Raw genomic sequence first — 141,084 nt, forward strand, 5'->3', positions numbered from 1 at the left:
AGGCTGACCCGGGTTTGATTCCCAGCATCCCATATGGTCCCCTGAGCACGGCCAGGTGTAATTCCTGAGTGCAGAGCCAGGAGTGACCCCTGTACATCACCAGGTGTGACCCAAAAAGCAAAAAAAAAAAAAGATTTTTAAGTGGAGAGGTGAAAACACCATTTGAAGATTCATCAAGTCTTTTTTTTTTTTTTTTTGGTTTTGGGGTCACACACCAGGGTGCTTAGGGCTTACTTCTGGTTCTGCATTCAGGGATCCTGGTGGATTCAGAGGATCATATGGGGTGCTGAGGATTGAACAAGGCCAGCACACTACCCACTGTACTATGGCTCAAGCCTCACTGTCAGATTATTTTAAGTGGTACAGTTCAGGAAGGGGAGAGATAAGTCAAATATGGGCTGTTTGAAATAAGATGTGACACTGATTTAGGACCAATAGATCAGTTCGCTCAGGAGAGCAAAACCAGAAGCTTCAGGTTCTTATTTCTATGGGCATGAAGAGTAGACTGAGTAAGAGTTGACCTCAAAGACCAACTGTGCCTGGTCAGAACATCAAGCTCTGGACAGGTGACATAGGTGCTAGGAACCCACTAGATCTCCCTACCAAGGACTTTTCTGCCTTTCAGAAGTCTCCCTCTAGTTCATTAGTGATTTGTTTGGGAGCCACACCAATACCTAATACCTAGGGATTACTCCTGGCACTATACTGGGATCATTTCTTTATTTTATTTATTTATTTTGCTTTTTGGGTCACACCCAGCAATGCACAGGGGTCCTGGCTCTGCACTCAGGAATTACCCCTGGCAGTGCTCAGGGGACCATATGGGATGCTGGGAATCGAACCCAGGTCGTCCATGTGCAAGGCAAATGCCCTAGCCGCTGTGCTATTGCTCTAGCCCCTACTGGGATTTCTAATGGGCTCAGGACCATATGAAGTGCCAGAGATCAAACCCAGGTTGGACACATGCAAGTCAAGTGCCTTACCCACTGTACTATCTGTCCTGCCCTATCACTATTAGTGGTGATTTTAGAAAGTTATTTGGTCCAGGTTGGAAAGCTCTCTCTTAGATACAATATACTTCTTTACATTTCAATTTGCATTTCTCACTTACTCAAACTTTCCTAGGAGGAATTTGGGAGCTATCTCCCTCCATTGCCTGCTGATGGACACCGTGATGTCGGCAGCAATGGGAATGAAGTGGAATGAGAGCGAAGAGGGAGATGAGACAGACCTAAGTACCTTGCTGTGGGGCAGAGGGAGAGGGAAGACACGTTGAGGACTTTGTTCAGATTCAAGGCTGCCAGTAAGTGGGAGTCTGATCAAACAATAACTTCTTTCTTTAGGGATTATGGCAGTGTCAATAAAATCCCTGCCCCTTTTTTTGCTAGCCATAAAGTGATTGGTCAGGAGAGTCCCCATCACCATCCAACTTATTTTTATTTCTTATATTTGGGATGGGCTGGAGCGATAGCACAACGGTTGGGCGTTTGCCCCTCTTGGAGAGCCCGGCAAGCTACTGAGAGTATCGAGCCTGCGCGGAAAGCCTGGCAAGCTACTCGTGCATATTGGATATACCAAAAACAGTAACAATAAGTCTCTCAATGAGAGACGTTACTGGTGCCCACTCGAATGAATTGGTGAGCAACGGGATGACAGTGATATTTGGGATATTTCGGGACCACACCTGGTGGTGCTCAGCGCTTTCTCCTGGTGGAGCTTGGAGAACTCTATGGTGTGAGGGACTGAACCCAGGTCAGCCACATACAAGGCAAGCACCCTACCCTCTACTATTCTCCAGCCTCTGCATCTTTCAATTTATTACACAATCTTGTGGTTGATATTTAAAACAAAGATTTTTGTAAATCTTTGTAAATTTTTGTAAATCTCAGACATTATAAAACTGGCTGCTGCTAAAGAATATTCCCAGAAAACAGCAGAAGTCAGACCCATCCCCTGGACCCTCCCTGGATGTCCAGTTCTTTCTACATACGCAGGACTGAAGCTGCCTGCCACACCCAGAGGAGAAAAATTAGAACTGCATCTGCTCTGAACGATACAGGGCAGGAACAAAGATAATTGTACCTTTGCTTACACAAGTGCTGGCACCAAAAGCAGCTGGTTTGAACTTTGTCCTGTGAGGTGTCGTGGTCCATTTCCTTGAGCTCCATCCCAGTCTCTTCCTGGTCATGGACACTTCCCACGACCTAAATCTGATCTGAGGAAATGATAGTTGCCAAAGACCTAGCACAAGAGAGTCAGATGGGAGGGACCTGGGGGAACAGCTGATGTGGCTGACCCTTCATCACAGGGAGAACCCCAATCCCCGCCCAAATCCAGGGAGGACAAGTATTTCCACCATTCAGCCAGCAGCCAACTGCCTGAAACAAGTCAGCTGACCTCACTCCTGTTCAAGTCTCTTTCCTCCGCAGGGTTCACAGGGCGAATCACAGGTATGTTTTCTTTGGTCTACGTGGCATTTTTAGAATTTTGGAACGCTAGCAACACTTTCAAAAGTGGAAAATTTCATCTAAACACCCAAATTTTTTACTTGTCTCTAAAGATCGATTGTTGTGTCCCAGAACTACTTAGTCTTGGCCCAGGAGTGCTGGTGATACCACTTCAATAGCATCTTTGATCTAAAGATTAACCATTATCAGCAAACTTATAATGGTCTGAGAAGCAGCTATCTGAGCTGGGCGTTTCTAAGAACATCTCACCGTCCATTTCCGGCTCCAAAGAGCTACTGGTGGGGTAGTCTGGCTTCTCTGAACTTACTTTTTTGTTTTGTTTTGTTTTCTTTGGGGGGGGGGTCACACCTGGCGATGCTCAGGGGTTACTCCTGGCTTTGCACTCAGGAATTACTCCTGGCGGTGCTCAGGGAACCATATGGGATGCTGGGAATCGAACCCGAGTCGACCCTGTGCAAGGCAAACGCCCTACCCGCTGTGCTATCGCTCCAGTCCCTGAACGTACTTTCTTGATTCAGCTCTACAGGAACTAGCTTGACACAGGACGGATAGTGCAGGGCTGAAAGCCCTTGCTTTGTATGCAGCTGACCATGCTTAGATTCGTCACAAAGGACCCTGAGCACCTCGGAGTGGCTCATAACCGCCAATGACGTTAAAAAAAAAAAGGTTTTTCTGGGGCCAGAGCTAAAGTACAGTCGCCTGGCAAGCGACCCATCCTGGTTCGATATCCGGTACTCTATATGGTTCCCTGAGCCTGACCAGAAGTGATCCCTGAGCACAGCGCCAGGAGTCAGCCCTGAGTGCAGCCGAGTGTGTCCCCCAATCAAAAAATGCTTTTCTACTGCGTGGAAACTTGCCTGCCTAGTTCAAGTTCGAATATGTTAAAGCCACATCAGGGTCGTCGAACTTGTCTTCTCTGGTTCTTGGCTTTCCCCATCTGTGAAATGGGCCCTTCGGGCTGACACCTCCAGCCCACGCAGAGCCACTCTCACGGCCCACAAGAGGGCACGATAGGGGGCGCCGCGGCGGCAGGGAGCCCGAGCCAGGGGGCAGGGCGGGGCTCAGGGGGCGGGGCCTCAGGGGCGGGGCCTGTTGCGGGGCGGGGCGTCGGCGGGCGGGCCCCGGTGCCAGGTGCGGTTTGGTCCTCCCCGGGCGCCGTAGGCGGCGCATCCTGCTCGCGCCCGGGGGCTAAGATCCTCCTGAGCCCGAGGCGGCGGCCGGAGCTACGAGGAGCGCCCGGGGGCCCCCCGCCTCCCCGGCATTTCCGCGCCCGGGGGACCATGGCCACAGAGGCGGGTAAGGAAGGGCCGCGCCGTCCGATCCCGCCGTTATCTCGGACGCCCGGCTCGGGGCGCTGGAGGGGAGCCGACGGGCTTTCGTCCTTCGGGCTGCGGAGGCGAGCGCGCGTGCGGGCTCTTCCGAAGGACCCGGGGGTCGGGGGGGCTCCCGGCGCGTGGGGCGGCTTGGGCGGGTTTCCCGCGGGTCGCGGTCCCCCGGGAGGCAGCTGCTTTTCTTCCAGCCCTGGGGGCGGTGCGTGCCCTAGTCACAGCCCCCCGCTGAGGACGCGGGGAGGGGGCGGAGGGCCTTGGGAGGGAGACTTCTGTGGGAACGGGCAGTGACCCCGGAGCGGGGGGTGAGGGGGCTCCCTGGGGAAGGGAGGGGAGTTTGGCTTCTCCCCGCCATCCACACGCCGGGCTTGGGGTTGCTTGGAGGGGAAAGGGCGGCGGGGGTGGGGGAGTGTGGTGGGCGCTCCTGGAACTTGGGGCGCGAATCAGGGAGAGAGTTGGACGCGCTCTCCCCGGGGACGCTGCGCCTCCCGGGCACCCGGGCGCTCGCGTGCACCGTCGGGAAGGCGGAGCGCGGCAAGGGCAAAGGGGAGCCTCCTGGGTGAGGTTGGCCCGGCCCGCCGTCCCCTCCCAGTCCCCTCACCCACCGCGCTGCCACTTCCTGCCTGTCCCCGTCCCAGGCACTTGGGGTGGCCTCTGATCGTCCCGCGGGCGGGGTGCGGGGTGCGGGGCGCGGGCTCTCGGGCGAGGCGGGCCGTGGCCCCCCGAGAGCTTTTTCGAGGTGGCTGGACGGCCCCGCGGAGGACAGAGGCTGTCCTGTCTCTCTGCCCCCGCTTCCTGGCTTTCAGCCTGGGGATAGTCACTTCCTCCCTCCTGAATACAAGGACCAGGCCACCAGGGGGTCACTTCCTCAGCCTGGGAGCCTGGGATTTGCTCCTCATTCTTGATCAGCGGCTTCTGGGGAAAGCTTGAGAGTTAGGAATGCTCTCTGTCCCTTCCTCTTTTCTTTCTTTCCCTTTCAGAGTTCTTGAGGGGTCATAAAATTCCCAGTGACTTGTTCTAACCTCTGTGTAATAGAGAGGTTCCCTGTCTTGACCCTTAATTCTCAGAAACTTGTGAAAGATCTTAGAGTGCAATAGTGGGGCTGGAGCGATAGCACAGCGGGTAGGGCGTTTGCCTTGCACGCGTCCGACCTGGGTTCGGTTCCCAGCATCCCATATGGTCCCCTGAGCACCGCCAGGGGTAACTCCTGAGTGCAGGGCTAGGAGTAACCCCTGAGCATCGCCGGGTGTGACCCAAAAAGCAAAAAATAAATCAATAAAAGTGCAGTAGTGTTTATCAGATTTGTCTCAGCGAATCAAAATGCTGTCTAGAGGCATTAGACACCTTTTCTTTAAGAATATAGTTGAGGGGCCAGAGCGATAGTAAGGCGATAGGGCATTTTCCTTGCATGGGACTTACCCAGATTCGGTCCCTGGCATCCCATATGCCCCTCCCCCAGCACTGCCAGGAGTAATTCCTGAGAGCAGAATGGAGAGTAACCCCTGAGCATTGCCGGGTGTGACCCAAGATGAAGAAAAAAAGAATATATTTGATTGGGCCAGAGAGATTGTAGAGGTGAAAGCGTTTACATAGCATACAGCTGACCCTGATTCAAATCCAGGCCACATCTGGTGCTTCAAGGAGTAACCCCTAAACACATTAGGTGTGACCCAAATCTCTCCACCCCCAAAAAATATTTGTTGAACTTCAGTGATAGCTTAAAGGTGGGGGTTACATGATTTGAATGCCGGAGCCCTGAATTTGATTCCCAGCACTCTTGTGGTCTCCTGAACACTAACTAGCAGGAGCAACCGCCAAGCATCACCAGGGAAAACAAACTCCCAAAGCCAGAAAGAATCTTTGTGGTGGGTTGGGACTCAGTAGTAGAATGTCCCACATGTGTAAAGCGATGGATTCGATCCCTGGCACCATATGAGCAAAAAAGTATTTGTTGGATTGCCTCTGCTATGCACTTAGCCACATTCTGAGGGGTACAGCAGTAAGCCAAACATAGTTCCTGCCTGCCTTTGTGATGCTTACAGGCCTAGATATAAAAAACAAGCAGTGGTATTAATTGATAGGAGCAGTTGTAAAACAGATTGCCACAAGAGTGCATCAGGAGTTAGGAAGTGACTAGGGAATACTTTCATTTGAAAAAGTAAGTTTGGGGCTGGAGCAATAGCACAGTGGGTAGGGCATTTGTCTTGCATGCGGCCGACCCAGGTTCGATTCCCAGCATCCCATATGGTCCCCTGAGCACCTCCAGGGGTAATTCCTGAGTGCAGAGCCAGGAGTAACCCCTGTGCGTCTCCAGGTGTGACCCAAAAAGCAAAAAATAAATAAAAATTTAAAAAAGCAAGTTTGGGGGCCAGAGAAATTGGTCATGTAGTAGAACACATGCCTTGCATATATGTGGTACCCTGAGTTTGATTCGGGGGACCACATGGCCTCTTAGCACTGTTAGGTGTGACCTTAGTGACCTCAATCTCTGCTGGATATGTCCCTCGTGGCCCCTGAACAACAAAATATAGCTGGGTGTTGCCCCTATTTAAAAAAAAAATAACATAATCCCTGAGGATAAGTAAAAGTCCAGCATGAAAGCAAAGAACATATCAGGCAAAGAACCTTCAAAAGAGGGCCCTGAGGTAAAAATTTCTCTGGTTGGTGCCTTTGAAGAGTGAGAAAAGACAGATATGGCTTTTTTTATGTAAGGAATATTAAGGCTCAAGAAATGGCTTCTCCGTGTTCTAAATGCAAACAAGTCAGAGTTTATATTTTCCAATTTCAAAATCAGTGCTTAATTCTCTATATCACAAACACCAGAATAAGGTTACTTATGATTCAGAGAAGGAAGAGCGACTCCAACTTTTACTTGTTTCATCCAACCTGTGTTCCAAGACGACACAGATTCCTGTGTAACAGGAGAATCAACAACAAAGAAATCAAATATTTACTGAGTGCCTGTAATGTCTGAGACGCTGGGCTGGGCCAGGTTTTACTGTTCTATGTTTTTAACAGGAGAGGTTTGAGATAATATAAACCCCCCTCGTTTCATAGATGCAAGAACAGAGTTCCAGGGAGGAAAACAATTTGTCCTGCAGATGATGGAGTCAGAACTAAACTAGGACTTCTTTTGGGTTTTTTTTGTGTGTGTTTTTTGGTGCAGGGGCGCTTACTTCTAACTCTGTGCCTGGGTGTTACGCTTATGGGGTCGCTCCAGGCAGAACTCGGGAAGCCCTTATGTACCAGGGATCAAGCCTGGGGCTCCTGCATACTATGCGCTTAGGCCCTCGAGCTGTCTCTGGCCATATCTTCAGTGTTTTTCTCCAGACTTGAGACACACAGGTTCTGGCAAATAGTAAATCTTTAAAGTGTGAGAATAAATATGTGGTTTGTGTCTTCAAGAAATTAATTGCCTGGGACTGGAGCGAGAGTACAGCTGTTGGGCATTTGCTTTGCACATGGCCAACCTGGGTTTGATCCCTAGCGCCACATTTGGGCCCCCAAGCACCTTCAGGAGTAATCCCCGAGCATGGCTGGGGTGGCCCAGAAAGGGTGCAGAGCCAGGAGCAACCCCTGAGCATCGCTGGGTGCAACACAAAAAGCAAGAAATAAAAATAAATAAATAAATAAATAAATGAAAAATAAAAAAAATAATAAAAAGAAGTAAATTACCTGTTGTGGAAAAAAATGGATAAATCAAGGCAGGCTGTTATGATTAATGTATTTTAATTAATGTATAGAATTTCAGAGGTGAGGGACAACGCCATTCACATTCATATGTTTATTCCACCAACATAAAGTTCCCAGTGTGTGCCAAGCACTTTTAGGAGATGGAGAATACAGCAAAGAACAAAATATTTTTTTTTTTTTTTTTTTTTTTTTTTTTTTTGCTTTTTGGGTCACACCTGGCGATGCACAGGGTTTACTCCTGGCTCTGCACTCAGGAATAACCCCTGGCGGTGCTCAGGGGACCATATGGGATGCTGGGAATTGAACCCGGGTCGACCGCGTGCAAGGCAAACGCCCTACCCATTGTGCTATCGCTCCAGCCCCCAGCAAAGAACAAAATAGACCAAGTCCTTTCTCTTATGGAGTGCATGTTCTATGGCTAGAGATAGACAGTAAGTTTATAAATATTATTTGTTAGGGATAAGTGCTATAAAAAGAAAGTAGGACGGCAGAACAGAGGGAAGTTAGGGAAAACTATGATTAATGATATCTGAGCAGATGAATGAGTCAAGGGAGTGAAATTGGGTGTCCCTGGTGTGGGGGAGGTGTCAGACTATTTCAAAGAGAGTAGAAGAGAATGAGCAAAAGCCCTGAGCCAGGAATGTGCTTGCCATGTTTAAAGCAACATGGTTAGGGAAAGCTTTTGTTATGTTTTTGTTTGGGACCATTACCTGGACCATGCTCATTGCTTACTCTTGACTCTGAGCTCAGTGCTCACTCCTGGCAGGGCTTGGGGACCATACGGGGTGCTGGGGATCGAACCCAGGTTTACTGTGTGCAAGGCAAGAGCCCTACCCACTGTACTATGACTCTGGCTCCAAAAAAAAGACCTTATTGAAGGAAGTAGGATTTGAGATGTCTTGGAGAGGTCTTAGAAGAGTAAGGAGGTGGGGTGCGAGGATAAAGGGAGGATGATATCCTGGTAGGGAAGAAACTGGGAATTGAATGCAAAGCTGGAAAAATTCAGGGTCTTTACAAGGGACGGTGAATTGAGATGTTTAGTAGACACAAGGATTATGAGGTAGGGGAATCCTAAGAAGTATAAGGGAAGACTAGGAGGATGGTTGAAATCAAATAAAGGTTTTAGTGCTAGTTTTATGGAATTTTCCAATCTGCAGTAGAGACTGTCAGTTTAGAGCAGGAGTGGGCAACCTTTTTTTTTCTGACGGGTCATTTGGACATTTATGACATCATTTGCAGGCTATATAATACAGATAGGCCAACTGACAAGAAACATCCTGATCTGTCATGTACCACATAATTTTGCAGGCCTTATACAAAATGTCTATCGTGGGCTGGATAGACATTCCCATCCTTGATTTGGAGAGGAAAAGTCACTTGTGGGCATTTTGTTTTTAGATTATCAGTGGACAGGGTGGATTGGACAAGTGTGAGTGGAGCATCAATCTGGAGGATGTCACAGTAAGCCCTAAGCTGAGGTGTTACTTGATAGATTGGGAGAAGGTGGCATCAGCCAGTAGGAAATGTTCCATGTCAAATGCAGAGCCAAGAGTCTTGAATAGTTCTGAGAAGCAAGGTAGGGTCCAAGAGGACCATAAGGTTTCAGAGCTGAATAGAAGCCTGTCATGTTCAAGGACACTGTTTTAGACTTTTCATATTCTGTGAGTTTTCTGTATTTGATTCCTAGCCCGGGCTGGAGTGATAGCACAGCGGTTGGGCTTTCGCCTTTCAGGCGGCCGACCCGTGTTCGATTCCTCCGCCCCTCTCAGAGAGCCCGGCAAGCTACCAAGAGTATGGAGCCCGCACGGCAGAGCCTGGCAAGCTACCTGTGCATATTGGATATGCCAAAAAACAGTAACAATAAGTCTCTCAATGAGAGACGTTACTGGTGCCCACTCGAACAAATCAAACAAATCAATGATTCCTAGCCCAGGACTGGCTCTGATGTGTGTAACCTGGTTGGGGATAGGACACAGACACATTTAGGAGGGTAGTGTATCACTTTGGTATTTCAGTACAAGGATCTGCAGTCTCTTAAAATTATTTCTCACTTTTTACCATTTTACAGGAGCAAGAATTAGGCTTTCATTTCTATTTATATCCATCAATATGATTTTCTCGATGTATTCCTCAAGTATCTACATTGGGATTTTTTTTTTTTTGGCTTTTTGGGTTACACCTGGCGATGCACAGGGGTTACTCCTGGCTCTGCACCCAGGAATCACTCCTGGCGGTGCTCAGGGAACCGTATGGGATGCTGGGGATGGAACCCAGGTTGGTCGAGTGCAAAGCAAGCACCCTACCCGCTGTGCTATTGCTCCAGCCCTGGGATTCTATTTTAGTATATCTTTCTGCCTGTAATTTGCTTTCTCAGGAAAGAAAGTCTAAGAAAATCTAAGTTAATTAGGAACTGAGAGATAGTACAATGGGTAAGGCACCTGCCTTGCACACAGCTGACCTGGGTTTGATCCCCCCACACCTTGTGTGATCCCCCCGAGCCTGCCAGGAGTGATCCGTGAGTAGAGAGCCAGCAGTAAGCCCTGAGCCCAGCGGAGTGTGCCTCTTCCCCCACAAAAAAGAAAACCACAGAAAAACAAAGTGTAGTTAATTAAGCACATAGACTTTGGAGCTTGGCAGACCTGTGGTATAATCCAGAATCTAACAGTTGTTAGCTAAGCATTTGTTTCCTTTTCAGTAAATGGAATAATAATGGCCCTCCATTGCTAGTCTTTATCTCATGGGTTCTTTATATTCAACAAGTTCATGCTTGCGTAATGCGTAAGGCACCGCCTGGCACAGTGAAGTCTCAGGTAGTTGGGATTTTCCTGCTGTCATTGACTGTGGGTAAAGCACTTTCCTTTGGGAATATAAGTGTTAGCTAGTTCTCGATAAAGAGATTCTTTGTAGAATTTCCCTCAGGTAAGGAAAATGCTTACTCACTTACAATTAAGTAAATGTATGTTTGGAAGTGAGAACCTGAGTGCCCTAGTGTCACCGGAACCATCTGTCTCATTTGTTTCTCTACCAAGTATCTTATTACTGTACCGTGCTTGCTCTTCCCCAGTACCCGTTTGTCCCTCTCTGACTTATTTCTGTTCATATCTATACCCTTCACATCCCATGAGTCCTCACTAAGGACCTATAGCATGACCTTGACCTAGTCTGCATCGTGTACCTGGGCACATAGATAACTTTCACCAAATTAATTTTTTTAAATACTCACTTAAGGAGTCAGAGCAATAGTACAGTGGGTAAGGCACTTGTCTTGCACTGGCTGACCCATATTCCATCCCTGGCACCCCATACGGTCTCCTGAGCGCCACCAGAAGTGAAACCTGAGAACAGAGCCAGAAGTCAGTCCTGAGCACTACTGGGTGTGACCCCAAACCTAAATTAATAAATAATTATATTTAAGATTTTTTTTTAAAAAAAAAGAGGTTGGGGGTGGCTGGGGAGGACGAGAGACTCCGGGCATGCTCAGAGGCTCATATTGTGCTAGAACTGAACTTGCGGCTTTCACATATAAAGCAGGTGCTCCAGCTTTCTGAGCCATATTCCTAACCCTCACTTCAGAATTTAGACATTCTTGTATTCTCCTCAACTACCCCTCCCCCCACCCACTCCCTAGATACACAGGAAGGAAAGAAGAAAAGCTGCTCACAATTCAGTTACCAACTAAGTGCCAGGCACTGCGGGAGGTATTTTCACATATATTACGTTATTTCTCTTAATCCTCTTGGTAATCCTATGAGGTAGTTGATATTATCCTCTTTTTAAAGATTAAGAGACAAGCTCAGAGAGGCTAAATAATTTACCCAAGGACACAGAGGGAGGTTTCAAACCCAGGCTCAGCTTGTTTGCCTGCTTGACCTTCACAGTTTTTTCCTACTAAGCTAAACAGCAAGAATGTAAGTCTCTGAGATGCTTATGCATGTGGCCTGCTCTGAAAAATGAGACACCCTAGTTTGGTGTTGCTGATTTTTAAAGCCGGAAGCTTGCATTTGATTACTCCTTTATGAAGGAAATGTTAAGATGCAAAGAAGTCCAGGAGTTGCTTTTTAAAAATCATCTAGGGGCCAGAGCCAGTGGAGAGGGCATTTGCCTTGCACGTAACCAACCTGGGTTTGATCCTTGGCATCCCATACGGTCCCCTGAGCACTGCCAGGAGTCATTCCTGAGTGCAGAGCCAAGAGTAATCCCTGAGTATTGCCGGTTGTGACCCAAAAAGCAAAAAAAGAAAAAAATTAATTAAAAAAATCATCTAGGGGGCTGGAGCGATAGCACAGCGGGTAGGGCGTTTGCCTTGCACGCGGCCGACCCGGGTTCGATCCCCAGCATCCCATATGGTCCCCTGAGCACCGCCAGGAGTAACTCCTGAGTGCAAAGCCAGGAGTAACCCCTGTGCATCGCCGGGTGAGACCCAAAAAGCAAAAAAAAAAAAAAAAAAATCATCTAGTTCCTTGAAATAAAGATTTTGCATCAGTTTGAAATAAAAATTCCTTATCTTTTTTTTTTCTTAGACTCTTCCTTTGGTAATATTTGGCAGATTAGTGAAGAAAACCCTTAGGATACAGGCTAGCATATCTAGAACAGGTTCCCCAAAGCTCACTGGACTGAAGGCAGAGCAGTAATAGCGTGGATTTGTTTAAGGTAGATTTCCAAGGGACACTGGGTGATTTATTTTGCTTTTCCTGAAAAGGTGATTGTAAGCCATATTAGTTTGGAAGACTCTGACCTAGAGGAATATTAATCATTCATGATAGTCTTGTTGATAGTCACTTTATTAAAATACAATCTTTTCTCTCGTGACGGTTCCTCATTAGTTGCTGCCCTACCCCTCTGCTTCCTGCTTTGTCCCGGAACAAGAAAGACTTCTACACCTGACCTGCCAGTTCCCAAGCGACACAGAAGTTACCATACTTATTTGTGCTGCAAAATTAACCGGGTTTTGTTCCTTATTCTCATTGTCTGATGGAACATGAGAAGCATTAAACATTTTTTTTTTTCTCGAATGAAAGGATAGGATCTGTTGGTGTTAGTTCAGGCTAGGCTTTCTGGTCTCATGAGCTCTCGGTCCTTACGGATTTCTCACCACTTTGAAGTCTGGAAAAGACTGGATTGCAAAAACCAGCTCTTAGACCAGGATTAAGATGAATGTTAGTATCTTATGGGAATTTCACTAGCTCTGAACTGGGGGACCAGGCTGAGTCCTTACACTGAATAACTCTACAATGTTACCAAGTCTTAACTTGTTTGAGTATAATGAAATCTAGCTGATGTGTAGTGAACTTGAGTTTGAACTCCTCTTGAACCAGCTTTTACCAACTTCTAATAGTTAACAACTAGAAGGCATAGATATTCCTTCTCCAAGATCATTTTTCTTCCAGGAAAATGAAACAATTAGATTAAATACACACACATACACACACATGCACATGCACACGCACACACGCACGCACGTATGCCAGGTGTTAATGGAATAGAGGATTTTTTGTGGATTTTTATTTGGGGGTGGTGTTTGTGATTTTTTTTTTTTCTTTTTTGAATCACACCAGCAATGTTCGGGTTATTCCTGGCTCTGCACTCAGGAATTATTCCTGGTGGCGCTAGCAGGGCTGGGGGTGGGGGAGGAGGGTGGCTGGTGGTGGTGTGTGCATATGTGATGTAGGGGATCGAACCCAGGTTGGTCACATGCAAGGCAAATGCCTTATTTGTGATACCATTGCTCTGGCCCCTGGTTTTTGCTTTTGTCTTTGGACCACAAACAGGGCTTACTCCTGGCTCTGTACTCAGGGATCATTCTTGTTGGGGCTCAGGGGACTATGTGAGGTGTCAGGGATTGAACTTGGGTTAGCTACATGCAAGCAGTGCCCCATCAGCTTTTTTCTAATGAGTCCCCATACATCACCTGTATTTAACTTAAAGGAGAAAGTGTATAGAAACTGAATATATTTTATTTTATATTTAGAAAAGAAAATTACATCTAGGGACCTTAAATGAGGCCGACCCCAGTTTGATCTCTAGTATCACCCATCTGGTCCCATGAGGCCTGCTAGGAGTGATCCCTGAGCACAGAGTCAGGAGTAAACCCTATAAGCACTGTTGGCTGTTGCCCAAAAACCAACAAAAATTTTTTTATATTCTGAAGCTTTTTAACTTAGCTGTCAGACCCATCTATATAAATCAAGACAAAGTGAATCTTATCATAGTAATGAGAAGTAGCTGTCCATATAATTAATCACTGATTATATTACAGTTATGTTTACATGATTATATGCAAAAAGAGCCTTCACAAAATCAGTTGTCACATAAGATGCAAACTTAACAGTTTAGGAAGAACTAATCATCAGTCTGATAAAAAGCAACTATGAAAATTCATCAGTTGTGTTCAGGGATTACTCCTGCCTCTGTGCTCAGGGATCACTCCTGGCAGGGCTTAGGGGCGCATTTGGGGTGCAAAGGGTGGGCCACATGCAAGTCAAATGCCTTACCTGTGTACTATCTTTCTGGCCTCCATCTTTTGTTTTTTACTATTCTAATGGGGTTACTCCGTTTTATATTTTTTATACTTATTCTTCATACATATTCTGATTTCATATTTTACAGTTTATATGCATGTATATACCCGTTATATTTATGCATATATACCCATTTGTATATATAGAAAATATTTCTTTTAGCCTGAGATAGAAATATTTGCTACAGAACATTGATGTCCTCCTGATAGTGAAATAGGTTATGTCCACAGTTACTCTCAATCACAATACAAGCAAATGGCCCTCATTTGAGAAAACACTGCTTTTTTTTTTTCAGATATTAGAATAACAGGGGTGAAACTGAAGCAACCCTTGGAATGAGGACTTCCAGGACTATAGCAATTTTTTTTTATTTGTAATTTTATTTTATTTTATTTATATAAAAAAATTAAAAAATACTGATTGAGGGGCTGGAGCAATAGCACAATGGGCAGGTTGTTTGCCTTGCACACAGCCAGCCAACCCAGGTTCGATTCCCAGCATCCCATATGGTCCCCTGAGCACCGCCAGGAGTAATTCCTCAGTGCAAAGCCAGGAGTAACCCCTCTGCAACGCCAGGTGTGACCCAAAAAGCAAAAAAAAAAAAAAAAATACTGATTGAGGTTCTATAACTTACAATACTATTAGTGATGGTTTACCATGCGCATAATTCCAATACCATACCCATCACATGTTTACCCACCTTCTTTCCTGAAGGATCCCAACATCCCTCCCTTTCATATTCTGCCCACCTCTACCCCCCACAAGCTTCATTATGTGGATCAGTTCTCCCATTGTGTTGTCTTTGGCCCTTTGTTTCTACCTTGTTGTGTATGTTTAAGTCTCATGTATGAGAGATCATTTTGTTTCTAGGATAGCAATTTTTTTTTAAAATTTTTATTGAATCACCATGTGGAAAGTTACAAAGTTCTCAGGTTTATGTCTCAGTTATACAATAGTCAAACACCCATCCCTTCACCAGTGCCCATATTCCACCACCAAAAACCCCAGTTTACCCCCCGCCCCCCCAACTGTATAACTGATGAATTTCACTTCATTTTCTCTTTACCTTGATTACGATCCATATTTCAACACAAAACTCACTATTGTTGTTGGAGTTTCCCCTCAAGAAAGACAGCCCTACTACCAAGGGAGCATTTGATAATTAGTTTTCCATTAAAAGATTGCATGCTTTCAGTTTTTAGAAAAGGTCTAAAGTTTTAGAAAAGGTGGAGCGGCCGCTAAAGCGAGTTGTCCCAGTCCCACCTCCCGGAGCTGTGTTAGTTGCTGCTCAGTGTCGCCAGGGCTCCATCTGGAGAAGGTGTGGTGGCTGCACCTCCTCCGTAGGACAGCAATTTTTTGCTGCTTTTGGACCCCTCCTGGCGGTGCTCAGGGACTACTCTCAGTGGTGCCTGGAGGTCCATGCAGTACAGGAGATTGGATCCTAACCTCATGCACCCAGACATGTGCATCAGTCCCTTGCGCTCTCTCTGGTCGGCAAGGACAGCATTTTATGGGAGGCCTTTCAAACAATGTATCTTATACTAGGATTCAACAGGTGGAACCATTTGTTACCATTTTCGCCTTGTTTACATTTACCAGTTCATAATAGTAACGATTTCCAATAATAACTGTGAAGATACAGTTTTCTGATTATTAAACACTTAGTAAGGGCCTTGTTTAAGTTTGTTGGAAACAGCCTAATCAGGCACCCTTTCTGGACTATGATAATCAGTCTCCACTGTTCTTAAGTGTACAGATAGGGGTAAACACCACAGAGGGAGCGAATGGGCAGCCTGGCACAACAAAGTATTTTCCTAACTGAATAACTTTCGAGGCACACTGGACTCTGGATTGATCTTCCGCTGGGCCTCACAGAAATCTCCACGACTCTTGTTTCTCACGTTTCCTGGGGTAAATGTTGAAAAGCTTTTAGGAACATTAGCCCTCAGGACTTTAAGGGGGCTAATGAGGCCAAGATTATTCTTTTAACAGGGAGTCTGAGTGTTAAACACTGATGACTGGGTAAATACCCTTGTTTAGGGCCGGAGCAATAGTACAGCGGGCAGGTGCTTGCCTTGCATGCGCCAACATGGATTTGATCCTCAGCCTCCCGTATGGTCTCCTGAGCACCACCAGGAGTAATTTTCGAGTGCAGAGCCCGGAGTGACTCATGAGCATCATGTGACGCCCCCCAAACAAAAAACAAAATTGTGGGCGGTAGTTTGCTGGGCTCTCCGAGAGGGACAGAGGAATCAAATCTGGGTCGGCCTCATGCAAGGCAAATGTCCTGCCCACAACAAATGCTTTCTGCTTTGGAAGACCATCAAGGAAGGATAGAACTTTGGGTGGGGGTTGGGGGCACATACTAGTTTTTTGGGTCACACCTGACAGTGCCTGGGGGTTGCTCCTAACTCAGTGTTCAGGGGTCACCTTCTGCAGTGCCCAGGGGAGCGTGCAGCGCCAGGGGTTGAACCTGGGCCTCCTACACACAAAGGCCTATTGCTATCTCTCCAGCCCAAGGAAGGAAAGAAATTTGGAGGAAAATGGTAGATGAAATATCCTAAAAACAGAATAACTTGAGGTATGAATATTCGGATGCAAGAAACATAAATATATGACAAGAATAAAAATACACATCATGATGTGACTGTGAAGGTATGGCATGTAGTCAGGGTTCTTTGGAGCCACCTTGTGGAGGGCCATTACTTCCTTGGTTCCTCTAATCCTCTGGAGGTGACAGTAGCTAACTAATGTGAGCTTTGGTTCCTGCCTAGGACCTTTGCATGCATCCTCCCTTCCCCATCTTCCAGTCTTTTATGTTATTCGTCCCTAATTTTATCTGATCAATTTATATTCATCCTGTAGCATTCAGCTTGAAAATTACTTTCTTAAGAAGTTGTTTTTCCCATCCCATCTCATTTCCTTAGTTTGAACTGGATTATTTCCTTGAAATTCTTGCCCAGTTATAATTAAAATAATTATGCTATTAATATTTTCTCAATGTTTAGTTTTTGGTGTGCTGCTCTTTCCCTAGCACGGTGTTAGATACGAACTTCTAAAGAATGGGCCAGGTGATAGTGCAGCATTTAGGGTGCATGTTAGGCATGCACACAGCTGGTTTTCATCTCCAGCATCCCAGAGTCTCTAGCGCGTCTCTGGATGTAGCCCTGGAAGCCCCCAACTACTACTGTCCCGAGCACCACATGGCTGGGCCGTAAAACATCCTTGGACCATCTTTCAGGGCCAGTTCCCATTGGTTTGGTTGGCCAGGTAGCTCCAGGAGTGGTTCCCTTGCCTCCTCTTAGAGCACCACTTGAGAGCCCCCCCCCAAAAAAAAAAAAAAGAAAGAAAGAAAGAAAGAAAAAGCAGTGAATGGAGCATGAAGCATGTCCATTGAGTTTAGCAACATCTGTCATTGTTGGCTCTGGTGAGCCAGTTTCAGGGAAATGGTTGTGGAAATCACATTGCAGTAGATTATGCTGTAAATAGGAAGTGAGGAAATGAGGGCTGTCATCTGTAGACAACTTAAAAATACATAGAAACAAAGGTAGTAGCTATGGGAGAAAACAGCATCTGTATTGGGCTTCCCCCACCCACCCCCAGTGGAAAAAACTTGAATTCATTTATTTTGGCATGGGGAGCACATGGCATGGTGGTCCGTGCCTGGGAAGCTACTCTGAGCGGTGCCAGTGATTGGAACCACAGGGCTTCAGCCCGCAGAACTTGTCACACCCCTACCCTTTGAGCAATCTCTGGATCGCTTGTTTAGATGATAATTGGAAGGAGTCAGTGAAGAGGACATTGGTGATGGAGACACCTGAAATTGCACAACTTCAGAAAAGTGGGAAGGATGGAATCAGAATAGGACTATGTAGTCTTTTTCTCTGTTTTGCCTTTTTTACGGTTTTGTTTTTTGGGTCATACCCAGCAGCGCTCAGAGCTTAGTCCTGGCTCTGCACTGAGGGATCACTCCAGGTTGGGTTCAGGGGACCATATAGCGTTCTGGGTATTGGCCCTGGGTCAGCTGGGTTCGAGGCAAACACCCTACCTGCCTGCTGTCCTGTCCTGCTGTACAAGTGTCTTTTTCTGCAGGCAGCGAAGTAGTACAGGTCAGCCATCTAAGACTGACTAAAGGGAGAAGCTAGCAACCTAAACTAGAGCTGTAATGAAGGATAGAGTGAAACTGGGGATATCTTTCTAAGTGAAACCTGGCGGATATGAGAGACTTGAAGCCGGGGTTTTGATTTTGTGCCTAACAGAGCAAACAGTAAGTAAGCATTGATGGCTTTGAGTTTCTCAAAGTGGGAAGAATGGAGAAGTCTGGAGGGTGTGGCAGTAACAAGTTATCTCAAATATCTTTGTAGTGGAAGGTCTTGATCTCTTCTGAATTTTGCAAAGTTAGAAGTCATGCAGAACCAAAGTGCTGAATTGTTCCGTGGGTGGTAAGGTTAGACTATTCCTTTTGGGTTAAAAAGTTAAAAAAAATGGCGGGGCTGGAGTGATAATACAGTGGGTAGGGCATTTGCCTTGAATGTGGCTGCCCGGGTTTGATCCCAGGTTACTTCATATGGTCTCCTGAGCCTGCCAGAAGTGATTCCCTGAGCGCAGAGCAAGGAATAAACCCTGAGCACCATTGGATGTGACCTTAAAAACAAAACAAAACCCAAAAAAAGTAAAAACAAGAAATGGCAAAGTCAGTCTTTCTGGGGATGGCCACAGCAGGTCACAAACTGATTCCAAAAACCCTTTGAAAGAGTTCCAAATATGAGGGGCCTTAGTACAGCTGGTAGGGTGCTTGCTTTGCAAGCAGCCAATGCATGTTCAACCACTGGTACCTCACAGAGTGCCAGGTGTGACCCAAGTGCAGAAAGAAAAAAAAAAGTCAAATGTGTTTCAAACTTCTGTTTCTTGAATTTGGAAAATTCACTTAGGTGCGTGTGCTTATTTACAATCTTTTCACTAATTCTGTTTCACTAGCACCGATCATAACCATATCCTACTTTGATTAAGTCTTTCTGACTTTCTGCCTTGAAATTTGTGAGGGTGGTGGCACATTCTCTAACTACTACCCCCAAAACAAAAAGAGATCCCTCTGTGTCTGAGTGGTTTAGTCCCAGGAGTAAATGGGTTGAGGTATTTATGATTTTTTGTTTGTCTGGTGTGTCGTGTGGGAAAGTTAAGCCACGCTTGGCAGCACTCAGGGCTGTTTCTGGTTCTGTGCTTGGGACAATATGCAGTGCCAGGAATTGAACCAGGGTCAACGATATGCAAGGCAAGCACCTTACTCTGTACTGTCAGGTCCCAGGTTGAGGGTGTTTTTTTTTTTTTTTTTAAGCCTTCTGTATCTTATTTAATTCTCTTCTGGGGCAATGCTGCTAAGTAGTCTTCATTCTTTTCTTTTTTACCCCCAGTGTCAGGGATCGAAGCTAGGGCTTCAGACATGCAAGGCAAGTGCCCCATGGCTCAGCTATCCCCAGCCTCTGCTAAACAATCTTGAAGTGCCTCGAGTTGTTCATTGTCTATTCATGGTCCTGTGCCTGTGAAACAGGACTCAGTGACTGTCATTGTGCCTGTGGCAGTCTGGGGTTACCAAGAGAGAACAAAGCCGCATACATGGAATGCACAAGGGATTCTTGTAACAACCTTCTCCTGCTTTTTTAGAGCTGAGTCAGGTACCATAGTTCGATCACCGCTGCCCTTTTCATTTCAAAAAGTTGGCAGCTGAGCTCTACCAGGAGTATTAAGTTTTGTCCTTTTGGAGGGACACAGACCATCTCTGTGCAATTGCTCATGCTAAGGCCTCAGCCACTTAGCCCTTTCCTGTCCTTTCGCAGCATTTGGTAAATCTTCCCCATCTTTCAAGACTCAGTTCAAATATCAGCTTCCCCTTAGAAGACTTTCTTTCTTCCCCAAAATGGAATGAGCAGGGATTAATATAGGGGTTGAAAGTGTCTGGGCTTTAGACTAAGCCAGGCCTCAGTTGAAATGCTAGATTTACAACGTGGCCTGTCACCACTGCCCCAAGATTTCCGTATTCTCATTCATTAAATGAGTATAATGATACCTATCTCAGCAGTGTTTGGTAAATGAGACACTGGGTCTCTTGGAATACAGGAGGATGTCATTAAATGTTCATTCTTTTTTTTTTTTTTTTTGCTTTTTGAGTCACACCTGGCAATGCACAGGGGTCACTCCTGGCTCATGCACTCAGGAATTACCCCTGGCGGTGCTCAGGGGACCATATGGGATGCTGGGATTCGAACCCGGGTCGGCCACGTGCAAGGCAAATGCCCTACCCGCTGTGCTATCACTCCAGCCCCTAACTGTTTGTTCTTGAGGCCTAAGGGCTGGTGCAGAGTTGTGAGTTCAGGCTTCCTGTACTGTCACATGTGCTGACTACAGTCCTGGGAGCTGTTGTCTACGATCCTCAGTGTCTGCAGCCATTTCTAGTACCACCCCTAAAGCTGTGTCACCCACAGTAAGCAACCGTAAAAGACTTACTCCTACCCACCCAGGAAGTGTGCCCCAGCCAGCATCTGTGCGAGTGTCACAGTGACCTCTGGTGAGCACTACAACCAGAGTGTCCTAGAGCACCACAACTGAGGGGCTAACCTCGGCGAGCACTGTGACTGAAAATGCAAGTTCTGCAAGCGGGCGGCCCCCTGCCCAGGACCCCAACTAAAATGGGCGAACTGCTCCACTTAACAACTTGTTTTCCTCAGAATTAAAATAACATTTTGCTGGGGCTGGAGTGATAGCACCGCGGGTAGGGCATTTGCCTTGCACGCGGCCGACCCAGGTTCAAATTCCAGCATCCCATATGGTCCCCTGAGCACCACCAGGGGTGATTCCTGAGTGCATGAGCCAGGAGTGACCCCTGTGCATTGCTGGGTATGACCCAAAAAAAAGCAAAAAATAAAAAAATAATAAATAAAATAACATTTTGCTAAAACAACATCTAAATGAAAAATCACAAAACGGAAGTGTTCTTTCCAGTGGATTTGTTTCTCTTTGTTTTTTTTTCTTTTTGTTTTGGGGCCACACCCAGCAGTGCACGGCAGTGCTCTTTGCTTAGGGATCACTCCTGGTGGGGCTTTGGGGACCATATGAGGTGCTGGTCAGGCGTGTGGAAGGTAATGCTGCTGTACTCTCTCTCTAGCCCCTGGATTTGTTCGCTGAGGAGAGTGGGGTTGGGAATGATGTTTTACAATCTCCAACACAGCTTTCTGTTGAGAGGACCCGTGATGTTGGTTGAGCGAATGAGCTTCTGGATTAAGTGTTGGAATATTTGCTCAACCAAAACTTTTAAGGAATAGGAAAACACAATAATAACAATAGCTAAATTTCTGGGTGCTGCCTTGCAAAAGTCATAGGAAAAACTGACCTTAGAAGGAGAGAAGTTGGGGCTGGAGCAATAGCACAGCGGGTAGGGTATTTGCCTTGCACGTGGCCAACCTGGGTTCGATTTCCAGCATCCCATGTGGTCCCCTGAGCACTGCTAGGAGTAATTCCTGAGTAACCCCTGTACATCACCAAGTGTGACCCAAAAAGCAAAAAGAAAAGAAAAGAAATCTTGTTCATTTAGTGCTTGTTAGCAAAGGTTGCAAGTTTTAGTAAAACAAATTTTGTTACAATAGAAAATGAAAATAAGAGTCATTTTTAGGGCTGGGGTGATAGTAGGTGCTTGCCTAGCATGTGGTCAACTTGGGTTTGATCCCTGACACCATGTATGATTCCCCCAAGCTCCATCATGAGCACGGAACCAGGAGAAAGCTCTGAGCACTTCTGGGTGTAACCCCCCCCAAAAAAAAATCATTTTTAGAAAATGGAATGGGACCTTTTTGAGACTGAATCCCCTGTCCTTGGGGAGATGAGCAGAGACTGGGTAAGTATGTGCCAGAGATCTTGTGCCTCTAACAAAGTACCGATGCAACTATTTCAACATGAGAACCTCTGCAGTTTCACTATTAGTAATCCATAATCTTGTCTCTTTGCCTCCTGCTTTAGGTCTCTGAAAAAAACCCTATTTATTTATATATTGTTTTTTGGCCACCCCTGGCAGTGCTAAGGGCTTAACTTCTGGCTCTGCATTCAGGAATCACTCTTGCTAACGCTCAGAGAACCATGGAGTCAAACCCATGCCAGCTCCATGCAAGACAGCGAAGTACTGCTTATACTCTTTCACTGCCCCCTGACGTAATTGGTCTTGTGTGCAGGTGAAGATGCCTGGAGGTGTCAGGGCTGTGGGGATCATGTCACTCCAAGCCAGAGGCTGTACAGGACCGTCAATGAAGCCTGGCACAGGTCTTGCTTCCGGTAAGTGGATGTTTCCTCTTTCTTTGCTGGTGCATACGACAGCTACTATTTAATGTTCTGGAAAATACAAACACAAACTTCTGACTTATGAGCTTCAATTTCTGTTGGTGATGTGGGGAAGGAAGGGATGTGCCAAGGAAAAACACTTGAGCAAATGTCATTTATGGCTCCCTCCAGTGCCTGGTGGAAGTTGGAAGAGACACAAATGGACCTGGTGCAGTTCTAGGGGTGTGCATGGGTTGGGGGGTGGGGTGGGGAGTGGTTTCTAGTCACGCTCACTTTATGGGCAAAGAAAAAGTCATTCTCAGGAAGAATGACTTTTATTCTCAGGAAGAATGACTTTTCCTACAACTGCATTATTGATTATATAGGTGCCTCAAGGGTTCTGGGGTTTGTGTGTGTGTGTTTGTGTGTGTGTGTTTTGTTTTCTTGGGTTATACCCTGGCGTTACTCAGGGGCTATTCCTAGATCTGTGTTCAGGAGTGACACCAGGTGTTGCTCCGGGGACCCTACATGGTGCCAAAGATCAAACCAGGGCTGGTTGCATCGCATGGGAAGCACCTAAACCCTGTACTGTCTCTTCCGCCACTCCAGGGTGCTTTTTATTGCAGTTGGCAAAGCCAACTCCTCTCCACAGGATGTGTCATATCTGCTTTTTATCATTAACTTTTATTACAAGTTTTAGATTATTATTTTGAGACAGTTTAATTTCCTGAAACTAACACAGACTTTAGTTTTGTTCTAAGGCTGTCTATCTAAGGCTGTTTCTTCATCAGAAAAAGAAGGACATAGGGCTGGAGCAATAATACAGTGGACAGGACACTTGCCTTGCACATGACTGGCCCAGGTTTGATCCTCGGTACCCCATGTAAACCTCCAAACATCCAGGAGTAAACCCTGAGCAGAGCCAAGTGTTCCACACCTGCTGCACCCCTAACCCCCCTAAAAAAGAAAAATGCGGACATTAAAGAGTGAGTTTGGCTTGCTCTTCAAGCCTGTGTTCTCCCTTCAACACTATCTTGCTTAGTTGTCTCTGTGTTTCTTTGCTGCCTATATTCTCTCTTGAACACATTTCTCCTCTTCCTTCCCCATCCTTTCTTTCTCTCCCATTACATCTTGTTTTTTTTTTTTGTTTGTTTTTTTTTTTGGTTTTTGGGTCACACCTGGCGATGCACAGGGGTTACTCCTGGCTCTGCACTCAGGAATTACTCCTGGCGGTGCTCAGGGGACCATATGGGATGCTGGGATTTGAACCCGGGTCGGCCGTGTGCAAGGCAAACGCCCTACCCGCTATGCTATCACTCCAGCCCCTCTCCCATTACATCTTTCTAAATGAATTTTAATAAAAGCTATCTTGCTTCACCAAAAAAAAAAAAAAAAAAGGTAGAGTTTGTTTTGTATTGTGTCCTTGGCCCACAGTCATTCCTCATCAGAGATTGGGTGGGCATATGTGGCCCTTACGATCTGTAGTAGTGGGCTGTGTTCCCATCTTGAGGCTGACGCAGACTGCAGATGGACACTGTGTGGATTCCAGCTCCTACACAGTTTGCAAATCATTCTCAGTGCTGATAGCAAGTAATTTAATTGACCTTTAAGGACTTGCCTCCTCAAGGGAACTATGTGAGGGGTTGATCTGGAGAACTCTGACCTTGGAAGGAGTTGGAGAGGAACCAGCATTTATCTGATTAGCTCCAACTCTTAGTCCTCCAGTCTTCTGTGTGGATCTGATGTCTTGGTTCCTCCTCCTTTTGCCACAGGGAAGTAGATTTTCGGTGCCTTTAGTAGGATAGCAGACGGTAATGAGAAGAAGGGGACCTTAAAATTGAAGCCTTGGGAATGTCGGACTGCACAGAAAAGGACAACTGACACTAAAATTTTATAGTTGAAGCTAGCAAGTGGGATCAGCAGATAATGATTTACATAGGTCCAGGCTTACCGTGGTGTCTAACCAATGTGGTTATATTTATTCCTACTGTTTCTCTCTCTCTCTCTCTCTCTCTCTCTCTCTCTCTCTCTCTCTCTCTCTCTCTTTTCTTGACTTTTTGGGTCACACCCAGTGATGCTCAAAGGTTACTCCTGGCGGCTCTGCACTCAGGAATTATTCCTGGCGGGACTCAGAGCCATATGGGATGTTGGCGATCAAACCTGGGTCAACTGTGTGCAAGGCAAACACCCTACACATTATATTGCACTCCAACCCATTTTTCTTTTTTTATGATTATTTTCTACCCAAAATAAACTGGGTAGGGATAATTTTCTTTGTAATTCCTAGATTCTCTTAGAACGAAAGAACTTCAGAACTACATGAGTCCGCCTTCTATAAGATTTAGCCCCTTCCTAATACAGATTGAGACTTGAAATCAAAAGCATAAAGAGTTGGCACAGGGCCAGAGCGACAGTATAGCTGGTAGGACGTTTGCCTTGCATGCGGCTGACCCGGGTTCGATCCCTGGCATCTCATATGGTCCCCTGAGCACCACCAGGAGTAATTCCTGAGTGCAGAGCCAGAAATAACCCTGGAGCATCACTGGGTGTGACTCAAAAGTACTGTAGAGCTGTCGTCGCTTTGTTCATCGATTTGCTCAAACAGGCACTAGTAATGTCTCCATTGTGAGACTTGTTGTTACTGTTTTGGCATATCGAATATGCCACGGGTAGCTTGCCAGGCTCTGCCGTGCGGGCGGGATACTCTTGGTAGTTTGCTGGTCTCTCCGAGAGGGACAGAGGAATCAAACCCGGGTCGGCTGCATGCAAGGCAAACGCCCTACCCGATGTGCTGTCGTTCCAGCCCATGACCCAAAAAGCAAAAAAAAAAAAAAAAAAAGAGTTGGCACATACAGGTCATGGATGACAAAAGCTGGCCTTAGATCTGAGGCCTTAGATCATTTTTAAGTCTGATTAGATGCTATCTTGTTTGAGAAAACTGTATGTATTGGGCAGGGGGCAGATACATATCTGTAGGTTTTGCAGTTTATTAACTGGCCTTGGCTACCTTCTACAATGTTGGTGGGAAAGATTAAATGTAGAAACCTACAATAAAATACATCCTATAGCACCTGGCCCGAGAAAATCCTTAAATAACAATCAGTAGCTGTCACTTTGTATACACCTACACACATATATTGTTTCTCTTGTTATACACTTATTGGTCATCTGAGAAACTAGAGCCGGAGGTTAACTTGAATCTTCGCTGGCACTGTTGAAGATCAAGCCTGGGGGGCAAGTAGAGCATTTAGGTTTGGTCTCTTATTTGCAGCTTTACTTTGAGGATGGGGTTTTCCTATCACACTCTATTGGAGGAGTACATCTGATTCTTGGGCTTTCTATGAGAACTGCATCATGGAGTCTTCAGATGGAGCCTCATGGTTTTCCCTGGGGAGACTGACTGCTTTGGAGCCAATTTGATTGTGTCCACATTGGAGGAAAAGTCAATCGCCCTGGCGCCCAGTAGTAATGTTGGTTATGAGGAACATGAGGTGACAGCCTGAATGGTCTTGTTTTGTTGCTTTGTTAGTATTGATTTTTAGGCCACACCCCAGATAGTCAGGGTTTACTGACTGCATTACACTGGGATCACTCCAGGAAGGGGTTGAGGACCGTATGTGGTATCGTGGATTGAACCCAGGTCAGCTGGCTGCAAGGCAAACTACCCTACCTGCTGTACTCTGTTTCTGGTCCTCTGACTGATCTTCTTTTTTTTTTTGCTTTTTTGGGTCACACCTGGCGATGCACAGGGGTTACTCCTGGCTGTGCACTCAGGAATAACTCCTGGCGATGTTCAGGGGACCATATGGGATGCTGGGAATCGAACCCGGGTCGACCGCGTGCAAGGCAAACGCCCTACCCGCTGTGCTGTCGCTCCAGCCCCTCTGACTGATCTTCTATGGTCTCTTCCACTCCTGCTCATCTGTGATTCTCTGATGGATTCTAAGTGTCTGAACACAGACCTGTTGGGGGTGAAACCCTTATTCCATGCTACCCAAAGTAATACATCCTTCCTGGCTCCCATCCAGCCTTGCTCCCTTCCATTTGGTCTGCAGTTACATTAAAGGAAATGACTTTTCTTTTCCCTTCCCCCTACCTTTGTTTTCCTAGTCACAGGGTGAGGCTGGATATTGAATGAAGAAACTCTTGGGGTTGGCCCAAATTCCTCCCTTCACCTTCTGAATACTACCTTATCCGCCTGCTTCTGCAGCCATATCCATAAACCTGCCTCAAATAGCATTACACCAGATTCTCAGATGCCCAGGACAACTGAGGTTCACTTCAGGTTGGAACTGGGTACTGTATAGTAGTGTTCAGCTGGTAAGACCTCCTAGAGGTAGCCTAGTCTGAACTGTGCACAACTTTTTTTTTTTTTTTACTTTTTTGGGTCACACATGGTGCTGCACATGGGTTACTCCTGGCTCTGCACTCAGGAATCACTCCTGGTGGTGCTCAGGGGACCATATGGGATGCTGGGGATTGAACTTGGGTCATCAGCCACATGCAAGGCGAATGCCCTCCCCACTGTACTCTGACCCCAAAATCCCACCATTTTTAAACCTCTGGGAACTACTAGGTGCTCCTGGCTTGGGATCATGAACACAGAGTACAAGAATTTCCTCTCAACAATCGATTTCTGATGTCTCTGCCTGGGAAAGAGGTAATGTAGATTGAAAGCTATTGTCACTTCATCTGGCAACAGACTGTTTCCTCTAAATTGTGACTAGAGGAAAGAGCGGTGAAGAAATCCCAGCCGTAGTGACCAGAGATTGTGGTGTAATGGGCTGACAGACAACACTATTTTTTGTGATGATGAAAGCCATGCCCAGTTGTCTTGCCCTCTAACCCTCCATTATTTTTAAATTTTTTTCTAACCCTCCATTTAAACAAGTATGGTAAACTCATAATTATAGAAATAAATACCATTTATTGAAGGCTTACTTTGAAGACATTGTCTTAAGCATTTCTCAAGCATTATCTTACTCTTTAAAACAACCCAATAAATGTACTGTTTATTTTACAGATAGGGGAATAGAATAGCTCAGAGTCACAGAGCTAGTGAATAGCACAGCTAGGATTTGAACCCAGGCATTCTGATTCCTTGCTTATAGGACTCTGTTAGTATGCTTAAAATAGACATGTCATTTAGCCTCTCTGAGGATTAACTTCCTCTTCTGCTTAGATCTGGGGATGGCTTACAGGACTGGAAGTCATGCTTGACGTGTGCATGCCTCAGGTTCAACCCCCAACACCACCTATTCCTCCCCCTACCCTGCACCAGCACCACTAGGAGTGACTCCCAAGAACCCTGCTCTGGTTGTCACCACTCTAGGTATGACCTAAAGCAAACAACAAACACACCCTGCCTGCCTCACAGCTAGAAGTGTCAAGTAACAGTGGAGAGTATTGCTTCAGAGGCTTTATGAACCCTCCAGTGTCAGGAAAAGTACCATTACAGGACTGGGGGGATAGCTTAGTGGGTAGAGCGCTTGTTGTGCATTGTGAGTCCCTAGATTTGATCCCCAGCATCATTTAAAAAAAAGCAAACAAAACTTAAATTTCTTTATGAAAATCAATGGCACTATCCTGCCATCTGCTGTTGCCTTGTTGATGTTGCTGCTGTGTTTATTGACCCAAGCCTTTGATTCTATTTTGCCTGTTTATTTGGTTTATGTATTTACTTCCGGTTTGGGGGCCAGCCTGGCAATGCTCAGGGATTACTCCTGGCTCTGTGTCCAGGAATTACTTTTGGTGGACTTGTGGCACCATATGGGATGCCAGGGATTGGTCATGTGCAAAGCAAGTGCCCTACATGCTATACTATTGTTCTTGGCCCCTATTTATTTATCTCGGTTTGGAGGCTACACCTGAAGATGCTAAGTGCTTACTCTTGGTTCTGCACTCATGGATCAGTCCCAGAAGAGTACTGGGGACCATATGTGGTGTCGGGAATGGAACCCAGGTCAGCTTCATGAAAGGAAGTGCCATACCTGCTATACTATCACTCGCCTCCCATGTCTAGTTTATTTATATAGGAACAGTCAGTGAGCAGGTATGGCTGACCTCTTGAACCTGACAGAAGGGCAGAAGGGAAAGACAAACACCTGTCACACAGTTGAACCTTCCTCTACCCCCAACAAAGGTATCCTATATGTAGCAACTATATTTGAGCTTAATTTATCTGAATCTTATTCTTTGATATACTTCATTGAAATCCCAGAGCTCAATGTAGTTGCAAGGAGACAGTGATTCCACCTCTCTGCTTGACCCACTTGGCCCCCTGGGAAGTGCCTGGCATGGAATAAGATTGGTTTGCTACAAGCACCTATGCAGCATGGATGCTCGCAGTGCACCAGCCCCATGAGGCAGTCTCCAGTTGTTCCTGAAGTCTTCTTGTTCTGCATGGCACAGAAAGTGGTCCCTACCACTTGAGTTCCTGGGATGCTGTAGACTCAGGCTGGAGTAAGGAACTGTTCTTTGCAAGACAAAGGAAAGTCAATTCTAACTCTGGCATTCCAAGAATATCACCTTTGCTCACAGTAAAGACTTTTAGGAGGAGATCAAATAGTGGAGTGTGTAAATATTTAAAGATTATTTTTTAATTTATAATTTTTATAATTTTAATTTATAATTTAGCACAGCGGGTAGGGCATTTGCCTTGCATGCCACTGACCTGGGTTTGATTCTTCTGCCTCTCTCGGAGAGCCCGGCAAGCTACTGAGAGTATCCCGCCCTCATGGCAGAGCCTGGCAAGCTACCCGTGGCATATTCGATATGCCAAAGACAGTTAACAAGTCTCACAATGGAGACGTTACTGGTGCCCGCTCGAGCAAGTAGATGAGCAATATGATGACAGTGACGGTGACAGTGACAGAATTTTAACTTATAATTTTTTAATTTATTAAATATTAAGTATTTAAATAGCTTGATTTAAAGAAATTCACTTAGATCCTTGTTCTTCACAGCTCCCTGGAGCATATATTTCACTTAATACACACTTTTCCCCTCACATATTTTGTTTCTGTTGTTTTTAGTTCACACCCGGTAATGCTCAGGGATTACTCCTGACTGCACTCAGGAATCACTCCTGGCAGTGCTTGGGGGACCATGTGGGATGCCGGATATTGAACCCGGATTGACTGTGAGCAAGGCAGACGCCCTACCTGCTGTACTCTCTCTGACCCCTCCCCTTACATCTTTTTTACATCATAAAAACTATCTTGCTCCACAAACAAAAAGATAGGAAGAAATTTACTTAGAAAAATGTGAAGGGAGAGAGAGACAGAGACAGACATGTTCAGGGGTGAGCTCCAACTTCTCCACAGGGGAAATGCAGAAATGGCTTTTAGAAAAAGCTTTTAGACAATTTCTCCAAATTCCAAATTGTCTTGGCTAATTTGGAGTTCTCTATATAAAAGTTAATCTGGATGTTGTCAGAGGAAAAACCTTGGATTCCTGAAGGTCGTTTCATTTTGGGGGGCGGTGGGGAGGTGGGTAGGAGGGCCATACTGGTGGTGCTCAGGGCTGACTCCTGGCTCTGTGCTCAGGGACCACTCCTGGGGATGGGGGGGCGGTCTGGGACCATATGGGGTGCTGGGGATTGAACCTGCGTAGGCCAGGTGCAAGGATGCTTCTGTAATTTCTCCTTTTCTGAGGAGGCCCACCTTCTCCAGGTATTGCCTCAGTTTATGGATCTGAATGGAAATAGCTTAGTATTTGCATCTATGCCTGTGGGCTACTTCAGAGCTTGGCAATTTCCTCTTGCTTTTATGATTTCCTGAGAAACTCAATGCAAGGCCTCCCTGTCTGCCTGCCTGCAACAAATGGATAGTGAGGGTTGATAAATGGTCATGATAGAACCATAAAGAGTGTCTGCACCTCTCTGGGTTCTGTGAAGTCCTGTTTCTGGACTAAAAGGTCAACAAGAAGACCTGGATCAGGGTCACTCACCAAAGTGATGCCAACCTTCTGGAGATCTCTAGGTGGTTAACCAGCCAACTTCATTTCAGCCCTTTCCTCATTGTCTCATTTTTCCCTTCAGCACTGAACTACAGGTGTGTGGAGTTTTGTTTTTTTTTTTTTTCTTTCCGGTGGGGGAGGCACCGGGTGGTGCTCAGCTGCTGTTTTCCAGCTCAGGGGTTGCTCCCTGCAGTACTTGAGGGACCCGTGTGATACCAGCGATGGAACCCAAGGTTCCCCACATGCACTGCATATGCTCAGCCTATCGAGCTGTCTCTCCAGCCCTAGTGCGGAATTCTTTGCTTATCTTTGCTCATCTAACTCCTTTCTTTTACAGAGAAAGAAATTAAAGCCCAGTAGTTGCTTAATGGCTGGCTTCCGGTCACACAGTAATTTTGTTGTTAGCCAGGTCAAGACTTCAGATCTTCTCTACCTCATCAGGGAGGGTATCCAGGCTTTGGCATTGTTCTGGATATTTGTTCAGGTGTACAAAGATCTTGTTTGTTTCCAAAACCTTTGCCACGGATGAAACCCAGGGCCTCACACATGCAGGGCTAGTCATGCTCTACCGTTGATCTATATTTCTGCCCAGGAGCTGCTTTTGAAGTTGTCTTATACCAGCCATGCAGTGTTCCGGGTAGAGCCCCGTGAGGGCAGATTGTCCGTGTGAACACATCATTTGGCACTGAATGTTGACCTGTTTCCTAATATTAATATCACCTAGCAGCAGTGTCTGGTGAACTGGAGGAGCTGGAGATATAGTCCAGTGGTTAGGGTGTTTGCCTTACCCAGATTCAACCCCCAGCATCCCATACAGTACCCCAAGCACCACCAGGAGTAATTCTTAAGCACAGAACCAGGAGTAAGCCCTGAACACAACTGGGTGTGTCCTGTTCCCCCTCCCCCCTGAAAAAGTACTACTGGAGACTTGGAGTATAAATGCCGATTCAGAGAGGAAAAAGTGACAAATAAAGAACAGGAGTTTCTTTATTTCAGGCTTCATTTTCTACTTATTGGAAACCTTTGCTTGCTTTAATTATCTCTATTTTTTTTTTTTTTTTTTTTTTTGCTTTTTGGGTCACACCTGGTGTTGCACAGGGGTTACTTCTATCACATGCACTCAGGAATTACTCCTGGCAGTGCTTGAGGAACCATATGGGATGCTGGGAATCGAACCCGAGTTGGCCATGTGCAAGACAAATGCCCTACCCGCTGTGCTATTATTCCAGCTCCTCTATTCTTTACTGCCTTTGAGTGGCAATATTTTACATAGCAGAAATGGCCCTTAGTATGTGTGGCCCTCTTCCACTCCCGTCAATCCTCATACATATACCATGTTGCAACTTACATATCATACTCTGTCTTGCCTTGTTGTATTTGCACATATTCCTTCGGAATATCTCTTGTCTGCTTGGCAATCAACCAAGTAGGTTTATCAGTTGAGAGGTCTTGTCCTCTATGGAGGATCCTTCTCAAATCTATCTTATTTCAGTAAACCTATCAGAGATTTTCTCTCCCCCCTCTCTCTTTTTTTTTTTTTTTGCTTTTTTTGGGTCACACCCAGCGATGCTCATGGGTTACTCCTGGATTTGCACTCAGGAATTACTCCTGGCGGTGCTTGAGGGACCATATGGGATGCCAGGGATGGAACCCAGGTCGGCCACGTGCAAGGCAAATGCCCTACCCGCTGTGCTATCGCTCTGGCCCCATCCCCCCTGTTTTTTTTTGTTGTTGTTATTGTTGTTGTTGTTTTTGGGCCATGCCCAGCAGTGCTCAGGGCTTACTCCTGGCTTTGCATTCAGGAATCACTCCTGGCAGTGTTTGAGGGACATTAGGGTATGCTGAGGATTGAACCTGGGTTGGCCACGTGCAAGGCAAACATCCTACCCACTGTACTATCACTCCAACCCCTTCTCACCCTTTTAAAAATTCTCCTCATCACTCATTTATTTACTTATTTAAATTAACTTGGAGTTGTTGGGCCACACCTGGCTATAGCTGGCTCTTTTCTCAGGGGTTACTCCTAGCAGTGCTCAGGGGGCCACATGGAGTCCTTGGGATAGAACTCAGGTCAGCCATGTGCGTGTAAGCCCTCTACCCACTGTGCTCTTTCTCCAGCCCTGGCTTTCCTCTTCTGTGTCTCTTCTTTTTTTGTCTTTCCTAAATCAAACTCTTTGACTTCACATACACAAAAAGGTCAAAAATTAATGCTGTTTCTTGTCTCACTTTTGTGAAAGAAATACTAATTAGCATATAGTAGAATCTTCCAGGTGGTTTCTAAGGATTGCGTACATAAACTTGTAAAAAACCATAAAATTATACTGCATACAATCTGATGTTTGCAATCTGATGTTTACATTTTTTACATAACACCTTATTGGGACAGGATTTTTTTTCAGCATCTAGGACCTATGTCATTACTTTTAGCAGCTGTATTCTGTATTGTATTCTTAATGGGCTGGAGCGATAGCACAGCGGGTAGGGCATTTGCCTTGCACACGGCCAACCTGGATTCAATTCCTCCGCCCTTCTCGGAGAGCCCGGCAAGCCTCAGAGAGTATCTCGCCCCCATGGCAGGGCCTGGCAAGCTACCTGTGGAGTATTTGATAGGCCAAAAAACAGTAACAACAAGTCTCAAACGGAGATGTTACGGTGCCCACTTGAGCAAATCAATGAGCAATGGGATGACAGTGACAATGTTCTTGTGTTTAGCTGTTTTATAGAAGTGGAGCTATGGATTATTCACCATCTTTTAGTACAAATCATTTTGGATTCGGGCCAGAGAGAGCTCACTGGACTGGAGCACATGCTCTGCAGGTGTGAAGCTCAGGTTCAGTCTTTGCAACTGTATCTTCCTTGGCACACTGCCGGAGCAACCCCAGCACAGATCTGGGAGTGGCCCTGAGCACCCCAAGGTGTAGCATCCCCATACTTAGGGAAAATTTCTATCAGTGGTACTTCTGGGATTCTCTGTTTTGGTTTAGTTTATTGGTTGGTTTGTTTGTTGGGGGGCCATGCTCACCAGCTAATCCAGTTTTGTGCTTTGCTGGTCACGTCTGGTGGTGCTTGGGGAGCCATGTGGTGCCAGGATTGGAATCCAGGTGGGATTCTCATTTTAGAAATATGAGCGCTGCTGTAGTGTGGAAAATTAGTCAGGTGAGAAGAGGAACAGAGAGAGATGGGGCTGGAGCAATAGCACAGCGGGTAGGGCATTTACCTTGCACACGGCCAACCCGGGTTCTATTCCCAGCATCCGATATGGTCCCCTGAGCATCGCCAGGAGTAATTCCTGAGTGCAGAGCCAGGAGTAACCCCTGTGCATCACCAGGTGTGATCCAAGAAGCAAAAAAAAAAAGAAAAAAAAAAAAAGAAGAGGAACAGAGAGGTCAGAAAATTGCTTAGTAGATGGGAGTTCAGTGCTCACCTTGGAAGGTTCATAAAGAAGCTCCAGTTTCGGGGCTGGAGCGATAGCACAGTGGGTAGGGCGTTTGCCTTGCATGCGGCTGGCCCGGGTTCAATCCCCAGCAACCCACATGGTCCCCCTAGCACCGCCAGGAGTTATTCCTGAGTGCAGAGCCAGGAGTAACCCCTGTGCATCACCAGGTGTGACCCAAAAAGCCAAAAAAAAAAAAAAAAAGCAGCTCTAGTTTCCCTAGGAGTGAGCTCCCTTCCCTAGGAGGAGTCCTCCTGGCCAATAGGGGGCTCCAGGTGAACACAGTTCCTTGGGCCTCCATCTATCTGAGCAGAACCTTTGAGGAGCTGTTCAAGAGATGCATTGTGCTTGCGTAGGGCTGTCGGCTTTAAAGGTTATGTTCTCCAATCTCTCTGTTGTCTCTGCTGGTTTCAAGGAATCCATTTGCTTGGCTCCCTACCAGGTTTCTAACTTGTAAAATGTGCCAGAGATTAGCACCTCTTCTGCCATTTTATCCTGTCTTGTAACTGCCAGTGCTAGGATCCCTGGCCGCCGTATCTGCTAAATCTTTTGCCAGCTGCTTTGGGGACCTAGAGGATCAGCTTTCTGCCCAGGATCAGTGTGCAAGCAGGAGGGGAAGTATATCATCCAGTGTGACCTTTCACCTCCCAGTTCTGGGTGGTTAGACCCTTTGAAGTTGGCCCTGAGGAGCCGAAACATTTGGGTCCTAGCAGCCAACCGTTATCACATCTGGTGATCAGTCCTTTCAGTGGTTCCTCCTGAAGTCTTAGTTTATAGGGGCCAGATGGGACCCACTCGAAGGGGCTCCCTTTCGTTTCAGGACAGGGCAAACGGCTGCATCTCTGCCTCTGCAAGGAAAAGGCAGTTTTTGTGGCTCTAAGAAGTACCCTCACTAGTTCTCAATACACCCACCCACAGAGTCCTTTGTAAAGGGAGTGGGGGGGGAAGGGGGGACAGAGAGCGCCTGCAGCCTCCTGCTCACATTCCTAGACACCGACTCACTGCGCCCGCCACTGCTGGAACTGCAGAGCTGTGTGAAACGTCAAGAGGAGTTATGCTCACAGGCGCCCAGGCCCCCATCTCTTTGTGGCTCGTGTTTTCTTCCATCCACGTTCTGTTCATCAGATGGGAATCGGAAGGTGCAATTAGAAGATAATTTGCTAGTTCCCGACTTAATTTGGGACCCCCTTCTTGCCTGATTGAATTACAGGGGAACATAAAAGATTTTTTGGTGAGAAAATAGTTGGCTCTGTGACTGGGAGAAAGAGAGCGCTGAGTGGCCCAACTGGGAAGCCCTTTCAGTGTCCTCAGTGCCAACCCCCCTTCCCCCCCACTTCTGCCCTAATCCCCTCAGGGCCAACTCCAGTGGTTTAAGCTCAGCTTGAGTCTTAAGCAAAACTGGGAGCCTTCCACGGTCTCACCGGGCAGAAAACTGTTGAAGCTGGAAGCAATTTAGAGACCTAAGGTCCAGACACAGGCAGTGACTTGCTGAAGGCCACATAGCTAGCCCATAGCGGTAGTAACAATAGACTTAATGATATTAGCAGCTAACATTTATCAATCCTTAATGTGTTCCAGACTCTGTGCCAAGGGCTTACGTGCAGTACATTGTCGCATTCAAACCCAGACAGTCTGGCTCTGGGCCCAGGCGGGGCTCCAGCATAGCAATGGTAGAGCTCATTACAGACAGCCAGGGTTTGAATCCCGACTTCCCTCCCCCCCCCCCCCCCCCCGCTCTCTCCTACAGCTAGGTGACCCCAGTCGAATAATTTAACCTCTCTGTACCAAGGTTCCTCCCTTTGTATAAGGAGAAATCTTAATTCTGTTGGGTAGTGTCATTAAAAGCACTCATACAGGGGCTGGAGTGATAGCACAGCGAGTAGAGTGTTTGCCTTGCACGTGGCCAACCCGGGTTCGATTCCCAGCATCCCATATGGTCCCCTGAGCACTGTCAGGAGTTAATTCCTGAATGCATGACCCAGAAGTAACCCCTGTGCATCGCTGAGTGTGCCCCAAAAAGTCAAAAAAGAAAAAAATCACTCAAACATTCATACAGGAGCCTTAATTCATAAGTACTCAGCAGTGCTTTGTGAAGGTAGCACCTTCCCAGAGCTCAGTCCTCCAGGGCTGGGGGATGGTGTGTGGTAGAAGAAAGAGGTGACTGAGTTCAGCAGAAATGCCAAGTGTTGGTGTTCATTGTCAGAGGCAGTAAACAGAAGTTGAGTGTTGATTCCAGGGCAAAAGTGAGCAAACCTGTATATGGTCTTTGATTTTTTTTACTTTTTTTTTTTTTGGTAGGGGTTTATGCCCAGCAGTGCTTATAGTGTACTCCTGGTTATATCCTCAGGACTCACTCTTGGCAGAAGTCAGGAAATCTTACGCAGTGCAGGGATTGAACTGCTGTTGGCCACATGTAAGGCAAGCACCTTAACCCCTGAATTATCTCTCTAGCCTTATCTTTATATTTTAAAGACTTCGAGTGGTGGAAGGGAGCCACACCTGGCTTACTCCTGACATGCTCAGAAGTTACTCCTGGTAGTGCTCCAGAGTGGGTGGATGAGACTTATGGGATGTCAGGGATTGAACCCAGGTCAGCTGCATGCAAGGCACGTCCTCTACCCACTGTACTATCTCTCCAGGCCCTAAATTTTTACTATATTTTTGGCGGAGGTGGACACCAGACTGTGCTCAGGGGTTATTCCTGGGTCTATACTCAGGAAATTACTCCCGGCAGTACTCAGGGGACCGTATGGAATGCTGGGGATCAAACCCAGGTTGGCCACATGCAAGGCAAATTCTGTCCCTACTCTAGCTCTAGCTCTGATTTTGACATTTTTATTTATTTTTATTTTTTTTTTTTTTTTGCTTTTGGGGTCACACCTGGCGATGCACAGGGATTACTCCTGGCTCTGCACTCAGGAATCACCCCTGGCCATGCTCAGGGGACCATATGGGATGCTGGGATTTGAACCCGGGTTGGCCGCGTGCAAGGCAAATGCCCTACCCGCTGTGCTATCTCTCCAGCCCTGATTTTGACATTTTTAAATGGTTTGAATAAGAATATCTTTTGGCACTTGAAAATTACATGAAATTCAAATTGCAATACCCATAAAATTTTATTGGAACCATCACATCCACTTATTTATATTTTATTTACTTTGGACCACAGGTTCCTGGTAACCCAACCACCATCTTTGATTTTCCTGACACAGCTTATAAGGAGAGACATCAGCTACAGAGAGGAGGATTGTGTGTGTAGTTAGGAGAGAGCTGATGTCACATCCCAAGCTCTTTGGTTAAGGCATACCCCAGTCTTCTCTAGCAGTCTTATTTTCCACATAATAGCCCTGCAGGAAGAGAGGCTTTCCCCAGGGTGGTCTCTGGTTTGCTCATTCCAGTTATCTGTGCTCATCCCTGAGGCCTTGCCCTCCATCATGCCTCGTGTTCAGTTTGACAAGGCCTGTTACCACCAGTGGACTCAAATGGATGAAGTCCCACTGCCCCTAAGGCCAGTGGGTGGCATTCTGGGAATGAATGAATGAATGAATGAATGAATGAATGAATGAATGAATGAACAGATGAATGAATGAACAAATGAGTGAATGAATTCATACAGACACGTCGAAGAGGGGAGACAGGTGTAGAGAGAGATAACGGAACGGAATGAAAGCCTTGCAGGAGGCTGCGATTCCATCGTGGCACTACGTGGACCCGTAAGCACTAGTGGGAGTAGCCCCTGAGCATTGCTTGGGTGTGGCCCCCTAATAAAATATAAAATAGAACAGACTGGTGACCTGTGTTCTCCCACTTGCAGAAAAACCTTTGAGGAAAAAAATTTCTCTTCGTTGAAGAGGCAGAATGACATTTGGGAGCTGCAAGTTTGTGTCCCTGAGTTTATGGACCTGTCTTTATTTTATTTTTTTTTCATTTTTTAAATTTTATTGAATCACCGTGAGATAGTTACAAGCTTTCATGTTTGAGTTACAATCTCACAATGGTCAAACACATGGACCTGTCTTTAAATTTCAAATCTGCCCCTGACTACAATTTTGGTCTTAGATAAAAGATCTAGGTTCTCTCTCTGGCTTTTCCTCATTTATAAAATGGAGATACTTTTCATCTCCGAGAGATAAGAGCATGCCTGTTCAGTGCCTGCTGCGTGGGGAAATGTCAGGTGTCAGTTACCATTCTGGATCTTGTTTCCTCCTGCCCAGAGGTAGGGGAGTCGCAGCCCATATTGGCCAGCTCTGTGCCCACCCCTGGCCAGGGAGAGGGAGAGGGATCTCAGCTCCAGCCGGGAGCAGCAGACACACAACATTCCTCCTCCCGGGGCTGTGGCTTGGCTTGGCGCTGGTCTCTCGAGCTTTTCTTTACTTCTGAGAAAGTCACTGCCCTTGAGGTATCAGTCCCGGCTGGGGCCACTTAGGGGCAGATGTGGGACACCCATCCTCCTGCCCTGCCTGTCCCTGGGCTCTGGGGATGGACGCTCAGCCCGTCCTGCTTATTGTCTGTGGCGCCTGCCTCCAGCTCCACCCCTTGCCTGCAAGGTCTGTTTCCTAATAGCTGCTCCAACCACACACCTCGGTTCCGCGAGGAGCCCCTCCTCTTCCTCCCTCCCTCCCTCCCCGGGGTGGGACCGGAGAAGAAGGCTAACTTGACAGCAGCGCGTCTTTCTTAGCGAGTCACCGGCCCCTGCCTGGGAATGCCTGTGTCTGTGTAGCCTCCCCAGGGAGGTGGTGCTCGCGGAGACCTGAGAGGCGGCCCCGAGCTTCCGAGAACTGGGGAGGAGCCGTTCCAGCCATGAGCCCCTGCGGGAGTCCTCCAGGGGGCAAGTGGCCGGGAGTCCTCCTGCTCGCAGCCGGGCTGCTCCGGAGGGAGAGGTGAGCGGCAGCAGCCGGCGGAGCCAGAGGTGCCGGGAGCCCTGGGCCTGTCATGGTGGCTGTCTGCAGGCAGCCTGAGGCACTCCCAGACGGGTGTGCAGCCGAGCTTGTTGATCTGGTGTGGGAAGAAGATGGGGAGTTACTTGTCCATCTCGGCTTACTTCACCTCCAGAGACCCCTTTCGGTGAGTTGAGCTGAATCCCCCTCCCCAGCCGCTCTTCTGGTCCCTGGTGGGGGGTGAGGATGGGGAGGGGGGTGGCCAGAGGCCTCCCTCAAGCGGCTTCTCAGGTTTCACTCGTCCTCTGACCCTTGGTTTTGCCAGGTAGAAGACAGCAGAGGCTTTTCCCCAACAGACAGGGTAGGGGAAGGCTCCCCAGCTGGGCCTAGGGATGGGGAGGCGAGTCCTTCCTGCCCAGGCACACCTGGAAGAGCCTCTCGGGTTCCACAGGCGGGCTCACTCTCCGTGTTACCGTGCGGAGAGCAGATGGACACGGCGCTCTTCTCCAGCTCTCACATGTCTTACCTGCAGGCCATACTGCCTCCCCAGGAATTTGTCCCAACAAGCAGGATGGGCAGGTTTTGCCAAACAGCGTGAAAGCTGGCAGGGCCTGGGTGTGGGCAGCCGGGTACACAGTAGGCCCTCTATAAACGTTTGTTCTTTCCTAATGGCAGGCACGTTGGCCTCTGGCCTTTAAGGGCTACCGAGTTCCCAGGTGGACCCAGTTGCTAGGACAAATGCCTCCGAAAATCGGAGTGGTTGGCTTTGGGATATTCCTGAGAGGCTGTGCCAGCCCCGTGCATGGAGGGTCCCCCGGCCTGAGTCTCTCTAGGGGGCTCTGGGAGACTTCTCAGAGGGAGGTGCAGAAACTCTCTGCCACTGACATGCCTTTCTTTCCCTCTGCCCCACCCCACCTCCAACAGAAACTCCCCAGGGGGTTTCAGGCCCTCAAGGTCCCTCCTGAATGGGCCATTCCTGATTGGGGTGGGGCTTGTTTTCTTTCTTTGGGAGCAGCCTGTTCCCAGGGCTGCCTCCCCTCACCAGTGGTCCTGGTCGGCTTCTCCCTTCTGGCTTCTCCCTTCTGGCTTCTCCCTTCTGGCTTCCCCGCCTCAGCTCGGTGCCCAGATGTACCAGCTGGGATACCCGTCAGGTGGCTCTGCCCTGGGGAGAAAAGCAGAATATGGTGTGCTTTCGCAGGATTAGCCCGGTTAGGTCGGCTGGTCTGGGGAGTCCAAATCTGGAGGTGAGGGAGCATTTTGGGGGGACTAGTCTTCATTCCCGACTGTACCGGATTATTGGCTAGGATCTCTCGAGGGCCTTGGGCATTTTATGTCCCCATTTTACAGATGGGGACAGTGGTTTCAACAAAGTTAATGTATGGGGACTCTAGCCAGTGTTCTGTCATTCTGAATTTCTTTCACCCTTCAGAAGCTGTGTTTATTTTATATCTTCCTCTGCCCTCCGCCCCCCACCCAGAGGAGTTCATGGGTTTGTTTTCCTCACGCAGCAGAGAAAACAGAAAGAGGTCCCTATAGTTTGGCATGTCAAAAGAATAGTGGAGGTTCTTTTCTGAAGAGCAGTGAATATTGATCTTGAATTTCGGAGGCAGGTAATACCAGGTGGGATCAGGATGCTGAATGTTTGAGGAAGGCCCTCGTTAATCCCTTTTACTCTTAATCCTGAAAAGGTGGTTTGGGGGAGGGTTTATTCCCTTAGGAATCAGGAATGCTGTGCCCCTTTCATCTTTGAGAGGGTTGGACACATCTTCTCTGGAACAAGAATAGATAGTGAATTATCTGCTGGACCTCTGAGAGCCAGATCCCCAGTGCCACCCAGATCTGCCTGCCCTGCCCCAGTCCCGGTGGGGAACCCGACAACCTGCCCCTCACCCCACTGTTTGCCCAGCTGGAGTCAGGTAGGTACTGACTCAACCGTTGACCCTCTCCCTTTCCCCTAAATGGGAGGCCACATTCCTGAAGCCACTTCTGAAGAGATACCGACACTCAGGGCTATGCCTCCCAGGAGGGACCACCCAGACCCTCTGCTGCTCCAGGTATCAGTCTCATCAATCACCACCGTCACTCAGAAAGCTGGGACAGGGGCTGGAGTGATAGCACAGCAGGTAGGGCATTTGCCTGGTACGCGGCCAACCGGGGTTCGATTCCCAGCATCCCATATGGTCCCCCGAGCACCGCCAGGAGTAATTCCTGAGTGCAGAGCCAGGAGTAACCTCTGTGTATTGCTGGGTGTGACCCAAAAAGCAAAAGAAAAAGAAAGAAAAAAGCTAGGATACCCTTGTGCACACACTCGGCGTGTTGTGTATGTGTGTGTGTGTGTGTCTGTCTGTCTGTCTGTGTGTCTGTCTGTCGCCGGGGGTCAAAACTAGGCCTGATACATGCAAGTCAAGTGCTCTGCTGCTGAGCTACACCTCCAGCCTCATCTCTTTTTTATAGAGCATCCTCACCTCCGGGGCTCCTCTCTAGCTAGGAGCTTGTGCCCTCTCTGGGCCTCAGTTTCCTCCTCGGAGTGGCATAGTGATTGAACTTCCTGGGTTCCTAAATACAACCCTCATCAGATTCTGTGGAACAAGTTAAGTCCTTGACCCCAGGCCTCCAGGGGAGTACAGAGTCCACAGGAGCTCTGGGGCTGAGGTTGCAAGGAAAGTGACGCAACCAGATTCCACGGGAACATGATCGGGCGTGACAGCGGGCGAGGGAGGGGAAAGGGAGCCGAGAGTGAAGAATGCGATTTCTGTGCCCTGGACACTGCCTGGCAGGGTGTTCTCAGCGGAGTGCACCGTCTCCCTCCGCCAGCGCCCCTGGGGTGAGGGTGATGCTCTCAGATGCTCCTGTGTAAGGTGGCACCTCAAGTCGGGGTCTACGGGAGGGCTTCATTCAGGAGTGACTTTCATCTGACATCTTTCAAATTTCCTTTTAGAGAATTGTCCTTAATTTCAACATTGACTTAAAGGGTTTGGTTTACACACTCTCTCTTGGAGAAAACAATTGCATCTTTGTATTCTAAAGCAATCCATGTCTAAAGGGGAAAATTATCCTTAATGCTGCCCAGTTTAGCAGTATCATTTGGCAGCTGCCTGAGGTCCTCGGGGATTCTTTTCTCCTCATCTGAAAGATGAAGGACTTGAATCTGGTAAGTGGTTCCCAACTCTGCAACTAATGTGACTTTTCAGGTACACACAAGCCTCCATATTTTCCAAATAACAGCGACTCTACCCCTTGATTCCAGTAGGACCGCACAGATTATTGAAACTGCAGGCTTCCTGGCTTTGGGTTGGAACTGAATCAGTGCTCTGGCAACACTTAATTCTTGCTGATCAGAGGCTCATTATGTTGTTTGGTTAGTTTTTTAAACAGGATAACAACATATTCCATAATAATTATAGCTTAATTGACAGCCTGTTTTAATCTATAGGTTCTGCAGAAAGGAGGAATAATAAAGGGATCTTTGGCAGTAGAAGACTGGGCTCTCGACCAGAGTCTCTGGGCCTTTATTTTATGGAGCCGCTGGCTTCTGGGGAAGAGTTGGCATCCCCAGCCACAGCACTCGAAGGCTATGGGCAGAGAGATCTGCCCATTCTCTGTTTAGGCCCGACAGAGCTCAGCGGCAAGGGACTGGAAGAAGTTTCTCCCCAAGTGCCAGGCTGTTGACTCTGAAGACTCAGGAAAGACAGGCAGCCTGGCCTTTACGAGGGTGTGGGATGACTTGATCTTTAACCTGGGCAAATCCACTCAACTAGTGACTAGTGTCCTTCCTACTTGAAGTTTTACCTGTAAACATTTGAGCTAAAGAATTTGGATGACTGGGGCTGGAGCAATAGCACAGCGGGTAGGGCGTTTGCCTTGCGTGCGGCAGACCCGGGTTCGATTCCCAGCATCCCATATGGTCCCCCAGCACTGCCAGGAGTAATTCCTTAGTGCATAGCCAGGAGTAACCCTTGTGCACCGCTGGGTGTGATCCAAAAAGGAAAGAAAAAAAAAAAAAGAATTTGGATGACGGGCCAGAGCAGTAGTACAGTAGGAAGGAGGTTTGCCTTGCACACAACTGACCCAAGTTTGTTCCCTGGTATCCCGTAGGGCCCCCTGAGCTTGCCAGGAGTGATCTCTGAATGCCACCAGGTTCAGAACAGAACAGAACAGAACAAAATTATTTTGTGGTTGAGTGAGGGGTCTGGTCCTCTATCTTCTTCCAGCACAGCATCTTGTCTGTTGTTCTTTTTTTTTTTTTTTTTTTGGTCACACCCAGCAATGCAGCAATGCTCAGGAGTTGCTCCTGGTTTTGCACTCAGGAACTATCCCTGGCGGTGCTCAGGGGACCATATGGGATGCTGGGAATCGAGCCCAGGTCGGCTGCGTGCAAGGCAAACACCCTACCCGCTGTGTTATCGCTCCAGCCCCTTGTCTGTTCTTAGGCATCACAATTGCATGGAAACTTTTTCCAAACTGATAGATATTGATTAGAATCGATTGATGTTTTTTTTCCCCCCACTAATTAAACAACTTAGGTTAGGACCGACTCTAGTTAGAGAAATCTGTTTAATTCTCCATCAAGAGTCAGGTTCATATTGTTTGGGCATGGGAAAAAAGAGGCTCTTCTACATTTCTCCTTGATATTTTCAAGTTAAAGAGTGAAGGGAGGTGGGGCTGGAGAGATAGCACAGCGGGTAGGGCGTTTGCCTTGCACGCGGCCGACCCGGGTTCAAATCCCAGCATCCCATATGGTTCCCTGAGCACCGCCAGGGGTAATTCCTGAGTGCAGAGCCAGGAGTAACCCCTGTGCATCGCCAGGTGTGACCCAAAAAAAAAAAAAAGAGTGAAGGGAGGGAAGTGAGCATTTTGCTGTGAGCCTAGCATCATGTTTGGTATTTGAACATATTTCATATAACACAAGGAGAGTTGCTCATCACTTCATTTGAAGACATTAAGGTTCAGAGTCGTAGTAAATGACTTTTGGTGACACTAAATGGCAAGGAAGAAATACACAATCAGGTCTCTTTCTCTCTGTCTCTCTCTCTCTGTTTTTGTTTTTGGCGATGTTCAGTGGTTACTCCTGGCTCTGCTCTAAGGAGTCACTTCTGTTGGTGCTTGGGGGACCGTATAGGATGCAGGGGATCAAACCTGGGTTGGCCACATGCAAAGCAAGCACTTTACCTGCTGTTCTGTCACTCCAGCCCCAGAAGCAGGTCTCTTAAACCAGTTATTTATGAAAATTTCAACTGGTTTTCTTCTTTTCTGTTTTTTAAACCTGTGTATTCTCAACTAACTCAAAAGGCCTCTGTAGGGATCAAAGCAATAGTACAGCAGGTAGGACATTTGCCTTTATCTAGCCAACCTGGGTTCAATTCTCAGTACCTGTTTGGTCCCCCAAATCACCAGGAGTGAGACTTGAGTGCAGAGCCAGGAGTAAGCTCTGAGCACCTCTAGATGTGGCCCCCAAACCAAGAGAAAGTGGGGGAGGTCTCCGTGGCTGAACTGCCCTCTGATCTGTTACCAGGGCTTGGTCCACTCTGTAGCTACTAAAACCCTGTTACGCTTTGGAAGAGGAGCCGGGCTTGTAAAATGGCTCCCTACAGAACTTGGAGCTCCCACTCCACACCAGCATTGAGGCCTCTCGGTGACTTCCTTACGGGGTGGTTTTGTGCCCTTTCACTCTGCCTCCTCAGTAGAACCAATTGATTGATGCCGCACCCCTGGGCCCCACTATCTCCAAGTTGAATGCTCTTCGGCCTGTAGCAAGGTCTGCTTTTGACTTACACTTGAAACTTAGAAAAATTGGAAACTGAGGAGGGGGGGTGGGGGGACAGAAAGCTTTGGCTTCTGAAGAGCGTGTTATGGCCAGCCAGGACTTCTGATCATCTGAAGTCAGGTTTTGTTTGTTTTGTTTTGTTTGGGGCCACACCGACAACGCTCATGGGTTACTTAATCCTAGCTCTGCTCTCAAGAATTCAAGAATCACCCCTGGTAATGCTTGGGGGGACCATATGGGATGCCAGGAATCAAACCTGGGTCAGCCGCATTCAAGGCAAACTACCTACCCGCTATACTAGTGCTCCAACCCCAAGTAGGTTTTGGTGTTTTTGTTTTTGTTTTCGTTTTAGTAGCATCTTCAATTCTCAGGGAGTATTTTGGTTTCTTTCCTAGAGAATAGAACACTGTGGACTGAACTAAGGAGAATCATTGTGCCTTTTAACATTTGGTACTCTAGAGACGCCTCACCAGGTGGCCACACTAAAAGGGACTTGGGCTCCTGAAGCTCCAGATCCTTATTTTCACAGCTGAGGCTATTGACACCCAGCTCTGCAGATGTGCCACTTGACGTGGGTGACGTAGTGGAAGTGGCTTTGTAGCCAGGTACACTCGGGCTCCTACTCCAACTTCATCACGTAAGGATTGGGCGACGGCTGAACTGGGCTGACTGTAAAACCAGGATAATCTCGCCCTTTTGCAGGGTCGTGGTGAGAGATAAATAAGCAACCTCATAAAGGGCCCAGAAGAGGGTTGGCATTCCAGTGACTTAATCATTGTTTTTGTTACTCTCTAATCTAACATTCTCTTTTGCCTACCATGGCAGTTTCTGTTTTGGTTTGGTGGTGCCGGGGATCTAACCCAGTGCCTTGCACAAGGCAAGTGCTCTTCTGCTGAGTTACATCCCTGACACTCTCTCTCTTCGGTGGCCTACGAACCAGTGCGTTCTGTGGCAGAACCCCTTGGGAACACCCTGCTTGTCTCCAGTCAGCTAGCTCGCATTCTGTTCAGAGACACCGAAACGGCCAGCGTTGGATCTGGCCAGCCGTGTCCTTCACAGACATTCCTTGACACAGAGGTGTTCCTGGGTGATGTCGCTCTCCAGCCAGGTGTTCTTCCCAGCACACTGGTGTGGCTTCTCCCGCATGCCTGTACTCGTCTCTCTCCCCGCCCCCCCCTCCCGGGCCTGGCCACGGCTACTTGTAGCAAACAAAAGCAGGATATTGGCAATGGCACCTAGGACGTGTTCTGGTGCTCCCATGCCCTGCGGCGCACATACCATTGCAAGGGTGTAACAGGGCCCAGGCCTGCAGTTGGGTGCAAATATGTCTACACTAGCTTTTTTTCCACTGCAGGTAGAATAGGACCTGGTGACTAGGAGCCATGGAACTCGTGTGCTCTCACCTTGACGGCTAGTTCGAGCCATTCCTACCCACTTTCAGTTTGGAAGTATTGGCTAACTTACCCTGCCAGGCCCTGTGCTAGGTGCGGGTTCCAGGAAGAGTATATGGAACTGTTTCTGTCCTCAAGGAGCTCGTCAATCTAGTGAATCACATGCTCCAGGAGCTTTGAGTCAAAGGTGGGAGGCAAGGAGGAAGTGTGCTGGCCCCTCTGCTGGGCACCTCGCTGTCATTCACAGTAGCATTTCTTAACTTGTTTGCCTTGCATGCAGCTGGCCCAGCAGTATGGGGCCACTCCCAGTAGTGTTGGGGGACCCTGTGGTGCCAGGTCTTGAACCAGGGTCAGCTGCATGCAACGTAAGCACCTTAACTAACCCCTGTACTCCACTCAGACCCGCACCTTATTGCTACCCTGAAAGTATGCGTTGATGTTGCCATTTCAGGAATGAGAAGTGAAGCAACAGAAAATCCCTAAGGTCAGTAAGTGAATGTTGCTGAGATTTGAACCCGGGAACAGAAAAATGCACAGAATTAGGCAATGCCTAGAATATAACCTAATCCCCTCGATTTACAGGTCAGCAAACAACCCAGAAAAGGAAAGAGGCTTGTCCAAGGGCATGTAGGTACCAAGACCTTGAACCCAGATTTCTCCTCCTCTTCCTGTAAATTATGATTCTCACTGTGACACATTCTAGATACTCCATTATCGTCATTCTGCACACTGCCTCCAGGCGTAAGACTCTTAAGGACAGCATTCATCGGGCAAGTCATAAGCTACAGACTGCAATGGCGGAGGGTAGATAAAAAGTGACTGAGAGCAGAAGCAACCCGTGTTTGTTGGACCCCCTAGTTGTGTGAGGAGGGATTCTCTACCTCCTTCTCCAAATCGCCCTCCTTCAGCTGCTTTCCACCTCCTCAGTTCATTCCTCCTGTCTCTGAGACTCTGGCAGTGCTTCGTGGCCTCTCATCTTGCAGTTGTTAATTAAACTGTTATGACTTTCTCTTCCCCCACACATTGTAAGCTCTTGAAAAAATAGGGTAGGAGACTTTGTATATCTATCTGTGCTTTGTATCTGCAGTGCTTAGCAAGTTGCTATAATAACATACTTGCCTTGCCCTTCAGATTTGCAACAGACTTTCCTCAGGCATTCTCTTCGGCTTTCATTGTGGAATTTTTGTGGCAGGGTGATTTTGAGCTGCATTTTGTCAATGAGGAAAAACTACTGGAAGTAGCATAAATTACTCTGTGGCAGGAAGTGACCCACGATGGACATTTTGGGGGGTGGGGGTGCTCACACCCAGCAGCACTCATTGTTTGCTTCTGGCTCTGCATTCAGGGATCACACCTGGCTGGCTCGGCATCAAATGGGATGCTGGAGATCGAACCCAGGTTGGCTGCATACAGCGCTAGTGCTATACCCGTCGTTCTGTCTCTTTGGCCTCTCCAGGATCACTTTTAACAGTGCCTGCTGAGCTCCTAGTGCCCTAGACCTTTTCTCCCCCTTCCCTTCCCTTTATTAATATTATTGTGCAATGATCAGGGGGGTCTCACGCACTTCTGCTGCGGTGCTTACACATATGCTCACGGGGCTGGGGGTGGGCGAGTGTCACACACATGCTTGCCCGGGGTCGAATTCTGGGCCACACTGCTCATTCTTCTTGGCGGTGCCAGAGATGGAGCAGTAAAGCTCCTGGGACTATGCTTAGCACTTGTGGATGGAACGAGGAGAAAGAACTCACGGCCTCATGTTCGCAAGGCAGGAGGAGCTTTAGCCACTGAACAACACCTCAGGCTTCTGTAGTAATCCTTTATGTAAAGTACCTAATCTTTAGTAATTTTCCTCCTTTTTTCTTCCCATTTTTATTGGTCACAAAGTTATTCATGATTGGGTTTAAGACATACATTGTTGCAACACCAATCCCTTCAGCACTGCCCTCCATCAATTTCCACTCTCTCCCCATTTTTTTTTTTTAATTTTATTTTAGGCGCCATGATTTACAATATTGGTAATGGCAGGGTTTCATTTAGAAACATTCCAGCAATCCAGTCTCCACCAGTGTGTCAGCTTGCTCCCTCATGTTACAGTGTGTCACTCCCTTCCCCCTGTCTTATCCCCTCATGCCCCCACCCCAATCATATGCTTTTTTTTTTTTTTTTCTTTTTGGGCCATACCCAGCAATGCTCAGGGGTAACTCCTGGCTCTGTACTCAGGAATTACTCCTGGCAGTGCTCGGGGGACCATATGGGATGCCGGGGATCAAACCCGGGTCGGACGTGTGCAAGGCAAATGCCCTACCTCCTGTGCTATCGCTCCAGCCCCTATGCTTTTTTTTTTTAATGCTCCTTTTTCTTTTGTTTTTGAATAATGTTTTAGCAGAGTAGTTTTTAACTGCCAGTCTATAGACAGGTCCTAGCATACAGTTGTTAAGAGGTTAATAGGCTGAAGTGACAGTACAGTGACCCTAAGTGCTCCAAGCTGGCAGGAGTCCTGAGCACCTCCAAATATGTCCCAAAGCCAAGCAGCCAACAAAAACAAGAATTCCATTACCACAGTGAAAGGTGAACATGTCAGAACCAGAGCTGCTGCTTTCTGCAGACACCTGGGTATGGGTCCGTCGCTCAGTCTATTCTCAGGCAGTGTCTGCGCTGAGATGCTCCTCCTCACTTTTCAGCACTCAGAGCTAGGAGGTCTCTGACCTACTCACCATGACCACCGACCTCTTGGTCAACTAAGCTAATTATTGTCAAGATCTCCTGCCACCCACATCCTTAGCTCTGAGAGGCAGGGTGGAGCTGCCTTTTGGTTTGAATCCTAATCCTACAACTTGCTAGTTATGTCGGCTTGGGCAAATTACTTCACTTCTTTGACCCAGTAAAATAGACGACTGTGAAAATGCACTAGTACTTATTAACTTTTTTTGGAGGGGGCCACGCCCAGAAATGCGCAGGGGGTTACTCTTGGCTCTATGCTCAAAAGTCACTCCTGGCAGGGCTCAGGGGACCATATGAAATGCCAGATATCAAACTGGGTCAGCCACATACAAGGCAAGTGCCTTATCCACTCTGGCCCTGAACCAGCTTCCTTTGGGTTGACAGCAAATTGTAGCTTTCCCCTACCCAGGATTTGGACCAGAGAGTGATCTGTCATTTGGCTGTTATACCTGAAAACCAGGGACAGTCGTGTGACCCATTTAAGAGGGTTCAGGGCAGTTTCTGATCTCATCTTGCCTTTCAGGTGTTCAGAATGCCAGGATTCCCTTACCAACTGGTACTATGAGAAGGACGGGAAGCTCTACTGCCATAAAGATTACTGGGTGAAGTTTGGGGAGTTCTGCCATGGGTGCTCTCTGCTGATGACAGGACCTGTCATGGTAAGTGAGCCCCTCTGTCACTGCTCTCGTGGTCATCAAAGTCTATCGATACCTCCTCCAGCCCCCCAGCACCTGTGAGCCCTTTGTCTTCCCATCATCGAGAGCCCCTTCTTTTATTCAGTCCATCATTTAATAGACCTACCTGTTAAGTGCCAGGTAAGGTCCTTCTCTCAAAGACTTATCTGTCCAGTTGGGGAGTGGATGGCCAGGCAGGCACGGAGGCGACACAGTACAATGGGATGAGGGCCTTGAAAGATACCATTGCAGGTTGAGAGGAGGGTACACCTAAGATGTGTTCAGGGATTCGGAGAGGAAAATTTTGGAATGTGCTGGCAGTCCCACCTCCCTGTTGTAGACATAGAGCTTTAAGCCTAGTCACAGACTTGCCACTGTTGGACTTGTCACAGTTGGAAGGAAGATCTGTGAGTCTGCTATCTATCTCGTAGAGACAGTTACTTCTGGGAATCCTTTCTCAGGGCTGAGACCAAAAGTGTTTTGTACTCTCAGCAAGGACAGACAGGCAGCCATCTCTGCAGTGGGAGATGAAAAGGTAGCTTTGACCGGGGTCCATGAATCCTTGATCAAAGGTCCTTCCTCACTCTGACATCTGTGACAGCTTCCTCCCTAAGTTCACACGTCTCCCGATTGTTCACAGGTGGCTGGAGAATTCAAGTACCACCCCGAGTGCTTTGCTTGTATGAGCTGCAAGGTGATCATCGAGGATGGGGATGCGTATGCCCTGGTGCAGCATGCCACGCTCTACTGGTAAGATGGGGGCTCTGTCTCCATCCTTCCCCATAAGAGTGGTCGAATGATGGTGCAATAATGAATGTTCAAAGTCAGATGGAAACAAAGCACACGAGAACTGGTTTTCAGTCAGAGCATGCCACTGGATGGGGATTGACGGATAGGACAGGGAGGGGGCAATAGCTGTGGTAGAGGGAAGTGCTCAAATAGGAGGAGGAGGTGGTACTGAAAGGTGGTAACGTGTTAAAACCCTGTCAGTAACAATACTGTAAACCACTGTGCAAAAACTTGTATGTCAAAATGTCCCTAGTAGGGGCTGGAGTGATAGCACGGTGGGTAGCGCGTTTGCCTGGCACGCGGCCAACCCGGGTTCAATTCCCAGCATCCCATATGGTCCCCTGAGCACCGCCAGGAGTAATTCCTGAGTGCATGAGCCAAGAGTGACCCCTGTGCATTGCCAGGTGTGACTCAAAAAGAAAAAAAAATAAATGTCCCTTATAGAGACAGACTAGTGATAGGAAGCAGATGGGGGAGGGTAATCAGTGGAGAAAGTGGGTACTGGTGAGGGGGTTGGTGTTGAAACACTATATGCCTAAAACTCAGTCATGAATAACTTTATAACTTCACATTGACTAAATTTAAAAGAGAGTGAAGGGGAGAGAGAGAAGTAACTGCTAGAGCTGGACAGAAGGACTAGTAGAGGCATATGAAAGCGCTAGATTCCTATCGGAACAATGCGCTTTACCAGCTCTGTAACCTGTATATGAGACAGTTAAGACAATTAACACTTCTCTGCGCTTGGTCCTATCGACTGTGTAAATATTGGTACTGCCCTTCAGGACTCCCAGAAGGAAAGGCTAGAAAATTGCTTGTAGAGAAAGATCCCTGATAATTAAAGGACAGGAATTAGCAATTCCTCGCTTCCTCTGCTTTGATAGGCTGAAGTCCTGGAGGGCAAGGGGCCGGGGGGAAGAGTCTGACTGTGAGTTAAGGCAGAGTAAGGAGAACCCAGACCTTCCCACGGCCAGCCCCAGCCTGCACCAAGAACCCATGCTGCTCCTTCTGGGCAGCCGAAGGGGATCACGGCAGGACGGTGGTGGTGGGATCGTGGGTACTCCTGCTTAAGGATACATGCTCGAGTGGTTGCTGGAAGCTTCCAGCCAGGAACCCATGATCTTAACCGCCATACTTCTCCTCTTATCAGCGGGAAGTGCCACAATGATGTGGTGCTGGCACCCATGTTTGAGAGGCTCTCCACGGAGTCTGTTCAGGACCAGCTGCCCTACTCCGTCACACTCATCTCCATGCCAGCCACCACCGAGGGCAGACGTGGCTTCTCTGTGTCCGTGGAGAGAACCTGCTCCAACTATGCCACCACGGTGCAAGTGAAAGAGTGAGTATTTTGAGATCTGTGGAGCTAGAGATTTCCTGATCAAAGTCAAGAAAGGACTCAGGGGGCTGGAGCAATAGCACAGCGGGTAGGGCGTTTGCCTTGCATGCGGCCGACCTGGGTTCGGTTCCCAGCATCCCATATGGTCCGCTGAGCACTGCCAAGGGCAATTCCTGAGTGCAGAGTCAGGAGTAACCCCTGTGCATCCCCAGATGTGACCCCAAAACCAAAAAAAAAAAAAAAGAAAGAAAGAAAGGACTCAGAAGGTCTCATGCTGAGCTCTCGCATTCTCACCTCCAGTCTTTCTCTGGCTTGGAACCTCCCTTGGGTCTTGGCCCTTCCTGGTCTCTCAGCCTAAACTGCTTCTCTCCAGCTCATTAACGTTGGATCACTGGTCAAGTTTCAGATCAGGTTTGCTCTCTGAAGTTATGGTTTGATTAAGTATATTAGATTTTTGGAGTTATTTTCGTTTATTTTTGTTTTGGGGTCACAGCCTGGCAGTGCTCCAGGTTTACTCCTGACTGCATGGGGGACCAGATGCAATCCTGGGACTCGAACCTGGGTTGGCTGCATGAAAGACAAGCACCATACCCACTGGACTATTTCTCCAGCTCCAAGTGTGTTAAGTTTAATATCATCTGTCCTCCCTGCTGGTTCCTTCTGCAACTTAAATCTTAATTCACACTGCGTACCCAGAGCCTGCAACAGTGCAGATAGCAGGTAGTTGTTAATTGTTTTCTGTCTAAATTAATGGAAGAAGGAAGAGAAAATAAGTTCACGGCTAAAAAGGGTTGAGGCTCCTGTGGCCACAGAGCCTGTAGATAGTGACTGTCACCTGCTAGGGGCTGAGCAGTGAGTGCTTGCATGTGTGAGTCCACAGGGTAGGGGTTCAGGAGGAAGTGAGGCCTTCTCTGAAGCCTTATTTGATAGAGACAGGATGGGGTTGTTTTCAGGGCACAGGCAGGAGTCCGGGATTGCCTGACTGGGAGCCAGAGGGGAGGACCAGTCAAGTGATGGAGGGCCTGGATTTTATGAAGACTCAGCAAGTCCACTAAGAAGTTTAAGCCACCGGCTAGTACCAGGTTAGCATTCTAGAAGGATTTTTGGTGTGGAAGTTGGATGGGAGAAGGGCAAGTCTGCAAGTGTAGAGACCAGTTAGAGGCCAGCGAGGGATGTTGGTGAACTACAGTAATGGAGAGAAAGCAGGACTCTCCAGGATGGTGAGGGAATCCAGGCGGGGAGGATGAAAATCGTCTTTGCACTGGAGCACTGGTTCCCGTTGCTGAGGTGAGAAACCCTTGAAAGGGTGTTGCCTTTCCTTGTAAGTACCCTGGGTCCTGGAGGGCCTGAGGCCAGGTGAGCCTTTCCTGCGTAAATGAAGTTGGCTCAGAGTGTTTGTAGGATTCCTTCACTCTTCCTCAATTTTGCTTTGGTCCAGGGTCAACCGTATGCATATCACTCCCAACAATCGGAATGCCATCCACCCTGGTGACCGCATCCTGGAGATCAATGGCACCCCTGTCCGCACGCTCCGCGTGGAGGAGGTAAACTGAAGTCCCATTGGTCTCACTTGGGGTGAGAAATGGAATCGACCATTTGGAAAATCAGGCTATGACTTTTATCTTTGCCCACACTCAGCCTTTTTTTATTGTTTTACCACTGAGCTTGTGACCCATGATGACCTCCTAGGCCAAGCCTGGTGTGTTCCTTAGGGCAGCAGGGATGGTTTCACAGATAGTAGAGCTACCAGGATGCCAGGCAGAGGGCATTCCTGCAGGTGTAGGCCACCATTAACCACTATTAGTATTGACACACTGTCCTTTGATCCCCTGAGCTGGTGATGGGTGGCATGGGAAGGGACAGCCCGTGGGACCCAGCCTTACACTGCTCTCGGCCACAGGTAGAAGATGCGATTAGCCAGACGAGCCAGACACTGCAGGTCTTGATCGAACATGACCCCGACTCCCAGCACCTGGACCACTTGCGGCTGGATACACGACTCTCTCCGCACATACAGAACGCTGGACATTCCCACACCCTCAGTACCTTGGACACCAAGGAGAATCTGGATGGGACACTGAGAAGACGCTCACTGAGGTGCCACCTCCCGCCCTGACTGTGTTCTTTTCTGTGCCTTTCCCTCCGATGAGACAGAGTGGTCTTTCAGTGGCAGGCAGAGTTAGGAAGGGAACCAGCTGGCCAGGAGCAGGCTGTGAGGTTTGTGCTGACCCAGCTCTCCCCATGGCGATCACAGCTCATAGCCAGGGCTTGTGCATGATCTGACCCAGCTGTCTGCCAGGTTGCCTTAGTAACCAGAGCGTCAGGCTCTGTGCACTGAACTGTGCTGGACAGGGTGGCCTGACCTGTGCAGGGGCACAATAGGATTAGAAGTGTGTTTGTCTGTGTGTACACACACACACACACATATATATGTATGTATATATGTGTAAGTAAAAATGTTGAAGGTATAAAGAAAAAGATGAGGGCTAGAGAGATAGTACAGCAGGTGAGACGACTGCCTTGCATACGCCCAGGTTCAATCCTAGCACTGCATATGGTTCCCTGAGGACTGTCAGAAGTGATTCTTGAGCACAGAGTCAGGAGTAAGCCTTGAGCACAGCTAGGTCTTACCCAAAAACTAAAACTGCAGTTGTCAAGGTCCTCAATCTGTGTGCAGGTGCCAAGTAGAGAGATTCTGGGAGTCCAGAAAATTAGTTCTGAAGGCAGATGCACCCATACTATCCCTTTACTCTGAGCTTCCTCTTTTATTTATTTTTTTTTAATTTTTATTTTTATAAACTTGTTTATGATGATTTATTACATTTAATATTCAAACACCAATCTCACTACCATATACCCTCCCACCACCACAATTTCCAATTTTCCCAACTACCACCCAAGCCTGCCTCAATAGAAGACTCTAAATAATTTTTTATATTACTTGTTATGAATAATTCCTTAGAAATTATCAGAAAAGGTTTCCTTAGGGAAAAGTGTGTGAAGATTGTTATAGGTCACCCTGGAGCCATTAAGCCCTTATATAAGAAATTGCTAACATGTTGTTACAAGCTAAGCCTTGTGTGTTATTTTCTTGAGATAGGTTACCTTCTGCTTTACACCCCATCCAGTGTGGTGTGCTACTCCTAGTATATCAGTGGTGTAGAGTTTGAGGTGTTGTGCGGCCACAAATGCCGCCATGCTGAGCTTCCGCCTTTAATCACTTCATCTCTCAGACCCTCTTTCTGCACTTCTGAAGTAGTAGTTGCAAGGTGAAAATGACTTTTACCCATTTATTTGACCAGTAAACAAGTAGGGCAGTGGCAGTAGCATGGCAGAGAACAGAGGACTGGAAACACAGTACCGGAAGGAGGGAAGAGGTGGCCCGAGGGCTGCTCACATATCTCTGGAGGGTCAGCACGAGAGGGGGCAGTTTCCCATTGTGCTCCAGCAGTCTCGGTCAGTGGGAGGAAGAGCGGGACAAGGGCCAGCAAGCCCTGAGTGCCCTTCCCGAGAAGCCCAAGGGAAACAGCATTCCTAGAAGAGAGATTTGTGAGGTAGCAGTTTACCTCCAATGTTATGGATCAGCCTTCTTCGCCCTTCTCTCTTACGGGTGTGGAGGGGGGTTTGGAGAAGGGCTCACTCCAAGTGATACTCAGCCTGGCTGTGCAGGCCCGAAAGTTCAGTGCTCCTGCAGTACCGTTCATTTCCAGTGTTGCTGGGGGAGCCCTGCAGTGCCAGGTATTGAACTTGGGACCTCATGATACGGGCACACACTCCAGCCCTTTGCGCTGTCTCCAAGCTCTCTCTGGCCCTTCTTGTCCTTTCCCTCGGAGATTGGAATCATAGTCTTCCACCATTAGTAACCACTGTCTGCTGCTTATAAAAATGTAGATATGATGGCTTTAATGTTAAGAATATCACACAGGCTTATTGTTTAATAATTCAGAAAACACAGGTTCAAAGACAGGAGAAATATTTGGGATTCTTCTTTTTCGTGGAATATTATCTATAGTGCTCTCTTTTAGTAACCAGAGATCTAGTCAGTTCCAGGTGGGCGAGACTTGGGATTCTCAGTTTGAGGGTATGTTTATTGTGCTTAAATAAACTGCTGGTGTCGGGAGCCTAAACATGGTACATCTGGCTAATATAAGAGCCTCCTCCCCCATCATTGCGGCTGCATTGCAAATATTGGAATGGACCGGGTAGGGGGCCCTAAGATTTTTGCCCCCCAGGTTTCTTGGTAGATCTCTAAGGATTTACCCACCTTTCTTCATCTTCAGGCGCAGTAACAGTATCTCCAAGTCCCCCGGCCCCAGCTCCCCGAAAGAACCCCTCCTGCTCAGCCGTGACATCAGCCGCTCAGAATCCCTCCGCTGTTCCAGCAGCTACTCACAGCAGATCTTCCGGCCATGTGACCTGATCCATGGGGAGGTCCTGGGGAAGGGCTTCTTTGGGCAGGCCATCAAGGTGAGCACAGACCATTCTCTGTCCCTTTGTCCTCTCTCACCTTCTTTCAGAGAGTTCTCATAAGGGGCCAGACTGGTGGTACAGCGGGTACCAGTTGTTTGCCTTGCCTTGCACATGGCTGACCCAGGTTCGCTCCCTGGCACCTCATAGAGTTAACTGAACCCAGCCAGGAGTGATCCCTGAGTACAGACCTGGAGTAACCACTAAGCACCGCCAAGAGCGACACAAAAACAAAGAGTTGTTACCAGACTTCATCCCACACCCCACAGAACACCAGGCCTTCTTGGCTGCAGGTGACGGTGTGATGACTCTGTCCCGCCCTCCTAGGCCCTGTCAGGGCAGTGGTGGTGTTACTGTGAGCTTCAAAAATCAGGAGAACCCGGTTGGAGTGAGCTCTGCTCATGCTGGTGGTTGCCTCCCACTACCGGTGCGTGTAGGTGCCAGAGATTTCGGTGCTGGGCATATATCAGGGAGCATATGGGCGAGTGGCCCCTGCAGCCCTGGGAATAGTCACTGGGACTAACCTCTGTCTCTTTCTTTCCTCCTCCTCCTCTGCTGAAAGCTGGGAGGGGGGGTCAGGTAAGCCATGTGTCTCAGCTTGGGGGCAGTTGGACTGAAGAGCTCACACCCACCCCACCTAGCCTTCCGGTGCATGTCCGTGGCACTGACCCTTCTACCCCCAAACTTCAGTTCACCCGAGGGATTCCTCTGTCAGATGACCAAAGGCCCTGCTTGGCTTGGCAGTGTCCCCTCCTGCCTCCCTCCCTGCTCCCTTTTCTGGATTCTCAGCTCTCTACTGTGCATGCCCTGCTCTCCAGGGATGGGGCTCTGCTCCCCTCTGGGTCCCCTGTTAGCCTGTGCTGAACCCTTCATTCACGAATTTTCTGTCAGTCCGATCCAGCTCAGTGTGTCTCCAAGGGATGGAATGGTCGATTGTGTAGATTTTCACAAGCCAGTCTCCAGAACTGCCTCTGGTCTCTGCACCACTAATAGTTACTTTCTCTGTAGGTGACACACAAAGCCACAGGCAAAGTGATGGTCATGAAGGAATTAATTCGGTGTGATGAGGAGACACAGAAGACGTTTCTGACTGAGGTAAGAGGTCAAATGGAGGTGGGGAGTTTGGTACTGTTGTTGCAAGACGCCAACAGAACAGAGCACTAGGAAATGTCCCTCCCTCTCATCACAAATCGAGTACAAGTAAGAGGTGACTCAGAGGAGCTTATGGACTTCACAGGTGGTGGATGTAAGGATGGACCAGTATAGTATGAGATGTAATAATCAGTATAATCCCTGATGAGGGAGCCTAGAGTGGGGCCTACCATGAGCCTTTATTTACCCAGTTTTCACTCTCTCCACCACTGTTCCATTACTTCAGCTGAATACACCTGTGAGCTAGTACTGCACTAAGCCTTTGTTGCACTCTTGCCTCCCGCCACTCCATCCCCAACGTAGTTCTTAGGCAGGACCCCAGAGTTGAGCGAGACCATGTCCTTCCTGTGGAGGTGCAGTTACCACTTGCCGTGCGGACTCTCAGGAGGGAAGGGTGAGGATGGCCACGGACCCGTAACCGCCCAACCTCCTTGGCTTTCCTGCGTTCAGGTGAAGGTAATGCGCAGCCTGGACCACCCCAATGTGCTCAAGTTCATTGGGGTGCTGTACAAGGACAAGAAGCTGAACCTGCTGACAGAGTACATTGAGGGAGGCACGCTGAAGGACTTCCTGCGCAGTGTGGTGAGCATGTCACCAGTCTTCTGGAACCACCAACGCCAGAGACTCAACTCTTTTTCCTACAGAGGGTCCTGTTGGGTGGAACTGGGCACAGGCATGAGGCCTCACTGACATGTTGACACAGGGGACCTGGACCCCAAGTGGGATAGGGCCCAACAGCTTCTGATGGGCTTTTTATTATTATTATTATTATTGAATCACTGTGAGATAGTTACAAGCTTTCATGTTTGGGTTATAATCACATAATGATCAAACACTCAAAACACCTGTCTCTTCACCAGTGCACATTCCCCACCACCAATATTCCCCTTTCCCATCCTCCCCCTTCTTCCTTGGCAGACAGTATTCTCCATACTCTCTTCTTTTGGACATTATGGCTAGACTACCTGTCCAGCCACCAGCTGTTACTTTTATGAGGTCACTGAGAGGTCGTCATGTTTGGTCTTGATGGGCTTTCTTCTATCCTGCAGGATCCCTTCCCCTGGCAACAGAAGGTCAGGTTCGCCAAAGGCATTGCCTCCGGAATGGTGAGTCCTGCCAACAGCCCCGCCCGTGGGGCTACTTGGCATGTGTGAGCCCCTGTGGGCAGGATGATTTGGGAACGATTTATTGAGCTCCTGTTTTTTGTTGTTTCGGGGTCACACCCAGTGGTGCTCAGGTCCATGGTGCTCAGGCTTACTCCTGGCTCTGCGCAGGGATCACACCTGGCAAGATTTGGGGGCCTGTCCGGGATGCCGGGGGATCGAACCCAGGTTTGTCGCATGCAAGACAAGTGCCCTGCCTGCTGTCACATCCCTTTGACTCTGTCTTTTTTTGCCAGTGAAATGGCCCTCGGCTTGCTTTCCTCAGCTCCCATCCTCCTTGCAGAGGAGTCCAAATATTTTTTTTTTTTTTTTTTTTTTTGCTTTTTGGGTCACACCCAGCAATGCTCAGGGGTTACACCTGGCTTTGCACTCAGGAATTACTCCTGTCAGTGCTTGGGGGACCATATGGGATGCCGGGGATCGAACCCGGGTTGGCCGCATGCAAGGCAAACGCCCTACCCGCTGTGCTATCGTTCCGGCCCCGTGGAGTCCAAATATTTAAAAGCAGACAGACTGGCCTGGCTCTCAGGGGTGCAGGGGCTGTGGGTATTGGAACTCGGCAAGAAGAACCTCATCAGCTAGGAAGAGAGATGTAGGAAATAAGTTCTCATTGAGCCTTGAGAATATTTATAGTTGGATAAATTATAATGCGTATAATTGACAGAAAGGCTCTCAGAGTCGGTGTGAAAGCAGTAAAGACCTGGGAGAAGACGAGGAGAAGTGGTTTTTTGTTTTGTTTTTTTCACCTGGGAAAGAATGGCTCCATTCAGAGCAATAAAAGTGACAGCTGGTAGTCCAGCAAGTAGGACCTTGCATACGGTTGACCTGGGTTCGATCCCCTGCACCCCATGTAGTCCCCCAAGCCCCGCCATTAGTGATTCCTGAGCACAGAACTAAGTGTAAACCCTGGCCCCCCCCTTTTTTTTTAAACAAAAATAGTGATGAATGCTGAAGGTTTCTATGCCAGTCACTGATCTGAGGGATTCATGTTCATGTGTCATTACTCACACCTGGCTTCCAGACGAGGAGCTGAGACTAGAAAGGATAGGATTATAGAGACTAATGATCCTACCCCGCAACCTGAGAGTTTAATCGCTTCTCTTCATGTGAGGTCCAGAAAGACAGTTTTCATCTGGGAGAAGATTAAGCTCTCTGCGTGTAAAGAATTTAGTTTGGAAATTCAGTCGGGAATTCAGAGGACAAATACAAAAGCTTTTTAAGCCAGACACTTTCTGACCGGAGTATGCGTTTTAGAAGATAAGGCTGATGTGGTGAGCAGCGGGCCCAGGCCCTGGAGTCCACCTGGGTTCTGACATTGAATGGGGACGGCCTGGAAGATGAGCCGGTTCTGTGGCCCCCAGTTCTCTTGTTGATCAGCTTCCCACTGACCTCTGCCCATCCTTCACTTCCAGGCTTATTTGCACTCCATGTGCATCATCCACCGGGATCTGAACTCGCACAACTGCCTCATAAAACTGGTATGTCCCGCTGATGTCTCAGGTCAGCCCTCTTGCCTCCGACCACCTCATTGCAAAGGCGACTGTCCCCTCTTGCTTTCAACCACAGGTCTCACTCAGTCTCCTATCTTGCCCTTCTTGCTTCTGCTGCCTTCTTCTGCCTCCTTTGAGTTCCCCTCCCTTTAGCAGCCTTTGAAATCTTTGGGTTAGAAAGGGACAGTGGGAGTTCCTCAGCTGGATGCAAGCCCTGTCACTTGACTCAGCAGCTCGTCGGGAGCCCCATTTTCACAGCTGTGGCACCTGTGGCTGACTCTGCGGAAGGCCCTAGAGATAGAACATTTATACGACTGGTTTGAAGTCAGCATTCCTCACGCTGCCCCTCTGCTATGGTTATTGCAATGTTATTTTTTTTCTCTTGATTTGTGACCTGGTTTCCACTGGCTCTGGTGTCCACTAACTGCTCCAGGCTCCACCCTCTGCACTCACACCATTCTTAATCCCTTTCCACATGACTGCCCCGTAGCTATTTGAAGTGCTTATCTTCCCCATGCACACACACACACACCATGGCCCCCACGACCTTTACTTTGTGTTTTACTCTCTTATCCTGGTTTTAGCCATGGCCTTAAATCTTCCTGGGAACAAGATAAAATAGGCAGAAAAAAAAAAATTAGAAATGAAGAAAGCCCCTCTGCTCCCAGTGCCATCCTTCCGGCCTGAAGCCCTGGGGACCCTGCTCTGCAGTAGCCACTGAGCAAACGCAGGCCACAGCTGCCCGTAGGGCCTGTGCCACGGTGCCTTGGCTCTTCTCCGCCGCTCCTTTGATGTCGTCTCTTGCTTAGGTCCCCACCCCAGCTCCAAGTTTGGCAATGGTCCGACCAAATTCTGACCCTGGCCCCTGTCCTAGCAGGACAAGACTGTGGTGGTGGCTGACTTTGGACTGTCCCGGCTCATCGTGGAGGAGAGGAAAAAGCCACCCGTGGAGAAGGCTAACACCAAGAAACGTACCTTGCGCAAGAATGACCGAAAGAAGCGCTACACGGTGGTGGGGAATCCTTACTGGATGGCTCCTGAGATGCTGAATGGTGAGTCCTGATACCCGGAGGGGGCACACCCCCAGAGCAGGGGGAGGCCACGTCCTGTGGCAGAGCCCTGAGATCTCCAGGGAAGGCCGTTGACATGTAGGGCCCGATGCTCCGCTGAGGGCCAGTCGTTTCCATCCCTGGTCAGCCGGGGCCTCCTAAAATGCTCTTTCCCCTGAGCTTGTCCCATTCCTCAGCCTCAGCTGTTTGACCGTGGGTGAACTGAAAGTTCCCGCAAGGGCAACGGAAAGTTGATTGTCTGCTTTTAACCTTTTTCTCTTTGCTGAGAACTAAAGTGTGGTGCCCCCTTGTGGATAATCTGCAGACTAGCCAGAGATGCTGGCTGGGATACTTAAAATGTTGCCAGTTGTGAGACTTCAGCAATGGTCCAGTATTCCCTTTTTGGAGACTGGGGACCAGAGAAGTTCTGTGGTTGTTCCCAAGAGCACACAGTTGACTAAAGACAGAGTCCAAGGGAATCTTAGTCCAGTTCTCTTCCACTCCACCATCCAGTTTCATCCTGGGCGGTGTTGTTTTATAAGATCCCTAGATGGCAGCCCACCTCAGACTGTAGCACTGTCGTCCCATCTCGTTGTTCATCGATTTGCTCGAGCGGGCACCAGTACCGTCTCCATTGTGAGGCTTGTTACTGTTTTTGGCATATACAGTACGCCATGGGTAGCTTGCCAGGCTCTGCCGTGCGGGCCGGATACTTTCGGTAGCTTGCCAGGCTCTCTGAGAGGGGCGGAGGAATCGAACCCGGGTCGGCCACGTGCAAGGCAAACACCCTACCCACTGTGCTGTTGCTCCATCCCCACAAGGAAGGATAATTTTCATAGGGTACCTGTCTTGGCAAATTGGGAGCATCCCCAAAGAATCTGTGCTAGCCCTGTTTCTTGGTTGTGGCATGGCTTGGCGCTAGAATCAGTGTATAACTGACAAGGAACCATACCTCACAGTCTGCTCCTCTCTGTTCCCAAGGAAAGAGCTACGATGAGACAGTGGATGTCTTCTCTTTTGGGATCGTCCTCTGCGAGGTGAGCTGCTTCAATTGTGAGATCTAGCAAGTCTGTCCTGCCTCAGAACTGGGTCTCTTCCCACCAGATCAACGCATGTGTAGGGCTTGGTGGCTAATAACACATCTATGGACACTTTTAAGTCTTCGTAACGTGTCAGTAGATAGTTTACTGGTCTCCTGAGAAGAACTGGGCAGGGTTTTTGTTTTGTTTCATTTTGGGGCCACACCTGGCTGTGCTCAGGGCTTACTCCTGGCTCTGTGCTCAAGGATCACTCTGGCGGGGCCTGGAGGATGCTGGGAGTTAAACCTGGTTCGATCGTGTGCAAGACAAATGCTCTACTCATGTATTATTGCTCTGATCCCTGAGCAGGCTTCCCTTCTTTTTTTTTTAGTTTTATTTTCATAAAGTTGTTTAAAATAATTGATTATATTCAGTGTTTCAACACCAATCCACCACCATTACCCCTTCCGTCCACCATTATTTTGAATTTCCTCACCACCACTAAAGCCTGCCCCACAGGCAGACGCTAAGTAGTTTATTTTGTATCACTTGTTATGAATAGCATAGGATTTATAAAACTTTAAATAATTTTGGTCCAAAGACATCTCTGTGGCGAGCTGCCGTCTTCCAAGTTTCATTTGTGAGTCTCTGGATCATGGCCATTAATGCTCTTAAATGGCACCCAGAGGTAGTTCGTGGGCGTGACTGCCAGGATACCAGCTGGGCGGGGAGATGGGGAAGGTTGGCCATACTCCAACACTCCACATGGCCTGGAGTTTTAGTCGCTGGTCCCCTGTACCTGGGTTTTTCTTTGGGAAGTTTATGGCCACCAGGGTTCATCTGGAGTAGGCAGAGAGAGAACGCCTGTTCCATCTGAGGCGCCCTGGTGAAATCAGCTCAGCATGGGGAGTCTGGGGACAGCTCTGTGTTGAGCGGCCGTCTTCCGAGATTCACTTGTGAGTCTCTGAGCAGGGTTTCTTTTTTCTTTCTTTTTTTTTTTTTCCGCTTTTTGGGTCATACCTGGCGATGCACAGGGGTCACTCCTGGCTCTGCACTCAGGAATTACCCCTGGTGGTGCTCAGGGACCATATGGGATGCTGGGAATCGAACCTAGATTGGCCGAATGCAAGGCAAACGCCCTACCTGCTGTATTATATCATTCCAGACCCTGAGCAGGGTTTCTTTTTTTTTTTGAGCAGGGTTTCTTAAGGTGAAGAAAGTTGAATTTTGAAAAAGGAACTTAGACAAATAGAAAAGGGTAGATGAGATTCAGAATTCCGCTAGGAGAGGCAGGAGAATGCTCGTGTTGATGTCATCTAGCGTGGGCCAGATGCAGCTCTTTGCTCTGTCACCCCTCCTCACCCTGGTGGTGCCCACCCTCCCACCCCAGCATCCTCTGCCCAGCAAGTGGAAGTAATCACTCCAGAAAGTGCCAACTCATGCTGGCTTCTTGGGGTATAGAGAAAGTCTTGGAAAAATTCCTGTCCTTAAGAGCTGAGACTCTCTCAGTTACATTCATTCAATAATTCCTACAGAGTGGTGAATGATAGAGGAGAAACAAGCAACAGTTAGAATAACAGAGATTTTTTTTTTATTGCTTTCTTTTATAGAAGTAAGTTGCCCATATGCACTACGTGCAAAGCACTAGGCAAATGCCAAATGAATCATCCCACAGAGCCTGAACTTGGACAAGGGACACAGACATAATGGGGCCATAGCAGGGCAGGGTGGAATGTGTGGGCGCTGCCCCCTCCACATGCCAGCGTGCTTGTGCTGCAGTGAAATCTCTTCACGTCCTCCTCGATACTCAGACTCTCAGTGGGTCAGTAAGATTTGGAGAGAGCAGCGAGAGCACCCAGCCTGGTTTTCTACCAAGTGATCTCTGCCCATCCTTGCTGTCCGCACACCAGCATCCCTCTCTCTTCCCACGTGGGCGCATTCTCCAGAGTTCATTCCTTTTCTTTTATGGTGGGGGGTGGCACACTCAGCAGTGCTCAGGGGCTCTTCCTAGCTCAATGCTCAGGAGTGGTCCTTGGCAGTATCCAGGGGAACCAGATGTAGTGCTGGGGATTCGGACCAAAGTTACAGTCACAGCTGTCTGCAAGGCGAGTGCCTTTATCTTCTGTACCCCGCCTCCCGCCCCAGCATGTCTGACCAGCCTTCTTTTTCACCTGTAGATTATTGGGCAGGTGTATGCGGACCCGGACTGCCTGCCACGAACACTGGACTTTGGCCTAAACGTGAAGTTATTCTGGGAGAAGTTTGTCCCCACAGACTGCCCCCCAGCCTTTTTCCCCCTGGCCGCGATCTGCTGCAAACTGGAGCCCGAGAGCAGGTTGGTACCGCGCCCCATCCCCCGCGTTCACTGTCTTGGTGGTACTTACTCCAGCCTGAGGTTGTTCCTTTCCAGCCACAGGGGCCACAAAAGCCTTGAACTCAGGGATGTCACATCAACAATTATTGCAATCGGAAAGCAGACATGTCAGTTCCAGGAAGGACTAAAACGAGGGCCTAGTAGCAAGTGACACAGAGAACAGAGATAGAGCCATTTAAAGAAATCTTCAGGGGTCAGAAGTAGAGCATGGGACCAGAGATTGAACAAGGGTTATGCGCTTGCTTTCCAGGCAGCCCACTGAATTGGATCCCTAATGTATAGTCAGCCCACCTGGATTGGATCCTTAATGTATAGTAGCATACGGTCCCCCTAGCTCCACTAGGAGTAAGTCCTGAGCACCACTGGGTACGGCCAAAAAGCAAAACAAACAAAAAGTAGAGCACAAAACTGCCCTTTTTGTTTGTTTTTGTAACCATACCTAGCAGCGGACTGGAGCGATAGCACAGCGGGTAAGGCGTTTGCCTTGCACACGGCTGACCCAGGTTCGATTCCTTCATCCCTCTCAGAGAGCCCGGCAAGCTACCAAGAGTATCTCGCCTGCATGACAGAGCCTGGCAAGCTACCCACAGTGTATTCATTATGCCAAAAACAGTAACAAGTTTCACAATGGAGACATTACCGTGCCCGCTTGAGCAAATTAGTGAACAATGAACAGTGAATAGAAAATCAGTGAACAGTGCTACAGTGCTACCTAGCAGTATTTAGGGCTTACTCCTTACTCTGTGCTCAGGGATCACTCCTGGTGGGACTTGGAGGACCATCTGTTGTACTAGGGATCAATCTCAGGTTATTCGTATGCCTGATAAGCATCTTGCTTTCTGTACTTTCTCTCTGGCCCCTGAATTTATTTTTGAAGGTGCGGTATGGCTTGAGCCATACATCTTGTGCTCAGGGACGACTCCTGACTCTGTGCTCAGGAAACTATATGTGATGACAGGGATTGAACTAGGGCTAGCCACATGCAAGGCAAGTGCCTTAATCTCTGTACTTCCTCTCCAGCCACTAGAATTACATTTTAGATTAAGGGCGAGGTGGGGTACTAGGGAGATGGCTAAGTGAACACGCCTAGCAAGTAGGTTCTGAGCTTAATCCTTGGTACTTTATGACCCCTAACTCCACAGGGCATGGCCTGTAAATGAAAAAAAGAGGGTTCCACAGTAGTGTATTTGTCCTGTATGTGTGACACCCTGGGCGAATGCCCCGTACCATAACATAAATCAAAGAAATAATGTTGAGGGCTGGGAATGCAACTCAGCAGTGGTGCTCATGCCTCAAATGGATGGGTCTCGGACTTAATCCCCAGTGCCACCCCAAAAATAAATATTAATGGAAGAAAATCCACCAAAACCTCTGTTATTCTAACAGAATCTATGTTCCGTATCCATGTCCAAATACACCTGAGCTATAACAACCCAAATAGAGAAAAGTTTTCTGCTTTCGCACTTTCCTTGTTACCTTGTTTTCCTTGTTTCCTTGTCTTCCCGTTTTTCATTGTTATTGACGACATGCAACTCTAGTAAGTCTAAACATGTACACTGTGACTGTCATCCTGTTGCTCATCAATTTGCTCGAGCAGGCACCAGTAACATTTCCATTGTGAGACTTGTTACTGGTTTTGGCATATCTAATACCCCACGGGTAGCTTACCAGGCTCTGCCGTGTGGGGTAGACATTCTCGGTAGCTTGCCGGGCTCTCTGAGAGGGGTGGAGGAATCAAACCCGGGTCGGCTGCATGCAAGGCAAGCACCCTACCCGCTATGCTAACGCTCTAGCCCCTAAACATGTTATAATATACATAATGTGATTTTTCAGAGGTTTTCAGCTTCTCTTTGCAGTACTTCTTACTATAGTGATTGTGTGTGTGTGTGTGGGTGTGTGAAGCAAAATAGTTTTTATTGAACGAAAATTGCTTAAAAGATGTGAAAGGGGAGAGAGTGGGGAAGTATATGTTCAGGGGAAAACACAGGCTTAAAGAACTAGCCATGATTTTTTGTTTTGTTTTGGGGTCACACCCAGCGATGCACAGGGGTTACTCCTCGCTCTGCACTCAGGAATTACTCCTGGTGGTGCTCAGGGGACCATATGGGATGCTGGGGATCGAACCTGGGTAGGCCACGTGCAAGGCCACAGCGGCCCTACCCACTGTGCTATTGCTTCAGCCCCTTTTTTGGCATTTTTAGGCGGAGAGGTTGAGGTACACCCTGCAGTACTCAGGGGTCACCTCCGCATTTTTTAGGGGCTGTACAGTACTGAGAATCAGTCTGTGGTTAGCTGCATACAAGGCATGCACCTTAACCGTACTATTTCTCTGGCCAGATGGTGAGCATTTTTATGCACAGAACTAATTTTCCCCTTTAGAGAAAGCTTAAAAAGGTCAGAGCAATATGACAGTGGTAGGGAGCTTGCCTTGTACACAGCTGACTGAGATTCAATCCCCTGAACCCACCACACAGTTTACATTCTAATAAAGTCAATTCCAAGAAACATAATAAATTACATTGGATTCTAAAAAAAAGACAAGTGCTGTGGGAAAATAGTCAAACCAAGCAAAAAAAAATTTGTTTAAAACAGTGCAGATTACAGTTTTAAATACAGTAGTGCGAGTAGACCAGGGAGGTGAGAAGTTTAAGCAGAAACACAAAAGAGGAGTAAACACAGAAGTATTAGGATCTCAGGGACTGGAGACATAGTAACAGCGGGAAGGGCGTTTGTCTTACCCCTGGCCGACCCGGGTTTGATCCCTGGCATCCCATATGGTCCCCCAAGAACCGCCAGGAGTACCCTGAGCTTCGCTGGGTGTGACCCGGGAAAAAAAAAGTGTTAGGATTTCCCGTGGCCTCTGGTTCTGCCCACATCTCACCTATCTCCTCACCCCTCTTCTCTCTAGACCAGCATTCTCGAAACTGGAGGACTCCTTCGAGGCCCTCTCCCTGTACCTGGGGGAGCTGGCCATCCCTCTGCCCGCCGAGCTGGAGGAGCTGGACCACACTGTGAGCGTGCAGTACGGCCTAACCAGAGACTCGCCCCCATAACCCCGGCCGAGCCCCCTGCAGGGGGGTGTTTCACAACCAGCGTTGCCCCCTCTGCGCCCCGGCCCTGCGTGGACAGGGCCATCCGGGCCTTCTGCAGATTGGAGGCTTGTCTAGAAGACATGGAACGAGCCCTCGCTACTTACTACCTCCCCAGGAGGCCGTCGGGCGCAGCAACAGGGAAACGCAGCTCCAGAGGTCTGGGGGCCTGGTTACTCTGTAAATCCAACACTCACCTGAAAGCTGTGAAGAGGGAAAACAAAAAATTGGCCTGACCCTGGGCCACGAGGAATCTGTTACTTGGGAACTCCTTGGCCGTGGGATTCGAGGAGGCTCTCGCGTACACTACTCAGCGGGACCTAGGCCTGGGGGCTGGATATCACGGTGAAGCCGCCTGTGACTTCGGCCACCTCCGGGCCACCTAGGGTGCAGGAGCACTTCGAGTGGGAGTCTGGACGAGAGAAGGACCGCTGGATGGCCCAGGCTGTGAAATGACAGTGGTGCTACCTCCCTCCCACACCGTGTCCCCTCACTCCCGGAGCAGGGTTTGAGGGAGTCCCTCTGGCAGATGAAAGGCTGCCCTGCTCGTGCCCCAGGTGGTGGCTCTGGCAAGTCCAGGGTGAGGGGACACTTCCACCACAGGGTCTCAGACTGGACCGCTGGAAACTGGCTAAGAAGTTCTGAGCAGCGCCCAGCCTGCCTGCACAGCCGCCACCCAGCGGGCGCAGGAAGAGACTGGGGGCTGTCCCCTGGGAGGCCCCCATCAGCCACTGTCGCTCAGCCCCTGGTTGGTTCTTGGCCAGAAGCCCAAGACATTTTGCCCAGAGTTAGGTGGGTCCCGGAGGACGATGTGGCTCCTTGGCAGACCGGTGTGTCACTATGGGAGAAGGGACCTCACCATTCTTTTGTCCCTGTCTGTGGCAGCCACTGCTCACCAGGCCTGGTCCAAGAAGCAATGTGGGTGGGAAGAGGTGGTGGCCGAGTTCAGGAGTTGAGATGCCAGGAGACAACCGCTGGGCTGGGCTTCTACCTCCCGTGCTGGCTAGCCAGCTTACTAGCTCCTGGCCACAGCTCTTGAGACTCAGTTTCAAGTGCTCGAACACCCCGGAGGCTCATCCTACCTTAGCGTCCAGAGCTCCTGGGACTCTTCAGCACAAGTAGATTTGTCTCCTAGGTGTCTGTGAACTTGTACCATATTTAACAAATGGGGGTTGGGTTTGGGGTATTATTGCAATGTGTGGTGATTGTCTTGGGGGAGGGGGACGGGTAGGAGTGACCCGGAAGAATGATTGCTGTTAATGTTGTTGGGTGACATGTGAAATACTGTACATAGACCCGAGAAGTCAGGGGACTAGCTGTCATGTCTGACCAGAATTTACCTGCTCTAATAGTCCACGCTCATGTGGCGTTTGTGTTAGGGCTGGGCTCCCAGCATTGCATGGTTGGCTATGCCTCAGCTGCCCCTAGCACGTGTGAGAGTCGTGGGCCCATGCTGGGCCACTGATCAGACCAAATAAATTAAACAGTTAACATAACTGATGTTACGGACGTGACAAATGACTTGAGTCCTGGTTCAGGAAGATAAATGTGGAGGCAGCTGGCCTTTCAGGAAGTATGAGGCCTCCCAAGCTTCCTTTTAAAGGAAAAAAGCTGACTGCTTTCAAGGTCACACATCTCCACACAACAGGGAGTTTCTCCCCAGTTATAGAACTACCTCCCAATTCTAATCACCTTGCCTTAGGCAGGCACCCACCTCTGGAGAACACGCACGTCACACCTGAGGCAGTAACCCAGTCCTTGGAACATCTGTGACTGAACTGTCAGCCGAGTCCTCTCCTCAGGACCCATCTTTCCCACCCGCTAAAATTCACATACCCCTAGAGGCTGGATATCCTGATGTTCTCTGCACTGGACTGGATGCCATCCTCATAATGAGAAGGCCCCTCCTCCTACTTGTGTTTCCCTGGAAAATGATTGACAGCATAGGCGCCTCATTTCTGTACATCAGGATATTGGAGGGAACTGGGGCAGGATGGTGCTGTCCGATTAGTGGAATCCTGGGTACAATATAAGGCATATTCCCAAAGGTGATTTCTCCCAAAATTTGAATCCACCTTTTAAAGGGCAGAATCTGGTTCTGGGGACACTGGTATCTTGGGGTGGCCCTCTCCAGACTATAGAGTAACGTCTGTACATGGGTATATGTCACCCTGCCCTTTCCTGGAGGCTCGTACCCTGGTGCTGCTAGTGCTGCTGGCAGTTTTCTCCATCTGTAAACATTTGAATCACCCTTCAAAGGCTTTCACCCTCCCTCAGCCCAGCACACAGGCTGGACAGCCCATGAGGGATATCACACACGCATCCATCCCTCCTTTGGCCCTGCCATCCAGCCACTGCTCACGCCAACCTGGTAAATTCTGTAGCTTGGGTATTTGTTTGAAATATTTCCACCTCCAAGAGAATGCCAAGAGGTAGGATTTGTAGTGACCAGCTCCCCTTCGGGACTCCTGCAGTTTCAGATTTCTGGTGGTGGATGTTAACAGTCAATGTGGAGGCTGTAGTTGCTGGGCCCGGGGGAAGGAGAATGAGGCTTGATGATGTGTAAGCAGGGGGCCTGAGTGATAGGACTGTAGGTAGGATGTTTTCCTTGCTTGCAGCCAGCCTAGGTTCAATCCCCGTCACCCCTTATGGTGCCCTGAGTCCATCAGAGCAGAATCAGGAGTAAACCCTGAGCACCACTAGATATGGCCCCCGAAACAAAGAACAACAAAAACATGTATTCATGCTTTCAAAACTCTCCATCCAAACACAACTACTTTGTCTTTCCATTTCTTTAGTTTTAACTGTACCTTGTCACCAGACCATTATATTCTGATGTTTTTGTCTCTACCATTTCCCCCAAATTTATTCCCCCGCCATACCAAACAATCCTTGTTAAAACCCGATTACGCAGGGTGAAGGAGAAAGCCTGAACTCACCACATAGGTGCTGATGAGGTAACCAAAGCTTCTTGGTTTATAGGAAGTTTCCTGTCCCCCACAAAAAGCAACGTGAAGTTGTTTGGATATTTTTTTTTAATAGAAGTCAAATGCAGAGCAATTTCCTGCACTTATATGCAGGTGTCAGAATGAGGTATATAAAACATGTATACAGAGAAATGCCTTTATAGAAAAGTAAAAATCAGTAATGTTTTCTTCTTCAGCATCTCTTAAGATCAGGGACTCCTGAGGCCTAGGTTCCCTCAGCAAACCACTCTACTGAACAGCCGCTGAAGAGAATGAGCCCATCACCCACCTCTCCCCGAGGGGCAAAGGAAGGAAGCCCTGCGCATGGGGAGCACGGCCAAGGCTCCCGGGGCTCTCCGGGCTCCGCAGCTCTGCTCAGCCACGGCACAGTGTGGCACAATATGATGGAGCTCTATGACCTTATGTGTCACTTTCCCCGTCTGGGCCTGTGGGGGTCATTAGCTCCTAAGCCCCTTCCCCCCCAGTGATTCTGACTTTTAACAAGTCATAGGTTATGGCTTTCACCCCACTGCCCCACTGGAAGGCACTGACCTGGCCTGGCCTGGCAGCTACTGGGCACCTGCAAACTCCGGCCACTCTAGGAACCGGCCCCGGGGCTCTTCACTCTGCCTCCCAGTGTAGGTTCCAGATTAACGTCTAAGAAATAGCTCGTGAGCCCCTTGCTCCCCACAGTTCCTTTTCCATCGGTTCCTTCTTAACCCCTGCAAGATGCAGAAGCCGCCATCTACTCTGGAGACACCGCCTGGGGGCCCCTGAGCCTAAGGCAGTTGGATGCTCCTAAGTGGAACATTAAGTGCAATTCTTCTCTCCTTTCCTTTCAAAACAGGAAAAGGCCCTGGGCCTGGACCTGTGCCCAGCACAAAAGTTGTCAAGGCACATCACTGCCAACAAGCTGGCCGCACTCCCGGCAGCCCCCAGCCTAGCGCTCTCCGGCCCAGAGCTTTCACTTTTGTACAGACTTATTTCCGGTTCTCAGAGGTCAGCAGGGAGTTCCATCCCAAATATTTAAAACGCTAAGTATACAGTTTGAAATGCCCCTCTTGACCTGAACTAGGAATAACAGCATGCGCCACTCAAGTGTATGGAGTTAAACAGAAAGGCGGAGACCGAGACCATCTTGGGTCGTGAAGCAGAGGGGGGTCTGGACGAGCCCCCTGCCCAGCCCCAGCACAGGCTATGTCTGGAAGCCCTTGTCAGCAGCATTTGTGGGGCTGCTGCTGTTTCCATCCACAGGCAAAATACTCTAAGAAATGGAGAAGGTGCACCGGTAGGTGGAACGCTACCCTGTGTCACCCTCAGCCCACAGTGACACCTGTTTGTGTCCTAGAATTCATACCAAAAAAAAGGGGGAGAGGGGGGAGAAATGGGGAGGGTTGTCACCACTACACAAAGTACGTATCCTCCCAGCTGTAGGGTGTGGCAAGCTGGCCTGCGCTGGTGTCTACCTGGGCTCCTGCCCACTCTGGGGGTGCTCAGGCCCCAGGAGTGCCCGCCTGGCCCATCAGGGGAGCACTGCCCTCCTGAAGTTGGTCCACCGGAGTCTGGTTGGTGTGGACCACCACTGTCTTCTCGTCCACGATCTCACAGCTGGGGTTGGTGAAGGCAGACAGGGGCAAGGTGATTCGCTGCATCTCCCGCTCACATACTTTCTTCTCATGCTGCTCTTTCAGGTCCTTCCCCCTGGCAGAAGAAGAATTTTGAAAATATTCAGAGCAGGGAGATAGCTCAAAGTGCTGGAGTGCATGCTTTGTGTGCGGGAGTCCCGGGTTCCATCTCGGGAAGTCCCAGGGTCTTCCTCACATCACTGCGAGAAGCAGCCCCTGAGTACCATCAGGTGGATACTCCCCCACAACCCCCCTGGGGGGGAAACAAAAGGCATTCAGGCTGTGCCTCCTCCGTGGCTTTGTTAATTAGATACCATCCCTGAAACCCAGATGGGGCGGGGCTTATCATGGTCACAACACATCAACAGCTGATACATTTGTTTACCATTTGGCCTGACTGCCTTAATTTAACAAGTGGCCCCTGTATTTCTGGTCTCTGCATTCTCATCTGTAAAATGGGGTGATTGCAAATATGAACCTCTCACCACTACAGCAGGATGCAATGAAGATGGTAACTCATTGCATCCCTGGAAATCTACCTTTAAGGAAACAAAGCATCTCACCACAGTTGCATCTGAGGTGGATACAGCACCTTGCCTTCCCAGATTATTGCAGCACTCCACAGGGGTGGGAAATATTGCCCACTTTGGAAACATGATAGCATAGAGCAAAGCCCTGTGTGTGTGTGTGTGTGTGTGTGTGTGTGTGTGTGTGTGTGTGTGTGTGTGTGTGTGTGTGTGTGTTGAATCCAATGCCTCACACATCCAAGATAAGTGCTCTACCACTGAACTACATACCTGCCTCCAGGAAAAAGACTCTTAAAACAAGATACCATTTTTTTTTTCTCTCCAAGAGACCCAGAGGACTATATAACAGTACTAACATAAGTTTGTCCAAGCTATCCTATTAGGAGACAACTGTCTTTATGCAGAAGTCCCAAAAGGTATAATGCCTTCTTAGAAACCACTTATTCCCCAGCTCATGAAGAAGCAAAAGGACTCTGGCCTTTCCGGAGATTCTAATGTGGAGCACTCAACTCCATGTTTAGGACTATATGCGCCATTATCTCACTTCATTCTCAGTTCAATCTTAATAATTAGGTGTTTTCATTTTGGGGGGGGGAAGACACAGGGGTGGGGACAGGCCACACAGAAGGTACCCACTCCAGTTTTGTGCTCAGGAATCACTCCTGGTTGTGTCAGGAGACATATGCAGTGGTGGGAATCAAACAGGTTAGCCGTGTGCAAGGCAAGCACTTTAACCCCTGTTCTATTTCTCTAGGTTCTTCATTGATTTCATAATTAGGAAATGACCCAGAAAAGTTAAAAACTTGCCAAGGACATGTCAATCTAAAATCAAAGGCTATTGGACACTGGCTAATAATAAAGGAAATTCTGACTTGATGAGGGTAACCCCAAAGAAATGATGGGTCAGCGGGTAGGGCATTTGCCTTGCACCCAGCCGACTCGGGTTCAATTCTCAGCATCCCATATGGTCTTCTGAGTACCGCCAAGGGTAATTCCTGAGTTTAGAGCCAGGAATAACCCCTGTAAGTCAATGGGTGTGACCCAAAAAGCAAAAAAAAAAAAAAAGAAAAAGAAAAAGAAATGATGGGTCAGTGACAAACCAATGTTTGGCTGCTCTTACAGGGTTTTCCCCAAAAGACTGGGCCACCTCTATTGCAGGTTAAAGGGTTTGGTAAGTGCCCAATACACTGCACATCAGAACTAGCAACCTCGATCAGTATTCTCTGAAGCCAATGACTAGATACGTGGGCTGAGCTGTCAGGACCCTTCCACAGCGCCAGGGATGAGGCAGAGCAGTAGACTGTATTTTTGCATACATAACATCTTGGGTTCGATCTCCAACTGAAAAGCCAATCTGCCAGGGAGAAGACTACCCCACAGAGGCCTTGAAATAGGCAGCTGGCAGGGGAGTGGGGGTTAGAGAGATAGTACTACAGCGGGTAGGACACTTGCCTTTTATGCTGCCAACCCAGGTTCAACCCTGGCACTGTATATGGTCCCCAAGCCTGCCAGGGATGATCCCTAAGCACGGAGCCAGGAGTAAACCCTGAGCACAGCTGGGAGTGCCCTGCCTCCACACTCCACAGAAGGCAGATGGATGACTTCATGACACCAATGACACTGCTTCAGCTAGCCCCGGGGAGATAAGTGCTAGCTGAGATCATACGGATCACACATCCTTCATGACATGAGCAGTAACAAGCTCTCAGAGACCAGAAAAGAATACTAAGAAAACAGTAGACTCTGGAGGCGAGAAGCCTGTACAATGCCTCAAAACCAGTCTTTAGGGGCCAGAGAGATAGTACAGGGGTGAAAGTGCTTGCACTGGATGCAGACAACCCTGGTCCAGTTCCCAGCACCACATCTAATTCAAGCAGTTCCTCTATGTCCTGGTGCCAGTTTAGCTTTAGTTCCATGACACTTGGCAAAACATAAATTAGACTCCATCTGTGAATTGAGGATAATACTCCCTCAAAATAAAACAATGAGGGGCCAGAGAGATAGTGCAGCAGGTAGGGTGTTTGCCTTTTACGTGGCCAACCCAAGTTCAATCCCCAGCATCCCATATGGTTCCCTGTGTAATGCCAGGAGTAATTTCTGAGTGCTGAACCAGGAGTACCCCTTGGGTATCACTAGGTGTGACCCAAAAACAACAAAGCAGAGTAAATGTGGAAGCATTTTGAAAACTGTAAAACACGGGGTTATGGTATTTTGCTCTGAATACGGTTTGACCTGGACTGGAGCCATAGCACAGCAGGTAGGGCGTTTGCCTTGCATACGGCCAGCCTGGGTTCAATTCTTCTGCCCCTCTCGGACAGCCTGGCAAGCTACCAAGAGTATCTCACCCCCACAGCAGGGCCCCCAAGATACCTGTGGAGTATTTGATATGCAAAAATAGTAACAACAAGTCTCACATGGAGATGTTACTGGTGCCTGCTTGAGCAAATCAATGAGCAACGAGATGACAGTGACAGTTTGACTCACCAATTAACTTTATCTTAATTTGATTTTCCAATTAAACTCACCTGTAGGGATCAGGGAGAAAAAAAGGTCGTGGACTGAGCACTTGCTTTCTATGCAGGAAACCTTGGCATGACCCCTGGCACCACGTGGTCCTCTGAGCACCCCTGGGTGTGGCCCCAAAACAAACAAAACCCAGAAACTCTCCTACTGACCAGCCAAGTATTGTTTACATGACCTCAGCAACTTCCCTCCTCTCTGGGTTTTAATTTCATCATCTGTAAACAAGAAGCTGACAGTAATCCTGAGGCCCTAACATTCTCAAAGTTCCCTTTTATGAGATGTGCTCACTTTAATGAGAGAGGGGGCACATTTGTGAGCTCCTCTCCCTGAGTCACCCTCGCCACCCTCGCCAACCCTCTAGCATCTACACTGGACACCAGCTCCTGCAGCTGAATGACCTCAGATCACCCACCCAGAGAAGAAAGGGGAGGCACACGAGGAGATGTTGTTTGACCAAGTGTATCCCCACTCACAATCTGATTAACTTTACCCTTGGGCACTACTCATTTATTACAGCTGCTGCAACATGGAGGGGAAAATTGGCTTCCATAAGAAAAGTTTGGTTTTTTGTTTTTTTGCTTTTTGGGTCACACCCGGCGATGCACAGGGGTTACTCCTGGCTCTGCAGTCAGGAATCACTCCTGGCAGTGCTCAGGTGACCATATGGGATGCTGGGAATTGAACCCAGGTCAGCTGCATGCAAGGCAAACACCCTACCTGCTGTGCTATCACTCCAGCCCCAGAAAAGTTATTTTTTGGAGTGAGAATGTTCCCAAAGTGCTCAGGGGGCCTTTCGGCAGTAACCTGTGTGGGGCTGAGAGCTCAAGGGCCCCTAGGTCTGTACTAAGCAGTGCTGGTGGGATGGGGTGGCATATAATGGCAGGGAGCAAGTCAGGGTCTCATGCAAGGTATCTTTTTTTTGTTTGTTTGTTTGCTTTTTGGGTCACACCCAGCGATGCTCAGGGGTTACTCCTGGCTTTGCACTCAGGAATTACTCCTGGCGGTGCTTGGGGGACCATATGGGATGCCAGGGATCGAACCCGGGTCGGCCGCGTGCAAGGCAAACGCCCTACCCGCTGTGCTATCGCTCCGGCCCCCCCATGCAAGGTATCTTTGAGCTATCATCCCAGTTCCCCAAAACTAGACACTTCAGAGCTGTCTATGTAGAGAGAAATTTGGAAGGGCTGGTTTTAATTTTCTTAAGGAAGCCCCCAAATCAAAAGATGGCCAAAAGGCGATCTGCGAAAGAACTGGAGGAGCAAGCAAGTGACTGTGCCTAGGTCTGATTTTCAAAACTGTAAGGGCCTGGTACGAACTCAATACTCAGAGAACCTACTGTGAGGGAAATGCATGGATTTGGGGGGCTCTGAAGGAGGGTGATGATGGATTGTGTGCGCAGAGAGGCCCGTATCACCAGAGCAAGACAGCTGGGAAAGAATAGTTAGTTGAATGCAAAATCCTTTGTTCTTCATAACCTCGGCGGCTTAACTGCACATTAATTTGCATAAATCTGGCTGCTTGCTCCCGCACCTGAACACATAAAAGCAGAGTGGACCCTTTCTTTGTCCTGGCTGAGAGTTGCCAGGGTGATCTGAACTCTTGGTCCGCACCAATAAACCCCTTTCTCTTCCACCCGCCTTGGGCTGCAATCTCTATTTTTTTGGACTTTCCCTAACACTACAAAGGTTCCGGGGATGGCCTTCCCATTCATTCCCCAAAATGTGAAGAGCTACCTGTGCTCCTGCTGTGTGCCGTGCACTTTACTCATCACGTTCTTTACTTCTGACGCCAACTTTACAAGCTGACATCCTCACCTAGCAGAAGAAACTGAGGCATTCTGCTTTGATTACAAAGGCAGGCTTTCCACACCAACCTCTTTAGTTTGGTTTTGCTTTTGGGCTCTGCTCATGGCTAACTCGGCTCTATGCTCAGGTATCATTCCTCGTGGGACTCATGACCCTAAGGAGTTCTGGGGATTGATCCCAAGTCAACCATGTGCAAGGCAAACATTCTACCGGCAACTGAGCATCGCTGGGTGTGACCCAAAAAGCAAAAAAAAAAAAAAAAAAAAAAAAAAAACCAAAACATTCTACCGGCGATACTATGGACCCGGCCCCCATGTTTTGTTTTGTTTTGTTTTGTTTTGGGGGGCATACTTGGTGGTGCTCAGAGCTCACTCCTGGCTCTGCACTCAGGAATCATTCTTGGCAGGACTCTGGGGACCTGTTTGAACGGGACGCCAGGGTTCAAACCCAGGTTGGCTGTGTGCAAGGAAAGTGCCCTCCCCGCTGTACTATTACTCTGGCCCCATCTCACGCATCTCCTTGACTAGGCATCTGGCTATTATCAGGCTGCATCAAACAAAAGTCTTTAAGGGGAAAAAAATCAATTTCTATTAATCGGGCAGAGCAGGGCTAAGAGCAGTCAAGTATAAAGAAAGCAGGTGCTGGGACTTGTCTGGATTACAGACTCATTCATTTAGAAGCCTCAAAACAGGCATGCCTTCTAATGAAGTGTTTGTGAGTCCTGGCAAGGCAGCAGCTGTCCCCAGCTGTGAAGAAGACCTGAGAGAGGCCCCCTGGACCTGCTGCGCCGACCACCTGGTCACCCAGCCCCTTCTCATTGCCTTTGGCGTGGGCCTATAGGCAGCCAAGCTGTTGTCCGGCAGCCAAGAAAGACAAAAGGCTTATTCACTGACTCAGCGCCTCTCTTGAGCGGGTGGAGTGGTGTTGACTTACGGGTTTTCCCTTACCTTTTATCAGAAAAGCAGCATTCCCTCCGGAGCCAGTGCACGCCCTGTTTGGAGCAAGCGAAGGGACAGGGAGCAGCCACTGGTCATGTGCAGACTGGCTATCTGAAACTCATGGCCACGACAGCCGGAGACAAAGGCCTGCGCCTTTATCCACAGAGGGGAAGCCCAGTGCCTGTCCAGCCGGGGGAGGCTCCATCCCATTAGCCCCCAGGTCTCTGGCAGAGTTCAAGGCTAAGGGTGGCAATTCTATCCCTTACTACTCCGGAGGGGTGTGGGGCCAGCCAGAGTGGGCAGGAGTGGATGGAGTGGTTCTGGGTCTCTGACACCCACTTCTGGGGTAACAGGAAGCATCGCACATTTTCAGCAGAAAACACTGGTCTCTCCGAATTATTTCTAAAGGGGCTGGAGCAATAGCACAGCGAGTAGGGCGTTTGCCTTGCATGCAGCTGACCCGGGTTCAATCCCAGGCATCCCATATGGTCCCTCAAGCACTGCCAGAAGTAATGCTTGAGTGCAAAGCCAGGAGTAACCCCTGTGCATTGCTGGGTGTGACCCAAAAAGAAAAACAACAACAACAAAACCCAAATTATTTCTAAAACTTGCATGGCTGTGAACCACTATTTTCTTCGTCAGAGGCAAAGCTGTAGTAGAGGAGAGGAAAAGTGGCCCAGGGCTGAATTTCTGAACACCAACTGAATGTCTGCTCCTTTCACCTCACTACAAACCCAGTGGGCTCTCAGGAGCAGTGCTTCTGAGATGGGTAGGGAGAGGCAGAGGGGTTAAGTCTTATGTTCAAGGAAACAGAGCTAGGATTTAAACCCCAGCCTGTCTCTAAGCAGCAGCCGTCAGTACGGACAAGGAGACACTAGAGCGGGGAGGACCATCGTGTCTCACCCTACCTCACACCGTCTCACAGATGGGGAAGTTCTGAGGAAAATAACTTGCCTGGTGTCACCCCCTGACTTGGACGTTTCAGAAGTAGATCCTGACTTCTCTTGACTACTAAAACCAACGATTTTTGTTAAAACTTCTATTTTCCTATTGTTCTTTGCAATGGAAAACTATTCCATAAAATGAAACGAACTCACTGGACTCTGGGGAGCTACTAATACTCCCTAGACATATCTTACTAGCTTTGCAGCCTGGACATGGCACCTGACTCCACTAGGTTTCAGCACCCTACTTCATTTAAAATGGTATGAAAGTGGGGCTGGAGAGATAGTTATAGCCAGTAGGGCACTTGCCTCGAATGCTGCTGACCCGGTTTGATCCCCAGCACTATAAAAAGTTCCCCAAGTCCTGCCAGGAACGATCCCAGTGCACCACAAGGTGTGATCCCCAAAACAAAGATAAATAAATAAAAAGTGCTCCTCTAGGCGGGTGTCAGAGATGCACAGCCCTAAGTTTGATCCCCAGTCACTGCACAGCTCCCTGAGTATCAGGCAGTGCTGCAGATGCACCCTGAGCATTCTTTGGGAGCCTCCCAACTTCCCCCTCCCCCTGACCCCCTCCCACATATGCAAAAAAAAAAAAAATAATAATAATAAAGTTCCTTCTAAGGTTTGGGTAAGATTATTAGGGTAGAAAATGCAGTAGGGTCCGAATAAGAGAGCATAGAATACATGTTGAGCAGCAACTGTAAGTTATTTAATGTAATTAATTCTATTAATTAATATTCTACTGTTTACATGTAACACAGAGACAGCCCCACTTAGTAAACAAACTGAAGTGCAGAAGAGTGGCAAAACGTTTTTTTAACTGTCTTTCATAAAACACTGTTCTGACTCAAGAGAAGGGAGCTAAGAGCTTGCCTCTAGCCCACATGTGGTTTCCTGTTGTACAGTTTGTTCTCAGAGTCCTTCGCCAGAGGAAAGGGCTGGTCCCGTGGTTTAGTGATGCCGATGGGGAGTTAGTATCTTGACTTACGTTGATAGAAAAGCAAACTCTAGGCCGCCCTGCAGCCCTACAACAATCTAGAGAAGCAGATGTAGAGGCAAAGACCTGATTTCCTTATTGGGCTTCTGCATTCAGCTCAGAATTTCAAAGACCCAGAGGCAGGGGGTGGAGAAATAGTACAGTGGGTACCACAGAGTAATCACTTTGCATGTAGCCATCCTGGGTTAGATATCCAGCACCCCAAGAACCCCACCAGGAGTGATCCCTGAGCACTGTCAAGCATGGCCAAACAAACAGTAACAAAACAGCAAAAATCTGAAGGCCTATAAATTGTCTCAAGATTGAAGGAGAGCCAAATGCTATCCAATGATTAAGGAAAGGGGGAATATTTCAAGGGTTAAAATCAGTCAGCATCACTGAGATCTTACTTTGAATTATAGATGGGCTATCACATCACTTCCTCGTACTCTGTTTTTACCACCCCCCGGTAATGTAATAGTGATCTAACAGGATTATGGGCTGAAACCCTAGAAAATAAGCCACCATGTCATTCCCTTCACAGGAAACTTCATATATACTCAGGGCTGGAAGTAAATCTCCTGATTTTGCTCAAAAACAGCAAATAAATTTCTCCGAGTCAGCCACTGCTGTAAAAATAAATGCGACTTCGGCTGGACATCTCTTCTCTTTATTTGGAAAAACTTCCACATGGTATCTCAGGAAGTCACTCAAATAAACATTTTTCCTGGCCTGAAGCCATTGGTGATGTCCCTGAGTTTCCCAGGTAGCCTCTGCGGCCTTCTTTCGCTTGGTGAGAAGTGGCCACCTCACTGTCCACCAACTCACTCTCCCCACTTCTCCAGTCCTAGAGAAGCTATGTACAGCTCAGGAAATTCAAGTCCTAATGCAGAAACAGTGACCTGGGGTTTTCCTATGGGCAGACTTTCATAACTCTCAGAAAATATTCAGCCATTCAGGTTACCCAGTCTGATTTCTCCAATCCAGGGAAAGCTGGATTAGATTGAGGAAATCTGGTGTCATAAGAAATCGGTCTGGGGCCAGAGTTCAATCCCATATGGTCCGTTTGGCACGGCCAGGAGTAACCCCTGAGAATTGCAGGGTGTGGCCACAAAACAAAACAAAACAAAAGAACTGGGTCTGAGGGGCCAGAGAGATCATACAAGATTTAAGGTATTTTGCTTGCATGCAGTGGACTCCTGGACTCCGCTTCAATCCCTTCACCACATTATGTTCCCCCAAGCACCACCAGGAATGATCCCTGATCCCAGAACCAAGAAGTAGCCCCTGAGATCCTCTGGGTGTAACCCCAAAACAAAAACAAAAGTGAACAAGGTTTGACTCCAGGTTCTGCCACTCTCAGGTAATATAACTTTTTTCTTTTTGGAGGATGTATTAGGGCCACATCTGGCTGTATGCCAGGCCTACTCCTGGATCTATGCTCAGGCATCATTCCTGGTGGTGTGTGGGGACCATATGCAGTGCCAGGGATCAAATCAAGGTCAACCACATGCAAGGCAAACACCCTACCCTCTGTACTATCTTTTCAATCTGGGTACTATAACTTTGAACCAGTCACTTCTCTCACAAAGGCCTCTTGTCTGTAAAACTGGAAACAAACCCTACCTCCTAAGTCTTCTGGGTGAAAATTAAAGGCACCAAAAGGAAAGATTTGTCCACACAGTGAACACTAGAACCAAGTTTCTGCATCATGTAGTCTTTCAATACCCCCGTTCCATTTTTAGGGTAGAAAAGTCACAAAGGAGTCAGATTTTGACTTTGTGCCCCTTCCTCTCCTCATGAGAGTCCAAAAGAGAAACTACTGACCTCTTGTAGGTGTAGCCCAAGACAATGCCAACTCCGATGGCTATGATGATCACTATCATGGTAATGCCCAGCACGTTGCCTGCCAAGGACAGAAGATAAGTTCCATTAGCCTCACCTCAGTAGATCGGCAAATGAGATCTCTTTGTTGTTGTTGTTTTGCTTTTGGGTCACACCCAGTGATGCCCAGGGCTGGAGCGATAGCACAGCAGGTAGAGAGTTTGCCTTGCATGCAGCCGACCGGGGTTCAATTCCTCCGTCCCTCTCGGAGAGCCCAGTAAGCTACCGAGAGTATCACGCCCACACAGTAGAGCCTGGCAAGCTACCCGTGGTATATTTAATATGCCAAAAACTGTAACAACAAGCCTCACAATGTAGACGTTACTGGTGCCCGCTTGAGCAAATCTATAAGCAAAGGGATGACAGTGATACAGTGATACTCAGTGATGCTCAGGGGTTCCTCCTGAATCTGCACTCAGGAATTACTCCTGACAGTGTTTGGGGGACCATATGGGATTCCGGGAATCAAAATAAGCGTTGGCCGCATGCAAAGCAAAAACACCCTACCACTCAACTCCAATAAAGGACATCTCTTGAAATCGCAAAGAGAGAGGTGGGGCAGTCATACCTAGGGTTCCCAGGTCTTTCTTCTCCTTGGGATTCACCCGCACGTGCTGGCTAATCCCAATAACTGGCTGCACAGCTGCTGCTTCACTCCGGGCGGGCAGGGCGTTGGCAGGTGCAAACACCTGCAGCTCGTCTTCCCCTGGTACTTCAGATGTCACCTCAGAGTCTGTTCTGGAGGCTGGCAGGGACTGAGAAGAGGTCTCTGGAGGAAAGCAGGAAGGAAACAAGGTCTCATTAGAAACTAGCCTGGAGCTTTCTGCCCAGTGGGACCCACTGCTGCAAACAAGTGACCTCTGGCTTGTATGGGCTGTTCTAAGGGGCCTTGGAGACAGCCCTTTACAGTGGACATTCCTTTCTGCTTTCATGCTAGCCCCAATCTCAGTCTCCAAACAGGTATATGGGGTGCTTTGGAAAGCCCCAGGGCACGGTGGCCAGAGTCCCCGGTGGCTAAATCATCATGTCCATCAAAACGCAGACTGAGGTTCTGCACCTGCCAAGTTCAGGTTTCCTGGCTGCCAGAAGATCTGCATCTCCAAGAAGTGGGACTTAACCATGCTTAATGCACAAGAGTTTGAAGACAGGGCTGAGATGTGGCTCATCCCAAATGCCTCTGGGGTCAAACACATCCTGATTTATGGGGCTCTGGACAAAGGGCACTTTATTTGGCCACATTGGGCAGTGCTCAGCAATCACTGCTGGCAGGTCTCAGGGGACCATACAGGGTGCTGGGAAACAAATCTGGTCAGCTGCTTGCAAGACTAGTAGCCCTGCCCACTGTACTAGCTTTGTCTCCCACAAATGGCACTCATGAGAACCTCAGAGCTGGGGCCCCATCCTGAGTGTGTTTCCTATCCCAGCACCTTCATCGCACCATCTTACCCTACTACATTAAATCCTGATTCTCTTGGGGTATTTGTTTTTGTTTTGGGGCCACACCCAGCAGTGCTCAGGACTTACTCCTGGCTCTGCACTCCAGGATGACTCTTGTGAGGCTCGGGGGACCTGATGTGGTGCAGGATGGAACCTGGGTCGGGCTTGTGCAGGGCAAACCCCTAACCCACTTTTGTTTTGTTTTGTTTTGGGGCCACACCCAGCGGTGCTCAGGGATCACTCCTGGTGGGCTCTGGGAAATCAAACCCAGCTAGGCTGCACTCAAGGTGCCTTCCCCACAGCCTTCCCTGACTCCAGTAACTCCCGATTTTTTTTTTTCTTTTTGGGTCACACCCGGCAATGCACAGGGGTTACTCCTGGCTCTGCACTCAGAATTACTCCTGGCCATGCTCAGGGGACCATCTGGGATTCTGGCAATCGAACCCGGGTCGGCCGCGTGCAAGGCAAACGCCCTACCCGCTGTGCTATTGCTCCAGCAAAACAAACTGGCCTAGGGCTGAAGATATAGGACCACGGGTAAGCACTGCCCTTACACGCAGCTAACCCGGGCTTGATCCGGGCCTCCACGTATGGTCTCTGGGCAATGCCAAGTGTGATCCCTGAGAGCCAGGAGTAAACAAACCTAAGTACAACTGGGTGTGGCCCAACGGCAAAAGAAAGGGAAGAAAGCTGGTCTAGATGTATTTCACAAATGAACCTGATTGGGCGTTGGGGAAAAGGGATTACTGCTGGCCGGATTCCCCCCACATTGAAATCGAACCCTCCCCGGGTTGGGGGTGGAGGTGGGGCAGCACCACAACTGCGACAAGCAAATGTGAATAGAAGGCCTAAGGGCCTAGCACGCCACAGACGCCCAGATGAGGGGTCAGTAAACTGACTCTCTTTAAAGGTCTCGGTCTGGGACTTCGGTCCCAAGCGGGTCCCACCGGGACCCAGAGCCGGCCGAGAGCTCCGCGGAGAAACACCCGGTCTCGCCGCCCACGCTTGTTTACAAGCCGCTCGCGGAGGATGAGCTCACTCCGAGTGGCGGCGACGGCCAATGGGCGTTGAGTTCCTCGGCCTGGAGACAGTTTTGACCAATCGGACGGCGCGGGGGGCGGAACGGGGCCGGCCTCTGTCGCGCGGCCGCACGTGCGCGGCGCCGGTACCCGACCGGGGCGGCTGGTCGCGGCCGGAAGGTCGCCAGTGGGTACCTGGGCATTGCAGGTCCTCGCAAGGCCGCTTTTCGGGAGCCCCGGCCTCACCGCTGACGTAGCACCAGGGCCCGCGCGGGTCCTGGTCTGGGTTCCGGCAGTAACTGTGGTTGCCGGCACCTGGCAAGGAGGAAGAAAGCGTTATGGGCCGAGGTCCGCGCCAGGACCCAGGGGGGTCCCGGTCACCCGCTGCCCAGAGGCGGATTCTCACCCGACGTAGGGGCCGACGCCAGGCTGCTCAGTGCGTCAAGCCAGTTGAGGCAGCGAAGGCCAGACGCCGCTGAGGACTGGTCTGCCCGGTACAGGTGGCCGTTGTCCTGGAAGCAGCCTGTGGAGAAAAAGGAGCATCCCCCGTCCCAAATCTGAGTGTGGGGCAGCGGAGCCCGAACCCACCCTGGAAGTGTCTCTGCCGAGTCGGGGGACCCTCTGTCTCCGTCCTGGGGGAGAAGGAACCCCCCCCACCCCCCACCTGCTTCGAAGGGCTGCTCTCTGACCCAACAGAGAAGCGAGAAAGCGCCTGTGAAACTCCTAGCCGACGCGAGACAGCACAAGAACGGAGTGCAGGGCGGGGCGGATGGGGGGCGTCGGGAGTTTGGGGGACGGTGGACTGCCCGCCTTGGAATGAAGCCCCGGGTCATGGAGCCGGTGTTACATAAAACTCCGGTATTCCCGGCTCCGCGGATCTGGCCTCACAGCCACAGACAACACCCTCCCTCCCCGGACAAGGCTCCTGAAGCGCCTCACACCAACCGAGGGATCCTGCCTCAGCCCAGCCTGCACGCTCCCAGCTCCCCTGGCCCTCAGCAGGAAGCTGGGGAGGGGAGCGCCTGTGCTTGGGGCCGCTCCGTGCAGGCAAAGCCCCTTTAAAAAGCCAAACGGGCCAGAGAGAGAAAGGGAGACGAACCCTCCTCCCAAGTTTTTATCCACTCGGTGAGCCACAGGCGAGGAAAAGATAAGAGAGAGTGGCTGCTTGCCTTTGTTCTTAATGGCAAAGATGGAGCTGCCAGCCCCCCTGGCAGGGAAAGGAAAAGAAAAAAAAAATCAAATCTTTCCTGGGACAACAGAAACCGAGCAAAGCTTCATTTCCTGTCGTCATCCCGTCTAAGCAGAACCAACGCTTGGGAAATGGGGAGTTTGAGCCTTCTGCTTCCTTAAGTTGCTGCAGAAAGGAAAGATTGTGATCTCACCTCCAGATCCATAGGCTTCAGCTAGGAGCATGTTGCTGACAAGGAATGTTTGCGCCCAGGACCACAGCATCCTCACCTCCTTAGTCTTGCAGGTGATGGACAAACCCGTGTTCCGCTGGGGTCCTCTTGGCGCCAGCGCCGCCTCCCAGTCCCTTTCTGGAAATCAGACCTGCCCTTGTTATGATCTGGTAAACAGCCTCTCTAGAACTGGGAGCTTCCCTGCTAGCTTGCTGCAGCTAAGTGTTGTGTTGGTGTTTTTTTTTTTTTTTCTTTCTCCCTTCGGCTGAAAGGCGCCCCCTGGGTCCTAAGCCTCCTATGCCATGCACGAACACTAACCCAGAGCCAGGAGAGGAATTCAGCCAAGTGAAGAGAAGTTCAGGTTGTGCTTAGCAGCGGATCAATGTGAGACCAGCACTGGCTGCTTTCCCGGGACTTTTCATCTCTTATGTTGACGTTTCTGTGAGTATTAGGAGTAGTTCTGTCACGATGCATCATTGTTGGGGCAGGGGTATGGTTAGGGTTAAGGCAGAATTTAGGAGACCCAATGAGTAACAATTCAAGACCACATGGGTTTGAGGTGGGGGGCTCACAAGAGTATCCTGGTATATTCTTATATTCTTGCTGAGGTAGGGGGGCTGGTCGGGGTGGTCGTCCTTTGTGGTTTATACAGGCTTTTGAACACTTACCTTTTTTTTTTTTTGTCTTTTTGGGTCACAGCTGGTGATGCTCAGGGGTCACTCCTGGCTCTGCACTCAGGAATTACCCCTGGCAGTGCTCAGGCGACCATATGGAATGCTGGGAACCGAACCCGGGTCGGCTGCGTGCAAGGCAAATGCCCTACCCACTGTACTAGCGCTCCAACCCCTGAACACTTATTTAAAAAAAAAAAAAATAGTATAGCTTTGCCAGGATCAAATTTATTTGTCACATTTCTTTGTTTATATCGGGCTTGGGGATTGTTACATATGTTAGGAATACAAAAGGTTGAAAACACATTTTATGCGAAGATAAGGCTCATTTGCTTATCTGTATTGTAATAGTCTGTCCTTTCTTCCATCCTTAAATTTATAAAGAATTAAGTAAAAGGTTTGCTTTTTCCAGCCCCTGTGGGAAAAAACATTTGCAACGATTTATAGCATCGTTAAAACCTTACCAGATCCATATGACTTAGGCTTTTTTGGAGTTGGGCAGAATAGCCCTCTTCCTGTTTGGCTGACAGTTCAAGTTCCGACAGAGCCTCAGTAAACTGAGAGAGAGAGCAGAGCAATTGGCCAAAACTACCTTGTGACTCAGGCAAATCTCAAAATAGAAATGGGAGATTCTTTGGATCCCAGGGCTTGTATATTGCAGTCATTCATTTAGGGAGGAGGGAAAAAAAGTTTCAAAGTTTTATCAAAGAAGAAAGTAACAGCAATCCAACAAATTCAAAATGAATTGAATTCACTATAGTAAAAATTTTAAACATAAAAAGGACAGATAAATTTAACTTTTTTTTTTCTTAACATGGTGCTTAGGAGCTGCTCCCAGCACCAGAGTGCTTGATGCTTGGCCAGGTAAGGGGGGACGCTGCTCCTTGCTCAGGGACCAGGCAGTCTCAGGAGCAAACTCCAACCCTTTGAACTATCTCCCAGCCCCACATTAAATTTACTTTTTTGGTCTTGTTTGGAGCACCCAGTAGTGCTCAGGGGTTATGCCTCTACTGGTTCTGTGCTCAGGAATTACCCTCCGTGGGTTTAGGGGATTGAAACCTTCCTTGAGGGTTCTACGTCTCAAGCACCCTGCCCACGATACTATCTCTCTGGCTGGCCCCTAGTTTACTCTAGAGAAATTTCCTGACAGTACTTTATTCTTGAAATGCATTTAAGAAAGCATTTTTTTTTTTAGTTTTGGGGCTACACCTGGTTGTGCCCAGACCTTGCTTTTGCTTCTGTGCTTACGATCATTCCTGGCCAGGAATCAGTGTATCACATGTGGTGCCAGGGATTGAACTTGGGTCAGCCTAAGCAAGGCAAGTGTTTTACCTGCTCTGCTATTGCTCTGTACCTCCTCACTTATTTTTGCCCTCACTTTCCCATCTCTCCACATAAATTGCTGATCTTTAAATCCTTCCCCAACTCTGTCTACACTAGAAATTACATGGTGTTTATAAATGTCTTCACATATATACAGTTAAGACAGCATTTTAGAATTAAACAGGTTTTTTTGTTTTGTTTTGCTTTTTGGGTCACACCCGGCGATGCACAGGAGTTACTCCTGGCTTTGCACTCAGGAATTACTCCTGGCGGTGTTTGGGGGACCATTTGGGATGCCGGGGATCGAACCCGGGTCGGCCGCGTGCAAGGCGAACGCCCTACCCGCTGTGCTATCGCTCCGCCCCCCCCCCCATTGGTTTTTAAACAAGCACTTTGAGGAGCCCTACTTTTCAGGGAGCAAGTAGTATATTTGGGTTCAGTAGTATCAGTAATATTCAGCAAAAGACAGGTTGGGAAAGTGCAATCTTGGCACAATCTTCTCTGAGGGTTCTACATCCCTCATAATTCTTATATATATATATATATATATGGTTTGTGTTTTGTTTCATTACATAAAAATATATAGGCTTGAGTGGAGCCAGAAAGATAGTACAGTGGATCAGGCATTTGCCTTGCACAGGGCAGACCCAGGTTTGACCCCCTGTTCCCCTGAGCCAGTAAGGAGTAATCCCTGAGCACCGTTGGATGTAGCCCCCAAACCAAAAACCAAACCAAAACTAAAAATAGAAAAAAATATATACATAGGCTTGAGAAAACAAGAATGTAGTTTTTAATTTCTGAATAGCCAGGGTTCTTTTTATCAGTGGATTTGTTAGGTTACAGCGTTGTAGAATTTCAGGGGCTCAGAGATTCTTTTCAGTTGATCTCTGAGCACATTATGCCTTTGCATGTAGGAAATGTTCAATAATTGTCCAACAAAATGCTCCTTCTGAGACACTGAAGAGCTGCCTTCTGCTGCATTGTAATAGTTTCCTTTCTGATTTTAGAGACGGGCTATACGCAGGTCTGCACTTGTCCCATTTTCAGATTATCTGCTCTGCCTATGTAGGGATGGCAGTATTTCTCAGAAGCCTAATGACTTTTTTACTCATGGCTGTTATCTAATTTTTTTTTTCTACATAAAAACTGCTATTTGGGGGCGAGGGATATAGCTCAGTGAATGCACACTTCCAAGGCCCTGGGTTCAATCTCTGTCCCACACCCACATACAAACAACAACCCTGCCAGCTTCCCTAACTGATGTGGTAAACCCATGCTTTGTTTTCCTGTCTTATCAGGAACAGCACTGCTTAGGAAAGATGCTAGACAGACCAGAAGAGATTTTTTTCAGCTTAGTCATCTCTGCTTTTTCTCCCCTTACGTAAATAAGACATTTATCAATGTGATTTGATTGTGGGGGGGAGGGTTTTGAGGACTTGTTTCTCAGGCCTTCAAAGGCATAATATTCTATTATAAGACATTTGTACCTTCCTTCCTCAAGAAAATCAGATTTAGTTCAGCGATGTACCTATCATCGTCACTGATGATGTTTTTGTCTTTTTATTATAATCCAGATTTGAACTTTGCTTCACGTATTAGTGCAGTATGGCTTTATTTTATGGCCTCTGGCTATTTCGATCTCTCTGGAAATGCTATTGCAGTAATAATATGCAGTGATCACATATTTTGGATTGCGTATGTCATTGAAGCCAACATTGTGAATTGCAATACTCATTTATTACTAAATATCTTAAGGATGTTTGAATCTCTGTTTCATATTAAATCAGTTCTAATCCAGGGAGACAAAGCCATACCATTAACTCAGGAAATAGCTTTCAGAGCATTTCTCACGAAGGATGGGCAGTTCATTTTGATAACAGGGTACTTTAGTGAAAGAGCTCTAATAAGGAAGCCATAAAGCTTTCAAAAGCTTAAAAATACTTTTCTCTTTTGCCAGCAAAAGAGGGCCGAGATGCTGGTAAAATTCTTTAGAGTAAGATCTCATGAGGGCCAGAAAGATAGTATAGCAGCTAGGGCATTTGCCTTGTATGTGGGGCCATACCCGGTGGTGCTCATGGGTTACTCCTGGCTCTGCATTCACGAATTACTCCTGGTAGTGCTCAGGGAACCTTATAGGATGCTGCAGAGCAAATCCAGGTCAGCTGCATGCACGGTGAGAGCCCTACCTTTTGTACTCATTCTCTAGCCCTAAATTAAAAAAAAAAAAATTATTGGTGAATCACCATGAGGTACAGTTACAGACTTACAAACTTTTGTGCTTGTGTTTCAGTGGTTGCAAGCACAAAATGACCACTTGGTTGTGCTTGTGGTCGAGTGCCCATCCCTCCACCAGTGCCCATTTTCCACCACCAATAGTCCCAGCATCTCTTCCACCACCCCCACCCCATCCTCCCCCCACCCCACCCCACCTCTGTGGCAGGTCTAGCCCAAAAGTTTTAATAGATATTTGAAAGAAAGGGCCAAAACAATACCATGTTAGGAATAATAGTCTAGAAAGCTTGCAGAAGGACGAAAGGAAAGTGGAAGAGTTAGAGTGCATGCTATGCATGCTTTGCATGCAGAAGGCCCATATTTGGTCCCCAAACACTACCAGGAGCAACCTCTGAGAATCACCAAGTTTGACCCCAAACCAAAAAGCAAATGAAAAAACCTACACAAAATCGGGGCTGGAGCTATATAATACAACAGATAGGGCACTTGTCTTGCACGTGGCCAACCAGGTTCTATCCCTCCCCCCCCACACACACACACCACTAAGAGTGATTCCTGAGTGTAGAGCCAGGGTAACCCCTGAGTTTCACTGGGTATGAAAAACAAAAAGACAAATGAAAAGAAAAATAGAATCTTTCTGCTTTGATTTATATTCGTGGTGGGGGGTTATTCCTGACTCAAAGCTTGGGTCTTGCTCCCAGCAGTGCTTCAGGGACCTGCAGGGCTGTGGACTGCCCCCCCCAGCTCCTGCAAGTACTCCAGCCTGTTGAGCTATCTCCCTGACTCCAGAGAATAGAAGTAGAGCGGGGGGTGAGGGGAGCTGGTGGTGCAGGGGCAGAAGACTTGATATATGCCCAGCAGTGCTCAGGGTCTATTTCAGACTCTGCTCAGGAGTGATCCCAAGCTGTGTTCGGGCTGTGTATAGGGGGCCATATTGACTGCCTGGGATTTGAACCAGGATTGGCTGAGGGCAAAGTAAATACCTTATCTCCTATATTGTTTCTCTGTCCCCAGAAAAATACAATTTTTTAAAGGGTAAATAAACAGCCAAGAAAGTTTATGGATTACAGTTTACTTTCAAGAGCTTGCAAGACATTCCACACTAGAGAACTAAGGAATCACAAAAGCAGAGAGTTTGGGAACATCCTATCAGTGTTTTTTGTTTGTTTTTATTATTGAGCCACACCTGGCAGAGTTCCAGGGACCATGCTGGGACTCAAATCCAGGCCTCCAACATGCAAAGCACAGCCCATGGAGCTATTTTTCCAGCCCAGGGTTTTGAGAAAGGAAAGAATAAATACTTAGATAAGAGTGAATTTTGACCTAGAAGCAAGTATTGGAGTATTACAGGCTGGAGACATAGTACGGGGTTTAAAGCACTTTTCTTGCACACCACAGACCCTGTGGTTCCATCGTCAACCACACAAATGTCCCCCAAGTACTACCAAGAGTGATCCCTGAGTACCGCCGGGTGTAGCCCCAAAACCAAATGAGGAAGAAAAAAACCATGACTTTCATGTTGATAAAATGAGCAGTCTTCAGTGTCACATGAGACTGCACCAGGCTATAAACTTGGTTCTAAGATATTGGGCTAGAGTGATAGTATAGCAGGTAGGGTGCTTGCCTTGCACGTGGTTGATCTCCAGCATCCCATATGGTTCCCTGAGTACCACCAGGAGTGATTTCTGAGTGCAGAGCCAGGAATAACCCCTGAGCGCCGCTGGATGTGGTCCCAAAGCTAAACAACAAAAAAAACTATCTGTCCACACTTAAGGAAAATTAACTCAGTAAGCTACAATTATGCCTGTTTGGGAAGGGGCTCTAATATCCATTATCTGTAAGCTCTGCCTGTATCTTTTAAAAACTATCAATACTCAGAATGAATTTTAGCACTAGCATTTCAAGCAAACAAAATTATGAGCCAGGGATATAGCTCAAAGGGGCAGAGTGCAAGTCTTGCCAGCTCCCGGTCCTGAGTTCAGTCACTTTGGTCCTCGTGCCTTGGTTGCCCTGGTAAAAGCTCTGGAGAGATAGCTCAAAGGACTGGAGCACATGTTTTGATCGCTGGGGGCTGGGTTTAATCTCCAGGATTGAATGGTCCCCTAAGTGCTGCCAGGAGCACCCCCAAGCACTGTGCCAGTAGCTCCTGAACTCTGTAGAGTGTGACCCCCCCAACCAAAAAAGAATAATAAAGCAAGAGAAGCAATGTGTCAGAGAGTGCAGGCTTTGTAAAAACTGGGATTCAGTCTTATTACTACATTATGATCTTGGGTAATTTAATTAGCAGCTATAACTCGATTTCCTTAACCTATTATTATAGTGGTTAAGAATACAGGTATTGGGGGCTGGAGCGATAGTATAGTGGGTAGGGCGTTTGCCTTGCATGCTGCAGGCCAACCTGGGTTCAATTCCCATATGGTCCCCTGAGCACCACCAGGGGTAATTTCTGAGTACAAAGCAAGGAGTAACCCCTGTGCATTGCCAGGTGTGACCCAAAAAGTAAAAAAATATATATTATAGGCATTGGTGCTGGAACCATGGTGCAACAGGTAGAGCATTTTGCTTGCACGCAGTAGATCCAGGTTTCATTGCGCACCACATATAATTTCCCCAAGCTTGCTAGGAGTGATCACCCCTGAATGCAGAACCCAAAGTAAACCCTGAGTATAGATGGGTTTCCTCACCCCTCCAATGCCCCAAAAGTATGCATGTATCAGGTTGGAGATAGGACAAAAGTAAGGCACTGTCCTTGTGTATGGTCAACATCCTGTTTGATCCCTGACATTGCAATTGCTTACCCAAACACCACCCAGAATGTACAGAGACAGGAGTAAAGCTTGAGCACAGCTGCATGTTGCCCAAACCCCTCTCCTCCTAAAAAAGAATCCAGATCTTGACAGAGTGGAGGTATAGTAACGAGGTTAAGATGCTTAAATGCAGCTATGCCTGCGACTGTGACCTTGGTCTGAATCCCTAGAACCACTTATGGTCTCCCATAACCATCAGGTGTGGCCCAAAATACCCTCAAAATTAAAAGTGAAAGTTAAAGGGGATGGGGTTTGTGTTCTTGGCAGACAGGACAATGTGCAGAAGCCTGGAAATACAAGCTGGGTAGTGGAACATTCTAAATGGTGATTAAAATCAGGCTCCAGGCTCCAAAATAGAACTGCTAAACCAAAGCAGTTAACACTTACCAAGTTATGGAGATTCCATTATGAATTTTATCCTTAAAGCAGGATAAAGTTTTAAAACACAGTGAAGATTTTTTTAAAAAGCTATGAGTTCAGGGGCCAGAGAGATCATACAACAGGTAGGGGGCTTGCCTTGCACATGGTTAATCCCCAGCACCCCATGTGTCCCTGGAGCCCTGCCAAGAGTGATCCCTAAGTACAGAGCCAGGAATAAGCCCTGAGCACTACCAGGTGTGCCCTAAAACCCAAAAGCAAACAAAAAGTGTTGAATCTAACCTTTGAATGAGTGAGCTCTGGCCAAAACCAATCTTTCTTTCTCCCTTCCTTCTTCCTTCCTTCCTTCCTTCCTTTGTTTTGTTTTGTTTTTGGGTCACACCCGGCATTGCACAGGGGTTACTCCTGGCTCTGCACTCAGGAGTTACCCCTGGCGGTGCTCAGGGGACCATATGGGATGCTGGGAATTGAACCCGGGTCGGCCGCGTGCAAGGCAAACGCCCTACCCGCTGTGCTATTGCTCCAGCCCCTCCTTCCTTCCTTCTTGCTCTCTTTTTTTTTCTTTCTTTTTATGGGATAGTGGCCACAGATCTTTATTTTACACTGTGATAACAGGATAGAACAGACTGAACCAACTGAGGAGGGTAGATGATTAGAGGAAGCCAAAATAGAAGTGGAGTATGTCCTATAAGGCATTTGCCTTGCATATGGCACACCAGGTTCATCCCTAAGCACAGAGCCAGGATTAAGCTTTGATCACAGCCGGGTGTTGCACCCCCACCCCTCACTGCCCTCCCTGACCTGCCACCTGCAGGGGCGGGGGGGAAACAATCCAAAACCCAGAAGGGTGAGAAATCAGCATAAAGGTTGTTGCAGGATCTAGGTGCAAGTGGAAAATGACCTGGATGAGGAATTGAATGAGTCAGTACCTGGCCTTGAATCCTGCTCTCTTAGTAAGCTGCTTGAATCATTTTGTAGTTTTGCAAGTTACTTATGTAAGTACTTAACCACCCTTTGTCTCTCTGTCCTAATCTGAAAATTGGAGATATGATGCGAAGTGCTACAGAGGATGACCCAAATGTGCATCACTGGGAGTATTAAAATTTACCTTAGAGGCTTGTGAGGATTAGGCATTTATAACAAACATGCCTGGTATGCCTGGTGCGTAGCAGGGCACCATAAGTGTGGCGATGAGAACGAAGAGAGGCAAAACGATTAACCAGAAAGAATAAGCAAGATTCCTTGACTAAGAAAATGTCAGGAGCTTTAGGAGAAGGCTATGCCATTTTGTGAGCTAAAGACCAGGTAGTAAAGCTTGTTTGTGAAAGGCTTCATATGTAGCAGAATGTGGGCTTATTGCAGCCAGGAAAGTAGGGTGTTAGAAGAGCAAAGGGAAGAGACAGCTTCAGGAAGGAAGGGGATGTAAATAAGCACTGTTAAATGTTGCCATAAAGTAAGAATCTGTGGGTTTTAATAGCATGAAGGCCTTTGGTGACTTTGTCAAGAGGAACTGGGGAAGAAGGAAAACAAAATACATGAATTATGAAAGGAAAAGGAGATAATGAAAGAAGACTTGGCAACAGAATCTTCTAGAAGTTCAGCGGAGAAAGACCAGAAGTAGCTGGAAGGATTGTTGGGAAGATTGACTGGACTCAAACCGATTTGGCCTTCAGATGTGTGCTGTTCTGAGTGGATTAGGCGTCAGTTCTAATCACTAGCCATGCCAGAGGCCAGAGTGGTTGAAAGAGGAGCTGATCTGGGGACAGAAAAAGGATTTGATGGGTTTGTGTGTGTGTGTGTTGTGTGTGTGGGGGTGGGGGGCAGGATGGCTTGCCCAGTGGTACTCAGGGACTACTCCCAGTGATGCACATTTGGGTCATCTTCTGTAGTACTTCGCATCACAGAGTACTAGGTTTCAAAATTAAGGGTTAAGGCACTTGCCTTTCATGTGACCAGAGCCAGTTTAATCCCAGGTACCACATGGCACCCTCTAACCATGGGTAACCCCCAAACTCAGAACTGGGAATGAATGGCTCAAACTCCACCACCACTCCCTCCCCCTCCAAAAATAATAGGGCCAGAAGATAAGGTACTTTTTATTTTTTTCACTTTTGGGTCACACCCGGTGATGCACAAGGGTTATTCCTGGCTCTGCACTCAGGAATTACTCCTGGCGGTGTTTTGGGGACCCTGTGGGATGCTGGGAATCGAACCCAGGTCGGCTGCATGCGAGGCAGACGCCCTACCCGCTGTGCTATCACTCCAGCCCCCACAAGGTAATTTTGTTATGTGATGCTCTGGGTGATCTGTTTCAATTCCGGGCACTGCATATGGTCCCTTGACTCAGGTTACTCCTGTACAGAGCCAGGAATAGCCCCTGAGCACCACCAGATGTGGGCAACTCCTCCTTCCCCCGCACCCACAAGTAAATATCACTTAGGAGGGGAAAACAGTTCAAAGGGCTAAAGTACATGCTGTGCATGCAGGAGGTCTGGATTTGATTCTCAGCATCACATGGTCCCCAGACACTGCAGGGAGTAACCCAGCATCCGTGCACATGGTCCTCCAAACACACTGGATATACCCCCCAAAATGTATTTTTAAATAATTTACATTACAGGAAATACTAATGAATGATGTATAAGTAAATGCTAATAAATGATAGATATTCTTCTGACTTTGTTACAATAAAATGGAAAGAGAAGAGGAAAGAATCCCAGGGGCTAGAGAAATAGTACAGGGGATAAGACAGTTGCCTTGAACTAGGCAGTGTCAGCTCAGTTCCTGGCACTGTTAAAAAGAAGAGAAGAATTCCAACAAAATCATAGAGTGATGCGGCTTGAAAGGAAATTCAAGGATTAAAAAAAAAATCAACATCTTATTGCTATAAGGCCCAAGAACCTAAGATTGATTATTATCCTTCTGATCCTCTGTGAGGTCTAGAAATAAGCAGGCTGGGTGTCATAAGTGGACTCATATTAACTCCAGTACGCAAGAGTCTGAGTTCAATAATAGGGCATTAAGCGTCAAACATTCAGTGTATCCTCTGAATTCCCAGTGACATTTCTACCTGGAGCTTGCCTCTGCGTTTACCTTAATGGCTCAGTTGGAAGTCAGCCATCACTGCTAAGTGCTCTGGAGTTTTGTACAACATTGGCACAGCTTCCTCATTATCTTTACATTAGATGTAGAAATTCTTCCCAGTTGCAGCCAGGGTGTTGCTACGAGGCAATGGCGAGGGAGGCATTTCTACTTTCTAGGATCTTCTCTGACACTGAAGAGCTGAACCTTTGTCACCTTCATGAGTCATCATCAGATTTATGAGAAAATCTTCTCATTCCTCGAGTGATTCTGTCTTTAGATAGTCAAAAAAAATTTTTTTGTAAGGGCCAGAGCTTTAGTCCGCGGCCAACTCAGGTTCAATTCCTGGCAGCCCATAATGTCCTCTGAGTCTGCCCCAAATAATCGCTAAAGAGGGCTGGAGAGATGGGTAGGGCAGTTGCCTTGCATACAGCCCATCCGGGTTCAGTCCCCAGCACCCTATGATACCTTGAGACCACCAGGAATAGCTTTTGAGTGCAGAGCCAGGAGTAACCCCTGAGCATTGTTGGATGTGGCCCAAAAAAAAAAAAAACCACAAAAATGAAAGTGATTCCTGATCTGAGTGCAGAGGCAGGAATAAGCCTTGAGCAACCCTTTAGCGCCAGTGGTTCACAGGTGTGAGTCAAAAAATAAAAATAAAAAGGTTGATTATTTCACTCTTTTGCAATTATCAATTGATTATTATTATGAAAGAGAAAAATCTGAGTTACTTAATGTTTCTATGCATTTGCCTATTGTGGATATTTTAAATAATATTCTATTTGGCCTTTATTCATACATCTATTTTTGTTTTGTTTTAGTGAACAGGGCTTACTCCTGGTTCTGTGCTCAGAGGTCACTCCTAGCAGGGAAAAAGAGACCATATGGAGTGCTGGGGATCAAACCTGGGATGGCCACATGCGAGGCAAGTGCGCTGCCTGCTGTAATCTCCCATTGTGGTTTTGATTTAGATTTTCCTAAAGACTAATAAAAAGATAAATCAAATTCAAGTACTTTTTAGCCATTTATTTCTCTGCTTTGGAAAATGTTCCCCATTTGTGCCCAGGGGTGCCGAGGTCATGCTGGGAGATGGTTCGGTGCTTGGGCCAGTGATGTGGTACTGCTCCCGTGGCCGGTGCAGGGGGCCAGCAGGCCACACCAAGACGTTCTTAGAGGTGTGATAAAAACTGTGGGAGATGGAACTCAGGGTCTCTTAAAAGCAAGATATGCACTGTAGTCCTTTGATTTCTCTCTCCAGCATTTCTTTATCTTCTTTGGGGAAAAAAATATTTAAGTTGTTTGCCCATTTTTAGTTGTTATAAGAACTATATACCTCTTCTGACTACTAAACTCTAATGTATATATTTTCTCCCAATCTGGGTTGTTTTCATTCATTTTTGTAGTCTTCTGGTTGCACAAAAACTTTTATTTATTAATTTTTGTGTCCCAAGTAGTGCTCAGGGCTCTTGGGCCACTCAGGCAGTTCTTGGCCAGTGGTTCAAGAGGGCCTGAGGCTGTTGTGTTTCTCCTGCCTTGGCAGTGCTTGGCGGTTACCCAGATCAGCTAGTTGGTAGTTAGAGGTCACACTGAGCAGTGTTGTGAGGAGAGTTTCCATGCAGTGGCAGGGATCGGGGATTGAAGCAGGGCAGGCTGCCTTCAGGGCATGTACTGTAAGTGACTCCTGTATGATCTCTCTGGCCCCCTAAAGCTTTGAGTTTTGATCTGATTATACATAGTCCTGACTTACTATGGTTCAACTTAATTTTTTTCTTTTTTTAATTGTCTGCGAGGACTTTGGGCTGTGCCCAGCTATGCTCAAGATTCTCTCCTGGCTCTGTGCTCAGGGATCACTTCTACCACTGTTCTGAGGGACCGTATGTAGTTCAATCCCTGATATCCCATATGGTCACCCGAGTATCACCAGAAGTGCAGAGAGCTAGGAGTAAGCTCTGAGCATAGCCAAGTGTGGCCCTTGTAAAAGCACGTGCCTTGCATGTGGTCAGCTCCATTTCTATCCCTGGCATCAAAAATGGTACCCAATGTTCTGCCAGGAGTAACACCCGAACTCAGAACCAAGAATAGCCCCTAAGCACTCCTGGGTGAAGCCCCAAGTCCAACATGATATTATTATACAGGGTTTGTTTACTTACTATGCAGTGCTTGTATTTGGTTTTACCCAAAACATTATTTCAGACTCTTATTTTTATTCCACTTCCAATTCTTTTTTCTTGGTTGGTTCATGTTTTGCTTTTTGCCACAACTGGAAGTGCTCAGTGGACCATATGGTGTCACTACTGGCTCTGCTCTCAGGAATCACTATGGGCAGGACTCAGGGATCAAACCCGAGATTCTTTATATACAAGGCATATGCCCCAGCCCTTTGGAGCATCTCTCTGACCAATCCTGGTTTGTTTTCACTGTTTTGAATAACCCTTCTTTGTACTGATTCTCTTGGATTTGGAATCCTTAGCTTCCCCACCTCCATGGTTTCAGGAAGTGCTAGCTGTTGTTTTTTGATCACAGAAACTCACATTTCCTCCATCTGCTTCAGCTCAGACCCAGTACTTCTGCCAGTTGTGGATTGAGCTTTTGGGGCAGAAAACCTTTATTTGGAACCAGTGCTCTCCAGAAGTCAGGCATGAGACCAGGCTTACAATCTGCTGGGAGGGGAGAGGGTTGGTGTTTATTTGTTTTTGTAAATTAGTATCTCTGAAATGTTATGCTGAGTAGGAAACACATGGGAAAGAATCTGTCCTTTGCACTTCTCTCATGCTGCCAAAACAAGCATTGACAAGTGCAGTTTCCATGTGTAATGTGGCCCCATCCTTAGAGAAGAGCTTCTAGAGATTATGGAACAAGTTCAGCGTTGTCCAGTGACGTCACATGCTGCCAGGAGCAGAATTTGCCCCTCATTCCCGTGGACCCCATGGATCCCTCGTCATTGCCATTCCCAAACACGTATCTTCCCTGCTGCACAACAGAAGAGAGAGTATATTCCTACTGTTTCTCCCAAGGGAGTGTTGGCGTTTCTTCCTTTATGCCCTTATGAATAATACTGGTGAGGAACATCACTGACAGCACTGTGTCACCTTTTTTTTTTGGTTGTTGTTTTTGGGCCACACCTGGCTGCACTCAGTCTGCTGGACCTACTCCTGGCTGTGCTCTCAGGAATCACTTTGGGCAGGACTCAGGGACCTTCTGTAGTGCTAGCGATCAAACCAGGGTCAGCTGTATGAAAATCAAATGCCTTAACACCCTGTATCTCCTCACTGGCCTCTGTCACATTTTTGTTTTGTTTTTAGGTCACACCTGGCAGGGCTCAGGGCTTATTCCTTGCTTTGGCAAGACTTGTGGGGGCCATGTGTGGTGACTGAACTGTGGATTGAATTAAATTTCCTGAATGATAGGACCTAAAGTATATCCCTTTACTTTCTTTTTTTTTTCTAATGTCGGAGTACTGCTATCTTTCAGCCATTGATTAAGCTGATTGAATTGGGCATGAACTCACTTCCTTTTTTTTAAAATTTTTTTAAACTGGATATACTTGAGATAAACCATTACAAAGCTGTTCACAATTGGGTTTCAGTCATACAATGATCCAGCACCCATCGCTCCACCAGTGTACATTTCCTACCACCAATGTCCCCTGTTTCCCCACCACCATCCCCCAACCCCCCAACCCCTAACCCCAGCCTCCCTTTATTGTTTCCACACCACCATCCCCCAACCCTCCAACCCCTAACCCCAGCCTCCCTTTATGGGAGGCACTTTCCTTCTTGCTCTCTCTCCTTTTTTTTTGTGCATTATGGTTTGCAATACAGGTGCTCAGAGGTTGTATTGTTTATCCAGGGCATTTAGTATTTTTATCAGAACAGTAAGGCTGGAGTAGCTTTTCATTTGGGTGGCAGCTTTGGGGTGTGGATGTGACTGCTGAGGCTTCTGGAAGTACAGGGAGGTGGCGGGAGGTAGCCCATCCTGACCCCCAAGAAGCCTGGAGATCTCAGTCACAAAATCTGCATACCAGAATTTTCAGCAGATTAAATCTTGGTGATGTCCATCCTGAAATGGTAGAGTCAGGCCAGGCGTATGGCAGTGATTTTGGATTGTGGAAGCAAGTGGCTGCTTGGGCAGGTCCACCAGGCCAAACCGCCCCTCCAATTTACCCAGTCTGTTCAGCCATGTGCCGGTCCGGAATTAACTGACTTTTGATCTCAAAATTTTGATATTTATCTATGAGTCTCTGAAATAAGACAAATAAATGAGCTTGTGTATCTGAGCCATTTGTGAGCATGGCTCCCGCATACCTAACTTTTGGCCATTTAATTTTTTGTCAACTTGGTCCCAAGTTGTTGGGGTCCAGCCAAAGGCCCAATGGCAATTTTGGGGTGTCAGGAAGTCTGAAGGCACCATCAGGCTGCTGATGCACTCACCCCACATGTACAGGTTGATCTGTTGGCGACACCATAACCCCCCCTTTACTTCCTCTAGACACTCAGTTTTTGTCCAGAGTGATCATTTCCAACTGTCATTTTAAAGGGTTAAGATAATAAGCTCTGACAACAGATTTGTGAGAGAAGGGATTGGGGAAGAAAATATTCATAGTTTTTTTTTTTAATATCTGTAGTTTTAGCGTATTAGGAACTTTCTAGAAAATTTGGATGAACAGAGATTCTAGGTTTTCTCCCACAACAAATAAGAGTATCTTCTGTGACATATAGTGGTTATTAACCAAATTGTTTATATAAACTTTTTTCAGTAGGAATTTGCAAACGTGCAAAAGTAGAGAGAATAATATAATGAATCACTAGGTACCTCTCTCACCCAGCTTTTTTTTTGTGTGTGTGTTTTAATTGAATCACCATGAGATACACAGTTACAAAGTTGTTCATGATTGTGTTTTAGTCATACACTATTCCAACACCCACCCCTCCACCAGTGCACATTTCCTACCACCAATGTCCCCAGTTTCCCGTCTGCCACCCACCCCCAACCCCCGGGCGTTATGGTTTGCAATACAGGTACTGAAAGGTTATCATGTGTATCCCCTTATTTCCTTTCAGCACTCAGTTCTTTTCCAGAATGATTATTTATATCATTGTCATAGTGGTCCCTTCTCTGTCCTAACTGCCCTCCTTCCTCTCTCCTTGTGGCAAGTTTCCAAGTCCTCCTGCCCTCCTTTCTACTGTCCTTGAGTGTTAGTCTCATACTATGTTTTTTGTTTTTTTTTTGTTTTTTTTTTGCTTTTTGGGTCACACCCGGCGATGCACAGGGGTTACTCCTGGCTCTGCACTCAGGAATTACCCCCGGCCGTGCTCAGGGGACCATATGGGATGCTGGGATTTGAACCTGGGTCGGCCGCGTGCAAGGCAAACGCCCTACCCGCTGTGCTATCTCTCCAGCCCTATGTTTTTTTTTTATATCTCGCAAATGAATGCAATCATTTTGTTTGTCCCTCTCCCTCTGACTCATTTTACTCAGCATGATACTCTCCATGTTCATCCATTTATAAGCAAATTAAATGACTTCATTTTTCTTGGCAGCTGAGTAGGTCAGTCATGTTGTTGTTTTTTAATTATATTTATTTTTTTAAACGGATCCCTGTGAGGTACAGTTACAGACTTACAAACTTTCGTGGTTACATTTCTGTCATACAATGATTGAGTACCCATCCCTCCACTAGTGCCCATTCTCCACCATCAATGATCCCAGCATCCCTCCTCCCACCCCTCTTCTGTGGCAAGGCATTCCCTTTTGCGCTCTCTCTCCTTTTGGGTGCTGTGGTTTGCAATAGAGGTAATGTATTTTTCAGCACGCATCTCCCATCCAGAGCAGGCTCTCTGGGCACCCTTTACTTGGTGGCCCCTTCTCTGAGCTGCCTTTTCCTCCAGCGTGTGAGGCCAGCTTCCAAGCCGTGGCGCAATCAGGCCAGTCATGTTTTATCTCTTTCTTTACTCCCTCTCCTTTCTTACTACATTATTTTTGGGGGGAAGTCGAGGTGGGAGGCAGGGCCACACCCAGTGGTACTCCTAGTTCTGCACTCAGCAATCACTCCTCTCTAGCTCAGGGGACCATATGGGATGCTGGGGATCAAACCTGGGTCGCCCGGTGCAAAGAAAGCACAATTCCCACTGTACTATCTCTCTAGCCTCTACTTTTTTCGTTTTTATATTTTGGCTTTGGGGCCACACCAAAGTCTCAGGGCTCTGTGCTCAGGGATCATTCCTCGCTCTGCTCAGAGATCATTCCTGGCTATGTTGGGGGGACCAAATGAGGTGTTGGAGATTGAACCTATGCCAGCCGTGCTCAAGGCAAGCGCTTACCAGCTGTGCTGTCTCTTTGGCTGGCACTTGATTACTTTGAAGAAAAATTAACATATTGATGACTTGTTCTCAATATAGTTTCCCTTAGACAGTGATACATGTGCTTGCAATCATTTGACTGCAATTCTTTCTCTGGCAGTTTCTGTATTCTTAGAATCATAGGAATTTTCTGGCCTCAAATGTTCTTCTTTTGTCTCTTCCATTCCCAGAGTCTTAGGAACCTGTCACGTGCTTTATTTTGATGCAAGTGCTTAGGTCTTCACTGACTAGTAATACTCCACCAATACTCCCCGTTCATCAGTTCATCAACTCTATGTATGAGATTAAGGACACAAACCATCTTCTGAGTAAGTGTATGAAAGCCAGCCCAGTGTGATGTAGGTGCTTCAGAAATCATTGTTGATCTCTGGATGAATTCCACTTGACTTTCCACCTAACCTCAATATCAATTGTTTTAATCATGAACTTGGTTCTATGTATCTTAAACTAGGAGAACGTTACCTGAGACACCTGAGAAATAAACACCTTTTATCCTTGGCCCCTTTGTGTCCTGGGAAGCCTGAATTTTGGGGGCTCCCCCTGCTGGTTCTTTCTGGGTCACTGCATACTAGTGCTGGCCATGTCCTACCAGGGGAAAACAGCACATTGTTGTGGCTGCACCAGCCAGTCCAGGCAGGTCTGAGGAGGGAGAGAACAGTTCGTTGCGAACAGTTCTCTGTTCCGGGAAGTGAAGAGGCCCACTGCCAGCAGCAGTCAGGAGGGCACATGGGGCCTGCAGTACGAGAAACCAGGAATAAAGTACCCACATAGCCCCATAGGGAGATTGGCCCCTCACTGAGAACAGAGATGGGCTCTCTCCCCCCAGAGAATCCTGGGTCTGACTTAATCACCAAGAAGTCAAAATGGCTACAGTTGTCTACTCCCGTCTCTACTCCTTCAAAAATTGGGGCAGGGGCCAGAGTGATAGCACAGCGGGTAGGGCGTTTGCCTTGTATGCGGCTGACCTGGGTCCAATTCCCGGCATCCCATATGATCCCCCAAGCACCGCCAGGGGTAATTCCTGAGGGCATGAGCCAGGAGTAACCCCTGAGCATCGCTGGGTGTGACCAAAAAAAAACAAAACAAACAACAACAACAAAATTGAGGCAAAGGGTGTCCTGAGTTCACAATGCAACGTTGGATATGTGACTCCATCTCCCAAATCCCTTTTATCTTTTTTTATGAGGGGTGTGTTGGGCCACACCTGGAAGTACTCAGGGATTATTCCTATCTCTCTGCCCTTCTCGGGCATTTGGAGGACCATGTGTGGTGCCAGGGATTGAACCCGGGTCAATTGTATGCAAGGCCTTACTGTCTTCTTGCTCCATTTACCAGTTCTGAAGATCAGTGGCGATTCTGTGGAGCCCTGGGGGAGGGGGCGGATACCCTCCCTCTACTCACTGTAAATGTAGTAAATTGCCCATACCTGCTACCCTCTAGACATATTTGTCAGTTGTTTCCACATATTGTCTTCTCCACAATCTAACTTCCCCAAAAATGGGTTAAGGCCAAATAAATCTTACCAGATTTCAGCCAGTTAAAGGCATCAGGGAGGGTTTAAAGACAGTCAGATACTAAGGACAGATCCCTTCCTCAGTCCCCAAATGCTAGAGTAATTCCACTTAAAATTGGACATAGAAAATAGACTTTAGTTTTCCTTCATTACATATGTTCATTTCTCCAAGAAAGGACTCCAATCCAGAGAACTCCACTACATAAAATTACCATTGATCTTGGGCAGGTATAATTACAAGATGGTGGTTATAAATCAATTATTAAAAATTGATTATAAATGAAAGAAGAAATTAATTTCTCTATTGGGTGCTAGGGATGTTGCAAGGAGAAAAGTCCTATGTTCTAGTGGGAGGAAGCAGGTCATAAATACATGTCAGGTGGTCAATGCTAAGAAAATAGAAACAGCAGAGAAATGGGATAGGGCATATGTATGCAGTGTGATTTTGTCTAGTTTTTAGTTTTGCAGTGCCAGGGGTCAAACCAAGATCTCACATACACAAGGCAAATGTTCAAGGAGATACGTGACATTTCCCAACAGGCGTGTGCAGTTTTATTTATTTTTTAGTTTTTAATTTTGGGGCCATACCTGGCAGTGTTCAGGGGCTACTCCTGTCTCTGCACTCAGGAATTATTCCTGGTGGTGCTCGGGGTTGGGATGCTGGGGATCGAACCTGGGTCACCTGCATGCAAGAGAAATACCCTCCCCACTGTACTATCGCTCGGGCGTGATGTGTACATTTTTAATTAGATGGGAAAACAACTTAGGGAGGAATCATGTGACTACTTCGAGAAAGACTTTCAGGCAGAGAGACTAAATTACAAAGGCCCTTAGACAGGAATATGGCTGGCTTTGTGAGAAGAACAGTTAAGAGGCCATGTGACTGAAGCTGGCAGGGTGAGGGACAGTGCGGTGAGATTAAGGTCAGAAAGGGAAGTAAAGGCCAGATCAGATGATACCTTCTCACCTTGGTAAGAGCTTTGGGTTTTGCTTTCAGTGAGATGGAAAGCTATTGAGAGTTTGCAGTCAAGAGTAACATGAACCAGTTCAGTTGGATAGGCTCACTCTGGTGTGACTCACGTCATTCAGGTCTAAGGGTGGAGAAGGGAGACCACCTGGAGAACAGTGGCTAGAAAGAAGAGAGGGGACTAGTGGAACAGTAGCAGGAGAGGGAGGGAGTTCTTGCTGTGTGGACGTGGTTTAACAGTGCAGTCAGCAGGATCTGCTGAAGCATTGGATGTTGGGTATAAGAGAGAGAGAGGGCCAAGCTGTGTTCAAATGTTTTTGCTTTTGGATTTATCTTTTTCTTCCCTTTTTTGGGGGGTGGGGTGGGAAGAAATTTGGGCCATACCCAGTGGTACTCAGAGCTTACTCCTGGCTCTGTGCTCCTGATAGTGCTCAGGGGACCATATGGGGTGCCAGGGAATGAACCAGGAACAGACACATGGAAGGCAAGTGCCTTAACTGCTGTACTATCTCTCCAGCACCCCCTCCCTTTTTTTTCAAGGGGGTTCATGGTTTGGGCCACACCCAGTGGTGCTCAGGGGCAGCTACTGGCTCTGCTTAGGGATCAGTCCTGACAGTGCTTGGATCCAGTGGTGCTGGGGATTGAATCAGGGTTGGCCACATGCAAGGTAAGCGCCTAAATCCCTGTACTGTTTCTCTAACCCCCGGAGTTGTTTTTCACTGAGCTGGGGAAGGCTAAGAAAAGAGCAGATTGATTTATTTATTTAGCTTTTTGGGTCACACCCGGCATTGCACAGTGGTTACTCCTGGCTCATGCACTCAGGAATTACTCCTGGCGGTGCTCAGGGTATGGGGATGCTGGGAATCGAACCCGGGTCGGCTGCGTGCAAGGCAAACGCTCTACCCGCTGTGCTATCACTCCAGCCCTGAGAAGAGCTGATTTAAGGGGGGAAAGATCACCAGCTCTGTTTCTACTGCCAATTAAATGAAAACCTGTTTCGGCTACATGAAGAGGGCCCCCCTTCACCGGAATAATAAAAATATCTAATAACACTTAGGCAGTACTTTGCAGTCAATATTCCTGGGTGCATTCTCTTTTTTTCAGTTTTTATATCACTATCACCCACTTGTTTGTTTTCTTCCCATTTTACAGAGAAGAAAGCTGATATTCAGAGGGCACTGTAAAGAGAGCCTGTGTTTGAGTGCTGCTCGCAGAGGCCAGCAGCCAGTTCACCCCGCCGAGAGATGGCCGTCTGCTGCTTCCCACAGTGCTCAGGTAGGGGAGAAGAAAAAGCGATGACACGTGCATTGGCCCGCATCTCCTTGGAGATGTGGACTTATTTTACCCAATGGGCACATTTGCTGGCATCTCCCCCTGATCCCTGAGATGTGCGCTTTCTTACTTTAGGGTGAATTTCTCAGTTCGGGGGAAACGGCTGGTATATCCTTACTTGCGATATTTTCTCTCTCTCTCTCTCTCTCTCTCTCTCTCTCTCTCTCTCTCTCTCTCTCTCTCTCTCTCTCCCCCTCCCTCTCCCTCTCCCTCTCCCTCTCCCTCTCCTCTCTCTCCATCTCTCCATCTCTCCCCACTTCTCTGTCTCCCTCCCTTCCATTATTTCCCAAATAAAGTTGAAAAGTCTTTTGTTTTGTTTTGTTTTTGCCATATACTCAGTGATGCTCAAGGGTTACTCTTGGCTGTGCGCTTAGGAATCACTCCTGGTGGTGCTGGGGACACCATATGGGGCACTGGGGACTGAACCCAGGTTGACTGTGCAATGCAAGCATCGTGCATACTGTACTATCGCTTCGGCCCCTAAAGTTGAAAATTCTTATTCAACCAAAAAGGAAAGGTAGACAGCAGACCTCTAGTCATACCACAGGAGGCTGGGAGGGGCCAGAAGCAAATATGGAAGCGGGGAGCTTGAGGTGAAAAATTTTTAAAGAATATTTTTGTGATTAAATGAAACTCAAACACCAAAAGGAGACTCTTCTACTTCCAAAAGGTTGTTGAGAATCTATGGTTTCTGACTTTGAACTATTCAATGAGAAAGAAGGATTTGACTTGGTTTTCACTAAGGGCTTCTGTTGAGAATGGTTTTAAAAAAAAAAATTCCATTTCAGGGCTTGAGGAAGCACTTCCATGGAGTCAGAGTGTGAGCCTAGCGTGCTGAGGTCCAGGACTGATCCCTCACACTCTGAGCACCACCAGGGTGGCTCTGGTAGTCCCCAAGCTGCACCCACCCCCCTTGGAGGAGCCTGTGTGAGAAATGGTGCATGTTTGTATGCGCTGTCCAGTAGGCTGTTGCAGCAGTAGTTTCCCACGCCTCTTATCCATGAAGATTTTTAACACAGTTGGGATTTTACCATCTAATTTTGTTTTCTCAGGAGTCCTCTTTGATATAAACTAGTGTTTCCCAAAGTGGGCGATAATCGCTCCAACTCTAGGGGACACGAGAACAGTCCCAGGGAGTTATCGTCCTCAATTCAATTAGAAGGAGCTTTCTATTTGTTCACTTAAGCAGGTAGGTTTCTAGGGAATTGGTGAGTGATTTACTTTTCTTGAAAACAAGTAAGCAAAATAAGTTGTAAACATTTCCCCCCATGGTACTAAATACTGTATATGATCAGTTTTACATAGCTGCATAGTCTAACTCTTTAGACTTTCTTTTTTTGTATGTTGGGTCTTTTTATATTTTTTAATTGGCTTTTTGGCCACATGGGTGATGCTTAGGGGTTATTCCTGGCTCTGAATCAATGGCAGTCGCAAACGGCGTGTCAGATCAATTGAACTGTAAGGCGGGGGTCGACTGGAAAAGGAGGCTGAGTGAAATCCAAGACCCGAAACCAGGAGAGGGAAGAGAAGCAGGAGAAGCAGCTTTTGTCCAGTGGAGAAGGTTCTTGCAGAGGATGCAAACTCAGGCCTCGGAATCAAACCCAGGCCACTGTTTATGTACCACCTGAGTGAAGCATGACTTACAATTTATAAGAAGTTGGGGGGAAAAATCCCAAGAATTACCTTGTAAGAGATAACAATGACATGAGCCACACTCCGGTGTTTGCAGATGAAGTGTCATCAGAGCCTTGCCCGCCTGCCCTTTGCCAAAGGTTCACCCTCCGGCTCTTTATAGACACTCACCTGTCCCTGCTCTGGTTCGTTCTTGTTCCCTAGGGCAAAACCTGGCAGAGGAAAAGGTGCCTATAAGGTAGAAGAGAGCTTTCTAAGTGCTCTCCGTGTGCCCTGTGGGAATTGGCTCCCTTGGGAGACACCTGCCAAATGTCCCCCAAGAGAGAAAGTGGTGGCTCTGGACTCCATAGCAGGCTGGCTGTCTCCACAGATCACATGGCACCAGGCCATCGTGAGGACGCAGGGAGGGAGCTGAAGTGCCAGGGGAGGTCGGAGCCACAGCAGCCCAGAAACAGAGCTGAGGGTAAGATTTGTGCCCAGAACTGGGCCAGGGTGGCAGGGGTCAAGTAGGACTGATCGGAGAGACTGACAATGCTCGCCTTAGGAGCCTTGGGTCGCCCAGCAGTGGGGGCCAAGCCAGAGTCAGGATGGCAGTGAGGAAGCAGGCTGAGTCTAGGCTGCGGGGTTCAGCTTCTCATTGCTCTTCTCACAGCTGTTAAGGGGACAAGTGGCTTCATTGTAAAAATATTGCCAGCCTCTGAGCTGCCTAGAGGGCCACCTAAATTGACATATGGGCTACTTAGAAGGGTATTTGGCACTTAAGAGTACTATGGTCATTGTTGTTAGCACCTGAGTATAACTAAGGTTAGGCATCCATAAGGGCTCAACACATGGAACTTAATCACGAAAGTGGGGGCTGATGCTAGAGGTGTCCCAGGGAGGGAGGTGTCCCAGAGCTCCAGCTGCCACCGAGAGCCTGGCTTTGTCTCCGGCACACTGGCACCTTCCACATTGGTTCTTTCATCCCCACTTTGCAGATACGGAAACTGAGGCTTGGGGAATGGCCGACATTGTAAAAAAGCATTTCAGAAAGTATGTCCCGAGACCAGCTGCAGTCCCAGACCTGCTGGGCCCCCAGGTCCTGCCCATTCTTGGCTGTCAGTGGCCAGATCTTTCTGTAGTGGTGTGTGCCAGAGGCCTGTGGTGCTGGGGGCCTCCTGCAGCTCTGCCAGGGTGGAGACAGGCCAGGGCTCTCAGGCAGTCCAGCTGCGTGGATCAAGTGCCTCAAGGTTATTGGTGCTGGGAGACTTCCAGTAGGGTCCAGAGAGTCTTGGAGTCACCCATAAGGAGTTTTCTCACACAGGACCTCCAGGCCTTCTTTGGCACTAGCCTGACCGCCTTGGCAGCTTTTATTTTGCTGCCAGGCACAGGCCCTTGTCAGGGAACTTGAGCAGGGTCGCAGTCTCCTCTGGGCATGCACCTGTGTGTTAAGACACTCACTGGATGGGGCTGGAGCAATAGTACAGCAGATAGGGCATTTGCCTTGCACGCAGCTGACCCGGGTTCGATTCCCAGCATCCCATATGGTCCTCTGAGCACCGCCAGGGGTGATTCCTGAGTGCAGAGCCAGAAGTAACCCCTGTGCATTGCCGGGTGTGACCCATAAAGCAAAAAAAAAAAAAAAAAGACAGTGGAGCGCGGGAGGATGAGGACAGACCTGGGTGTTGGGTGTGTGTTGTGGCTGTCGTGGGGCGGGTGGGGGATGTGCCTCCACTTCTGAGAGTTGGCTTGTTCGTCTGCAGGAGGGGGACCATGAGAGACCCACATCTGATGCTGTGCTAAGATCAGCCCCCGAGAATGCTCACTCTTCAGAGCCCCCCATTTTACTGTGGCTCAGAGGTTTGCCCACAGGTGCCCTAGGACAGAGGGCAGAGCTTCATTGCCAAGGTTCAACCTCTATGCCCTCAAGGTGGCAGAGTCATTCTGCCCATTTTTCATGTCTTTTGCAATTTTTCTTCCTCTAGCCTAAAGGTTACAGTTTATTGGTAAGACAGAGGTTTGGGGCCGGGTAGGAGCACCTCTGCTCATGTCTTGAGGTTGGTGCTCAAGGATCACTCCTGGTGGGGCTCGAGGGCCCACAGGTGGTGCCAGGGATTGAACCCCTGGTTCAGTTCAGCCCCCTCCTATACCACTGCTCTAGCCCCAAGCCAGGTTACTACTTTGGCAGAAGTGATTGCTTGCTCACTTTCTTGTTCCTTTCCTACCATGTGAATTACTTCCGGTGGTCCTGACCTGTCTGGGCCTCTGACCAGAGTTTTGGAAAGTGGTAGAGGTCAGGCAGGCGAGATTAATGGTCATGTCCTTGTTCCAGGGCAAGTTGCCTTTAGTGCTGGTCAGGTGACCTCCCAGTCACCCTTCCCCTTTAAGGAATGCTTCATTCCCTAAGGCCACAGAGCTCAGCTACTCACCCAAGGTTTCGTGTCAATTAATGGCTTAGAAGGTTTGTGGTGGTGGTTTTTTGGTTGCTGGCCATCAAATCCAGAGCCTCATACATACCCAGCTTGTATGCTGCCATAAAGCTGTATCCCTGACCTCACTCACGAGCTTGTTTTGTTTTTGCTTCATCTCGGGGTCATACCCACTGGTATACAAGAGTGAGCCTTGGTGATGCTTGGTGGACCATACAGTGCTGGGGATTCCACTGAGGGCCAGCTTCGTGAAGACAAACTTTGGTTTTTCCTGTTTTAAAATGTGGGCAGACCTGGACTTATTTATTAAGGGCCACACATGGCAGTGCTCAGGGGATCACAGTGCTGGGGATCAACCCTAGGCCTCCCATCTGCATAGTACACGCTCAGCCCTTTGAACTATCTTTCTGCCCTTTCCAGTTAAAAGCTTTTATAATCTAGCTCCGTCCTCTGCCCTTCACACTAAAGTGGATCTGAAGTATTTTATGTTTTGTTTGTTCCTCTTGGTCTCTCTCTGACTTGTTTTTTACTTCCTTTCTACTTACCTAGAGGTTAAATGCTGCTTTTCTAGTTCAGGAATCTCCCTGCTCCCTGAGGTTTCTCGGGATTTCCCAGGTGTTGTTAAGTCGGCCTGGCCCCTTTACACTCCAGTTCTTGCTTCTAGTAATTCCTCACTGTATTCTTCGCGTGCTTTTGTTTTTCTCTTTCCCCCTATTCATAAATTCATCACTAAGGGTAAATAGCCATTTTCTTATCCCTGCGTGTATGTGGAATTTGGGGGATTCAAGATGCTGAGCTTTGTGGAGCCTCCTTGGGGCTGAGGATTTTCCTCCCTCCCCATCTCTCCCTAGGTCCCAGGCAGCTGCGTTTCAGGCCCCTCAATCTCTTACCCAGAGGCTTCTGAGTTTCACACCCTCTTGGACACTCTACCCACACTCCTGCTATTGCAGTTACTCTCCTTGCTCAGCTTTTCTGTCCTCCCCCCACTTACTGATGTCAGGGATCAGACGCAGGGCCTCACACAGGCACGGGAGCCGCCACTCTACTCTTTTTGTTTGGTTTTGGTTTGGGACCACACCTGACAGTGCTCAGGGCTTACTCCTGGCTTTGCATTCAGGAATCACGTATGGGATGCCAATCCCAGGAAAACTGGTACAGGGATCTGAGCATCCCATTCCCAGGTGCAGGGCACAGACAGCCTGGCCTGCCCTCGAGGCACCAAAGATCCCCTGAAAAACCAGACTCGGGGAGCAGGCAGTTACCATACTAACATTTTTAATACAGTCTGATCAGATCAACTCACAGCACGAGGTCAGCCTGGACTGGCTCATGTGTGACAGACACCCCCCGAGGTACACAGTGTCCCCACCAGCCAGCAATCCCGCCTCCTCGGCTCCCGCCTGCACTGACACCCCCTACAAATTCTGACCAGACTGGCATTTTTAAAATTTTGCATAAAACTATTTCTTCCATAGACTTCAAACAATCAACTAGCCAAGTTAATTATGGTACATCTAAACAAAGTTCAATACTAACCCTAACATGTGACTGCGGTTTACAAAGAGCTCTGTATCACCTGGGATAGCTTTCAGTAGCAATTCACTACAACTTGTCCTAAAAAATAATAACAATAATAATAATAATTAGAGAATTAAAACCCAACAGCAAGTTGGATGGTTAAAACCAAGGACAAACTGGAACGGGGGGTGGGGGGGTGGGAATGTCCTCGATAGCAGAGCTTGTCCTAGGAGTGAAATGCTAGCCATCAGGCAGGGCTCAGAAAGGTCTGGGGCTCTCTGGGTCAAGGGCAAAGCTCAAGGGGCTCCCAGAGGACACTGACCCCATGGTCCAGAGGATGCTGTAGGCTTCCAGCTTCCTTAAAACAGTTGGACATCAGTATCGTGGAGATGGCAGAAACCCTACTATGATTTCTTTTGAGGGAGATGAAAGCATGTGTGTGTGTGTGTGTGTGTGTGAGTATGTGTATGTGTGTGTGAGTGATTAGAGATGTGGGGGTAGACCAAAGTTAATGAGGTCCCAGACCATCCGGCAAGGGTTGGAATAGGGGCTGCTAAGACCCGTGCTCTGGGGATCTCAGCTGCGCCCCAAGTGAGAAACTGGGCCTGGCATTCTATGTAGTGTTTTCTGCCCTTGTCCCATACGGACCTTGCAGCTAGCGCTGCGGAGTCGCCGATGAGAATCTATCTCTAAAGACTGCTGTGGGGCTAGGGAGTGGGAGAAGGGTCGGGGAGAGGGGGGGAGTTAAAAAAAAAAAAAAGACCAAAAACAAAACAAAAAAACAACCGAATAAAAATCTCTCAGCTACAGAACCCAAAGACATCACTTCCCTCCGCATTCACAGCATTTCTCAGTAGTCCCCGGTGGCCATTTCCATGGGGACGCAGCATCTGTCTCACTTTCCCTCAGGCCCCATGGGCTGCTGGTCGACCTCGGGATCAACTAAAGACGACGCAAACGCCGACTGAACAATCTGAAACCCAAAGGACTCGAGGAGAGACATGTTCTGCTGGGGAGAGAAGGGTGAGCTGAGAGCAGGGCCCAGGTCCCCCAGGGCGCCCCCGAGGGCCCGGACATGCACCTTCTGGATGTGTTTGTTCAAGTAGGACTTGGAGCGGAAGAAGCTCCCACACTCGGGGCAAGGGTACTTCCTCTCCCCGTCGGACTCCATTTTGGTTTTAGGGACGGCCATGTCACAGGAGAAGGAGCCATTGGTGCTCTGCTTCTCGGGCGTCTTCAAGTCGCTGGCGTCTGAGAGATCGCCGTAGGAGTCGGAGCTCTCAATCGGATCCTGATGTGAGCATTTCTGGCCTTCTAGGAGAAAACAAAACGGGAGAGATGAGGCCGGGCTTTGGCGACAGCCCCCCCTTTCTGGAGGGGTCATGAGGGGCCAGCTCACAGGCTTGTGTCGGGCAGCCAGTGGCCACCACTGCCCCAGCAGAACCCCAGAGGTCCAGCTGGTCAGTCTGGGAGCCTAGAGTACCTATGGGGACAGGGGAGAGCCACAGAGCAGGGCACCGGGGCTGCCAGCCTACCTCACCGTACTCGCTTCATGCAGGTGCCCCTGTCACTGCTCACCGTCTCGGCCAGCCTGAGGGAGAGGGGACCTCCACCACTTCCGACCAGAACAACTCAAAGATCCCCAACTCCCCACACTCTCTTGGCTGCCCTTGGGGGTACGGCTGGTGGTCCTGATGATGCCAAGCAGGTAGGTATGCCACGGGCCTCGCCTCTGTACCAGACTAGCTGCCCCCGTGCAAAAGCGGGACCACAGCCTCGAGGCTCTCACTGGGGCAGACCCCATCCATGTCTGAGACGCAAATCAATCCTCCTCCTGAGCCTCCAAATGCAAGCACTGTCCTTACAACCTTCTCTCGGCCCAAGCCCTTCCAGGGCCAAGCAGCCAGAGCACAGAAATGAGAGCAACTCGGAACAACTCAACTGGTTGTTCCCCACATCAGGGCCGAGGCCACCCAGGACCTCAAGACAACCCTCACTGCTCTGCCTCGCCTGGTCCACCAGTCAGCGTCCTCCTGCGGGGGTTCGGAGAGCCTGGCCAGAAAGGGAGGTCGTGGATGGGAGCATGGAGCATGCCATCTCTGCCATCTGCCAAGCCCTTGGCGTCATCCCCAAGGCAACGACAACCGGAAACACCACCGAACCGACTGCATCAACGAGTGCAGATGGGACCTCGCGAGCTCTGTGCGAACCAGCTCCATCAGAGGTGCTCGGGGAGCTCCCTTACAGCCATGCAACGCAGCCAGTGAGAGGCCCTCCAGAAAGGGCCACTCACGTGACCCTCGCCCTTCTGGAGGCGGAAGCCAGCCCTTGGCTCCCCCGTGCCCTCAAGGTCAGAGGCGGACACAGCAGTCTCCACAGCTGCACACCACCTTTAAAGGCGACAGGCAGGCAGGGGACAGGCCCAGAACCACTAGTCATGCGGGGCTCCTCTCCTGCCCTGAGCCAGGGGCATCCCTGCGGGGTTCCAGACTGGGAATGCGGGGAGCTGGCCAGGAGCAAGGGAGGAGGGCTAGGGAAGAGGAGGCGGGGGCTGGATCTTGGCAGTGCCCTAAAGCCTCACTGCCCTGGAGTGAAGGACCCGCTGGGACTTTTGCTCTGGGGGCCACTGCCACTCAGATCTCCGCGCCTCCTCGAGGCAGCCAGCCAGCCGGCAGCCTTCCCGGCCTCCCCACGCCCGGCCTAGCGCCCCCACAACACAGTCTGCGCAGAGAAGCAAAGTGCAGAGCAAGGGGTCGCTTGCCTTTGTTGCCATAGGTCCTGGCGCAGTGGAACGCTGCTCCCCCATTCGGGATGGGCTCCTGGTGCCTGGAGACCTGGGGAAGGGGAACACCGTGGTGGGTTTTAACATGGACCTTTAAGTAGGAGGCAGAGGAGAAACCTAAACAAGACAAAAGGAGATGAGATCCCGCGGCTGGCCAGCACAGACACCTCTCTGCTTCCCCCACGCCTCTCCTCTGGCCGCCCTGGCTAGCATTCCCAGGTCAGCTGCACCTAGAAGCAGGGGGCGGACCCCCTCCTTGGCTCAAAAATGGCTGCAACCACAGAAGTCACCTGGCTAAGGAGGAAGGGAGGCACGCTGTCCTTGAACTGGCTTCTCTGCAGAGCCCCGTGTGCGTGCGTGGGGCCGCAGTGAAAGGCACCTCTAGGCTTTCCTCAGCACCTCAGTGACAAGGGACATGAACAAGCAGGTAACTCACAGCCGGAACTAGGTACTGGCACTACAGCTACAACACAGTCAGAACTAAGTACACAGCACCCTAGTGCAGCCACGGGGCTCCAAGGCAGCAGAATGCATCCCAAAGGAATGCCTTAGGTAGCACACTCCTTCTCTCTCTTTGTTTTCTGGACCACACCTGGCAATGCTCAAGGGTCACTCCTGGCTCTGTAATCTGGAATTGGTTCTGGCGGTTCTTAGGGGACCATATGGGATGCCGGGGATCAAACCCAGGTCAGCCCTGTGCAAGGCTTTGCCCCACTCCTTTCTTCTCTGAGGACATCTCTGCTTTCCTTCCAGGCCTTTGAGCAACATGAAAAAAAAAAACAAAACAGGCAGTCGTCTCTCGTTCATTGGGCTCCTTTAGAGCATCCTGAGGTTGTTCTTTTTCGGAAACACCTGGAAGGGCTTAGGGCTCACTCCTGGCTGTACAGGCTCAGGGGGCATGTGGTGATGGGGATCAAGCCCAGGCATGCTGCAAGGCAGGTGCCTCACCTACTGCTGTACTACCTGTCTGGCCCTGGTTCTTCTAAAAGAAGAATCAGGTGTCACCTTTGTTTTGTGGGAGGGGCCGTTCAGCCATCTGGGAGTTTGCTTTTGCACGACCCTGATCCCCGGTCTCTTGAGCCATGAGATATCTCAGGCTGGGAAGGAAGAGTCTTGGGTTAACTTCCACCTTCCACACCAGCCACTGTGATTAGGCCCCGCCTTGGTCAAGGATCTGAAAATGAAACTGAGGCTTTTGAGTGTAAGACCCACGTGGGGGGGCTAGTATCCTAGTGGTGCCCCTTTAATCCATGCTAGATTTGGCAGCCACGTTCTCAGGGATTTTCATTCCTTTTAAAAATCACAATCATGGGGTAACAGTGGGAGCCATTACTAACAGGCCAGAGGCTGGAGAGTACTGTAGAATGTCTGCCAAGGATGTTTTTGTTGTTTAAAATTTTTTTAATTAAAAAATTAATTTATTTGGTTTCTGGGCTACATGTGGTGGTGCTCAGGACTTAGTCCTAGCCGTGCGCTGAGGGATTATTCCTGTGGGCACTGGGGGACCATATAGGATGCCAGAAATAAAAACCAGCTGGCCACACGTAAGGCAAGTGCCCTACTTGCTGTACTGTCGCCAAAGATGTGTTTTTAAGAAGTCAGAATTGGCATCGTCTTTGTGTGTGTGTGAGGTGGGGGCCAGCTTTGTGGTACTCAGGGCTTACTCCTGATTTTGGGCTCAGGGGACCAGAAGGGGTTCTGGGATCAAACCCAGGTTGGCTGTGCGCAAGGCAAGCGCCCTACCTGCTGTGCTATCTCTCCAGTCCCTGGCACGGTCTTTAGAATGGACCCATCATGAAGGACCACCTTTAGTAAAGGATGATAGTGCACCAAACCTAGTACACTGCATGCATCATTTTGTAGACTTCCCCCAACCATCCCAGAACTGGGAAGGATGTTGATACTTTTTTTTTTTTTGCAGAGGGTTTGGGCACATCTAGTGATGTTCAGGAGTTACTCCTGGCTCTGCACTTAGAAATGACTAATGGTAGTGCTCAAGGGACCCTATGGGATGCTAGTGCTCAGACTTGGTTGGCTGCATGCAAAACAAGCCCCTTGCCTGCTGTATTATCTCTCCGGCCCCGACTCATTTTATAGAAGAAGAAATGAGAGTTGGTGAAGCTGACTTGAATCACATTACAGCTAAGTGGAACAGCCTAATCTCCATCCCCAGGAACATACTCCACTAGAATTTGGTCCTTAACCACTGGTTAGACTCTCTTATTTTTTTATTGGGGGGGAGGGTTGCTTTCCAGCAATGCTTGGGAACCCAGAGGTCACCCCCAGCTGTATTTGGTGCTGGGCCTAACGGGGCTCAGGTCTGCTAAGGTAGCTGCTCTTTGCTTTTTTTTGGGGGGGTCACATCCCGGTGATGCACTGGGGTTAGTCCTGGCTCAAGCACTCAGGAATTACCCCTGGCGGTGCTCAGAGGACCATATGGGATGCTGGGAATCGAACCCGGGTCGGCCGCGTGCAAGGCAAATGCCCTACCCGCTGTACTATTGCTCCAGCCTCGGTGGCTGCTCTTTTTTTTTTTTTTTGCTTTTTTGGGTCACACCCAGCGATGCTCAGGGGTTACTCCTGGCTTTGCACTCAGGAATTATTCCTGGCAGTGCTTGGGGGACCCTATGGGATGCCGGGGATCGAACCTGGGTCGGCCGCGTGCAAGGCAAACGCCCTACCCACTGTGCTATCGCTCCGGCCCCCCAACCCTTGGACTTTTGCAGTTGGTATCATTATCACCAGAGACGCTGATGTCTCTTTCCCTGTGGTGTTGGCTTAGCACCTACTGAGACAGGAGTTGACCCACGGGAATCCTATTGAACAAACTCCCCTGACAACAACAGCTGATGGTTTGGGAAGAAAACCAGGCGCAGGGTGAATATTCTTTCTCTAGCATCGCCGCACCACACTGCTGCCCGAGCCAGAGGTCAGTGGTATCCCTGCTTAGTCAATCAAGTTGTCCTGTGCTGAGGAGGTTGTGGGGGCCAGACAGAACGGCTGAAGAGGTCCATCATAAACATCGCTAGGAGGGGAACTAGAGTCACGGGACTGGATCCTAGCCCTGTCTTCGGACTGGCACTGTGGTAACCAGCACAAGGAACCAGGGCTCTGTGATAACAGGATACCACTTTAGAATGGGACGCTGCCTTTGTCTTTTAATTGAGCCTCAAGGAGCCTCTGAAGTGGTGTGAAGCTCTCCCTGGCATACCCAGGGAGACCCACTGCAGTCAGATGGAGCAGGAAAGGCGGGAAGAAGCGTCAGGAATTACGTATTTGCTCTTTGTGCAGAGAGCTATGCCAGGGGAGCAGAGCAGATGCTCAAAGACAACTCGGTGCATTTTCCTGAAAACCCGTCGGCGAAACACGTGGCTGGGCTCTCTTGACTTCCCCCCAGCTGCAAACTATCTATAGCAAAACCACATGGTGTGTGGTAGGAGTGGATCCGCAGCTGCCACTTCAAGCCCAGAACCTAAACACAGTGCAACTCCGCAGCCACACGCTGGGCTAAGACAGAAGCTGAGTGTGTGAGAAGAACGCATCTCCGAAGCCAGGAACGTCTCGCAGCGATTCTAAACTCACCTGCCCCTTCCCCACTGATTAAGCAAGCACTAAGGAGGCAGCCTGAGCTGAGCACCCGGGTGATGGAAACAACACACACGCGCGTGACTCCCGGCAGCCTCAAAGCCACCTTCCCTAGAGCTCTTGGAGCTGAAGATCTTCTGATTGACACCGGCATGCTCGTGCCCAGCAGGATGCAGTGAGCACTACAGAAGCAAGTGCTCTGATCACAGCTGCTACAGCCGATGCCCAAAGGGCTCCTTGTCCAAACCATCATGGGGGGGGGGGCGGTGGCGGGAGTGGTGCGGCCGACTGAGCTGCGAGTGGGCAGGGCACTGGGGAGTTTTTCGTGGCTTGGTGTGGGGGCACGGCAGTTTGTCTCCGTCCCTGAGGCCAGTGGCAGCGACGCACGAAATCACAGCTGACTGCAGAGAACATTCCTCTGCCTCTTAAGCAACAATGTCCCAAGCGCAGATATGTATGTTCTCAGCCAATGACAGATTCCCAGCCAGCTACCCCTCTTCCCCAGACCAGCACAGGACCCTGCCACAGAAACTTAGGACAATCATGGTGAGCCACTAGGTCCTTCTCCCTGTCCCACCCAACTGATTTTCTCAACTTGAGAATGAGGTAATTTATGCTCCTTCCGACTGCAGATTATATTCCTCCTCCGTAGCTGGTATGATCCCCATCCTGATAGGTCTCTAGGACAAAAGACAGGGCCATCTGTCTCAAACCTGCATGCGACACAGATGTAGGCTGAGGTTAATCTGCCTGCCTACCCCCTTGCCCTGTTCTTCTCAGTCAAGAGTCGTTTCACAGTTAATTGAGCTGTTGGGTTTCAAGGCTATCGGAAGCCCACGGAGTCCTCATAGCCCAAACTCGACTCCTCTGGCCAGCTGGAGAGTAGCCTTTGCAGGAACCCTTGGAGAGCTAAGAACGCTGATTTGGGCAACTCCTGCTTTGTTCACAGCTTTGGTGGCAAGTAGGGCAAGGGATGGCACAGTTCTAGCCATTTCTATTCTAACGTCTCAGTTATCTTTTCCTCTGAGTTATTTGGGGAGGTGGGAGGGCGAGAAGGGAGAGCGGGGATTAGCTCTTCCTACTACTCATTCCCAAGGAATGCGGCCAGAGGTAGAATCCTGCACTTCCTTTCCCAATAAAGACTGCAGTGTAGCTAGGACTAGTGCTCCCGTTTTCCGGAGGAACGAGACTTCCACTCTGCTTCCTCTCTGGCATGCAAAGTGACTGAGCTTGTGATCCAGCCCTGGCCTCGCTTCTCTGAGACTCTCAGAGTGGGCGCTGGATTCCCTTCCCTGCTTCTCATCCCAGTCACGTAGTCCTCTGTACCAGTGCTCGGAAGACTGACTCTCACGGAGTGGAGATGCAGGCTTTGCACCCTCGCCTGTCTCTGAATTGGGCCCTGCAGGGCTGGGTCTCTGCTCTTTCCTTATTATTATTATTTTTTTTTTTTGAGGGGGAAGGGAGGGCAGGGGAAGGGGGGTGGGGGTGGGGGTGGGCAGGGCAGCATACCCAGTTATGCTCAGGGCTTACTGCTGGTTCTGCATTCAGGGAACATTCCTGGTGGGCTTGGGGAACCAGATGGGGACTGAACTCTGGTCGGCTGCGTATTGAGGCAAGCAACTTAACTGCCGTACTATCTCTCCAGCCCATCTGTCCAGTTTTTTTTTTCCTTTGTTTTTCTTCCCAGTTCTTGTCCCACTCTGCCATCTGGGCAAGGCTCTCTGTGTCTCAGCATCAGCATCCTTCCCACTCTCCTGGTTCCCCACCTCTGGCCTGACCCCAGTTCACAGGCTGAGGACTTCAACCTTGAAAACTTGGAAAAAATGCAGGTGGTAGCAAACGGTTTGGCGGTGTTTGGGGGGCACTTTCAGGAAGCCACTGAGTGGGAAATAAGACAAGAAACTATCTTTCGGGCCACAGACGGAGCTCATTGATAGAGGACATTGCACGGCTAAGGGTCTGGGCTCAAATCTCTCTCTCTCTCTCTCTCTCTCTCTCTCTCACACACACACACACACACCCACCCACCCACCCAACACACACTGAAATGATCCTTCTCAAGGACTGGGGCAGCCATGGACAAGAAGGTCAGCCACAGCCTGGGAACTCCCCCTCGGGCACGACCCCAGGCACTGCTCACCCCTGAGAACATTCCTGCCAGCAACCTAGACACAGGCGCTCCTGACTGAGCACAGGCCAGTGCTCGTGCTGCTCTTATCAGCACCTCCCGCTTTCACAGCGGGTGTCCCGACGGCTGGAGCATCACCATCCAGCAGCCTTCACGGCCAGCCCAGATGTGCAGTTCCCAGGAGGAACCTGGCACACGGGCACCACCAACACGCAGCGACTCGACTGTCTTTGGGGCCCACAGAGACCGCGCAGGCACCCAGCGCTGGGGTGCCGGGCCTGCCCTGAAGCCGAGTGTCCACGAGCCTCCTCTTCCCTCCCGCTGTCTCAGAGCAAGAGAGGCAGCGCCTTGTGGGGTTCGACGCCCCATCGCCTCCCCTGTCTCCCGGGAGCCTCACGACGACCCTGTGAGGCGGAGGTGGACGAGCGCGGGTGTCTCCACCCCATGAAGAGATGAAGAGCCGGAGGCTTGGGGAGGTCAAGATCACGGAGCAGGATGAAGGGACGGGCTGGGCCGAGAGCCCAGCTGCAGTGCTCAGCACACAAGTCACACGGAGGCTTGCGGGAGCCTGGGGACAGGAGCGTCCCAGGAGATCGGCCTTCCCAGCCACATCCCCGCCCAGTCCCTGTGAGCGCACCGTGTGGGAGTCTCCTCACACCCACCACACAGATGGCATGAGCCGCCGCCACGGACGCTGCACTTGGAAACACAGACTGTCAGCAAGCCCTGCCCGACACCCGGGGCAGGGCCAAATACGACACGGGGCCACCAAGACAGACACCACGGAGGCCAACCGAGGCCACCAGCATGCTCAGGGCACCTGCGCAAGGCAACGAGGGGCCTGGGCTAGAGCTTTTATCTCCCCCTCCCCCCAACCATTCGGGCTAAACCGTTTCTGTCTGCCGTGCACCTCCAGTTGCCAGGTTACCAGCCAGCGAAAGCTCTTGGGCAGGATCCCCACCCCCCTTTTCTCTCCCACCTTGGGGCCTACTGACTACCCAGCCCCCCCATCTCAGTAGTCCAGTGGTGTCCCGACAGGCCTGAGCAGAGCAGATGCATTACGGGCCAAACCTACGACCAACCACACTCAGTCCTCACTTGCTGACGTGCTGGGACTCCTGCTCCCAGCACCACCACCCCCTTCCGAGTTTCTTGGAAAGAAGGGGGTGGCCAAGAGCTAGCTGGGCAACGAGAACGCTGAGAGTGGAATGGGACGGGAGGCCTGGCTGTGCAAAGGACGGCGTCTGTGGCAGGCTGGGCAAGGCACCCGCGGCCTCCCCCACGCGCTCAGGCGGCTCCTCTGGCGGTGAGGACACAGCGGGGAGATTACCTCGGTTACAGATACTGCAGAAGTTGCTGGGCCCCTCACTGTGCTTCTTCAGGTGGTCTGCCATGTATGCTGCCCGCAAGTACTTCCCACACACCTGACAGGGCACCTTGTCTTCATGACAGGCCAGGTGGGAGCGCAGACGGTCTCGGGTGGCAAAAGATGCATTGCAGGTCTGAGGGCAGAAAGGAAACTGGGATGAAGGGAACAGACTGGCACTGCGGACCTTCTCCCCCTGCCCCGCCCTGGGAAGCGCAGTCCCTTTTGGCCAGTGCAGGGACTCCCTACGTCGGCCTGGCCCCCCAGACCTCACACTGGGCCGGGTTTTGTTCTGCAGAAGGTCAGACAGCTGCTCTCAGTGCCTGAGACACCTCCTCAGGGGACAGCAGCCTGGCTGGAATGACCAAATGGTCACCACCACCTACCTCGGACATGTGCTGAACAGACTCTCCTCTACGGGAGCAACCCAGGATTTATTTTTCTCCTAAACATCAGTAACTGAGTTTTTAAAATACACGTGTGTGTGTGTGTGTGTGTGTAACTTAGTCCTACACTAAGTTCCTCCCCACATGGAAAGTTCCTTTTCCTTTCCTCCTTTCCAATAAACTTTTCTACTTGAAAGAAAAAAGACAAATAGTTGTGGGAGACGAGGGCGACAGGGACGTGGCTCAAATGGCAGAGCACAGCTGCCTTCATGCGGAGGCCCTGGGTTTGAGCCTACTAAGTATTGCCCGGCGTGTTCTCCACAGCAAACGGAAAAGATTTTATTTATTTGGTGCTTGGGGCCACACCCAGTGATGCTCAGAGGTTACTCCTGGCTCTGCACTCAGAGATCATTCCTGGTGGTACTCGGGACCATATGGAATGCCAGGGATCGAACCCAGGCCCGCTGGGTGCAAAGCAAATGCCCTACCCGTTGTACTATCGCTCTGACCCCAAAGAAAAAAGATTTTGAAAACCACCACCAATAACAACAAAGAATTAAGATCAGCTGCGTCTGCTGTCACTCAGCTCACTGGGGAGTTCCTGGCATATAACTGAACCTGCCTCACGGCTCTCTCGTCTGGGTTTCCCCCGAGCTGCTTTACACAAAGAATTTAAGGCATTCGCTTTACTTGAAAATTACATTAGCCCTGGCCCCTGGGAAACAGAAAGGAAAGGTAGGATAAAAACAGAGAGCGAACTCTTGCTGATATATTCTCAAGAATTTGTAACCAAGACACAGCCCGCAAAATGACAGTGTCAGCCCTGCTCAGGCGAGAATCAGCAGAGCGCGGATCAGGGGCCCCCGCAGGAAGGAGCCTTGGTGGCAGGGCTCGTCAGGGAAGCTCGGGCAGGAGCAAGGCCCGAGACACCGCCCTGCCCTGATTGGAGCGCTCGTTTGTTCTGTGCCAGGCAGGCGCCCCACTTAGCCTTCTCGAGGCACTTATCTCGAGCCAGCCATCCTCACAGCAGCTGAGGCACGTTGTCTTATCACCCGCCGAGTGCGGCCACGGAAAGCCGGGGTGTGAAGATCCGCTCACAGCGGGTCCCGGGGTGAGGGCAGCCCCAAATCCCTGGACACTGACTGACTTGGAAATGCAGACCCGACCAGGTCTCAGCCACTGGGAGTCCCCCTGCCTGCCCTCCACCCCCACCCCCACTGGAGACCACAAAAGGTAGATGGGTCCTTGACTCTGGTGACTTCAAGCTACTGCTTTGCATGGGAGGTTCTCGGGGCAGGTTGGCTTTTTCCCTCCATGTTTGTGTTCGCTGTTTTAGGACTAGCAAGCAGCAGCAACAGTCATGCTTCAGGGGCATCAGAGAGGGAACAGCCCAGGACCCACGCTACCCTGCTCGCATGCTCGAGCGGAGGGAACCGCACACCCCTGGCCCGACAAAGCACGTGCTTTCCTGTGGACAACCAAGACACAGGCACCGTGCGGGCAGGAGGTGCCACCGTGAACGCCCAGATCCCAAAGGGCTGCGTGCATCAGGAGAGGCCTTGCTGGGCTCATTTTCTTCTAAGTAGCTGTTCCAACTATGTATGCAAATGAAATACTACTTGTCCGGTTTGGGGTTTTCTTTTCAAATACACCGGACAAATGAAGTTTAGAACGGGATGTGCCCCCAACACACAACTCCGCTGCACCAAAAAGCGCCCTGGAAACACCGTGCCACTGCCAGGTGGTCCCCTATTCACCCTTCTGGCTCCTGGGGTTCCATCTCTCCTGATTTCCAATCCAAGGGGCCCAGGCCCTCGGAGGGTATGGACAGGTGAGATGTGAGGCAGCCCCTGAGCCTGATGTACCATCTCCAGACACAGCTCTGGGCTGCTTCTGCAGAGCGGAAGATGCTGATACATTTTAACCTAGAGGGAGAAGCGGGTAGTAGAGCAATTGCCTTGTGGAGGCTGAAGCAGGTTCGATCGCCCACACGATATAGTCCCCCGAGCAATGCCAGGAGTGATCACTGATCACAGCCGGGTGAGGCTCTCCCAAACAAACTAAATGTTACCTAGCGTCCTTGGTAGCCAGGACCTCCCGCCGGGGACAGATGAGAAGGCTGTGTGGGCCAAAGGAAGCATTTGGGGGACTTGCAAGCCTCAAGAGCACCAGGTTTCATGGCGAGAGGTGAACCCCACCTCAGTCAGAGACCTCAGCAGAGGTCACGTGGCGGGGAGAGAGGCCAGCCCATAGGCCAGAGCAAGGACTACTGTCCTCACCCTCGGAGAGAGGAACACCTGCCAGTGATATGGGGACAAGAACCCCCTTCGCCCACCAGCGCTCTGCGCCATCTCCAAATGGTGAGGGGGCAGGAAGCCCATTTCTCCTGCCCGCCTTCTTTGGGGACCTGCACTGTAGGGCACAGCCTGCCACACTATGCTAACGGCAAGGGACTGACCAAGCCTGGATGGGTCACAAGCAGGTGAGGTGCTGGGGCCGGGAACGGGCACCGGCTAAGCGCAGTGAAAACCCCAGCCGGAGCCGACTTCCCTCCGCCACCCCCCACCGGCCACCTCTCAGGGAATGAAAGCGAGCTTTAGCCGGGCAGACCTAATTAGGAACGTCAACCTCGTGGGGGTTAGAAAACACCCCTACAGACCAACAGACACTTGTCCTGGGTGGCCTAGCAGGCAGTGACCACCGGCTTCTGTGTGCCAGAATGGACCTGAGGAGGCGGCAGCCCCCAGGTTTTCTGAGGGAGTTCTGAAGAGTGAGAGTCCCAAGGCCCTGACTCCACCTGCTGGGAATCAGGGTACCCCAGAACCCAAGAGTCTAGTCATGCCAACAGAGCTGGAGAGAGGGGACAGAGACTTAGCTGAGAGGGGGACGGATCGATCCCCAAAGGAAGGGTCCCCTAGAACCACTCCAGGAGGGTCCTCTCGAAAGCAAGGCATTGCCCTCTTACAGGGGCAGACGGAGGGGCCCTGACAGGAGGAGGGGGGCCGCCTGTCTGGGGGCGCCAGGGAAGCGCGTCTGCCAGGCCCGGCCCGTGGAGCTGGGTCCCCCTCTACTCCTCTCCCTCCCCCAGACTTCCTCACATTTTCCTTCCAAAGGGATGCGTAGCTCAGGACTGGGCACCAGGGACACATATGCAAACACAGCCCAGGAGCTGCCCTTCTGCCCAAGTGCGGCCACTTCGAGCAACCCTGACGCAGCGCCAGCCTCTCCGCCTCGGGCTGATGCAGGTGGATTGACAGTATGGAGCATGGCCCGGCTCAGAGCCCCCGCGTGTGCATGGCCGCAGCCACTCGAGCCCTGACACCACTCTCTGGCAGCGGCCCCTCTGTCCACTGTGGCATCAGGAGGGCCTGAAGGTATGGCCTGAGGCCCAAGGAACCAGGTCCCCCAGAGCCATTTTGTCACCACCATTTTCAGAACATACACCACACGGGGAGGGAGGGTCCTGCTGACGGCCCACGGGTCTCACTGCCGGGGTCAGTCCCGGGGGCTGGGACCAGCGGGTTGGCAAGTGTGTGTCGGAGGGGCAGGGCTGGAGGGGTGGGGGTCATCCGCCAAGGGACAGTGCTATCAATAGCGTGACACAGACCGAGGACAAAACACACAAAGCCTCAAATGTTAGAATGAAAACTTTTATCAGCAGTCCTGTGACCCCGCGGGGCCTGTGGGGTGGGAGATTGGGAGGGGCTGTGGGTGGAGGGGGTGGCTAATGGGGTAAAACCACTGGAGCCTGAGGGGAAGCAACACCTGCTTTAACAGCCCCCAAAGCCAGACATCGGGGTGACCCGACAGAAAGCTACTGGTTAGTCTCGTTCCTGAGCAGACTTGCTAAGAAACCTCGCAAAACACGCAAAGTCTAATTCACTAGCCACAACTAGAAGCAGGAGCCCAGCTGCGTGGGAAGGGAGGAGGCGGGTGGGGTGGCAGGGGTGGCCTGTCGGGGGGACTCACACCCAGAGCGGGTGGCCACGCCCCATCCGAGGGCCCCCCCCTCATTGCCAGGGAGTGGGGAGCACCGTCCGTGGGACAGCACAGCCGCCAACATCACACCGCCACGGACAACACCCGGGGCCGACGGCCCGGAACTACAGGGGGACAGAGAAGGCTCCAGAGCCCAGAAGGAAACCTGCAAACTGTGGGGGGGGGGGGGGTCCGGAAAGGAGCTCGGGGGAGGCTGAAGCGGGCAAGACCCCCCCTGGTCAAGCCAGGAGGAGCCGCCATGCCGGTCGCGCCCCAAAGCAGAGCAGGGGTGTCGCACCCGCTGCCGGCTCCCCTGCCCCGGCACGCAGGGCCCGCTGCAGGGAAGCCCGGCTACCCCACAGGCCACTGCGCGAAGGCCCGGCTGCCCTCGGGGGCCGTCCAGCCCTGCCTCAGGTATCCCGGCGGGGCTGGGCAGAAGAGCGCGTTGCTGGAGTGTGCCGGGCCCATGTTTTCAAGGGCGGGGAAGGACTTTTTTAGAGAAAGGGAAAAGGCGGTGTCAGGAACCGAATGGGACGACCTCCACAAGGCAGGCTGGGCAAAGTCCCATGATGGCAGGTCGCTAGGAAGAGATTCCAGGGGCGGTAGGCCGCTGCTGCTCCCAACCCACACCTGGAAAAAGGGCAGAGAGTGCAGGTTACCCCCCCACGCCACCGGGCACACCCCCACTGCCCTCTGGGCTCTGCCTCCCCTGCCTGGGAGAGTCGGAATGTGCTCGGTGACAGAGAACCAGAGACAGAGAAGAGAAGACAGGAAGTGTGGCAGAGACAGATCCCCGCGGGTCCCCTGGGTCATCTTCCCAGGGGGTGGTGGGGGCGGGGGGGCACCCAGCCGGGCATGGGTGAAGACTGTCTGCACGCACGCACGCACGGGGCCCTGGGGGGCGGGGAGAGGGGGGCTCCCTGCCTTCCCGAGGAGGAAACCAGCTTCCTCGCCACGGACCGGATAGAGACGCCAGCTCTCCCAGCAGAGGCCGAAGCCAGCCCACAACTCTGCCTGTCCCTCGCCCGGTGGCACCCTGGCCCGGGAGGGGGCAGATCATCAAGGAGAAGACGGAGGCGGTTTTTCCATGCACGCAGAGATGCTCAAGTGGCCCGGAGGGGAAACTCGGAAGCTCTGGGCACCACAGGGCCCCCCGCCCCGATACGGTTCAAGAGACAAGCCAGAGGTTGGGACTGATGCCCGGCGTTCCCCACCTACTGCCACACAACGAATGCCAGGGAAAGGGGGCCCCGGGTCTGCAGGCCTCGAGGGGGTGGGGGGGACCCGGGCGCACCCCCTCTACCCCTGCGTCTCCTCTCTCTTGCCTGTGCCCTGTGCTGAGGGGACCCAGAAGGAACTCTTCATGCCAGGGGAGCGATGTAGGCAGAGCAACACCCGGCCCCCCCCCCCCCACCCCGCCAAACCTCTCCCTCCCCCCTGTGGTCCTGACAAACCGCTGGGAAGCAGAAGCCCGGCCCCAAGGGACGTCCCAGGACACTTCCACGACGTGCCCCGCCATCCAGGGCGGCGGCACTCGCCAGGAGAGGAGAGGAAAGCCAAGCAGCAGAGCGAAGACGGGAGACATGGGGTGGGAACCAGGGCCTGGCCACCGGGAAGGAGGGGACGGCAGCTGGGGGGGGAGGCGAGGGGGGACTGGAGGGAGAACAAAGGCGAGCAGACGGAGGGTGGAGGGACCGAGGGGGAGGTGTGCGAAGCGGTGGTCAGCCAGCCAGCCCCACACACCCCCGCGGGCTGGGCCTGAGGCTGCGGCCCTGCCCCAGGCTGGGCCCTACCTGACACTTGTGAGGCCGCTCGGAAGTGTGCACCTGCTTGATGTGTCCGTTCAAGTGATCAGGCCTAGGAGGGAGAGAGACGAGAGGCTTTAAAGGAAGACCTGGAAACGGGGGGATGGATGGATCACCAACTTGGACAGCCACCCCCACCCCCACCCTGACACCCGCTCACTGAAGATGGCCCCCTAGTCCCCCCCCGCCCCCCACCAGTCTGACAAAGACCAAGTCATCACCCAGCTCGGGCTCCTTGGGCCTCAGTCCCCGGGTTTTCTGTAGAGGGGGGAGGGAAGCGAGCTGCCTTTGGTCTGACCTTGCTCCCCCCTTTCACCGCCCCCCACCCCTTCAATGATTTCTAGGGCCCCGTGGGTAGGTAGTTTTAGACCGGGGGAGGGGGGCTGCCTTGCCGCTGCCTTTCCGGATGGGGGGGGGCGCGGCGAGGGCTGTGGGATTCATTGTCCAGACTAAAGCCCCTTAGAAACTCGGCACTCCCCTCCCCCAGCCTCTCCCGCCACGCCAGCCAATGAATGCCACCCGGATGGAATTCAGTCCCCAGAGACCGAGGCATGAAGCCTGAAGTCCCCAGCTGGGGCTGGTAAACCAGATGCCCGCTGGAGCAGGTGGGCAGGGGCTGCCTGACCGGTAAGACTGGTTCCAGCTGGGGCCCCTCTGAGGGAGTTCTCCAGCCCGGGCTGCAGACACACACAAGGTGCTCAGGAACCAGGCAAGTTAAAACCGGCCTTTTATTCAGAATAGTAAAAGGGGGAAAAAAGAAAACCAACAAAAACCAACAAACCCTCAGCTCCCAGAACTGAGAGTGCTCAGTTCCCTAGCCGACTTCCCTCCTAGAAAGGAAACCTTCAAGAGGCCACCTGCCTGCCTTCTTTTGGGGCCAGAGGACAGAAAGGGGGTCAGTCTGTGACTTCAGAGCCAGGCCGTGGCCTGCAGACGGGAGCCCGTCAGACTCGGGGTGTCATGATCGGGGGCCCAGGACGAGTTCCCCGGTGCTCTGTGGGGGGTTGGGGACTGGAGTGGAAGGAGTCCCAGCGACACTTCTTTCCCCCCCCTCCCACAGCCATTCAAGCAGGGGAAAGTCGCTAAAGGAGCGCTCAGCCGCCCGCCCCCAGAGGGGGCCCCTCGCCTGGTGCCGGAAACACAAAGGGAGCCCAGGAGAAGAATGGGGAGGCCCAGTGGCGGTGGCCTCAGGAATCTGGCCTATTCCCACAAGGCCCCATGGTAAAGAGACAGCCAGGCGCGCTGAGCACCAGAGAATTACCCTGAGAGAAGAGTGAGCAGTTGGGGCGGGAGGTGCATCAGGACACTTCCCAAACCTGCCCTGCGCCCCCACCCACGTACACCAAAGACCCCCCCCCCCTAAAGTCACCCACACGCCCACATCTTGGCAGGGAGCTCTGGCCCGGTGGAGCGGCGCTCTCCTCACCTGGAGAAGCCTTTCCCACAGCTCTGGCAGATGTACGGCTTGCCCACGGAGCCGTCGTGGGACCGCACATGGTAGGACATGCGGTCTTTCCTCTTGAAGCGCAGCCCGCACACAGGGCACGAGTAGGGCTTCTCCCCGGAGTGCGACAGCTTGTGTCGGTTCAGATGGTACACGTCGCGGAAGATCTTGCCGCAGATCTCACAGGCCACCTGCTTCCTGGTCCGGCTCCTCTTTCGGGGGCCGTCGGGGTCCTCGGAGATGGGGAGCCCGTTCTCGCCCAGCCGTGGGGGCGGCAGGTCGATGTAGCCCAGCTGGAGGCTGGTCACCCCGTGCTGGGCCTCGTGCTGCCGGAGCCGGTTGGCATCGGTGAACACCTTCCCACACAGGCCACAGGGGAGGATGCCAGCCTCCCGCAGGCCCCCGGGGGACCCGAACATGGAGTCCAGCAGGTTGGCCTTCCTGGGGCGGCCACGGCCTCTCTTACTGGTCAGGGGAGGCGCACTGGAGGCCACATTGGGGAAAGGGGAAGTCAGCAGCTGGGGGGACAGGGGTCCAGCCACCATGGGCAAGCGGTCCACTCCAGGTAACACGGGCAGGGAGGCCTGGCTGGCGATGGCCGCCCCGGCGGCCCGCGCTGCGTCCTCCTCTGGCTGCATGCTGCCCGCGATGCCATTGCTGTTGGCTGCCAAGGCTGCCCCGTTGGTCATGTCCAAAGGGAAACCCAAGTCCGAGGTTCCGGGGGGCCGGAAGAGCATGATGTCAGCCCGGGCCGGGGGCACCAGGATCTGAACGTTGGACTGTTTGATGACTTCCTGGCAGATCTCAATGACCGACCTCATCAGCAGGAACTTGGCGGCCGTCATGAGCTCGGGGAAGCTCTCCAGGCGGACCACGATGCGCGAAGTGTAGGCGAAGTCTAGAATGTCCCCGAACACCTTGGAGCTGATGGTGTGCATCTCCAGCTCGCGGCTGCCCCCGGCCCCGCCGCCCGAGGCGGCCGCGGCGCCCCCCACGTCGGCGGCGCCCCCGTCGGCCGCTCCGCCGTCGCCCAGCTGGGCGCTGAACACCGACTCGAAGTACTCGCTGCAGGCGGCCAGCACGGCGCGGTGCGCGGGGAAGCTCTCGTCGCCCACCCGCAGGAGCACGTCGCAGAAGCGCCCGCCGTTCTTGCGCTGCTGGTTCAGGTTGTGCAGCATCTCCGTGCTGTGCCTGCTCACCTGGTAGGTGTAGCAGCCCGACGGGCCGCAGGATGCGTCGTTCACCCGCTCCATGGCCGCCGCCCCCTCCCCGCTAGCCGGGCCGCGGCGCTTGCCCGCCCCCCTCCCTTCCCCGAGGCAGCAAGAAGAGCGGGACGCAGCCGACGTGTCTACACTCCCACACGTGCCGGCCCGAGGCTCTGCAAGTCTCGCAGGTGCGCCGGGCGCACACGCCCCCTGCCCGGATCAGACCGTCTAGGCGACCGGGCACGGCCCCCGCCACATAGCTACTCCCACCCGGCTGGAAACGCGCGCTCCTCTCTCCTCTCCTCTCCTCCGCGCCCGCCGGCCTCTCCGACTCGGTCCACCTCCGCGGGGGTACGCGAGCAGAGGTGCGCCCCTCCTGCAGACGCGCCTGCCGCCTCCCCTCCCGCCCGCCAGGCGGCGCCGACGCGCAACCGAGAGCGGAAGGCGCGCGCGCGCGGGCGCGCGGGCAGGAGGAGGCCGGGTCCTGGCGCGCAGGCGCGGGCGCGCGCCGCGGCTTTCCCCGGGCCCGCTGGGGGCGCGCGCTGCGTCCCCTGCAAAGCGCGAGCCGGGGCGGGGGCGCCGGAGCGGAGGAAACAAAAGGCGAAGGCGGCGGCGGCGGGGCGCGCACGGGGGCGGCAGCGCGGGCTGGATCCGGGAGCCTGGCGGGCGGTGGCTGAGGCGAAGGCTGGAGCGGGCGGGCGGGCGGCGGCGGCGGCGGGGCTGGCCCTTCCCGGGACCGGGCGAAGACGGCGGCGGCGGAGCGGCGGCGCTGCGGCCCCGGGCTCCGTGTGTTCGGAGCGGAGGAAAGATGGCAGCGGCTGCACTTCCTCTTGCACTTTCACCCCTGGGGGGAGGAGAAGGAGGGGGCGATACCAACAACACCCCCCCCCTCGCTTACAGGAAAAAAAAAAAGAAACGGCGAGCTCGGTGTGGGGGGCCCCCGGCGCCCCCGGCCTTGCACGTGCGCGCCCGGATCCCTGGCCCGTGCCGCCCTGCGCTGCAAACTTTCCACTTTCTTTGTGCCGAGCGCCCCCCCCTCACCCAACCAAGGATGCACGTCCCCCCTTCCCTATTTATACAGCCCCCCCCGCCGCTCCGCTCCCCCCGCTTCCTGCCCCCCCTCACCATTCCCCAGCTCCGCCAATGCTAGCGCAGACTGAGCCCCCGTCCGGCCCCCGCCTCCACACCCCGCCCGCGGGGTCGGGGGCTGCAGTCTCAGCCCCCCCTCACCCCCGCACCAATGCAAACGAAGCGCCAAGCCAGCAAACCAGCTCCCACTGCCCCTCCCCTCCCCTCCCCGCCGAGAGTGGCAGTGAGCGGACTGGGGTAAGGGGGGGGAGGACCGGAGGGTGCAGATCTGGGTCCCCCAAGCCCGAGCCGGCGAAGCGCACCCGTAAGTCTAGCGGGTGTCGGGTAGCCTTCCGAGTCCCCCTTTTGATGCAAGAAATCCCCCCGAAGTCGCCGGCGACCGCCTCCCTGTTCCCAGCCGCAGAGAGGACCCGGGGTCCCGGCCGGGGGGGGGGGTCTGGCCGAACCTCCGGGGCTGTTTCTGCACCCCGCGCACAGTCCTAATCGGAGGGCTTGCGCTCCCAGGAAGAGCTGGGGCGATGAGGCCACCGTCCGGCGTCCCCCCAAATCGCCAGACGGCCGCGCTTTGAGCCCCCCATGAGCGGGAAGTCATCCAGCTCAGCTCCAGCGGGCGACACTGTAGAGGCGAGGGCGGCGGGTAGGATCGAGGATCCCGGAGCACCCAGCAGCCCCCCAGGGAAGTGGGGGAGGGGGATCTGGAGCGTTCCGGGGAGCGCCCTTCGGCCTCTTGAGCCTGGGAGCATCCGTGGCGCCAGCAGCCCATCGAGTCGCCGAGCGCTGGGGCCATGGGCGCCGCCGGCAGGCCTGGACGCTTTGTCCCCAGCGGGCCCGGGGATGCTGCGGCGCGCGGGTTGAGACCCCGAGGTTCGTCTGCCCGGGAAGCGCCGGCCGCCGCCGCGGGCCAGTCCGACTTGAGCCCGGGGCTGCGAGCACCGCGTGTGCGGGCGGGAAGTTCCCACAGTTGCAAAAGAGGGAGGGAAGTATTCCAAACTTTCCACGATTCCAAACTGAGCGCTTCCATTAAGAGAAGCGGTGTGAGGGGAGGAAAAGCATTCTGGGTATTAGCATGCAAATACACGGGGGCCCGGCTTCCAGCCCCGCTCGGCATTCCCACCGCCGCGCGCCCGCCGTGCACCCAGCCACGCGTGCCGGGGGGCTTCCGGGCGTGGCGCCGCGCCGGGACCCGAGTTCGAACTGCAGCCCCGCCGCTCACCGCCGCCGGTGCACGGACTTTCCGAGCCGCCACCCCGGGGACTGCAGCACCTGTCTCCGGGGATGAGGATTTTGGAAGGTGACCTGGCCTGGGTCCTCCACGCACCTCCACCCGAGGGCGTAGTGGATGGGCAAACCGTGCTGGGGACAATGAGCCAACGTTAGCGCGTTAAAGACTTAATTCTAAGTTCCACCCCCGACCTGGAGCCCGGCGATCCGTGTCCTGAGCAGCCCCACCTAGTGCATTAAACCTCTCGGGAGTTGAGAGGTTCCTTGGATGGGTTCTCGGAAACGGCCATTATGCTGTTTTCTGGGAAGAGCCACAAAGAGAGGGAAGGGGCCTGGGTACTCCGGCCGCCCGGTGTGGAAGGTGTCTCCGTCCTCCCTGAGGTCGGTGCAGATACTCCTTTCCATTTTAGTGCTGAGGCAGTGGAGGATGGGGCGACTTGGTGAAGGCCACAGAGATAGCGGTTTGCCCCGGTTAGCCTGAGTCCTTTCTAACAAGTGGCTTCTGAAACCCTCAGGAAGTAGGAGCCGGCGCTCTAAAGTGTTAAAAAGAAAGAAAGAACGAAGAAAAAAAAAAAAACAGGGCTGGAGAGAGAGAGGACAGGGTTAAGGCACTTCCTTTTCCTGCAACCCACATTCCATCTTCCCGAGCACCTCCAGGAGTGATTCTGGAGCACAAAGCCAGGAGTGAGCTCTGAGTCCCACTGGGTGTGCCCCCCCACCAATCAAAAAAGAGTGTTGGCTCCTGACTAGCATTTGCAAGGACCATCCTTGCACCACATGACCTGGCACCCAAACAGCTTCCTGGTCGGTGAAGTGCTACCAGCCCCCACCAGAGCTGGGGGAGGGGGCATGGCTGGCAGGGAGTAACCCTGGGCCTGGGAGTGGCCCTGCCCCTCCCCCGCAATGTTGGAAGATTGCAAAGAGCTGAGAAGTTGAGGCTCCCTTAGCGTAGCCGGGGTAGTGAACCCCATCACCTCCAGATATGCACCTCAGTAGGTGCGCTGTGCCTGGCTTCCCTGCAGAGGCAGAGTCAGCGTTCTCTGAGGAAAGGGACATCAGCGTGTTTCACAGATGGGAAACAACTAAAGCTATCCTCCCGGGAAGTGACCAGAGGCAGGCTGACAGCCCTCACTGGACACTGGCTGGGAGCTTTTTCCTGCACATCATGTTTACGGACTTACCAGGCAGCATTGGATTCACAGAGGACCATATGATGCCGACCTTTGAACCCAGGCCTCTGGCATGCAGAACCTGTGCCTTTGGAACTATCTGCCTCAGCCCCGGCCTGTCACCTTGCCTGTGTCATTCTGTACCCATTGATGGCCTTCTGGCTGTTGGCAATAGTTTCACTATGAAAATTCATGTACAAATATCTGAGTCCCTATTTTTCGTTCTCTACACCGGATATCTCATTAGACTCTTTTTTTTTTCCTTTTTGGGTCACACCTGGCGATGCACAGGGGTTACTCCTGGCTCTGCACTCAGGAATTACCACTGGCGGTGCTCAGGGGACCGACCATATGGGATGCTGGGAATTGAACCCGTATCGGCTGCGTACAAGGCAAACGCCCTACCCACTGTGCTATTGCTTCAGCCCCTGGGATATCTCATTAGAAATGCTGAGTTCTGGTGCCAGAGAGATAGTATAGTGGGTAGGGCATTTGCCTTGCACTCCACTGACCGGGTTCGATCCCTGGCACCCCATATGGTTGCCCTGAGCACGGCTGGGTGTGCCCTCACAAAAAGGACAGAAAGAAAAGGGAAAATGCAGGGGCCAAAGCAATAATAGAGCAGGTAGGACATTTGCCTTACACGCAGCCAACCCGAGTTCAATCTCCAGCTACCCATAGGGTCCCCTGAGCACTGCCAGGCCAGGAGGAATTCTGAGTGCAGAGCCTGGAGTAAACCCTGAGCACCGCTGGGGGTGGCCCAAAAAAGCGGAAGAAAAAACAATTTTTTAATGCTGAGTTCTATGATAAATCTAAATTCATCTCCTCCTCCCCTCCTCATGAGGCAGTGCGCCCTGTGTGGGCTGTGGTGCTCAGACACGCCTGCCTGGCGGGCTGGAGACCCCCACTACATGGCAGCTGCTGGAGCCTCAAGCTCAGTGTGTGTGGGGGGGGGGCGCAAATTCTCAGTCTCACCTGAGCTCCATTTAACATTTTTTGGGTATGGGCTTGGGCCATGCTCTGTGCTCAGGGGACCCTGTGCTGATGCTGGCATAGAATCAGGGTGGACAGGACACAAGCACCTTAGCTCCTGTGGCATCTCTCGGGCCCCCATTTAATTTTTTATTTTGGAGGATTCGGGTTTGGAGTGCTCTGGGGCTACTCCTGATAGTGGCCAGGACCACTTGCAGTCTCATGCCTTGAACTAGGATCGGTCACATGCCTTAAACCGCTGTCGTTTAATTTTTTGAAGAACCACCAAGTTCACCCAAACACACCATTTTATGCTCATACCACATACATCTTTTTATAAGTAATTTTAGAGCTGGCCACACCTCCTAGTCAATGGGGAAACATGCTGAGGGTCAGAGAGGTTAAGTAACTTGTTCAAGGTCACACAGCGAGAGACAAAAATAGAATCCAACTTTCCTAGATCCCTGGTCTGCCACTGCTTAAGAGCGTCCCACCCTCCTTCAAAGACCTGGACCACTTATTTCAGCTTCCACGAATTCATTTGACAAACCTGTCCAATGAACAATTGACTTCACCATCCTTCTGAAGCTCTTTTTCCTTCTACAGCCCTTGAAGGAGATGCCCGTTCCTCATCTCCAGGCCACACCTTGAAAAGCTGCAGAGCTCACAATCCCTGCATCTGCCTCCTGCTGCTGGCCTGGAGGGCCCTCTCCTGTTGCCATGGAAACCATGTACCTCCGTTTTGGCAGAGTACCAGCTGGAAAGCGAACTGAGAGCATCCTTGTCTCTCAGGCTAAGCAGAGCTGTCAAGTATTGTCACTCAGTGGATCTGTATTTATTGAGTACCTACTAAGCACCAGGTTTGAGCGGGTTTGCTTTGGCTTGGTTTTCCTTATTCCCAAGAGAGGAAAGGACAAGTTAGAACACAGATCATGCCCTTCGGGAGCCTGGGTTTAGGGGAGGAGACAAAAACCAAGAAGAAGAAAAATACTTCTGGCTCCCTTTCCTTCATTCTTCAAATTCTCCCTCCTCTCCAGGATTGCTCAGATCTTATTTCCCTTGGGGTAGCCTCTCCACGAACCTACACCTGACCCAGATCCAAGTGATAGCTCCTCTCAGCTCTCTGCTTTTTACCTCCTGGTGGAAAAAAGGTCTGGAGCGATAGCACAGCGGGTAGAGCACTTGCCTTGCACGTGGCCGACCCTGGTTCAATTCCTCCATCTCTCTCGGAGAGCCCGGCAAGCTACTGAGAGTATCTCGCCCCCACGGCAGAGCCTGGCAAGCTACCCGTGGTGTATGCCAAAAACAGTAACAACAAGTCTCACGATGGAGACGTTACTGGTGCCCGCTTGAGCAAATCAATGAGCAACGGGATAACAGTGACAGTGATAAAAACACAAACTAGGATCCCCTATAATTTCAACACTAAGTTAAACACAGCCAACCATTCCCTCCTGGTCTTTTCCCCCTTTCTGTGTCTGTGTGTATTTTGGGGTCCCACTTTTTTTTTCAAATTTATTTATTTTTATTGAATCACTGTGAGTTACAGTTTCAAAGCTGTTCCTGGTTGGGTTTCAGTCACCCAGTGTTCCAACACCATCCCTCCACCAATGTACATTTGGTGTACATCCCACCACCAACATCCCCAGTTTTCCTCCCGCCACTCTCCTCCCCCTCCCCCAGCCTGCCTCTGTTGCAGGCACTTTAGGGGTCCATTTTTATATCTCTGCTTTGTAATCTTCCCTCATGACAATGTATTTTCCTTCTAACACATGTCACAGTTCCGCAAGGGCAGGAGCAGGGCACTGATAATCGCAGCCAGCGTTTGTGACGCACTCCCCGCAGACGCATTCCTTGCATTGCTCTCCCTAATCCTTAGAACACCCCTACGAGCAACCTTCCCGGTACTTCTCATACTTTGAGGGGGGAGGCGGGGGTTGCTGGCAGTCAAACCAGGGACCTTATCCAAGGGAAGCATGTGCTCTCACACCGAGTTACAGCCCCCGCCCTGGGGTTCTCACTTTACAGTTAAGGAAACAGGAGCAGGAGACGGAGGACATGTACTGGGGACAGGGACGCTGGACCCCAGCCTGTTCCGAGGTCTTTCCCACACAGCCAGGCTGCCAGGACCTGTTGCAAGACTTAATCGTATACCCTGTCGGGCATCTTAACAACAAGTGCGGCGGGTCTTTCACGGAGCACTCGTGACACCTGGTGCCAGAGTTTTGGAGGCAGAGAGACCTGCGCTTGGGTTCCAGCTCTGTCGCTGGCCAACAGGATTGCTCTGGTGAATTATGCCAGACCTTGATTAACCCTCCCGACTCCCCTCTGCAGGAACACCGTTTTTGTTCTTGCTTTTGCTTTGGGCCGCTCCTGGTGATGTGGTGATACTCAGAACTTATCCCTGGCTCTGCACTTAGGGATCACTCCTGGCAGCCTTAGGGGGCCATATGGGATGGCGGGGATTGAACCCAGGTCGGCTGTGTGAAAGATAAATGCCCTGCCCGATGTACTTTCACTCAGGCCCCTTCATCCTTTTGTGTGTGGGGTGGGGTGGGGGATGGGGAACACCTGGCAGTGCTCGGGTTTACTCCTGATCTGTGCTCAGGGGTCACTCTTGACAGGGTTCAGAGGATCATTTGATCATATGGTGCCAGGGATTGAACCCATGTTTGTCATGTGCCAATCAAGTACTCGACCCTCTGTGCTGTCTCTCCAGCCCCAAGATCACCCTTTTTCGTGGTGTGGGCAATCTGGGCCACTCCCGGCAGTGTTCAGATGCCACTGTCAGGGCCTGAAGTCTGAGGACGTGGTGCTGCTTGGGCCCTGTGGTGCTGGGGAGTAGCAGGCCCACCCCCGCCATGCCAGGGGTCTCCAGGCCTTCACCCTTCAGTGCTGGGAGGCCTTGTGGTGCCAGGGGTTAAACCTGGGCCGGGGGCATGCAAGGCCTATGCCCCACCTGTTCTATTCCCCCAGCCCTGGGATCACCCACTTTTCCTTCTCATTTTTGGGCCATCCCCAGTGGTGCTTAGGGGCCACACCCCGCACTGTGCTTGGGAGCTATTCCAGCAGTGCCTGGGGCTCAGAGGGTGCAGGGACTGGTACCCGACCTCTGACATGCGTATCCTCAGCCTGTTGAGCTTTCTTCCTGACCTGGGGTCTTCCTTTCCGTGGGTGAGGTGACCAGGAGGTTGGACCCTTCCAGGCCTGAGAGCGGAAAGGAGAACCCAAAGGAAGTGCAGAAGTTCTTCCCACTGGGCCCTGACCCTTGTTTTTGCCTGGACATATGGCTAGGAATTGTGCCTGTTCCTGGCCTGTTCTGGAAGCCCACTTTTTTTTTTTTTTAATAATGCAAGACCTTTTATTTTATTTATTATTATTATTATTATTATTATTTGCTTTTTGGATCACACCCAGCGATGCACAGGGGTTACTCCTGGCTCTGCACTCAGGAATTACCCCTGGCAGTGCTCAGGGGACCATATGGGATGCTGGAAATCGAACCCGGTCGGCCGCTTGCAAGGCAAATGCCCTACCTGTGTGTTATCTCTCCAACCCTGGAAGCCCACCTTTTTTGAGCTTCTTCAAGAATCCTGCAAGAGGGCCAGAGCAACAGCTACAAGGGTTGAGGTGCTTGCCTTGCACACGGGACTCTAGAATTCAATCTCCAGCACCACATACGGTCCCCCATGCTCTGCCAGAAGTGAGTCCCACATACAGAGCCTGGAATCCACCTTGAGCATCACCCAGTATCGCCCAAACAAGACAAAAGAAGAAAGGCTCCTGCAAGAGATGCAGCCTCAGGAGTTCCTGCGTCCTGCCGCCCTACCCAGATTATCTTGGCCCCTCTGTGCCTCTGTGGCCTGACCGGGTCCCTGTGGCCATGGTTTATCATAGGCCACATTTCCTGTCCCCATATCACCAGCAGCACCTTAACTCTCTTGTTTAGTTAATCAGGAACAAAGAAGGAGAAAAAGACCCCAGGGACTGAGGAGCCGGCTTCAGGGCTAGTGGGGTTGGTTTTCATGCTGGGCTCAGGTTCAGTTCCCAGCACCGAGTGGTCCCCCCAACATTGATCATTGACTATTGTTTGATATGTTCTATACTCAAATCTGTGAGTATTTTTTCCTTCTCCTGATTAGCTGAAGAGTTTTACACACACACACACACACACACACACACACACACACACACACACACACACACACACACACAGAGCAGCTCTCACACTATGATTTGCAGTGGCCAGCTTGGATGCAGCAGCTTCACATGTTCGGATCTTGAACTAGTATTATATTCTAGGGTAAAATAACACAAAGGAGAATTTTTATCATTGTTAGTTGTTTAGTTTTGGTCTTGCTGGAGCACCATGCTTTGTGGGGATTGGCTGGGCCCCCACTCTAGTCCTTCCAGCCCCTAATTTTGTTCTTTTTTTTTTTCCCCAGAGGATCAGACCCTCCTGGCAATTCTCAGGCAACCAGACCAACAGTTCAATCTGATGACCTGAGGCAGTGGGTACTTCTCGGGCCCTGTGGTACCAGGGATTACCAGGTCACCCCTGCCATTGTTTGGGGGCCTCCTGGACTATATCCAGCTGTGCTCAGGGGACCATGTGATGCCAGGGATCGGGGTTATTAAACGGGTCAACCACATGCAAAGCATGCATCTTGACATCCTGCCCCCCAATTTTATTATTATTATTATTATTTTAATTATTTGATTTTATTCTAGGTACCATCTGAACAAACAGCTTATTAACTTCTCTGTCTTGTATGGATGCAGTTTGTGGTACCCTAAAACAATTAACTAATAAGGTCAAAGATCACTGATAACACATCTTTATAACATATATAATGATAATGAACAAAATGGGAAACATTCCAAGAATTACCAAACTGTGACACAGAAGCCCAAAGTGAACACATAGCTGTTGAAAACAAATGGTGCCAATAGATTTGCTCAATAAAGGGCTGCCAGAAACCTTCAATTTTTTTTAAAAAGAGCAATACACACAAAGTGCAATGAAGCAAAGTACAGTGAAATTAGGCGAGCCTGGGGCTAGAGAGATAATAGCTGGGGGAAGGAGCTTGCCTTGCATGTGGTCAGCCCTGATTTGATAGTTGGCATCACCTGGTCCTCTGAGTACTGCCAGCTGGGACCCCTGAGCCAAGAATAGCCACTAAGCACAGTTACGTTGGCCCAGCAATCCCCATCTCCCCTCCCCCACCCCAGCCCCCACCACACACACCAAAAAAAAAAAAAAGAAAGAAAGAAAAGGAATGCCTATACCATGGTTTGCTTATTCATTAATCCATTGATGGATACTGGGTCATTTCTGTATTTTAAGCTATTGTGCTGTCATCACGGGTTTATGAATAGCCAGATAACCTCCACCCCCCAAACCTAACTCAATATATAGTTTTATAAGACAGATAGAGAGCTTAGTAATATACTAAGCTGCTCCCCACTTGGGGAGTTCCTTTTCCTTTCTCTAATACTTTCCAATAATTTTTCTACTTTCAAAAAAAAAATAGAGAGAGGGGACTGGAGCGATAGTACAGAGGGCATGCAGTGAACTGGAGTTCGATCCCCAGCATCCCATATGGTCCCTGAGCACCACCAGGAGTGATTCCTGAGTGCATTGCTGGGTGTGACCCAAAAACTAAAAATAAAAAAAGATAGGTCAGGGAATGTCGCTTGGTGGTAGAGCGCATGCTTTGCATGGATGAGACTCTGGATACATAATTCCCTGTGTCTAAATAAAGAAATGATAAAATAGTGCTAAAGAATATGCACAATTTTATCTTGCTTCCTAAGCTTCTTAAACATAGCATGATACCCTTGGAATCTGAAAGGAGGGGTCTTTTGTGAATATTTTCACTTTTTTCCTGAAATATTTCTCAGTATTTAAAGCAAAAAGGGATTACTTTTATACTGTGAAAAGGTATAAAGATGGGGCTGGAGTGATAGCACAGCGGGTAGGGCGTTAGCCTTGCACGCAGCCGACCCGGGTTCGATTCCCAGCATCCCATATGGTCCCCTGAGCACCGCCAGGGGTAATTCCTGAGTGCAGAGCTAGGAGTAACCCCTGAGCATCACCGGCTGTGACCCAAAAAGCAAAAAAAAAAAAAAAAGGTATAAAGAATCCATAATCTAATGGGTACTTGGTACCTCTCAAGTTATTACATAGACATCAAAGAGAGAAGAAGTGAATAAAATCACTGGCTGTGGAGCCAGTGGGTGGATGGTTGTACCTTGCCCTGTGAGACATTTAGCTGTGTTCTTTTCTTCGCTGTTAGAGTCCTTAAGGAGACGAACTTATTTTTGCACATCAAAACAAAAATTATGATGGGCTGGAGAGATGGTACAGTGGGTAGGGCTTTTGCCTTGCATATGGCGAACCCAGGTTCAGTCCCTGTCATCCATATGGTCCCCTGAGCCCTGCTATATTTTGTAATGCCTGAGTGCAGAGCCAGGAGTAACCCCTGAGCATTGCCAGGTGTGCCCCCCCACCCCACAAAAATTGTTATGAAAGGATAGTGTAGGACCGGGAGATAGCATGATTGTGCGGCGCGCGTTCCTGCCATTCCACGTCTTATGTTTGATCCCTGACCCTGCATGGTCCCCCAGCACC

General features: G+C 50.0%; 3 protein-coding genes across 9 annotated transcripts; 1 reads left to right on the forward strand and 2 right to left on the reverse strand.

The window, feature by feature from the left end:
- The first annotated feature begins 3,624 nt into the window (after positions 1–3,624).
- On the forward strand, positions 3,625–68,558 carry LIMK2 (LIM domain kinase 2). 2 transcript variants are annotated; one of them, XM_004615567.2, is made up of 16 exons: positions 3,625–3,764; positions 22,224–22,323; positions 48,977–49,112; positions 49,768–49,877; positions 51,064–51,252; positions 52,688–52,793; positions 53,150–53,346; positions 55,530–55,716; positions 56,725–56,811; positions 57,319–57,450; positions 57,918–57,974; positions 59,444–59,509; positions 60,399–60,573; positions 61,552–61,607; positions 63,767–63,924; positions 66,872–68,558. In XM_004615567.2, the coding sequence occupies exons 1-16, from the start codon at positions 3,749–3,751 to the stop codon at positions 67,014–67,016; spliced, it is 1,917 nt and encodes a 638-aa protein (XP_004615624.2). In that variant the 5' UTR covers positions 3,625–3,748; the 3' UTR covers positions 67,017–68,558. The 2 variants fall into 2 exon arrangements, with proteins under 2 accessions (XP_004615624.2, XP_004615625.1); XM_004615568.2 differs by lacking the exons at positions 3,625–3,764; positions 22,224–22,323 and adding an exon at positions 38,333–38,764.
- Positions 68,559–69,966: 1,408 nt separating this feature from the next.
- PIK3IP1 (phosphoinositide-3-kinase interacting protein 1) lies at positions 69,967–85,230 on the reverse strand. Of its 2 annotated transcripts, XM_004615570.2 has the most exons (6): positions 85,082–85,230; positions 84,106–84,222; positions 83,895–84,014; positions 81,812–82,012; positions 81,187–81,265; positions 69,987–71,719 (listed from the first exon to the last, which is right to left on the reverse strand). In XM_004615570.2, exons 1-6 carry the CDS (start codon positions 85,149–85,151, stop codon positions 71,512–71,514), a joined length of 795 nt encoding a protein of 264 aa, XP_004615627.1. In that variant the 5' UTR covers positions 85,152–85,230; the 3' UTR covers positions 69,987–71,511. The 2 variants fall into 2 exon arrangements, with proteins under 2 accessions (XP_055003544.1, XP_004615627.1); XM_055147569.1 differs by lacking the exon at positions 85,082–85,230 and having other exon boundaries at positions 69,967–71,719; positions 84,106–84,532.
- Positions 85,231–110,909: 25,679 nt separating this feature from the next.
- On the reverse strand, positions 110,910–130,052 carry PATZ1 (POZ/BTB and AT hook containing zinc finger 1). 5 transcript variants are annotated; one of them, XM_055147568.1, is made up of 5 exons: positions 128,777–130,052; positions 127,339–127,402; positions 121,146–121,317; positions 114,082–114,219; positions 110,910–112,631 (listed from the first exon to the last, which is right to left on the reverse strand). In XM_055147568.1, the coding sequence occupies exons 1-5, from the start codon at positions 130,045–130,047 to the stop codon at positions 112,216–112,218; spliced, it is 2,061 nt and encodes a 686-aa protein (XP_055003543.1). In that variant the 5' UTR covers positions 130,048–130,052; the 3' UTR covers positions 110,910–112,215. The 5 variants fall into 5 exon arrangements, with proteins under 5 accessions (XP_055003543.1, XP_004615628.1, XP_004615629.1 ...); XM_004615571.2 differs by having other exon boundaries at positions 110,913–112,634; XM_004615574.2 differs by having other exon boundaries at positions 112,463–112,634; positions 114,082–114,154.
- Positions 130,053–141,084: the final 11,032 nt, after the last annotated feature.

Source organism: Sorex araneus, chromosome 9 (genome assembly GCF_027595985.1).
Source record: "Sorex araneus isolate mSorAra2 chromosome 9, mSorAra2.pri, whole genome shotgun sequence".
In the NCBI taxonomy this organism is placed as follows: domain Eukaryota; kingdom Metazoa; phylum Chordata; class Mammalia; order Eulipotyphla; family Soricidae; genus Sorex; species Sorex araneus.

What these genes read in the sequence shown, in the direction of transcription:
- LIMK2 (XM_004615567.2), top strand. An exon ending in TGGCACAGGTCTTGCTTCCG is followed by an intron (nt 22,324 to 48,976) that starts GTAAGTGGATGT and finishes CTTGCCTTTCAG; the next exon opens with GTGTTCAGAATGCCAGGATT. An exon ending in AGGACTTCCTGCGCAGTGTG is followed by an intron (nt 57,451 to 57,917) that starts GTGAGCATGTCA and finishes TCTATCCTGCAG; the next exon opens with GATCCCTTCCCCTGGCAACA.
- PIK3IP1 (XM_055147569.1), bottom strand. Translation starts at nt 84,532, where the DNA reads ATGACCCGGGGCTTCATTCCAAGGCGGGCAGTCCACCGTCCCCCAAAC. An exon ending in CGAGGACCTGCAATGCCCAG is followed by an intron (nt 82,013 to 83,894) that starts GTACCCACTGGC and finishes GCTTTCCTCCAG; the next exon opens with AGACCTCTTCTCAGTCCCTG. An exon ending in TTGGGCTACACCTACAAGAG is followed by an intron (nt 71,720 to 81,186) that starts GTCAGTAGTTTC and finishes TTCTTCTGCCAG; the next exon opens with GGGGAAGGACCTGAAAGAGC.
- PATZ1 (XM_004615571.2), bottom strand. Translation starts at nt 130,047, where the DNA reads ATGGAGCGGGTGAACGACGCATCCTGCGGCCCGTCGGGCTGCTACACC. An exon ending in AGCGGCCTCACAAGTGTCAG is followed by an intron (nt 121,318 to 127,338) that starts GTAGGGCCCAGC and finishes TTCTGCCCTCAG; the next exon opens with ACCTGCAATGCATCTTTTGC. An exon ending in CAGGACCTATGGCAACAAAG is followed by an intron (nt 112,635 to 114,081) that starts GCAAGCGACCCC and finishes GTTTTCTCCTAG; the next exon opens with AAGGCCAGAAATGCTCACAT.